Raw genomic sequence first — 144,179 nt, 5'->3', positions numbered from 1 at the left:
ACATGAATGGGCTCAAGTTCATATACTCACTAGGATAGGATGAGCACACACAAGTGTCAAGAATGGAAGGGACGAAGTGGAAACATCCATGAGCAGTGGATACAGTGCTCCTGGCAGCTAGCAGACAAATGCAAACAGTGAGAATCCTTGATGGCTTTCTGGAAGCTATAGTGTTGTTTCTGGTGGTCCCCAGAATTAGATTTTCAAGGATCAAGATGGATTCCAGGCCATTCCAGGCAGTAAGAACCAAAGATAAAAAGACTTATTTAGGGAAAGTTCAAGATCCAGCAAAGAGAAGGGAGTTGGGTTTTATTAAAACACTGAGATATAAAGAAAAGGGTTGAAAATGAATTTGTAATATGGATGATGATAAATCATCCTGTGGAAAGACTATAGAACTTTGGGTTCTAGAAATTTGATTCCACCACTGACTTCCTATGGTACTTTGGATAATTTACTTAACCGTGGGCTCCAGTTGTCTCTGCCAAAACACAAGTCGATCATTGGGTACACAGAAAGTGGTGTCCCTTCAGTCAGATGTCCAAGTATTTATTCAACTGTTTTGAAAAAAGGAAAAAAATGAGCTCTCCCTCAGGTAGCAATTCCCAGGCTTTCTTATACCATTTCAAGAAAGGTCAGTATCCACCCAACTGAACCTTATCCTGTAGTTAATCTAGTAATCTGAGTGTATCCCTTTCTTTGTACTTGGCACAGACCCTTCAACATGGACTTACATTAAATTTCATTATTAATCGTGTCTTGTTTCATTTGTATGCTGTGACACTGAATTTCTGGCTTCTGGCCCGCCCCTTGAATTTTCTTAGCATAGAATGGCTACAAGGATTACGCGTGCAGACCATCCTGTTAAAATTACCATTGACACTGGAGCCATGGAGGCTGAGTAGCGGTAATTTGGGAAGACTATTTCATAATCCAAGCAAAGGGTCTAAGGTTCTACGATAAAAGAATGGCTCTGGGAACAGGGAAGAAAGGATAGATTCTTAAAGTGTGCATGGAAATAGGATCCCTGGGCTATGCAAGAAGGAAGGTGATAAGGCCATTAACACACTAACTGGTGAAGAGGAGAGAAACAGGTTTGAAAGGGAAGCCGGTGGTTCCATCTGGGTCACATTCAGTTTGAAGGGCCAGTAACAGTGCAACTAGGCAGAAAGAGACACCAGGTGGTTATAATTTCAATCTATTCAAGAGAGAAATGAGTACACATGAAGCCTTGGTGTCCCCGGTGACTCTATGAACTGGTCTTCAGGAGGCCAAGTCTGGGCACTGTGAACAAACTGAAGTACAGTTGAAAGTCAGAAAAGTGAGAGGACTGGGAAGGAAAAGGAGGCCGGGGATTATCCAGTGATCCAGTTTGCCTGTCAGGCTGACAGTCGGGAAACTTCAGACACCCCTAATAAAGTCAAAATTGCCTACAGAGACAGTATGTGTGTTCCTAAAGACACTTCAAGGAGAAACGTTAAAGACAGTAAATGAACTGTGCTCACTTGGGAGCAAATGATTTATAACCCTGAATTTGGCATTTCTCTCACCCCTATACCTAAAACACGCCCCTTATAAATCCATATCACTTGGGTATGTCCTTTAACAAATTCCTATACTGCTTCATACTGGCTCAAATCTGAAATCCTTTTATTTATTTATTTGTTTGTTTGCTTATTTATTTTAATGGTGAAGCCAAGATCCTGATTTTGCCTGAATGGAGACTCCTAAAGAGGAAGGGAATACTTCAGGCTGCAGCTGCTTGTGGCATTTATCCCTGCTGTGGCTGATGAAATCAGGAGCTAGGCCCATACTACACCCTTCTGTTCAATCAGTCTATGAATCACTTAAGTTTCCACACACTTTCACTTTTACTTATTCGAGTATGGTAAGCAGAATACTTAAAAGACAAAAGACACTCACATCCTAACCCTGCAACTTATGAATGCTCTGCTCCATGCCCCTGACTCTTGGGAACAAGACCCCAAAGAGAAACATCCTCAAAAGATTCACATCCACTCCTGAGCACAGGTACCACATCCAGCAGCTGTGGGGAAGATCAACCATGCCTTCCCTTCCCCTGGGCATCACAGCACCTCACACTGTGTCTGGCACTTAGTACAACATAAATATCTGAGAAAGGAAGAAGGGAGTAAACTCTGTGGGCTTTCATTTTTTTATTGCCACACATGAAATATTTTGTAGAATTTTACTAATAACCTCTAATCCTCCTTATATTTAAGAAGGTTGTTGCCAGGGAACCTCACATGCAGCACAGAGAAAAAACAGCCATACAATGTTTCCGTGATCTATATTTACCCCAACAGACACTAATGTGCCCGTGTGTGTGTGTGTGTGTGTGTGTGTGTGTGTGTGTGTGTGTGTAGCTTTGCAAGGTTGAGTTGCAGAATTCAAGGCTCGTGGATTTTTTTTTTCTTAAATTTTGGTGTTGAATGTAAATAACCTTGAAAAAGTCTTTCAATTTCTCTGCAGCAAATGTGGATACTATACTTGCTAACCTAATTGTGAGGAATGTGAAATAGCCTTGTAGGCTGAGAGGGGTCATGACAGAGAGTGTCAGCAAAGATGAGCAAGCAGAACAGAGAGGAAAGCCTTGGCTTTGGCTGTGTCTCAATTTCTTCCTCTTGCTGTCTCCTGACGCTTGTTAGAAGAATCAGCTTGATGCTCCCTCCCATTCCCTACCAAATCCGTTGAAGACTCGTGCACATGGAAAGCAAGACCCTATTGAAATGAATGCACTAGAGTGAAGAGACTATGGAGTTGTTGACTGCAGGAATCAGGGCTACACTGCATGTACATATAACTGTGTTAGTGTGAGGAGTTTGCCAGGGATAGGCAGTGAGACCCTAAGAGGTAGGAGGGGGAAAAGATCATGTCCCCACATGCCAAATGCAGTCATCTACAGAATGTGGCCAAACCACACACACACACACATCTGCCTTTGTTATCTCCGCCAAAGATCATCAGGGCAGAGAAAATGAAGTAGTGAGGAGCGGTGGGAGGAGGGGACTAAGGAAGAACAAAGGGAGATCAAAGAGAGGAGAGCACAGGAACTTAATACATCCAGCTAAGAGACCACTTGGCAGTCAACCTGATCTGAAGACCCCATCCATCCTGAGGGATGCTTTCTGGTGGCTTCAATGAATGCCTACTTTCACTTATGAATCCTCACTGTCCAGGTATTCTAGGTGTCCAATTCTTTGTTTGCAGTAGGAAAGAACCCAAACCTCTAGACAGCCAATCCTTCACTCAGGCCCTCATTACATCTGTGGAAGCTGTTCTGGGATTTGAACACACTCATGGCTGCTATACCTGGCTGAGAATCAGGAGGCAGGAATCAGGAACTATTTGTTCCCCCATGTCCAAAAACTCCTTGCCAGCCAAGGGAACTCCTCAATCACATTTAGCATGGGTGAGTCCCCAGCCAGCCCTCTTTTCTATATTACAACTCAGGAAGTATAGGAAAGGGACCCAAAAGACAAGCCAACCCAATCTCAGCTAAACAGAGATTCTCCCCACCCCAGCCGCCATAATATGGGGAACCAGGGCAGGAGTTTATACTGCTAAGCCAAGAGACAGGACTCTGAGATTCTAAGGGGGACTTGGTGTGGCCAAATCTCAAGGACTAGTCATGGCCTGAGGTCAATGGACAGAGCTCTTCACTCATCGTGTCTGGACATACCCTCTGTCCCTGGACAGAATAGGAACACATCTTCACCCCTGCCTGGGATAGAACTCTGAGTCAGGTCTTCCTACTACTCATCTGTTAGCTAACCCCTGAATCTTACATTTCAGTCCCTTTTTTGACATGGTTTTGACTCATTGAGTCCCTTTTATCAGACCTTGCTTTTGGTGGCATATAGCTAATACCACTTGGGAGACCACCCACAGACATTGTTCCATGCTTTATTTAGCAAATGTATCCACAGGAACTGAGACTTAGGGAGGACTTCAATGTCATGGTGACCAAGTCCTGGTAGACACCCATCAAATCTATCTGGGCATGTTTGACTCCCGAGAAGGACCATGGGACTTGGGCCATTTCTTTTCTTGTATGAACACACAACACTTGGTGAGTGTTCACTCACTCCCTTGAGATTCCCCTTTTCCTTTCATAGCCTTTTGCCTCCTTCTAAAAACCCTGAATGCAGGAAACCAAGGAGCAAATACACTCTTTTGAAGAATGACAATTTCACAGAAACCCGGGATATCAGCAGAGGCGGGGGTGGGGGGGGCATGTGGATTACAGAGCACCTATACTCACCCAACCTCCTGCAGGCTTGAAGGAAGAGAAATATAGTCTTCTTGATCAGTTTAGATAGGTGAGAAAATGAAAGGAAGGGAAACCATTGCCAAGCCATGAATGAATGTACATAAATTCCACTACTTGGACCACGAGACCCCACACACCAGTACCTGCACTCAATTCTGAGCCGCCAAATTAATGTCCCTGAAGTCCTGTACTCCAACCTTACCCTGGAGAACCAAGAGGTCTCCCACTCCAGATTCCCAAGGTAATCCATTGCCTCCACCTTTAGGGTGTCTCCTCTCAAAGAAATGATGGGGGAATTTATGGCCATCTCCACCAGCCTTTCTCCCTTATTGAACTCAAAGGTATTAAAAGGAAGTTAGACAGTTTCATTGAAAACCCTGACCAATAAGTACAGGTCTCAGTGGGATATTGTGTTTATTCTGGACCAAGCCTTGACCTCCATAGCAAAACAGAGGGTAAATGAACAGGAGGTCAACAGTAACAATGATTATTTCACAACGTACTTACAGGTCCCTCATTCTTTCTGCCCCTATATGACAATAAGCAATGGTCCCTCTCAAACTGAGAACTCAACTGGTACAATAGGGAACAGAGAAGGACCTGAGAATGTAAACATTTCACATACTGTATTTTTAGAGGATCAGAATAAAGTCCCCCAATCAGGCTCAACTAGCTATGTAATTCAGAGATACCATGAGCTGCCCATTACTTTTCTTAGAGACTGAGGGAGGCAATATGAATACATACTAAGTAACTCCAAACTCCATGGAGGAGAAAGTACTTCTGAAGGACAATTTTACCACCCAATTGGCATCAGACATCTCTAGAACATTACAGAAGCTGCTTAATGACTTATGCAAGAATTTAGAGCACTTGGCCAGTCTATTACAGTCAAGACATGAAAGAGAAAAGGAAAAAAGGATAAGAGACACCATGAATTCCTAGCTCTAATGGAGTGATTTAGGGAGGAGCCATCCCATCAGGTCCTTCCAGGACATGCTTTCCCTGTGGACAAAAGGGACATTTCAAGAAGGAATGCCCCAATTTAGAGAAAGCCATGCCTGGACCCCCATCTGGACCCTACCCTAACTACCAAGGCAACCATTGGAAAGCAAGATGGCCCATAAGTCCAAAAGACCCCAGACCATCTCCTCCTGCAGAATATTGATGGGTCCTGGAGCCATCCCTAAAGGCTCCCATGATACCAGCCCAACTTGAGAAGCTCCAGATAACCTTGCAGGTGACACAGCTTTGCATTCTTAATTCTCCAGGCTTCCCTTCTCTCTAGGTCCTAGATTAAATCATGTAGCTGTCTTTAGGGTCTTATCAGCCCAGCTACTAAGAAGATATGTCACTAAGCCTCTTGTGTGCTTATGGGGGACCCTCTCTTCTATCACTCTTTCCTTACAGTATCAGAGACACCAAGCCTTCTATTGGGAAGGGATATCCTTTCCTGTTGCTAGGTAGAGTTTATCCTACCCTCTGGGGAAAGCCTCTTTACCTATAATGGAGACTAATATAGACCCTGTGATTTAGATGGATGGGGAAATGGTGGACTGGACTAAACTGTGGCACTGGTTATAATACTTGAATGACCTCACCTATTTTCCCCACCAGAAACCATGCTTGTTTGATCCTAAAACAATAGAGAGACCCAAACCCATTATTCTGGCCCTCCAAAGACAGGGACTCTTGAGAAAATGTTCCAGCTCCTATAACTCATTTATCCTGGGAGTTCAGAAAGGACCTAGTACAATACCTCCAACCAGTCAATGAAGCTATGGTTCCCCTTCATTCCTTGGCATCCAATATCTATACAATCTTCTGAGACAACTTACTATCCCATCCCAGACATAAAAGATGCCTTCTTTTGTAGCCATTATCCCCCAATAATAAACCCCTCTTTGCCTTTGAAGATCCAACTTATAAGGCCAGACAAGTCACTTGGACTGTTTTGTCCCAAGGATTTAGAGATAGCTCCCATTTAATTGGACTGGCCATGGCCCAGGATCTCATTGACTGGTGAAGCTTACACACCACTATCCTCCAATATGTAGAAGATTGTAGCTAGAGTTTTCCTGCCTTGCCCACAGTCAGGACAAATCTTTGTCACCCACCAGTCCCACAGCTGCTCAGACCCAACCAAGTAAACACAGAGACTTATATTGCTTACAAACTGTATGGCCGTGGCAGGCTTCTTGCTAACTCTTCTTATAGCTTAAATTAATCCATTTCCATAAATCTATACCTGCCACGTGGCTCGTGGCTTACCGGTACTTCACATCTTCCTTGTCCTGGCGACAGCTGGCAGTGACTCTTTCTGCCTTCCTCTTCTTTTATTTCTCCTCTCTGTTAGTCCTGCCTATACTTCCTGCCTAGCCATGGCCAATCAGGTTTTATTCATTGACCAATCAGAACAACTTGACATACAGACCATCCCCCAGCACAGCCAAGTGCAGATCATCTCAGACATCTGCACTCAGGCTTGTGGTCCTAATCATCCTCTATGCGGACCTGCTGGGTAAAGCCACAAGGAATCCAAGAACGGGCTCCCACAGGACATACAGAACATCCCACAGCAGAAGATTTATTACTTTGTGGATGAATAGAAAAGACAGTCTCCCAGGGAACCAAATCCCTTCTTAACCTCTAACTGTAAGGAGATATAAGGTCTCTTTTGAAAAAAGCAGTTGTGCCAACCTCAATTCACATGTCTAGAGATGGATCTAGACCAAGGAAAACACAGCCTGAGTGCTAAATGTGCCCAACCTATTCTGACCTACTCTCTTGCTTTCTCTCAGACTATCGAGCAATTGAGGGCCCTTCTCAGGGTAACAGGCTTCTGTAGGGTTTGTGCTCATGGATTTGCAAAGCTAGCTAACCATTGCAAAGCTCCTCAGAGAAACTCGGTTATGCTCTTTGCCTTCTCTGGTATGGGTACCCAACTCCTGCCACTCTTCCCAACAACTCAAGGAGCTGCTCACTTAGGCCCCTGCTTTGGAATTGCCTACTCAGGCCCGATTTTCCCCGTATGTGATTGAAGGAGAGTGCTTTGAGGGTCCTGACCTAACTACTAGGACCGGTACCTCAGCCAGTGGGACATTTTAGTAAAGAGCGAGACTCTCCAGGATGCTTAAAGGCAATCACAACTGTAGAACTTCTGGTTATATTAGGTGATGCGCAGAACTCCAACAATTATATAATTTGTGTTATGTATGTCCAATGTAACTCAGAAACTACATTTTAATCCTAGAAAAAAATCTAAGTTAGGACACTTGCTCAGCTCCTAAAGGTCCCTGAAGCACCCCCTACTTCTCAGTTCTCTACACACTTCTGGGATCAAGATAATTGGTATTCAATTCTAGCCTTGTCCAAACGTTTTTTGTAAAATAAAGAATCAATTTATAGTATAAACGTAATTTCAAGGAGGCAAATTTGAATTTTGAATGTTCTTAATGTGTTAGTATTTCCTAGAACATGGTTCAGCCACTAATTACTAGGTTGGGTTTTTTTTTTTTTTTTCAGTTTTCCCCATATCCACCTTTCAAAGAGATGAGTGCATTATTCCTATTTCTAAATTAACATGTTGTTTTTACAAACATATAATGAGTGAATCGATGTGGTTAAGTCTCCTGTTCTCTCTGGAAAATACTCTTACCTTGTGAATATCCTCCAAGACAATCATATCTTTAAGAAAATGTGTCCTTTTCCTTAAATAATAACCATCAGGTTGGGTTTGAAATTTGAAAGTACTGAAGTTTCTTCCAAAAAGAAGATCTTAAAAGCCTTTGCTGCCCATTCTTTAATAAGTTGCTGGGCAGTGGCCTGTGCTTTGAGCTCTCTGGGGCAGCTTTTAGTAGCATTGCTTGAAAGGGGAGCTGCTGCCCAGGGAAGAAACAATGCTTCTTGTGTCTTCTCTGGGCCTCAGCTAAAAGAGTACATTCATCTGCCGAGAGGAGGTGGCCTCCTATTTGGAATTGCCTACTGAGCCCCGGTTTTACCCTGATTGACTGAAAGGAAGGAGATTGCTTTGAGGGTCCTAAATATATAGCTTTAGATATAAATAAATGATAGATAGATAGATAGATAGATAGATAGATAGATAGATAGATAGATAGATAGATAGATAGATAGAAGATAGATAGGTAGATAGATGATAGAGAGTTAGAGAGATAAATGATAGACAGACAAATAGATGATAGATAGATAGATAGACAGATAGATAGATAGAAGATAGATAGATAGATAGATAGATAGATAGATAGATAGATAGATAGATAGATAGATAGAGATAAATGATAGATAGACAGACAAATAGATGATAGATACATACATACATACATACATACATACATACATACATACATACATACATACATTTTGTGGCAATATTAAGTAAATATATAACTGGTTCTGTTAATGTGTTATTTCTCCACATTTAACTTATTCCATTTGAGACTTGTTTTGTTGATTGCTACTTAGGTTTGCTTGTTGTTTTGATTTTTGGGTTTTTTTTTTTGTTGTTGTTTTTTTTTTGTAATCTCTTCTCACTATTTCCCAGGTTGCCAATTAACTCAATACCATCTTTTGAATCATGTTTTCTTCAATTCAATCACATGCTAGTTTCTCACATATACTAAGTTTCACTCTGTCTCTCCCATCTGCATACTCCATCCAGAACCATCCTTGCTCATGTGTGGCTTTATAATACAAATTAACATCCCACTGTATACAGCTTTCCTACCTGTTGCTTCTATTTCAGTCTTCGTGACTTTAGTTCCTATCTCTCCCATCATGAAATTTCATGCAACCCAAGAAAACACTTAACTCAGAACATAAAAAGGAAAGTTTAAATCACTTTGTCAGTGTACTTGGAAATACATTAAACAAAAATTGATTTGGGGAAATTTTGCTTAAAACAGATTTGTTTAAAACCAAATTTGCAACACAGGAGCATGGTATGACCCCCAGCCTAAAAAGAAAAACAAACATTTTGAAAGTTCAGAGTCTTCATATAGGTCCAGCTAAGCTCAAGGAAATAAACAATTTTTTACCTCCAGAAAACTTGGACTTCTGCCAGCATCCTATAACATTGAATATACCCCCCAACTAATCTGAGCAGGTACAAAATATCTCTGTGACTTTTAGATGCTCTTCTTTGACTTTGGGTAATGAATACTGCCAAGAGTGTTTACCCAGACACTTGCATTCCTTTCCTTGTGTATATACCTTTTGCATGTTTTCTTTGTTAAGAGTATCCCATCACAGCTGAGGATGAGTGATTAAGAGTGCTTGCTGCACAATCTTAAGGGCCAGAGTTTGGATTCCAGCGCCCACATAGCAACCCAGCTATTCCACAAACATATAACAACTCAGCACCAAGGATTCAGACATCCTTTTCTGGCTTCTGTGTGCACACTCACACGTGTGCACACATGCATGAACACCCACGGGTGTACATATACTCACGTAGACATGCACACATAAATAAATACAATAAATATTGGAAAATAATCATACAGTTTTGGTATGGTGGCACACACCTTTAATCCCGGCACTTAGGAGCAGAGAGAGGTGGATGGATCTCTGTGAGTCTGAGGCCAGTCTGGTGGAATTTCCAGGTCACCTAGGGCTTCATTGTGAGATTCTGTCTAAAACAAAAAGAGTAATATTTTACTATAGACATATTTTGCTTCATATATTATTTGTATCTTTTTTTTTTTTTTTTTTTTTTTTTTTGGTTTTTCGAGACAGGGTTTCTCTTGTGTAGCTTTGCGCCTCTCCTGGAACTCACTTGGTAGACCAGGCTGGCCTCGAACTCACAGAGATCCGCCTGCCTCTGCCTCCCGATATTATTTGTATCTTAATTTTATTTATGTTTTCTGATATGCAGATTTTAATTTTTTCCATACTTTCAAATTGATCATTGTGGTTTCTTTAGTGAACTTTATACTTAGGCAGGCTACCAATTCAAATATCATATAATATTTAAATGTACTTCCTTCTACTGATTTGTGTTCTTCTATTTGTTTTATATCTCACATTTAATCTTAATTCCCTAGTCCCTGTGGGATTTGTATTGGTTTATTGTCTAAAGAGTTGGGTTTGTTTCTGATGTTAAAGGTTGTCTGATTTGTCTCTCTGTTGAACCCTGGCCACCCATTTGGAGTTGTTTCTCTGCCAAGACCATTTGGTTTACTAAGCAACTTCTTGGCACAAACTGTTCAGTAGAGTCACAGAATGTTCTCATTCTGAAAGGACTTAAGTAATTACAGTTGAAGATCTCTTACCAGTTGCTATAGTTCAGATCTGAAATGTCCTTTAAAGGCCCATGTGATAAGGCTTGTTCACCAGCTTGGCACTATTGGGAGAAGTGAAATCTTTAAGAGGTAAGATCTAACGAGAAATTTTAGGCCCATGAAAATGTGCTCTCAAAGGATGCTGCGCTCTTCCCCTCTCTCTTTGATAGGTGAAGGATTTGTTTATTCCACACATGCCTGCCATGATATGCTGCCTCCCCACACACCCAAAGCTACATGGTCAGTCAGTTGGTTATGGGCTGAAATCTCCAAGACTAAAACTGTTCTTTTTATAAGTCAGCACACTAGTGTATCAGACAAAACACATTTTAGTTTAAAAAAATAATAAATACCTCAATCTGCTAATGATGTTTGTGAGTCTGCAAAAGCCTAAGGAGAGTTAAACATGTTCTTTTACCCAGCACCATTGTAAAAGTGTGTTGCTACAATCCACGTAGATGGATCAGTTCCCCAAAAGCACAAAGTCACAGGTTTCACATTCTTACCAGAAAGTTGCTCAAGCTGAGAGAAATATGAAACTCTGATAGTTCCAAAGTGTTTGGCAAACTGATGCGAGATTTCCAGCCCCATGCTGGCCATGTCTAAGGAGCAGGAGAAACGGCTCCCAGAATTGCTTGTGGTATAAAGCACACATATCCTTGTTCCGTCACCAATGGTCTGACTTCAGCTAAATCATTTTATGAGTTTTAGTTACCTTTCTTACACAGTGAGTAATTTAATAGGACTGTTGTAAGAAGTAAGAGAGGATATCTGTATAAATATACTATGGAAGCTATGAAGCACTATTCAAATATTGGTAGCAATTAGGTGTTTGTGTGTATGTGTGTGTGTGTGTGTGTGTGTGTAACATAATCTACTCTCATACACACAGTCTCTCTCATTCTCTCTCTCTGTAACATAATATTCTTCTCTCTCTCTCTCTCTCTCTCTCTCTCTGTGTGTGTGTGTGTGTGTGTGTGTGTGTGTGTATGTGTGTGTGTAACATAATATTCTACTTCCCTTGCTCAGAAGGAGACTTGGTACCAGCTGTCCTTGCCTAGAAAAACACTATCAGGTCTCTCTCTCTCTCTCTCTCTCTCTCTCTCTCTCTCTCTCTCTCTCTCTCTCTCTCAATTAAATCCATTTTTAAAAAAAGAAGAATTGAGCATTGACTCGAGGACAATTTGAGCCACCATGTGTCATATGCTGAAAAGTTATGATACTTAATAGAGATGAGTAAGGATGGGCCCTGTCACTTTTTTTATCATAATATTCTGCTTATACTATCATCATGAAGTCTGTGATAAACCAGCTTTCAGCAGAGACCAGCAAAGTGTGCAAGTGTTAACTGCATTTCTACCCTTGGGCAGAGTTAAGCCAGGGGGTGGGGGAGGATATTGCATGTAATTGAGTGGAGTCAATGGAAGCCTTGCACAATGATTCAAAGGTTTCACTGACTCAAAGACCTGTTTGTGCAATCTATCAGATGTTCCCACTCCTTAGACAACAAAAAAAAAATGCATTCATCTCTTTTTGTTCTCCTGGGATGCCTTTTCATCTCTCCTTCATTTTTGTCAGGCTTTATCCTTCTAACCTTTAAATCCAGACATCTCCACAGATCATTTTTTTAAACTGATGTGTAATAATGATATATATTTTCAGGGTATAGTGTGATAATTCAATAGATGCATATACTTCATAATGATCAAATTGGAGTCATTAGCATTTCAATATTTTTAAACATTTAGTATTTGTGTTGAGAACTTTCAACCCCTTCTAATTCCAGACAGGAATTAAGAAACATGAAACTATCAATGAACATGAGCAACTCCTGAAAATCTAGAAATTAGGGCCACAACATAGCTTAGCAGGTAAAGATACTTGCTGACCAAACTGATGACCTTAGTTCAACCCCCAGGATCCACATGGTGGAAGAAGATCACTGACTCTTCCGAGTTATTCTCTGACCTCTATATGCATACTATGACATACAGGCAGGCATACACACACACACACACACACACACACACACACACACACACACACACACAAGTAAGCATAAGAAAAAACATAAAAATAGAACATATCATGGCAAGGCAAAAAGAGGTCTCAGGAAGATAGGAAATAGAGCAATGGATTATGGGAGGGGAAATAGAGAACAAAGATGCAGTAAACACATGCATAGAGATCCCATGAAAAACCCAATATTTTGTATGCCTACCAAAAAAAAGAATCTTAAAAATAAAATAAATAAAAAACAAAAGTAGAAGATGAATATGCTCCCCAGATAACCTTAAACTTAATCATCATCTATAAAGTAAACATTTGTATATATTTCAAATTAAAACTGTGTGTAAAATAAAATACTTGGAAGCATTTTAAGTTAAAAAATCACAACTCAATATGATTAAAATCAAAATTTTTAAACTTCACCAATAATTGCCAAAACACACTTTTTCCTAATTTAGTTAAAAAATGTAAATAGCAGCAGCTAAGGATGCTTCATCATCCCTACACTGGTTGCTATAGTTTGGATCTTAAGTATCCTCCAAATGCCCACTATTTAAAGGCTTGAGCCCCATTTTGGTGCTCCTTGAAGCTGATGGTTCCTTTCAGAGTGGAGCTGGAGAAGCTGTTTGGGTTATTGGGGGTATGTTGTCAAAGAGAATTGTGGGAACCAGTTTCTCTTGTCTCTTTGGCTCTTGATTCCCAACCATGAAGTGAGTCATTTTGTTTTGCCAGGAGCTTTTTGGCATTGCCATCTGTCTTTTCCAAGAGGCCTGATACTTACTAGTGGACCTGCCTGATCATGAAGTCAAACCTCCAAAACTGTGAGCCAAAATATATACCATTTTTCTCTACAAGTTGATTGTGTCAGGTATGTGTTACTGTAGCAGAAAGCTAGTATACACTCTCAGTGTTGCAAAGGGACTAATTTACCGTCCTAAGAGTTGTTCAAAGACTTGAGGCTAAGATTTGGTTGTTGATTCAGGCTTTAGTCCAAAATTCTCAATAAGTACCTAAGACCAAAGCTAACCTGACATTTCATGATGTCTCTGCCCAGTTCATGATAAAGTCAAAAGTCAAAACACAGTGTATAGATGGCAGTGAGGATGAATGATCAGAATGCAGCTCTTAAAAAGATTATTCTGAGGTGAGACAGTTGATTGGCTTGATCAGTTTGGGAGGCATCTAGGCAGTGGGACCAAGTCCTGTGCTCATTCCATGAGTTGGCTGTTTGAAACCAGGAACTTATGCAGGGACACTTGGCTCAGTCTGAGAGGAAGGGACTGGACCTCCCTGGACTGAGTTTACCAAGTCGATCACAGTCCTCGGGGGAGGACTTGTCCTGGAGGAGGTGGGAATGGAGGGTGGGCTGGGGGTAAGGGGAGGGCGTGGGAGGGGGGAGAATAGGGGAACCCATGGCTGATATGTAGAACTGAATGGTATTGTAAAATAAAAAATATATATCACAAAAAAAAAAAAAAAAAAAAAAAAAAAGATTATTCTGGGTGCTGGAAGTGTGCTGGAAGAAGAAGCAGACACACTTAGACAGTGGCATATTGTCACCAGCTTGTCAGAGTATCAGAAGGTCAACTTGTAAATCTTCCTGATGCCATGTTTAGGAACATTTTGTTGGCCAAGGTGTGCATATTGATACCAAGGAAACTTGCAAGTGCTACAAGTTAGGCCTTCCCCAACACCATCACCAGGAGGTTTGTACCAGCACATTGCTGCATAGCTTCTCCAGTGTCTGGGGTAAGGGGTGCAATGGTTTGATCTAGGGTGACAACTATGAGGTTAAGATGAGTGAATGGATTTACAAAGATATTTGAAAATGGTACTGGTAGGTTCTGTTGACTGGGTATGAAGGCCAGTATTTAGGTAGATGGGTGAGATAAGGCTATCTCCCGAGTTTCGATGAGAAAATCAAACGTTTGGAGGTAATATTTTGACTTTGAGACTGAGACAGTGAAGTGATCATGAAATTCCACACTCCACAGCTTTCAGTCTTGGCTCAGTCCACCTACTGTTCTCTCCAGGGTAGCCACCTTTCGGTTCTCTGCTAGAAGACTCCTTGAGCCCCAGGGCCTTCCCACACAAAGTTCTCTCTGCCTAAAAAGTTCTTTTCTCAGATCTCTGCATGGCTGGCTTTTCTCCCTCAGGTGCATGCTACTGGAAGCCTCAAACCGCCCAAAGCAAGTCTCCCACCTACTTCATCTCCTACATCTGATCTGCATCCCTCCTGTCCCTTATCACAACTCACAATCGGTCTCCTTCCTTTGTGGTCTATCTCTTTAACCAGTCGAAACTTTTTAAAAAATAACAATAATCTCCGATTCCCTCACATCTAACATAATTCTCTGGAAAAATAAATATGCAAAAAAGTAGCTAGCAGGGATTAGTACCCCATGGCCTCAGCAGTACTGATCTCTAAAGGCCTGTCATAAAAATCTGAGGAAATCGGGCAAGACTCGGCAAGTAGCTCTTATTCAGAACGGAATGGCGACACAAGCAGAGGCCGGTCCAGGCTTGGTCCCTAGTCACACTGGGCTCTCTCCTGACCCCAAGTCTGACCCAGCTAAAGAATGGGGAAGTTCATTGTACAAGTGACAAGGGCATAAACACCTTGGGGTGTATTATTACATTTCTATAGCAGTTACAGCTCACAGAAGACGGTTTACATTCTCTGTGAACTCTTAAACTGACCCAATAAAGAGAAGAGATTGCTCCCTATTGTCTGGGTGGATATAAGGAAGCTGAAAGGTCAGAGCTTTGTTCAAGTTCATGGGCCTAACAAGTGTATAACTGAATTAAAGTCTCGGTCACCCGCCTCCAAGTTCACAGTTCTTTGCACTGTTTGGTTCCATTGAGTATGTAAACATGTGCCAGGCCTCTGCCCGGGTCTGTTCTCAGAGCTGTGAGAAAATGAAGCCCATCACAAACAACCCACTTAGCATGTGCTTTTGTGCAAACAAATAGGGGTTTCAAAGGAATATAAAACATACTCCTTGACCTAACACAGATAAGTGCACCCACAGAACAGTTTGAGCCTGCCCCAGCCCATCAAACGTGTAACTTGTAAACCGTGAAATTAGCCCTCCCCCTGGGTAAGGAACACAGTATGTCTGTCCTAGATTCTACCTTGCTTGAAGATGATGTTGTCCCTCAGGATTACATGAGACAACACTGTCCAACAGAATACAATTGTCTTCCTCATAGACCACCGGGCCCTGTTCCCTTCCTCCTGTAAGAGCCAAGCATTTTGTTCAGAGCTCTTTAATAAACAATACACACATAGTTCCTGCTGAAACAAAACTTCTCTCTTAATCTGTTTATAGCTTGTGCTTTTCATATCAAGTCCCAAGAAGACTGGAAACAAACTCTTCTTTTTTAAGACATTGTCTTCAAGTGAAGCCTACAAACATTGTGAAATGTAGCAGTCTCAAATGAGTTTCTGAAATAGCTAACACAGGCCAGGAAGATAGCTTAGTTGGTAGAGTGTTTGCCTCACATGAACAAAGCCCTGGGTTCGATCCCCAATGCTGCAAAAAAATGACTTGTTTCACATGACAGTAATCCCAGCAGTCAGAAGGTAGAGACAGGAGGATCACACATCCAAAGTCATCCTTGGCTGCATATCAAGATTGATACCAATCTGGGCTTGAGATAATAATAATAATAATAATAATAATAATAATAATAAAAAATCTGATTTTAAGTCTACCAAAGCAAAATATGGGCTCTATTTCTATAATCTAATACAAATTATTAAATCTTCAAGTATAAGTAATTGTGTCAAAGGTGAAGATGTTCACAATCCCATGAGAAAATTCACTGATTACCAAAAACAAACAGCAAAAATGAAAAATAAAAAACTAAAAGGAACTATTCAGAACTGCAATTACCTGGAGTGCTGACTGGAGCAGAGGTGACCCCCCTCTCCTGCCCTTTGCCCAAGAAAACCTAGAGGAATTCCAGCTGCTGTATCACCCCTGTCCCCAACAGTCTCCTCACTGCTCATTCCATACTGCAGATCTTTTTTTCCTTGGGTATTTCCCTTATTTCTAATCCTTTTCCTCCTTCTCATCCCTTTTCCTCTCCCGTCTCTCATCTTTCCCATTCTTCATTTCTGCCTCATTCCCTCCACTGCTTTATGCTAAAACTTTTTATTTTTTCTAAGTTCCTCCTATGAAGCAGTCTGAGATGTACCTAATGTCTCATCTGTGTCCTTTTCCATGCTTGCTTTCTCCTTGGATCCACAGTTCCTGGCTCTGACTCAGCACCAAAGGCTGAAATACAGAAGCTCTAGCTTGGAAAGAAAACTAGGAAAGTCAATATTATTTGTTCCTGCAGAGTATGCCCACCTGACGACTTAAATACCCAGCCTAGTTTCTTGAGTGTCCCTCATTAGTATCAGTAAATATTAGGAGAGCACAACAGATCGTGTGGAACAAAGGAAAGAGATCACGTGATAAGAAGCTATGAGAACTACAAAGCCTGGGCCCTCCAGCGCTCAACAGTCTGTCCTAACTTAACAATGAGCACACAGCTTTGCATTTTCACAGATTGGCCTTACTGGAGAAGATCCGAGCTATTTTCTGTTGCTGACACAAGTCCATGTAACTAGACTTCTCAGGCACTCCGTGGGAATGGTAACTGGACAGAGATAATCCCTAAAACTAAGGTGGTTTCAGGGGGATAAAAGCAGACTTTGGAAGAGCAGACTGTGAGGACTTTGAGTCCAACACTATGGAATGAATCTGAGTAGGAAGCCTAGCATCGCTTGTGTTATCTCCCACCCCTCCAACTGTCCACCTTACTGCTGACATACCCAGCCTAGCAGGTTTTGTTAGCGGTGAAAGTCAAGTGCAGACACATACCCTATCTTTGCCACAAAGACTACTCAAAATCCGAACCTTCCTGATTTGGGTCATCTAAACTTAATAGACAAATACTTGGATATGGAAAAGAAAGGAAGAACGGAAGGAAGGAGGGAGGAAGGGAGGGAGGGAAGGAAGGAAGGCTTTAAAAGGGAAGGAAAGGCAAAAGAATGGAAAGATAGGAGTGAAAAAGAAACGAGCATTTAGCTAAAAGTTTGGTGAAACCTCATACCAGTGTTTCATATACTTGGGCAAGCTGGTTATTGGATAGATGGATAGATGAATTGGTAAATAAAGTATATGAATAATTTAGCTTTGTATATAGTTTTAATATCAAATAATTCAGCAACTCTGATGAAATACTAAGTAAATCTGGCTGTATATAAGAAGTCAATACTACTGACCTTCCCTCTTAGACCCTTAAACAGAAGCATGTACTTCCCGTTGTCTGTCCTCCACTAGAAATGCTTGTCTATGAACCAGACACCTCCCCTACCCGGTTACCTTTCTGCAAGGATCCTGATCACAGAGATGAGCCTGTCATCCAACAGGGAAAAGTTCACAAGAGTGCATAAGGCCTGCACCTTTGGTTTGGTTATCAGAACCCAGGGTCCCTGTCCCCCCGTCCCCCCCATCCCGATGTGTGTCGTGTGTGTGTGTGTGTGTGTGTGTGTGTGTGTGTGTGTGTGTGTGTGTGTGTGTCCCCGCTCAACTAAGATGAGATGCAGATGCAGATGAAGACTGGGTGCTTGCTGATGAGAACTGACTGCACACTTAGGTACACAAAAGTAGAACCTAACAAGAAAAAGATTAAATGCTGAGCTTTCCATCCACCAGTCAAATTGTTACAAAGAATTTGTATTGTTAATAGTGAAATAACTCTACCTGTTCAGGGGACTCTTGGGATGGAGTACAGCTGATGGATGATAGCAAATGTAAATACTCTGTTTACACAATTCTAATTGTTTATCCCTCTGTAAAAATAAGAAAATTTGTGCTTGCAGTGCTTAAGTTCAGTAGTCAAGACCTAGGACAAACCCACACTCTGACTCAGAACAGTAGCTTGATCCCAGGCATTTGCGAAGGACGCCTCAGCACTCAGAACACTGAGAGCAAATCTCAGAGATAAAGAGACTGCCTGTGCCAAATGCCCTGTTTCTTCTGCCCGAGACTTTCAGGACGCTGAAGCACCAGCGATGCAGCCAGAAAGCTACAAGTGTTTAACTTGCTGTTGGCAATACAAGGACACGATGCTGGCATTGTGTTGGACAACAGTCACCATGGATATGTGTCATTAAAAATGAATTCTATTTAAGAGTCTTAACATCACCTGTCGAGATTAAGTACAGGACAAACTTAAGTACATTCTTAAACAAAAACCACTGTGTTTAAGAATCTGGAACCTGCTGTCTGGTCAGGTTTTCTTGGCCCATACTCCCCGGCAGGGCAGGCACATAACTCCTTGGAGAAGACAAACTGGGGATCTGAACTCAGCATCAGAGCAACACTTGGTGGGACTTGAGCATCATGGTATGTTTAGTGAAAACAGGAAGGCTTGGGGATTGCTTTGGAGAAAAGTATGCAATCTCATTTTTTTGTGAGGTACCTGCTCCAGGCTCTGTTGCGGTAACGCCCGCGTTACCGATACCCGTTCACCATGTCCAAGCAAGGGGCTGAGGATTAGAAAATAAGAGACACGAGACAGCAGGTCATTCGCCTCAGCAGAATGCAGAATGCCAAATGCCGTTTATTGAAAGAGGGAGGCGGACAGGCGGTGGTGGCGCACGCCTTTAGTCCCAGCACTCGGGAGGCAGAGGCAGGCGGATCTCTGTGAGTTCAAGGCCAGCCTGGGCTATAGAATGAGTTCCAGGAAAGGCACCAAAACTACATAGAGAAACCCTGTCTAGAAAAAAAAAAAGAAAGAAAGAAAAAGAAAAACCAAAAAGAAAAAAAAATCACATTAGAAAGAGGGTGGAAACCTTAAATACAGCCTTACAGCACAAATGGAGGATTCCCGGAGGGCAGAAGTTCGCTACCAAACATTCTTGCATCTAAGCTGTTAACGCCCAATATGCAGGATACACAAACAAGGAACTTCCCTTAAAAGCATTCAGAAGGGTGGATATCGGCAGGGAATTATCATAGGGAGGACATCTGGTCAAGGTCGGCAAGCAGGCAAAGGCTTTACTCAATATGGGAGGAGACCAGGGCCCTACAAGGCTCTTCAGAGAAAGACAAGCTTCCTCCACTGTCAGGGAAGACTCAGGGATTCAAGGTTGTCAGTTCAATTTCAGTCCAACTATATGTCCCTATTTTAAGTTTGAGGTTCCTCTTTTCAGGATCAAAAGCTTAACTTTCATATGAGAAAGCTGGCCAAGCTGTGATTTCCAAGTATGTTGTAATCTGGCAGCTAGACAATTAAACTTTGACTTTTAATAGTATCTATCTGTGGGAGTAAAAAAAAAAAAAAAAAAGGTAAAGCATGTGAAAACTATGTTAAGGCTACTATGGAAGCTCTCTCATCATTAGGCCTAGAACTGAGCCAAGAGGTTAAGGACCTTAGCTTTTCATTTTGTCTGTAAACATTCCATTCCAATCAGAAATGTCCCATCTCCCACCATGGTCCTTACCATGACCGTTGCTGCCTTCAGAGTCAAGTGCAGCAGCTGCTTTGGGCTCGCAAGCACATGCCTCCAATGGAATTTCATCACAAGCAACCCTTTGTGATCATTTGATTTTGATGCTGCTGAATGCCATGGATTACTAGTCGTATGTTTTCCATTAACAATGGGCTCAGGCTGAACCAATAAATGTGTATTATTAGAGTGTCTCTCCCAGGACTATTCCTCGTACGAACTTTGTCAGTCAGGATCCAGGCAAGAGACAGAAACCACACAATCATTAAAATAACAAAATTCCAACTATAAGGAACTGTTAACCTTAGTTCACTGCTAAGAAAGGAATTTTTTTTTTTTTAAGTATGATAGAAAGGTATCGGTCATCACAAACTATGGACATTACCTCTTAGACTAAGGAAGCAGTAAACGGAGGTATACTTGGGAATGTAGAAAAGGACTACAACAAATAAGATTCAGGCCTCTCAGGAAGTGGCTCAATCACTTTAAAATGTCACCGACCACTGGGGTGAAGTCACCACCTCCACATCCCTTGCTGGAGCCATGGGAGCAACCTACTGCCTAGAGAACATTAACAGGGTCACACCCACCTGAGTGTTCTTTTTCTCTGTTCTGGTGGAAATTACAAATAGGCAAGAAGTAACTCCTTGAATGTTGGGAGTGCAATGTCCCAGGGCTTTTCAACTCAGAGGCGTGTAGCTCTGGGCCTTGAGAATCAGACTTGTGGCCCTAGGCTTTGAAGGCCTGAGGTTGATTGCTCTGAGTTTTCCAAGACTAAGGCTTTGGCAGTAAGCCTTGAGAACTAGAGGCTTAGGGCCCTGGGCTTTCAAACCTGGAGACTTACAGTCCTCGGTACTCTAGTCAGAGGCTTAATTCTCTGGGCTTTAAGTGAAGTGGCCTTGTACCCAAAAGTTAGGGTTCTAACTCCAAGCTTTCTCTGTCAGGGCCCTCGGCACTCAACCTTCTGTGGCTCTCTAGAACTTTCCCAGGGGAGGGGGCGGGGTCTGCTCTCCCTCCACTTGGCCCTTTGCAGTCTTTTGTCTTCTGCCTTCTCCGCTCTTCTCGAACTTTCCCCCATTCAGCACTCCTACAGTCATTCACAGTCTCAGCCCCCAAGTGTTTGCTGGAACAACTGAGGAAGCCGAGAACATACAGCCTCAGGAGTTTCCCAGGGCCGGTGGACTGGGAAATCACTCTCCCACCACCTTGTGACATTACTAAGCACCTACTAAGTGTCTGGAAGTCCCGGGGTTCCATCCGCTCTAAGTGCAACCAGCTCGGCTGCTCCACCTGTCATAAAGACAAGCCAGCAATAAAGAGGTATTCCGAAGGCATTTGTTGGGGCCTTCTGGTACAAGTTAGCATACAAACGGGAAGCCTCCAAGACTGATCTGAGGAGAGAAGCGGGGAGCTTATTTGGCCAGAAAAGGGGCACGATATGCTTGTATCCAGCTTCCAGTTCTACCAACTCCAAGCTTTTCATATACAGTTTCCAGTCTGCCAATTGCAACCTTTGTGCTGAGTCCTCAGGGAAGTGTCCTCTTCCACCGGCCTGAATAAGAATAGCTGAAAGATGGGTGGGGCTATTCAGAGCAAGCTCAATAAGAACATGGTCAAAGAGAATCTCTAGGGGTTGTTAGGTGTTGTCTAGAGCAGCTATGACTGGAGCAAGTCGCCTCAAGCAGATGTGGTGGCTTCTGATGGCCCTGGTTTTCATCGCTGGTGTGGATTTTTCTCAGGGCATCCATGAGGGGTTCTAAGCAACCATGAGGACCATATGGATGGTTGTCAAATTAAAAGGTCTTCTTGACTGACAGGCTACCACTTAAGGCAGCTGGGCACAAGGAAAAGATTTGACAACTGTCAACTAAAAAGTCAAAGGACTCACTCTTGACAGCGTAATCAAAAACTGCTAGCAATGAGGACCTACCATGACATTAACACTCTGAACATTATTTAACAGTGTTTAACTCCCAGCCAAATAACCCCTGGGGAAAGCTGAGTCCTCGTGATCTGTCTCTCCAAGGCCAGCTGTGGGCTGATCTGCTCGCTCTCTGTCATGTGAAGGGGGAAAAACATAACAGGAAAAAGATAAGGCCCTTCTCTCTCCAGTCTTGATAATCCCTTTGAGCACACCCTGTGCTCCAATGGACAGATCCTACAAACGGCTGTCTATCAGAGAGGAGATGTGATTTGCATGGTTCCAACCCCACAACTAGGACAATGAAAGGCACGTGTGCAGCTAAGAGGGGGTGACTAGAGAGTATACATCAGTAAAGAGTCTAAGGACAAGACAAAGGTCAAGTGTTCTGAGATATGCAGCAAAAGTCACTCATAAAAAGGAGTCATCGTTGACACAGAATGTGTCAAATAAGTTTGTGGCAGGGGCCAGCGGAGGTTAAGAGTTACATATTGGGCATATGTCAAATGAGCAGATGTATATACAAATTCTGAGCTTTTCTCAAGATAAAAATGGGCATTTTCAGCATATAGATGTTTTCAAGCCATAGAACTAGATAGATCACCTACAGAAAAATATACAAACTTTTTTTTTTTTTAAAAAAAAGAATGTGCTCTGGGAAGAATCAATACTTGGGAGGAAGAGAAAGGAGAAAGAACTGCCCTTAAGGAAGACAGGAAAGCAGGAAGTTTTGGTGTTGTTAAAGCCAGCAAGAAGTGGTTCCAAATATAATACCAATAATAAAGTAGTTATTAACTCCATCCAGTATGTAGAAAGTGAAGAAAAAGCACCCAGTGGATTTCACAAGACATATTTCAAGATAGGAAAGAGAAAGAGAGAGGAACAGAAAGGTGGGAGCAAGAAGAAATGTTAAAATCAGGAAGAATTTTTTTTTTTTTTTTTTGGTTTTTTCGAGACAGGGTTTCTCTGTGTAGCTTTGCGCCTTTCCTGAAAAAAAAAGGATTTCACACAAGAAATTTAACCACAAGTATTTTTTTTTTTTTTGGTTTTTCGAGACAGGGTTTCTCTGTGTAGCTTTGCGCCTTTCCTGGAACTCACTTGGTAGCTCAGGCTGGCCTCGAACTCACAAAGATCCGCCTGCCTCTGCCTCCCAAGTGCTGGGATTAAAGGCGTGCGCCACCACCGCCCGGCTGCGCCACCACCGCCCGGCAAGAATTTTTTATTTTATTTTATTTTTATTTTTTTGGTTTTTTGAGATAGGGTTTCTTTGTGTAGTTTTGGTGCCTCTCCTGGATCTTGCTCTGTAGACCAGGCTGGCCTCGAACTTTAAGTGCAACTTAGAGATCTTAGAGATCTTAGATCTTAGAGATCTTCCTGGCTCTGCCTCCCCAGTGCTGGGATTAAAGACATGTACCACCCCCCGCCTGGCAGGAAGAACTTTTTTAAATTAAAAAATGAGTTGTTTACAGGTGGCTGTTGAACCCTCAAAATGCAAAACACTCCTTTCCTGCGTTCGCTCCCTTCTGCCCTTCTCTTTGTACCCAGCGCCAGCCCACACATCCACACACTGACTTCTGACCACTCTCTTTCTGGCTCCCTTTATACCTCAGGTAACAGAGGACAAACGTGTGTCCTCGTTTTCAAGTCTGTGAGATTCAACCACATCGCTGTGTGGAGTTGCGGAGGCTCCATTCTACTTGCTGTTCAGTACGCATGGCTAACCACAACTTATTTCCTTTGTATCGTGAATGGGTGACGTGAATGGTTATTTTGTTCCTATGACATTGCTCTTAGGAATATTCTAGTATAATCTTTCAATAAACAAACATATACACTAAACCAACCTTTTTTGAGTTTTTTTCATTAGCATACAAGTGTTGGGTTTCGTTATGTACTTTGCCCTTGTTCCTCTTCTCCCCTACCCACCTTTCCCATTCCCCATCTCTGATCCAGATGGCCCCTTTCCTCTTCCAAATAGGCCCCTTCTGCTTTCATGTGCATAGACCAGAGAGAGGGATGGGGGAGGGGGGAGGGAGGGAGAGAACACAACCATTATCAACCCCTTTACCCTTTCTTGAATCTTTTAGAAGCAGTGAAATAGGATAGACCATGTGGATCGGACAGTAGCCCACTGGGAAGCCCTTCAATTCCTTGTTACCCTTAAGATAATTCTAAGGACTTCAACGTTCCCTCCAACCATTAGGTTGCTTAAAAGTATCCCTCCCACTCCCATACGGGAGCCTTCTGTCCTTCAAATGCTTCCCCCAACCTGGTTCTTCATTTTCCACATTCTGGCCTCTCCCTGGAACGCCTCTCCCACAGCACTTCCTTTCCCATTGAACTTCTCATTAGCCCTTAACAGCATGTTCTTCCAACTTTGTTCACATACTAAATACATGGGAACATTGTATATGTTTACAAAAACATATACAATATCAGGTTTTTGCCTTGGGTAAAATAGCCTTCATCTTCCATGTTCACAATATGACAAACAGAAAGGAGAAAAATAATAAAGAAGAAAAGAAAAAATCGAGCATGAAAAGAAAAGAAAGCTACTCTCTAGCCAGTCTCCAAGTAGACCATAGCCTATTATTGCTAGATCTTCTGACTTTTTAGAAGACAGAAATTCCAGTGTTTTGTGGGCGGGAAAAGTGTGTTGTTGAAAATGTTAATCTCTACCTTTAAAGAATTTCAATTTTTGCTAAGACTAAAGCAGTTTGCTGGATCATCACCAGCATGCTACTTCTGGCACTGTAAATTGGAGGAGGTGTTTATCTTATTGTATTTGCTCAATTTACAACTGCTGGCTGTGTAAATGTGCCTTTGATAACAATCAGTCATTTGTTTCTGCACCCGTTCACTGTATTGGTGTATCTGATTTTTAGCCCATCTTTGTGACCTGTTGCTCATAGTGCCTTAAATTGAATCCATTCTCTGTATTATGGTGTATCTGGTTCTCAGGCCACTTTCACAATACATTGCTCATAGTGCCCTAAAGTCAAGCTACTTTGCTTCCCCCACTACGAAAATTAAAAAATGTTAAGATATGTTGCTTTCAAAACAACATATGGTGGAGTCAAGCTAGAGATTAAATTATCTTAGCTTTAAAGTTTTTGCCGGTAACCTCGATGTGAGTCTGGGTACAACGAAGTAGGTAAGTATGATGAGCATGCGTGTAGACACAAAGACAGTGCACATCACTATGATGAAAGCACGGGTCACAGTGAGTCACTACCCCCAGCACAGCTCCAGAGTGCCTTCAAATCTGCTAAATCTGTTCCAGAGGATTCCTCAAGCCGAATCCCAACCGTTTGCAGCTTCCCTATCAATGTTACTTTACTTTATATCATAATTGCATGTAATTCACTTTTCCTGTAAGAGCTGAGACAGTCTCTCACATCAGGCCTAGCGCAGTATCTAGCTAGCAATAAGGAAAGAGTTATTGCATGAATCATTATCATCATCTAAATGATAGCTACCACTTCTAGAGCCCTTGCCATGTGCTGAGTAGTTTAGGCATTATATATCATCCTACAGGCTTTCCCAGACTGGAGCACACTGTCTGAAACCAACCTCCAGTCATCCTTACTTAACTTATGCAAACTTACTTTTGTTTCTCCAACGAGGGCTTGGGACTTTCTCATATATTCTTCTCCAACCCACCTAGTGCAAAGTGAGTCTCGGGCAAGGATCTCAACCTTCCTAGGTTCCTTCAACTCCTCAACAGTTCCTCATGTTGTGGTGACCCCAAACCATAAAACTATTCCATTGCTATTTCACAACTGCAATTTTGCTACTGTTATGAATCATAATGTAAATGATCTGATATACGATCCAAGGGGGTCACGACCCACGATCCAAGGGGTCACGACCCACAGATTGAGAACCACTGACCTGGGCCCTCCCATATTCTAGGAAAGCATTCTACCACAGAGTTGCTTCCCCAACCCCTTCTTCTTTTTTTTTTTTTTTTTTTTTGAGACAGACTCTTAAGTTTCCCAGGTTGGCCTTGAACTTCCTCTGTACCTCGGAACTTAACTATGCTCCTTTCTCCAGAATAGCTCGGGTTTCAGGCTTACATAACCAGGACGAGATTCTAACAGATTCTGGTTTCTATGCAGAATGTCTGCCATCTGTCTCTAATAAAACAGACATCTTTTCAACTTTGGGCTTGGGAAACAGGAAGTAAGTGGATCAAAACCTCCCACTTCCCCAGGTGAAAAGTGACTTGCATACTTTCAATCTCAGGAAGTACATTGTGAAACTTGTATTTAAACTTTAGGATCAATGTGTTGAATATTTGTATAGTTCACAAGGGGTGGGGAGGCAAAATAAAAAGGTTATTTCCAGTGTCCTCTTACTGACGTTGGTACAGAATTTTTGTTGCAATAAGAAAGCCACTTCCTCTGACTTTCATCCCCGCACACATCTGGGTCTTGCCACATCCTGAGACACCGCTGAAGCCTAGGTTGGCTGAGTAGTCAGCGCTACTCCTGCTCACAGTGGAAGAGGGGTGTACCACCAGACCCCTCAGTTGGAAGTCTGATGGGAGTGGGGTACGGGAGGGTCTGCGCTGATCGCCTAGAGCATCTTTGCAGAGCCGCCAGACCCTATAGTCCCCCCGCAATTCTCAGCCTTATGCTTCCTTCCCATTGCACGTGGCCTCCTTGCGCCCCTGAATCCTACTCGCCCTGCAGGCTCCACGTGAAGGACCGCAGCCGCTAGACTCGCGATCGCCCCGCCCCGCCGCCCCGCCCCCGGGCCCGCCCACTCGGCCAGCGCTGATCTAGCTTCCCGGGAACCCGCCGGCTGCTCGCTGCTGCGGCTGCGCCTCCTGCTTCCCCGCGTCACCGCTGCCGCCATGCCCGGAGGGCTGCTTCTCGGGGACGAAGCCCCCAACTTTGAGGCCAATACCACCATCGGCCGCATCCGCTTCCACGATTTCCTGGGAGACTCGTAAGTGGCCACCGCGTCTCCCTGCCAGATGGCGGGTCCCCAGAACTGCCCTCCCCGCTTCTGTTTTCCGCGCTGCGCTCGGCCCCGGCGCGCCGCTGGCTTAGCCCCTCACCGGTTCCCGCACGTGCCCGCTGCCGGGGTCCCGCCGAGCATCACCGGGCGTTGCTGGGGACCTACGACCTCTGGCCCGCCCTGCGCTGATCACCGGATCCTTCCCTGACCCTACGTGTCTGGGCTAGTATGGGGGAGGGCGTCCTTGCCTGGGACGGTTTGTTGTCCATTTAACCTGGCTTTGTAAACAGTGCTCAATTGTAGCGCGGTCGGACCGAAAGCCCAGGGGAGGTGGGGCAGGGATGTCCCGTGTTGGAGGTCACTTCCCGGGACACTTGCCCAGGGTCGCACTCACTGCCGGCCCTCCCGCCGCCCTAGAATTTGCACCCGACGGAAGGTGGGTGCCGGAGGCCATAGACTACACAGCCACAAATTAGGTGGGGTGGCCCGGCGTTATCTGAAGTCTTGCTTAACTTCGGGGAGTGGTAGGTAGTTTCGAACTTCTGAAAAATTTTAAAACTACCGTGTGCCAAGTAATTAACCAGAAGACTTTTTGCCAGAGCCTACGTCAGTGTTCAAAATAAGATTTTGTGTAACAGCTTTGGGAGGAACCAGGAGCACTTTTTGTGGGGGTGTGGCCGTCATTCCAGAATAAGCAACAGTTTGATGGAAGGGTTGTTCTGTGCCTGCGACCATTTTGCCACCATAGGCCATTCCAAGGCTAGGACACGTGTACCTCACCACTTTGAGACTCTTTTGTTTCCCAGGGGTCCCCTCCCCCTCTGCCTTGCATCCAGCGCCTGGCCTTGCTGCTGATAGCCACAGTGGTGGCCATTAATGGTGAAGAGTACACCAGTGTTGCCTTAGTTTTACAACTCCTGAATGCACAGATTGCAAGATGCTTAGTTTTAGTGGGCATTTTGCATACGTGTCAGATTACATTGTAGTTCTGGGGTTTTAGTGCCCCTACTACGTTGTATGAACAGACTCCTGGGTTTGTGTCCTTTTTATATCCACTGTTCAGGTGTATGATGTGGGAAGACAGAGCAGTTTATGAAACTAATGGGTCATCAGGCAGGCAAGCATTAGAGAACCAGGTGAGGATTCTTGGCTGACTGTGTGGGAAAGCAGAGCTTTTCTAAGAAAAAGTAGCAAATGGAACTCTCAGACCCTGCAGGAGAAGACTAGAGATAAGCAAGACTGCCAGTCTTATTCTAAGAACCTAGGTGTTAATATTTATCCAAGACTGCAGAGGATTTACACAGTGTTCCTTCCCGTTCCTGCCTGCAACCCACACCCCCATGAACTGCGAGATCATGCTGGAACTCTTCTTCATCTATATGGATTACAGATAAATATGAATCCAAAGCACAAATAACCACGGGGGGAGGGGGCAGGGGGGGAGTCTTTGTGATTGTTTATTGACCTAAATCTTATCTAGATTTGATTAATAATGTTAGGTTTCCCAGCTACATGCAGATGTGTAGGCCTGTTATTCCAGCTGCTTGGCAGGAAGGTCCTAAATTCAGGACCAACCTGGGCAACTCACTGAGGCTCTGTCTCTAAATAAAAACTCAGTAAGTAGCTGGGCTGGTGGTGGTCGGCCCCGCCTTTAATCCCAGCAATCAAGGAGGCAGAGGCAGGCAGATTTCTTTGAGTTCCAGGGCAGCCTGGTCTAAAAAGCAAGTTCCAGGACAGCCAGGACTGTTACACAAGAAACCCTCTCTCCAAACAAACAAGCTAAAAAGTAAATGAAATGCCATCTTCTAAAGATAAAAAAATGAGGTAAACTTATAAGTAAGCATAAAGTGGGCTTAGAGTGAAGCATGACATTCCTGTCATACCAGAGAAAGACTTTTCCATTTTATGTATCAATACAATACATGGAATTTGCCTACTTTTTTCAAATTCCATTCTGTAGATAATCTCAACTCAGACTGCCAATCATGGACTCAGATATCCTTTGGAGAAAAGAGGGGGGAAAAAAGGACTTTAAACATTACAGGTGTGTGCTCTACCTCTGACGATTAGAAACAAGGATTTGGGTGCTGTGTGGGTTTGCTTAGCTTTGTCTGGCCTCTGGATGTGGAAGAGCATCTCTAGTATGTCTCAGGGTTCCTCACTAATCAAAACACCTGTACCAGAGGTTTTCTGATAGAAGTAGAGACCCTTCTCTTAGAAGGAGGAAACCTTTTGTCTTTTGAAAATGAGGAAGAAATGGGATAATGTAGTTGAATTTCTCCAAAGAGTAGGGCAGGCAGGCCAGGCGAGACATTCTTGGAATACCCTGAGATATACTGGAACCTGTCAAGTGGCATAAAACCAGTACCCCAGCATGACTCAGCAAAACACATTTGTTTCACGATTAAAAAAAGAAAGACTTCTAATTTATCACACCTAAACAATACATAAAGAAATTGCTCTGTTCCTTTTTTTTTCCCCTGCATCTTCTAGAGCCTTTCACTAAGTCACATCTGAACCTTACATCAGTCCTTTTCCATAGAATCGAAGGCCTAAATGTCACAGCAGCTAGCTGCAGTCTTGAAATCTTACTGATTAATCCATACTAAGAACTGAACACTGAAGACCTCCACAGTCTTCCAAGTATTGCCTCACTCATCCTTAGGGCCTTCCATCTTTTTAAGAAGGCGGCCTTGCCTTCCCCTGGGAGCTGAGTGACAGGTGTCCGGGGAAGGCAGTAGCTCTGTCCACCTTGTTCTTCGTGCTCAGGGAAACTTGCCAAACCCTCAGCATCTAGGCCAGATTGAGTAATCTGCTGCTTTGAGACCTTGCCCCTGGATGCCTCAAGCGGTGGGAGTGTACAGAACCGAGTGCTGTGTTTTCCTTTTCGCTTGAAAGAATGGGTTTTGTTGCCAAGGAGAAGGAAATAGTACTTACTCCCAACTTTCTTTTTTTTTTTTTTTTTTTTTGGTTTTTCGAGACAGAGTTTCTCTATGTAGCTTTGCGCCTTTCCTGGAACTCACTTGGTAGCCCAGGCTGGCCTCGAATCACAGAGATCCGCCTGCCTCTGCCTCCCAAGTGCTGGGATTAAAGGCGTGCACCACCACCACCACCACCCGGCACTCCCAACTTTCTTGGGAGCTTGAGTCATCCTCAGGATCTGTACAACTTTAACCTGAGACTTTGATTTGATTGTAATCTTTACCTAAGAATTGTAGGTATGGAAATCTACACTGTAGGGTATCTGTGTATTTTCTGCCTGCTTGTTCTAAAGTAAAAAACTGCACCTGTTAAAGTATTCTTTTGGTGTGGTACAAATATGGGCACCTTGTTTAACAGGTTAGATCAGTCAAGTGGCTTAGGAAAGATTTTACATCTAGCTGCTTCCAGAAAGCCAAATGCCAACCTAAATTTTACCTACAAATGGAGGATAAAGCCCTATCTGTTCTGGATTATATAATCTGTTTGTTATTGTAGCCAGGCATCTGTTTGGATTTGGGGCATAGTAGATGCTGAATATCAAAGTTTGTGCTAGAAAACAAACAAAAGGCCTAAGAAATATTTCAATGGGGTACTTGGCTTGAAGAGCACACATTTTATTGACTGAAAAGGAGTCATGGTAACTCCACAGTTACGAAAGGAGTGATGGCTGGATGTGGTAGCACACGCCTTTAATCCCACTCAGAGGCAGGCCCACTCTCTGAGTTCAAGGCCAACCTGGTCTATAGATCAAGTTCCAGGATAGCCAGGGCTACACAGAAGTACTGTCTCAAAAAAAAGAAAAGAAAAAAGAAAAAGTAACACCTTAAAATGATCCTTCTGAACCATGTATCTTGATTTTTAGATATTTGATATATAAAATTGTATATATTGATAGATACTTGCTGTCAGCTTGGGCTTCTCTGGAGGCAGGTCGGAACTAACAAGTTTAAATGTCTTCTTTAAGCAGACGTTTGAAGAAAGCAAGGCCTGTTTTAAATGCAGATACTGAGTGTTTTCATTCTGCATGATGATGGTAACCGTCCATTGAGTTGTGACCTTCTTCTTCATTCTAGATGGTGCATTCTCTTTTCCCACCCGCGGGACTTTACCCCAGTGTGTACCACAGAGCTTGGCAGAGCTGCGAAACTGGCGCCAGAGTTTGCCAAGAGGAATGTTAAGTTGATTGCTCTTTCGATAGACAGTGTTGAGGACCATCTTGCCTGGAGCAAGGTATAGTTCTATCTATAATTTAAGGGATATATATATATATATATATATATATATATATATATATATATAGATAGATATAGATATTCCTCCTTTCCTGTTGCCTCCCACACAGTTCCTAATAGCCTTAATATCTTCCAAAAGGCATTGTCTTTTTATGTGCTAATGAGTTGACTAATGGCCACAGCCCCCTCCACAGCTCTGAACAGAACCAGGCAGGATTAGGGACTGAGACTTGAGTCCCCACCCAATCTCTGGGAAGAAATACCTGTACACTTTTGGTGACCAGCGATGTCACTGAAGTCTTTGTGTTCCTTAGTAAGAGACTAGACGCTTTGCTTTCTCCCCATCTCTATCGATTGGCACGCGCGTTGATTCTGAGGTTATTATATCTTAGTTACATAGAGTGTAACTTGGTTTCTGAGATAAAAGGGTACATAAACCTCTGGGGTTCAGAGTTCACTGGTTAACTGAAAGTCAGACTTCAACTTCATAGTGATCTCTGTTGTTATGTCCAATGGTGGGTTCTCAGTCACCTTCTTCCCTGGTTTACCAGTAGCATTCAGCTCAACTGATCTCTCTAAACCTTACCCCTGCTTTCCTGGCATTCAGGATGCTGCCTCCAGCTGTCCATGCTTAGTCTCCATTGTCTCCCAGTTCCTACTTTGTGCTGAAGTTGGCCCGAGCTTATCTCATGGACCACTGCTCTTCTATCTGTGCTTTCGCCCTTAGTGACCTCTTACACTCACACCTTCAGATAACATCCATGAACTGTTCTCAGAGTCCCATCTCAGTCAGGACTCTCCTGGCCTCCAGGTCAGTAAAGCCAGGCTTTTCCGCATCTCCCTGGGATGTCTAGACACTCTGAACTTAGCATAACTAAAATTGGACCCCACTATTCATTCCGAGATCATTTTCATCTCCACTAACAGCAGCTGCGTTTTTGGTGTTGCTAAGTAGAAACTCCAGAGCCATTCTTAACTCCTTGTGTCTTCACATCCCATGCCTGGTTTATCCACACACTCACAGGCACTCAGAGGTACTAAATACACCCATCTGCCTTGCCTGTACTGCTTTGGTGTTTCACCTCAAATGCACCTCATTAAAACCCTCTTTTTGTCCTTATCGAAAATTATGATGCCTGATGACACTCTGTATCACCTACTAAGTCCATGTCACTGTCGAACTCTCTGCATGTTGCTTATTTAGAGTCACTATGTTTTTCCTACTTATGAGTGTAGGGCCCTGCTGGGGTAGACTCTAGTTCACTGCTACAAAAGTGTTTGGTATAGGGGACAGTCAGTATTTGCTGAATGGATGAATTGAAGTTGTCTGCTTTGGGCAGACGTGTTTACGCGTATTTGGACAGGATGTTTTAATTGACTTTGCTACGATATACCATGTAATACCTACCGTGTGTGTGTGTGTGTGTGTGTGTGTGTGTGTGTGTGTGTGTGTGTGTGTGTGTGTACTGGGCACTGCCAATCATATGCAACTGAATAAAAGATGGTATTTTGGTGTGTGAGTTGGGCTACATCCCATGACCATTTCACACCAATTATCCCAAATGTCTCGGATCCAAAGGGTGATGGGTAGGAAGGATAAAGAGGGTTGTCATCTTCTCCGAGGTAGATTTTTTTTCATTGCACACACTTTGGCAGTGAATGGTAACTGGCATTTCCACAGCAAAGCCCTTTGCCGTAAGCCAGTTTTATAAATGAGTATTAGAGTGACTTGCTCCAGCTCACCCAATTGAAAAGGAGGATATGCCAATGTGATCTGAACCTCAACCAACGTTCCTTCAGTGCCAGACAGTAAAGAGTGAAATTGTCCCGATTTAGGATAAAACAAAGACAAAATAATGTGGGTCTTTGGTGTCTGTGAGTGTAATGTGCCGTCGGTTAAGCAGGTGACAGAGTCAAGAATTAGTGAATATGAATATTAAATCACAGATTGCCAAAAGGAGAGTTCAGAGCTCATCATCACACAACACCTGATGTACAGGAACATATCCTGGTCTATTTAATCTGCCTTAGACAAGTTTCCAAAATTGTGATTGTCTGGAATAGAAAATAAATCCAAACTCCAAAAGCAGTGCCAGCCTTGGCATGTAACAGATTACACAGGAAAGCTCTAGGTGTGCAGGCTGGAAACCATATTGGTTATTGTTTAGCTGGCGCCTAAACAGTGGGCAGCCAGTGACCAACGGCCAAAGGCAACTTAAGGCAATGAAATGACTGGCTATGTTCAAGTCTGTTGCTACCTGTTCCAGAGTTTTAATGTCACTTTTATCTCCTCTCCTCTCTGAAGAAATGCAAAAAGGTTTCAGATCTGCCCATGGGCTTCATATGAATAACAAACACCCTTTTCTACTTTTAAATCCACTTTTTTGTCACTTCCTAAAATCTCCTAGTTAAGTTCCTCGATTTCCTACTGCGGTTTATGCATGGACTACTTGTCTACGTGTCTCCTTAATATTGCTTTCCCCAAAATGCCTTCCTCTTTCCAGTGCTTTACCTGTCTTTCAAAGCCCAGATCTTGCAGCCTTCCCTCACCCCCTGAGTCCTATAAATTTAGAGTTCAGTGTGGAAAGGGCTTTGGCCTATGTATGCCATACTCTGCTAATATATTCCTGTTCGTGAATAATGGTGATAAGAAGTGTCTATTCATGCATCTTACTAAAAATTCCTTAGAGAGCATTATTATGTTGGTTCCTCGGCTTGCAGAGTGGTGATTCTTAGCTGATGAAATGCAGTGAAAACTGTGTCAGGTTAAAAATTCCCTTTCCCCTTTCTCCTCCGTTTCAGGACATCAATGCTTACAATGGTGATGAGCCCACAGAAAAGTTACCGTTTCCCATCATCGATGACAGGGAGAGGGACCTTGCCATCCTTTTGGGCATGTTGGATCCAGCAGAGAAGGATGAGAAGGGCATGCCTGTGACGGCCCGTGTGGTGAGTCCTAACAACCCCATGTAAATGTTTGAGCCAACTCAAGGAAATAGAGGAATATCCACCATCATGAAACATCTGTGTGCCAGTGACTGTCCTTTAGTATCTGTATGCTGGTGCAAAGTGGATAGACTATTCAGCTAAAATTTCTGTTTAATCTGTAGCTGTTGGGTATATCTACACATAACTAAGCAGTTCATCAAAACTGTTCTCTAGAGTTAAAAAATCCTACCTGTATTACCTTCTACTAGCCATCTTTGAAACAGTTCTGACAGGACAGTCCTGAGCTCTCTTGTTCTGACCACCCCTTATGCACAGCTGATTGAGGCCCATATCAGCTCACATTAGTGATACATTCGTGATAGCCATCCTTCGGTGACCTAGTACATCTACCCGAGGCTCTTCCCTGAAGATTTACATTACAGTTCTTTTCTTTCTGGGACAGCAAACTTTGAAGAGTAACAGAGGAAAGAGGGTGACCTGTGTCCCGGACAGAGTTAGTTTCTGTCTACTCTTCCACGCCTCTGTTCTGTCTCTGTTTATGTTTTTGCATCTTTGAACACTTGGTGACTGCAGAGCTTTCTGGGGGCTTTGGAGCAGGGACCTTAAAACAATGAACCCCAAAGAATTAAAATTTCTCCAGGAATCCCATGCTGGAAGGGAAAGGCGAAGGCATCCACAGCAAAATAGGAACTTTCTTCCTCACAGGAAGACGTTCCCACAGCTCTGACGACTGAGTAAATGGACATGTATGTGTTTCTGGCTTCTGCATTATCTTTTTTATAGCAGTGTTACCCTGGGTCAAGCAGGGGAGCTTAGGCAGGTAAGGGTGCTAAACCTGAGGATCTGATTGGATTCCTGGAACCCATGTGGCGCCAGAGAGAACCAACTCCTGCAAGCTGACCTCTGACCTCCGCTGTCACACTGGCACGTGTGTACACCCTCACACGCACAACATAAATAAAATTCTTCTTAAATTATAGAACTGTTGGAGAAGCGGTTCTCAACTTATGGGTCTCAACTCCCCTGGGGAGTCAAGTGACCCTCTCACAAGGGTCGAAGAATATCAGATATCCCGCATATCAGATATTTACATTATAGTTCACAACAGTAGCAAAATTACAGCTATGTAATTAAGTAACTAAATAATTGTCACTATAATAAATAATAACAACTAAAGAATGTCATGGTTGGGGGTTCACCATAACATAAGGAACTGTATTGAAAGGTCACACACAGCCTTGGGAAGGCTGAGAACCACTGTGTCGGAGGAAGAGTGGACAGACTAGGAGTCTTTATCTCCCTGATTTGGCTGCCCTGTAATGAAATCTATTTTCCTTTGCTAATTCTGTTTGCTAACTCCTTTGGAACCGGGGGAACTGAGGCAGCGAGCTCATGACCCTGAGCGCCCCGAGATGGCTTTGCCGTCAGATAGACTGAAGCACTTCCCGTGCGTCTGTGCCTTGCAGGTGTTTGTTTTCGGGCCCGACAAGAAACTGAAGCTGTCTATCCTCTACCCGGCCACCACCGGCAGGAATTTTGATGAGATTCTCAGAGTAATTAAGTCTCTCCAGCTGACAGCCACGAAGCGGGTCGCTACCCCGGTTGACTGGAAGGTAAAGCTGTTCAAGAAGCGGGTGCCCAGCTTGCCTGAACGGTCGGAAGGATGGTCTAATGGCCACCTTCAGAATCTGGGTCTCCTGGGGTGTGTCTGTGGTCCCGCTCTGGTATACCAGGAGGATCATGTGCACTGTGTGCATAAAGCACAAAACTTTATGGGTTTTTCTGTTGTATAGTTCCACGTCATTGGTCACAGTGGCCTCTTTTTTTTTGTCTAGAAGTTAAACATCACCGATCCAGAAATCCCAGACCCACAATGCTCCAAAATCCAAAATTGCTGGATGCATTTCATCACATTTCAACTTTTGGAGGTTAGGGATGTTCAACTGGAATGTGCACATATTCCATATCCAAAAATGTCCAAATACGAAACACTTCTTTTTTAAATACAGGATACTCAACATGTACAAAACTTTAAAAAAAAAATCCTTTCATCTAACCGTTACCTGATAAGCAGAACTTGTTGGAGCTAGACACAGTGAAATTTGTAATCCTTGCACTCCAGAGGCAGGGACTGGAGGATCACAAGTTTAAGTTCACCCTAGCTACATAGCAAGGTCCTGTCTCAAGTCAGGAAGGACGAGTTCACATCTGCCATGGTGGCTCCATAACTGTTGGTGTGCCGATGTTACAGCATTTTTTTTCTTTTAAGCTCCAACCTTTTAAACATGTATAGTCTGAGAGAGCATGTGCTCAGAAAGTGTGTGTGTGTGAGCATTTAAGATAAAGTCTCATGGTCTCCTCTAGCCCGGGCTGGCTTTAAAGCTCATCATGTTGCCAAGAATGACCTTGAGTTTCTTGCTTCTGCCTCTCAAGTGCTAGGATTTTAAGCCTGTGCCCCCATGCCCAGTTTTATAGGGTCCTGGGGACTGAACCCAGGGCATCATGCATGCCAGGCAAGCACTCTGCAAGTGAAGGAGTCCCTGCCCCTTTTAACATTGGATCTCGGTGTTTATCATAGGCTGGCTGGCCTTGGACTCTTTTTTTTGTTTGTTTGTTTTTTTCAAGACAGGGTTTCTCTGTATAGCTTTGTGCCTTTCCTGGAACTCACTCTGTTAGCCCAGGCTGGCCTTGAACTCACAGAGATCCATCTGGCTCTGCCTCCCTGAGTGCTGGGATTAAAGGTGTGCACCACCACCGCCCCGGCTGGCCTTGGACTCTTAATCTCCTGCCTCAGACTTCCATGTGCTGAGGTTTCAGGCGTGCACCACCACACCCAAATTGTTCATAAACTTAATACCTAAGAAAATCTCTACAGGTAAATAGGACAAGAGAATACACCAAGAGTATCTTAGTGTTGCTTCATGATTTGTGTGCTAATCTGAGTACTGGGTTTTGATTTTTCTGACAGGCCAGTCATGTACATTTTCAGGACGTAGAGTGGGGGATGGGAGGTGAGAGGGAGTCTAGCCCAATCAAATCCTGTAAACCAAGGGGTAGGTTTAGCATTAAAGAATTTCAAGGTGTGATGGCTGAAAGGAAAAGTATTGGCTCAGGACCCCCAAAACCAAGTTCTCAGCACAAAGGAGATTTTCCCCAGAGGGGCAAAGGGCAAGGTATAAGAGGCAAAAACAGGAGGGTGAGGGAGAAGGGGAAGGGATAGTTGGAGACAAAGGACTGCCTCTGGATAGAGAGCACACAGGCATGGCACATAGGAAAGCGGCAGTTTATAAAGGGAAAGGGGAAAACCCCAGGTCAGGATGAGGTGTTTCATTTTCATCGGCCATGTTGATTAGGTGAGCCAATGGGGGCTTCTGATTGCTTTGCTGGGCCTGAATACTTTGATAGCTGAACCTGGGTAGTCGGCCTCAGGAGGAGGAAGTGGCCAAATAAGGGACTAGACCTTGGTGGCTAGCTTTAGGAATGTAACCTAACAGTTGCTAGCAAGGTAGAGAGAAGGCAGGAGAAGGTCAGGGCCTGCCAGAGCCATGCTTGCCAAGGCCCAGACTAGCTAGAGTCTCTTCAATGGCCAGCTAGGATGGCATTTAAAACTGGACTGTTTTTACTTAAGATGGAGAAATACTCCTAATAAACATGTCAGAAATCAATTTGTAAAACAGTAAGTTCCTCAAGGAGGAGAGAGTAAAGAATTCTAGCTTACCTCATTGCCACCTTCATAGACCGCTCTCCCGTAGTTAATGCCCAAGGACCTTTTACCGTTGCTGCAAGATTGAATTGCACCATCTCCCAACAGGAAGGCGACAGCGTCATGGTCCTTCCCACCATCCCTGAAGAGGAGGCCAAACAGCTTTTCCCCAAAGGAGTCTTCACCAAAGAGCTCCCATCTGGCAAGAAATACCTCCGTTATACCCCTCAGCCTTAAGTCTTTGTGGGAGTTGAGGCTGCAGCTGCTCCAGCGTGGTGGACCCGAGGATACCAGCTGGCAGTCGTGTGTCCTTGCACCATTCAGTAAACATCCTGGCGTGATCACAGCCAAAGTCACTATACTACTGGCTCATTAAATGAAAATGGCACCAAAACTTTCTTGGGATTCTTGACTCTGTGCCTTCACCAGCATTCTGCCCCTCTGTCCATCTCAGGGCTCCACTGACTGGCTTTCTCTGAAATACATTCTGTATTGGAGACTCAGATCTTGTCAGGTCTCTGCAGGGTTTGTGATCAGCAAGCTAGAGTGTAGAGTGGTAGAGGAAGCTCACTCGGCTTCCTCCTAAGAATGATTAAATTCACCTCCTGTAGCTTTCCTAGTTGAATTTCTGTTACCCATTTTGGAGAATAGTAAAATGAGGGGAAACTTTCGATTCTGTACTTTTGGGAAATAACAGACTTGGGACAGCACAGGGCAAGTTCTGTTTTGATATAAGCAATCTGGTGAGTTGCTATCAAAAGAGGGCTCAGAGGCAAAGGAAGAAGGTGCACCCAAGGGTGTGAGCAAGACAGCGCATGTCCCTCCTGGCATTTCCTGTCAGCCCGCCCTGATACGTGCATGTGAACACACCTTGTAAAGACACACGGTAACAATGCTTTGCCACTAAACTGTCCTAACAGGTTGACGTTTTCTGAGTTCTGCTTTTTGGGGCTCAACAAATAAAATCCTTTGTTGAAACTGGATCAGAAAAATTGTGTTGTCACGTTTTGAAGTACTCATTTAGACAACTCACACCCTATGGGGCAGAAGCAGGCTTCTTTCTTTCTTTTTTTTTTTTTTTTTTTTTGTTTTTTTTCGAGACAGGGTTTCTCTGTGTAGCTTTGTGCCTTCCCTGGATCTTGCTCTGTAGACAAGGCTGGCCTCGATCTCACAAAGATCCACCTGCTTCTGCCTCCCGAGTGCTGGGATTAAAGGCGTGTGCTACCACCGCCTGGCTACAAGCTTCTTTGTTGCTAGGACTGACATGGATATTTTTCTCCAAGGGCAGATAAGCAGGAGCCACTGAAGGATAGGATTCCCACACATGTATTGGGCCATTTTGCTGTTTCCTGTTTTTCTAGTCTTGGGAGTGGGTATGTAGATTACAACCTTAACCTAATGTCTTAGCAGTATAGCAAGACTAAAGAAAGCTTTGAGGAGCTGGAGAGATGGCTCAGCTGTTAAGCACACTGGCTGTTCTTCCAGAGAGTCTGGATTCAATTCCCAGCACCCACATGGTGTCTCACAACCACCTCTTAGGGGATCCGATGCCCCCTTCTGACATAAAGGCATGCATGCAGATAGGGCACTCATACATAAGTAAATCTTAAGAAAAAACTAATTAAAAAAAAAAAAAGAGAGAGCTTTGAGATGGTATTTTTTTTTTCTACTCCAAGCTGAATGGTTCCTCTCAGGCTTACACAATGCTACTAGGTCAGGGTAGAAAGGCATTTGTGGGTCTTAGCCTGGGTTATTGTAACAAAAATGCCATGGAGTGGGAGGCTTGAGCAGTGGGGGTTTATTTCTAGGTGTCAAGCTGGGGAGTCTTAAGATTGAGGCAGTGGTGGATCCTGGGTCTGGTGAGGGGCCACTTCCTGTATTGTAGCCATGGCCGAGAGAGAGAGAGAGAGAGAGAGAGAGAGAGAGAGAGAGAGAGAGAGAGAGAGAAGAGAGAGAGAAGAGAGAGAGAGAGAGAGGGAGAGAATCTCCTGACTTCCTTGCCTCTGTCTCCCGTCATTTGCCTGCCTATCAGGTACCTCACTGCTGGCTCTCCTCCCCCTTAAACATTTCTTTGTTTTAGTCCTTTCCAATGGAAGTCTGGCTTCAATTTCCTGTTAAGGTTTTTGCTTTTTGTTTGTGATACAATCTTGCTTTGAAGCCCAGGCTGGACTTTGAAATCCTGCTGCCATAGCATCCCAGGGGCCAGGATTTGCAAGGGAATGCCACTGTGCCCTGTAGTATCAGCTTCGATGACAGAGTTCAGGAACTGAATTGCCATTGTGGATGCCTTAGACTCTGAGTCGTTTGTTTACTGACCACTAGAATGCTTACCACTGACTTAGCAAGTTCATTGTCTTCACCTCATCCTCATCAACTTGTTACCCCGCCTCACTCAGGCTTCTAAATCTTGGTATTTTGACTCTTCTGCCCACGTTAATTTCAGTATAAAAATGCTTTTTAAAAACTGAATCCTGGTACTTTTCACTGGACAATTTTGAGACTGAGGCTTGGTTCAAATATCTTATACCGAATACAAAATACTCCATATTGGACGGACATTTCCAGGGCAGGAGTGATCCTGAACACAATTTTAAATTCATTGTTGGATGAGGAGGGTAAATTTTGGCCTGAATTTCTTTTAGAATGAATTTCATTATCCATGTGAAGATTTGTTTCTTGAAACTGAATAATGGCTGTAGGAAATTTCTTTTCTGTTTGACTTATAACCGGAACTCGCTGTGTAGCCCAGACTCCCAACTGCCAGGATTAAAGATGTATGCTACCGCCCCCAGCCCAAGAAACAAGGAATGAAGAGGCAGTTCATATGATTCTTCCAGAACTAAGAAATGTTTTAGTTAGAGCAGAAAGATGAACACAGTGATAAACTGAACTCTAGTCGTACCAAAGCTGGTTTTATCCTCCCCGCTCATAAAAAGGTCAAGTGAAGGGAGAGAATGAATGTAGACTGAAGTTTCTCGGTGCCACTAGCTCTTACATTATAAATTAACCCATTTCTATTCATCTATATTTTGCCACACGGCCGTGGCGCTACTGGTCTGCTGGCATCTTGTTCCTTGGGTAGCTGGATGGTGTCTTCCCAGCTCCACCATTCTCCCTCTATCTCTCTTGGATTTCCCACATGGCTATAACCTGTCTTGACATAGGCCAGAGCAGCTTCTTTATTAACCGATGGTAGCAAAATGTATTCACAGCATACAGAAAGACCATCCCACAACAAATGACTATGTCTAAATGGCCAAGACAAGCTGTCAGTTCCTACATGCAGCATCCTGGCATGGTCTCCGTCATTGTTCCTACATGCAAGCTGAGGAAATAGAACTTTGACTAGTTTGAGGGCATGTTAACTTTAAAAAAAAAAAAATTATTACCAGGTACCTGGGGAGATATGCAATTGGTGAAATTCTGTGCCAGTTATGGTAGGGCATGCTTGTAATCCCAGCACTGAGGAGGCAGAGACAGGTGTATCTCAGGCTCCTTGTCCAACCAACCTAAGCTAATGTGCAAGCCCCGGTTCCGTGAGACACAAATAGATGGTTCCTAGGGGTTTCTAGAATCTCTCTCCCTCCTTCCCTCCCTCCCTCCTTCCCTCCCTCCCTCCTTCCCTCCCTCCCTCCTCCCCCCCCCCCCAGACAGTATTGTATAGGTAAGGCTGGCCTTCAATCTTCAATTCTTGGTCTTTCTGCTTTTACCTCCCAAGGGCTAGGATTCTCATTGTGAGCCACCATGCCAGGCTTCTAAAATAATTCTTTGGCTCAAGAGTAATTTGAAGGGGTTTGGGTTTTGGTTTTTGTCTCCTACTGAATGTGATCAAGAAAACATGCAGCCACAGAATAAGGCTGAACAGGTAACAGTAGAGAGAAAAAATAAACTAGTCTGATAATTTCTACCTTCTGAAAAACCTGTCCTACTCTTGGTTTGTGTGATGATAATAAATTTCTTTAGTGTTTACACCTTTTGAGTTGTTTTCTAATCGCCTGAAGCACAAAGTATTCTGTATACACAGAATGAAGTACCATCTTCTAATTGGTACTTCAATATACAGGTTTCAAATACAGGCTAATATAACTCCTAAGCAAGGCTGTAAAGCTTACACCTTTTCTAGTGCGCCTGTACTACCTACACTTCACTGTGAGTTTAAATATGCACTAAATATACTAGCAGTGTGTTAAAATGAAGAGCCCAGAGATTGAGAACATAGAGCCATTTACAGTCCAGGTACCAGTGACAGGCAAAGCAATACTGTTGCTGCTCATCAATGTTTCCCTCTCGGGCCCGATGGACATCCTGACTGGTCAGAGTAGCAGGGGGAGGTGCCAGCTCATTTCAGGGTGACAAGTGTACGGCCACAAGACAGTTCTGTCCCAGGAAAAGGTCCCTTAACTGAAGAAAGACAAAGCCATCTGTTCTCATTTTGATACTGTAGTGATAAAACATCCTGGCCAAAAGTAACAGAGAGAGAAAGGTTTGTTTCACTTATGGTTCTAGAACATAGTCCGTCATGTGGGGGAAGTCCAGGCAAGAGCTGGTCACATCACATCCACAATCAAGAGCAAAAAGAATAAATTCATCTTTGGTTGATGCTTATATTTTTTCACTCATAAACAGTTCAGGGCCCAGCCCATGAAATGGTATGACCCCCAACAGGCCAGTGATCTTCCGACATCAATTAATAGTCAAGACAATCCCCACCACAAACATGCCCATAGGCCCACCTGATCTAGGTAATTCCTCAACTGAAGCTCAGATATGTTGAGGCAAACTGACTATTAAAACTAAGCAGCCTTCCATCTAGAATGGAAGGTCTTCACAGGTGTTTCTGACAAGAGAGGACAAGGACAAGGGTGAAGGAGTGGGACACAAGAAGGGACTTAGCCCATGCCACTCTCGAGTGGCAGCACCAGCCCGCTTCACCTATTTGCAGACATGTTACATCAGAAAAATGAACCTCTGTGGTCAAGTGCACTCAGGTTTCTGTAGTGTACAGTCATACCTGGCATTTCCTGACATAGTGAAGGGCATTCAGGACCTGCCCTGAGGTTTGAAAGGTCAACTTTTTCTACCATACTTTTTTGTTGTTGTTACCTCTATTAAGATTGTCCCAAAACTATCCTATTAGCAGTCTGGTTGAAATGATAAAGAATAATGGATTCTAAAAAGTTATTCATTGACCATAACATTCAACTTTATTTGGCTTTTAAAAATAAAATAGAAAGTTATGTCAAACAGGACTATGAAATGTAAGGATGTTGATTTCTCCTAGACTTTGCTTTCAGTAACCAAGACTGTGGAACATTTTCCCATTTTTCAGCACATACTAAATTAGAGAAGGAAGATACAAAGTGTTAGAGATGCATTCATTACGGCAATTTCACAAGTATTCTGCTTCGGACTTCCACATTAATTGCACATCTCATTTGCCAACTTATTCTGTTACCACTTGTGCTAAGCCAGGGGAAGTGTTCCTTCCCTCAGTTTTAAAGAATTTTATAGTCTCCTGAAGACTTTTGAGTATCTCAAGTATAATGCAACTACTAAAAGTCTGAAGTGTTGGTGGCAATCCATTAATTGCTTCTAAAATAAATGCAGCAGCAAACAGTTTGAGCAGTTTCTAAGTCAACATTTGTGCCCGGGTGTCAGCTCCACCTTTACCTGACTCCACACATCATAGCTGTCTCACTAATATGTCTTTCTAAAGAGATGTCCACCTTCCACCTGCAAAAGAAAGTCAAAAATATTAGACTATGAATGCTTCAGGAAAGATTCTTGCCAATTAAATGGAGTCAAAAATTACTGGAAGCTTTCTATTTTATTGTCTATTTCCCCTTAAAAAGAACTTACATACTAAAGGCTCTGAGTTACAATATGCAATTAACATGTGTGTTTATAATTTTTATTTATTCATTTATTTTTCTTTAATGTGCCTGAGCGTCTTGTCTTTATGTATATGTTGTTTTCTCCTTCAGTAGAGAGCCTGGCTTTAATCTGCCGCTTTTCAGCCAGTAATTGCAGCTCTGCTGTTACTGGTCTGCTTCTCTAGCAGCGGCCCACCCACTTAGGCCATGGCCTAACAGGAATTCTGCTCCCACAGGCACCAGTTCTGTTGCTGCCACCAAATATAGCTTTTAATTAAATCTCTATCATCCTATTTATCAGTAAGACTTGGGAGTCAGAGGCTGGGGTGAAAACCTGCTATCTCAGAGAGGTTGAGTAGCAACTAGCTGACCTCTGTTTGCAGGTGTCTCCTAAAGGGAGTGTCCTTCCCTCCGCCAAACCAAAAAAAAACATGCCACAAAAGGCCCCTCCCCACTACTTCCTGTGTGTCTCTCTATCATCTTCCAGATACCCTCTGACAATATATGATTACTCTCTGTCAACTAGTTGCTAACTCGACCTCCTGACCCAAGGTTGATTTTATTTAATTAACGCAAATGAAAACTCAGAGTTCACGATGAGATCAAATACCCCACAACATGTATTGCTGTGGGACAATGCTTTTGTACACTGGTTTAATAAGATGCTGATTGGCCAGTAGCCAAGCAGGAAGTATAGGTGGGGTGAGCAGACTAAAGGAGTGCTGGGAAGAGGAAGAGTGGAGTCAGGATATACCAGCCCACCATCCAGGGAGCAGCATGTAATGATGCACAGGTAAAGCCATGGAAAATGTGGCAACATATAGATTAACAGAAATGGGCTGAGTTTAAGTGTAAGAGCTAGTCAGTAGTAAACCTGAGCCAATGGCTGAGCAGTTTTAATTAATATAGGCCTCTGTGTGTTTACTTGGGTCTGAGCAGCTGCGACCAGGCGGTGGGACACAGGAAAACTTCAGCTACAATGTATATATGTGCACCATGTGCCTGCCTAGTGCCTATAGAACCTGGAGTTACAGGTGATTGTGAGCCACAATGTGGGTGCTGAGAACCAAACTTGGGTCCTCTGCAAGAGCATCAAGTGCTCATAACCACTGAGCCATCTCTCTGGCTCCACATGTATATTTCTATACTGTAAAGAGATACTGCATTAATTTAATTAGCAATTGATACCACATTAATTCAACTGCCAAAGATGTGCTTAAGAAAAGAGAGAAGTATCATGAAATTTAAATTCTAGTTAACTTTATGACTGATTACAGAGTAACTGGAAATTTTTCCTATAAATTGTGGAAGTGAAAACTTTTTAGAAAATAATGGGGCCTATGGGCTGGGAATGTGACTCACTGGTACTCTGCTCCTCGCTGGTACACTGGTACTAGCATGCTTTGAGGCTCTAGGCTCATTCGGTTCCCCAGCCCTACAAATAATAGTGATAATGATGATGCCTGGAAGAATGAGTAATAAGTGAGGAGCCCTGCTGTTTGATTCTCAGGATTACCGTCTATGAAATGAGCTCCTTTAAAGGTAAGGAAAGGATGACCCTAGAAGAGCTACCCAGAAAGAGCTGAGTTGGTCTTTTTAAAAGAGCTATTACCCATGACCTTGACTGGGGCAGCTGCCATTTCTTCCGACAAGTGAACTGCATCTCACCTTGATAGTAAATGTAGGTGGCAGGACTAAATCTTCTTTTAGAAGAGCCTCAGCATGGACATCTCCTTGAGGATGGTGTGTGTGTGTGTGTGTGTGTGTGTGTGTGTGTGTGTGTGTGTGTGTACCACTTTTGCTTAGAGGACAGGCTTTTTTAGGGTGACTTGGTATCTAGCCACTAGAAATCAAAATAAGGGAGGTTACTGGAGGCCCCTGAGGCCTGTCCTTTACACCTATCACTCCTATACCCTGTAGCTGGAGAGCTTCTCTCTAGGCTCCACCAAGCCCCGCAGTCCCACAATCCATGTATAAAATAATCACTCAGACGCTTATATTATTTATAAACTGTATCGCCGTGGCAGGCTTTTTGTTAACTGTTCTTTTATCTTAAATTAACCCATTTTTATAAATCTACACCTTGTCACGTGGCTGGTGGCTTACCGGCGTCTTTACATGCTACTTCTCCTGGCGGTGGCTGCAGTGTCTCTCTGTAGTTGTTGTTTTTTTTTGTTTTTTTTTTCCATTGGCATTGAGAAAATTTAAAGTTAGAAGAGCATTATGTAGTCTATTTTTGGGGGTTTTTGTTACCCCTTTTTGTTTATTTAGTATATCTTTTAGAGTTTTGTTTGATATTTTTATAACTGTTTGACCTGTACGATTATGTGGTATGTCTGTAATATGTTTTATATTGTAATAAGCAAAAAACTGTTTTACTTTAACAGAGACATATGATGGAACATTGTCAGTTTTGATTTGTGCAGGTATACCCATGATGGCCATAACTTTTAGCAAATGAGTGATTACAGAATCAGTTTTTTTTTTAGAAATCAAAGCAGTTGTCCATTGAAATCTTGAATAAGTATTGATGGTGTGGTGTACATATTTTAATTTTTTAAATTTTGTAAAGTGAAACACGTCTATCTGTCAGATTTTATTTTTTTGAGTACCCTTTGGGTTACATCCTGTTGGTAATGGCGTTTGATTGTAGAAGGAACAAGTAGGACATTTCTTTACTATTTTTTGGCTTGTTGCCAGGTTATGGAAAAATCTTTTTTTAAGCCTTTACTATTGACATGATGTTTTTTATGAAACTCTGAGGCCTCCAGCACATTCTTAAAGTATATAGGCTGATTTAATTTTGTAGTTTTTTCTATTAATACCCAGCCACCCTGTGAGACCTATCTGCTCATGCACCCCACCCAGAGGTGGGTCTTGCTTCAAAAGAGCTATGGAAGGACTGAACAGTGAGACCCTGTCATCATGAGCAAGCAGAGAGCTCCACCACCTGGGCTTAACTCTGTTCTGATCCAGGGTAACAGGTCCCTTGCCTCCACAAACCTAGGCATGGCTTCTAGCACTCACTGCTCAGATTTCTCCACATCAGCTCTTGCAGCTGAAGAGATCAAGAAAAGTGAAAACAAAACTACACCAGGCTTTAAAATCATGTTTCAAAATATCTGGTTGTTACTGTGATGTCTGTGAACCGCAGCAGTGATCAGCACTGAAGGGTACCCCTAAAAGTATAATAATGGCGTTTATGTGTTGGTTGCAACTAGCAGCTATCCAATTGTGTCTATGATCCACTTGACAGGAGGGAACAAATGCCTGATGCATGACTAGGAACAAACCTTGTCAACTCCATGTGGCTAGTGAGGTCAGAGATCTCAGAGGAGAAGCTACTTCTGCCAGTTTCCTAAACCAGTATAATGGCTAACTGCATTCTAAGGACTTATCCTTATCCCCACAGGTAAGAGTAGCTCTTTCTTTTCTGGTGAAGGCACCAGAGAAGCTTCTTCTACAGCAGACAGAGACCATTACAGAAAGCCACTAGTCAAAAATGCAGAGAAAAACTGATGGGGGGCGGGGGGGGGGGGAGGTGCAGGCAGCCCCACTGGATACATCTACAATGCAATCCTTATAGCTAAGGCTCAGGGAACATCGCAGAAGATGGTGTGCAAAGACTGTTAGAACCAGAAGAGCAGGAGGCGTGCTGCAAGACTGTGTCCTCCATCCATGAAATCTTAACAATCTGGCCGTCAAAGCAAGACCTGAACCATCGTTGACACACCAATGTGGGTTAGAGAAAACACCCCGGGATGAAGGACTATAGGCAATTACAAACTGCTGACTGAGAGAGAACTAGTCTTCCCTGGAGATGAATACCCTAAATGGTTATCTCATCCCAAGTGGCCATCCCCCTACATACATACATACATACATACATATAAGCAACACTAATGGGCTCGGCAGGTTGCAGAGCCTGGGACAGTTTTTACAGTGGCTGGCCAATGAGCCCCACAATCCACTTACCCTCCCTACCCACAAGCCACAGCTCAGATGTGCTGCCATATCTGCCTTGTATGTGAAGACTGAGGATCCAAGCTTAGGTCCTCGGCCTTGTAGAGGAAGCACACTGGCCATTGAGCCATTTGCCCAGTCTTCAAAATTATACGATTCAAAACAATGTTCCCTGATTTTAGCTTTTTGGTTTTTTTTTTTAGGTTTATTTATTTGTTATGTATACAGTGTTCTGCCTGCATGTATGCTTGCATGCCATAAGAGGGCACCAGATCTCATTTTAGATGGTTGTGATTTTAGTTCTTAAGTAACACAGATTAGCTTTGTCTCAACTAGTCCAACTTAGTGAGCTGCAACAAGGTGATTTTTCTCACTACCTGCATTTTGCTCCTTCATTCATTCATTCATTTATTTATTTATTTTTGGTTTTTCGAGACAGGGTTTCTCTTTGTAGCTTTGTGCCTTTCCTGGAAATCACTCTGTAGCCCAGGCTGGCCTCGAACTCACAGAGTTCGAACTCACAGGCCTACCTCTGCCTCCCAAGTGCTGGGATTAAAGGCATGCGCCACCACCGCCTAGCTTAGATATTTATTTAAAGACAGGGTCTCATACAGCTTGGACTGCCCTCAATCTTACTAGATAGCTAAGAATGACCTTAAGTTCCAGGTCCTCCAGCTTCTGCCTCCCAAGCGCTGAGATTATAGGTGAAGGGACTCTGGCCAGCTGGAGTGTGGCTGACACAGCTTTCTCTGGCAGCCTTAATCTTCTCCCTGTTCCCTTTGCCTTGTTAACAGCTGTCAGGTTGCATTCCTAACACTAGCCACCACCCTTATGTGGTGACTTCCTCCTCCTGAGGCTGACTACCAAGGTCCACCTATCAAAGTATTGAAGTCTAGCAATCAAAAACCCCCTTTGGCTCACCTAATTAACATGCTTAATTAAAATCAAATACCTCATCCTAACATAAGGTTTCTCTTTTACCTTTATAAACTGCCATTTGCCTATGGACCATGTCTGTCTCCTTTCTATCCAGAGACAATTTGTCCCTCTAGGACAAATACCCTCCCCCATCTCTCCCTTGTTCCCTTCCCCTTCTCCCTCCTCCTCTATCTCCTGTCTTTATCCCTTATTCCTGCCCTCTGTCTCTCTGGGGCAAATAAATCTCCTTTGTGAAGAAAACTTGGTCTTAGGAGTCCTGAGCCAATACTTGTCCTTTCAATAGGTGTACGCCACCATGCCTGGTTTGTGCAATTTCTTTTAGCTATGTAGATTAATACTCACAATAAGAAAAATCTATTCCAAGTGCCCAATTTATTACCTCTTCTTTCCTCTTCCAGTTATAGTCCTTCTTGGTCGTTCGAAGACCAGTGTTGACTGAGGTGAAGAGAAAAAAAAAAAAGAATTCCGAGTATTTGAGTATCAGACTGCTCTCTCCACATAAGTCTTCCCTTCCCCTTCCCATTACCAAACAGGCTCTTTACTTTCGTTCCCTTGGAGCTTTGGAATGAGCTCCTAAAAGTCTAACATACAGGCTGACAAGCAGGTCCCACAAACAAAGCAGGCCTGTATACAGGCAGGATGGTACAGTGCGGACTGCATGGGCAGGCACCTGCTCCCATTGCACAAATCGGTCACTATCTCACTGACTGTTGCCACATATGGGAATGAGGGCTACATACTGGTAGACCTCATTTTTTTTTAATGAAAATCTCAAAAATCTACATTTGTAAATGTGAAACTTCTGTTTTTCCATGGCAACTCGTTGAAAATTTTCAAAGCAAAATATGTGTCACAGTCCAAACTCAAGGAACTGGATTGAGACCTGGTCTTAACCATTTGCGAGCTGTGTCTCAAGCCCACTGGAGAATACTAATGGCTATGCTCTCCTCTGTCTAGCATCTTTCCAAAGGGCCTGAGGTAGGAGAGGTCTACTCTCAAAACAGCAATTCATTAAGAATTGCATGAGCTCACAGTTACATTTCAAGGCTGACTCTGTATTCAAGCTGGACCAGGTGGGATGGTGTTGACACGGAGCCCAGCAAGGCAAGGACAATGAGCATAGAATGAAGTCCTTGGGTCTATTTTCTCCAGGACAAAGCCTTCCTGCCTACTCTTCTCTGTGTAATCAGTGCTCAGCAACATGATTGAGAATTGCATCTATTGACTTCAGTTACTTAAGTGTAACTAGAGCAATCCATTGGACTTGTGGCCGTGACTACAGTGTGTAATACTCAAAGAAGGTGGGTCGGGCTTCATATTCCCTTCAGTTGCAGGGAACAGACCAGTTCCCCACCCTTGACCCCACTGTGGGAGTCTCTCCTCTCCCCATTTCAGTAGCACCCCAATAGCACTTGGCTGGTCCACCCTATCAGGGCTTGTTGTTTGTTGACAAGGTGTATGGAGGGAGGGACAGAGGAGAGGCAAGAGCCACATGGATTTCAGTGCCTCTGTTAGATAACCTCCCAAAAGCCAAGTGGAAGCCAGTGTGGGCCCTAGAGTGAAGACCACAATCAATCACTTTTCAGAATGAAAAGAATTTTACATTTGCCAAAATGCTTCACAATAATTTTCTCACCACTAAAAGGCTATCCATCCCTTACCCATGGCGTGGGAGGTCTCATCACTTGTGACAGGCTCAGATGTTGGGATGAGCAGAAGCTTGCTTACATCTGAAATTCCCTGGATCTAAAGGCAAAAGAAATAAAATTTAGTCAAAAGAACACACATTGGTCCTGAAGTGGCTACCTCCCAACTTTCTTTGTGAAGAATGTAAGAAACAAGCTGAAACTTAGCACTAGGTCTCCAGCCTAAGCCGTGTGTGCGTGTGCGTGTGCATGTGCGTGTGTATTATTTACCTGCCTCCCTGTCTGTCTATCTGATTATGTAGCCCAGACTAGCCACTCACTAGTGTCTCTCCCCACCAAACTGCTGGGACTCCAACATTCACTACACAAACCCAGGCAAGACTTATCCTTTTATTTTGAAATCCCCTTTCATGTTGTTTCAAAGAAATCTTAAGCCAGAAAAAAAAAATTGTCTTTTGCATATTTATGGAAGCCAGAACAAAAATGTCTACTCCTTACTTGTAACTGGACTAGAATACCTCATTTAGAAATAAGGGGATGGCCAGCAAGCCGTGGATTACTTTTACATCTACACTGAAGATCAATGATTCAAGGCCAGCCTTCCCATTGGCTTCCCAGAATGCTAAGAGCAGAACAGAGATTAAACCAAGGTCTCTAAATTATGAATTATGTCAACTAGTCCTCACACCAGCCTAACAACATGGCTGCTGCCAGCACCCTCACTACATTAAGTAGCAAACCAAAGGTCAAAACAGTTGAGCAGCTTGCTTGGTTCCTGCATCCAGTAGGCACCACCCACTGTTAAATCCTAACTCCAAACCTTGCTCTCTTAATGACTAGCTATTTTAAGCACACAATTAACTGTTGTCATCTCAGTTTTAAAGCTGCTCATGGCACACCACGACAAGCAAACGGCTCTTTAGAAATTGTACACCTTACCTGCTCACAGGACTTAGGAATAATGCTGGGTGCAACATGTGATTCTTTCGTTTTGTTATCAATTACATGGCCGTACACGAGAATAACGAGTTTCGTGGTCACATGATTAAGAGTCATTTCATTATAGCTTGACAGAGTCTCCACATATGCGTGATTGGATGTCACACACTTCTGAAAGTCTAAATCCTACAAGGAAATTACATTTTTCTATAAATCAAACAAACAGATACATGATATCGAGAAGGAAACAGACACACTGGTCTGAGTTTGTGGAGGCAGTCAGAATGCACGTACATCATGGAATCAACTATTTAGAGTTTAGCATGGCTTCTACAAATGACCCTGAATTTGGTTACCCTATCTGATGAATGAGCCATCAGCTGCATCATATTATCAGCCATGTGCTACTGGATTTCTAGGCTTCATCAGGCTTAAGACTTACAGGTTTCTTCTAGCAGTAAGCAAATGTCCCACTTGACAATTGAATAGGCAATAATAACAAAAACCCCAAATCAAGGCAAGCAAGGCACCACATCTGGGCCATACCCAAAGGATCAGAACCGTAGACTTTGGAACTGAATGGCAGCTGTTGTGGGTGGAATTGAGTCCCCTCCCCTAAAGGTTTAGATGAAGTGCTAACCCTCAGTGTCTCAGAATATAACTTTATTTGGAAGTAGGACCTCTATAGTTAGGTGAGATGAGTCTATCCAGGAGTCGGGGAACTTTGTAGACACATTCGAACACAGGGAAAATGCTGTGTGGAGATAATGGTGCCCAAGCACAATCCAAGGAGGGAAGCCTGGACCAGATGTTCCCTGCTGGCAGAAACAGCATTGCTTTCAGGGTAGCCTTTGGTTGTCAGTCACCGACAGGCAAGTGAAATGCCTATTTTCTAGGGGCATCAGCACAGCCAGGGCACGAAAAAGATAAGAAAATTAGCAAACATTTATCTAAAATTTTGCAACAAGGGGGGAAAAAACCTAGAAGTGTGGTATTGGGGTTTGAAAATGCATGTATATTTTGACATCGAGGAGAACTGAAGAGAGCATTATCTAATGAATGTCTGGGGTGCTAAAAAGTCTTAACTGATTAACTCTGTGTGGAATTATCAGAAGGCAATAATTCCTACAATCTTCTCATAATTGCTCTTTTTGTTGCTGTTGCTGTTGGTGTTTTAAAACAAACCCTAGCTTTCCTCTCATTTTAGTTTTTTACACCTAAAACTATTTGTGTTTGTTTTATTTCGGGCTTTGTTTTAAGACAGAGTCTCAGTCTGTAGTTGAGGTTGGCCTGTTTGTTGCTCTTGGTCCTCAGGCTTCCATCTCCCTACCCTCAGCTGAAAACAAGGTTCTTAAAGCATTGCTTATATAGCCATGATGTCATTAAAGAGTTAATAATAAATAATTATGAACTCCTTAGTATCATCTAATAGTCAGGACACAATCAAGTTTCTCAAGTTGTGTAAAATATGATTTAATACCCAAAGCACTAAATTTGTTTTTCTGTATTTACATTATTTGATCCCGAACAGTCTCTCTTCCCCTTCTTCAAGTCATTGGGTTATTGAAAAAAATGAAATGAGTTTTTGCTAGGCAGAATAAATTAGATTCTGAACTTATCTGGTGGGATAGGGGGGATCTAATAGATAGTCCCTGAGGAGTAACACTGGAGAGGTAATGGTTAGTGCTGTCAATTTGAAAGAATCTGCAGTCACCCAGGAGGTGACCCTCTGGACGTGCCCATGGGGGATTATTTTGATTGGTTAATTAATGTAGAAAGTTCCATCTTCATTGTAGGCAGGACCATTCTTTGGGCAGAGGATTCTGAACTGGTGCAAATAGGGAAGGAAAGCTGAACACTTATTTGCATTCATCCTTCTCTACTTCCTGACTATGGGTATGGTGTGGCAGCTGCTTCAAGCACCTGCGACCTTGACTTTGCTGCCTTGATGGACTGTGCCCTTGAACGGTGGGTGACCTCAATAAACCCTTGGGTTGGTTTTGTCAAGAGTATTTTATCACAGCAATCGCATAATTAAGTGGGTTGTGGATAAACATTATTGTCCTTGACATTTTATCTTTGAACATTCTCATTTTCATCATGAATTTATATGGTTTGTGAATCAAAACATAATTATAAAGGACAGTTGCTCTGCTATTGAGAAAGTTCAGCACCCTGGTCTTAACATTCCTCTCTGGAGGTTCTTTCTAGATGAGCAATTGTCTTATTCTTATTCCTCATGGAGAGGCAATATAAAAAGAAAGGAATCTTGGTCGCCTTACACTTCCACCAAGATTTTTCTGAAAGCTATTATTGTCATATTGGAAATGAAACCTGACTGGCTTGCAGGATGTACTGTTTTTAACCCAAGGTTTATAGTTAATCAGCGAAGATTGTTGAGCTTTGGGTCTGTCACCTCCTCAACTTCTGATTCACAGTAGGGGTGAGAATAAATACTAAGTAACTCACAAATACAAGACTGCAAATTATGCTGGTCCGGGACAGACTTGAACCAACTACTCTTTGGAGGAAACGTTCACAGACAGGACTTAGTCATTTCACTAAAGGTTTTGAAAACCTAAAAGATGTATGTCCAGAGTTGTTCGTGAACTTCTTCTGATTAATGATATGCTAAGCTTTGGGGGAATCCATCTATTTAATAGTTCCTTTTTTTTTTTTTTAAGATTTATTTATTTATTATGTATACAGTGTTCTGTGTGCATGTACACCCACATACCGGAAGAGGGCGCCAGATCTCATTACAGATGGTTGTGAGCCACCATGTGGTTGCTGGGAATTGAACTCAGGACCTCTGGAAGAACAAGCAGTGCTCTTACCCTCTGAGCCATCTCTCCAGCCCTATTTAATAGTTTCTAATTCTGTTCTTTAAAAGGATCTTTCAGGGAGCCTGGAAAATTTGCCATGACAAGAGGATTAATGGCTCACAGGGATTTAGGATGAGATAGTAGTTAAAACTTATTTTCAAGAATCAGATACCACCTTCCCGTCTATCTTTGTCTGGAAAACATGGGATGTACTTTATTAAAAATAATTTAGTACCTACAAATTTATTTACATTTTTTCATATAACTTACCTCACCAGCAACATTTTGTTCAAAATACTGATTCACAATATTAAGAGCAAGCTTGAGCCATATTTTATATTCCAGAGATGGCCAGAAGACATCAAAACCTTCATATATATCCTCCAAGGGGATGAAGAAGGCCTAAAATAACAAATTATCTAAATTATAATCGGTAATTAAACAAGATGGTCACCATCTTCTCAGACACGCAACAACCAACTCTATTAGACTCTAGCACCAATATGATACTGCAATATTTAAAAGAATTAGCATTGTGGAAAGAGTATATAAGATGATAAAATGTGTGGTCCAGGGAAAGATATACACTTTAAAAGTAGCCCAGAGGGGCTGTAGAGATGGCTCAGCAGTTAAGAGCACTGGCTTTTCTCAAGATTTGGGTCCCAGCACCCATGTCAGGTGGCTCACAATCATCTGTAACTCCAGCTCCTGGGGATCCCATGCCTCTGTCCTCCACTGGCACCTGTACTCACATATACATACCTACATGCACACATGTACACACCTACACATAACTAAAAATAAAAAAAACCAAATCTTTAAATATATATACCGTGATATTCATCACTCAATAGTTATGTTGAAATTTTTGCTCATGAGCCTGAGATTCAGGACCTGAGCTCTCACAGCAGTTAATCCACAGTGCTCCCTACTTACAGTGCCCCTTTCCAGAGGCAAACTCCTTGTACTCTGTCAGAATTCGAGATAAATGAATTGCCATGAGTTCATTCAGACTATGACTAAATACATCCCTTCTCTCCTCTTCCAGAAACAACACGGTATAGTCTGATGAAGCACCATTTCTTTCTGCTGCTCTACATCCCCTAAGACTCTGTTCCTTCTATCAGCCTCAAAAATTGAGAACAATTGCAATAGGAATTTTAGGTTCTTTTAATTGGATTGTCCACACCAAATGGGATTTTAGGTCACTTATTGGTTGAACAAATTACATATTACTTGGCAAGTGTAAACAAAAGAACGGGAGTTTGAAAACAAATGACTATTCTTTCAGAATGCTGCTTTCAGGATAGTGACAATTTGCATAGCATAACACTACAGACAAGTTTCTAATCTCCATAACATCAGAGGACAGGCATCATCTCTACTTGACTAATACAGAAATCAAGACTCAATGAGGTTAAAAAACTCATCCACAGGCAAGATGCAGCAGAGCTCAGCAAAGCCTCATGTGTGAGAGATTTAGCCTCTCTGAGCTATTCTATACTGCTGGCATCAGCTGATCAAGTGATCAAATAAAATACCAGACCCCAGCCAAAGAAAAGATTCCTTATCAAGGATTAACTAATAACCTACAACCAAACTATTTTGTACCTGCAAAGTAGTTTCACAGATGGCAGTATAATCAACTTCGCGCTTAAGCAAACAGCTTAGTTCACCAAGTACATCCCCACTGGTACAGTACTCTGTGTACATAGTCTTGAACTGCCTGCCAGTCCTCTGGCTTGCTTCTATCCCAAAGGTGGGAGATGAGCTATGCAACTGTTGGGGCAAGGTTATGAAAAGGGAAGTAAAAAGGTTAAGTTCTTGGAGTATACCAATGGCTTCCACTCTTTTTTACAATTGTTCTAAAGCAAGTCAAAGATTCCTTAATGAGATGTGCCAAGGATGAAGGGAAGAATTGACTTCCACAAAAGTCATGGTTTATTTTGTATTTCAACATCTCAAGGCAAAGGTTTTCCTTTTGCCAAATAAAGATGAAAGTTGTTGGGCTAGGGATGTAGCACTTGCCTACCACACTTGAGACCTCAAGTTCAGTCCTTAGCACTGAAAAGCAAAACAAAAACAAACAAAAAGAAAAAAAGATTCTTATAAGGATTAAATAACAAAACATATTGCCATTCTTGACTACTTTTATGAAAATTAAAATGAACCTCTTCCTATATGCATCACTTTTTAACATACTACTGGTTGGAGAGCACTAGTCTAAGTTAGCTGAAATGCAAAACGCTTCAAAATACGAAAATTTCTGAGGGCTGAAATAACACCACTGGTGGAAAATTCTACACTTGATCTTATATAATGGATCACAGTAAAAATGTAGGCACAATAAAAATACTGTATAAAATTGTCTTTAAGGTATATAGAAGGCATACAAGAAACAAAAATGAATTTAATGTTTAGACTTGAATATTACTCCAAAGAGATCTCATTATAAATATGCCAAAATCTGATTTCAAACATCAGAAGGACACTCTGATGACTGTAACAGGGAGCTAGAAATTGGGATTTTCATGCTGAGAATAAGGATGTGCCACCCACAGAATCCCAGGTGTCAGAAGAAAGACTCATTTCCCAGGGGGTGGGGGTGGGGAACTACCATCATGTATATTTCCTGGTTTTTCTTTACATTCTGTAAATTTTTATGAGAAATGCCCAGACAGATTGAGAATTTTCCTCTCCCCAGTTTTGGACAAAGCAAAACAAATTAATGTTCCCATTCTTTATGCTATGTTGTTTTCTTCATAGGCAGTGAGAGACACTAACACTGTGAAGGGCAAGAGAGGGAGATGAGGGAGAGAGAGAGAATGGCGGCATGTTCCTATAATTCCAGCACTCGGGAGGCAAAAACAGGTGGCTCTCTGGGTTCAAGTCAAGTCTGGTCTACAGAGTGAGTTCCAGGACAACCAGCTCTATACATAGAAACCCTATTTCAAAAACAAAACAAACAAACAAATTTCTCAAGACCACATAGCCACTAGTAAGATTCTGGGAGTGCCATATCCAAAGGACTCAAGATACTGTCCCTTAATGGCCACTAGTTTTGTTACCAGAATCACACACACACACACACACACACACACACACACACACACACACACACACACAAAGCCTGTCAACCTCTCATAACATAGAATCACCTGAGACAAGTCTCAGTTGAGGATGATCTAAACCAGGCTCATCTGTGCACATGTCTGTGAGGGACTATTTTGATTGTTTATTGACCCAGCCACTGTGGGTAGCACCATTCCCTAGGCAGAACCCTGAACCACACAAGAGTGAAAAAAGATGTTTGAACATCAGCAAGCAATGATGAGTTTGTTCGCTCTTTGCATCAGAGTCCTATAGGTAGGATGTCTTCATTCCCAGCGTGAAATTTTCCTAGAGAAATCCTAATTCCTAGGACCCCTCTTTTACAATACTGAATGTGTATACATTTAACTTATTTCATACATCCTGTCCTCTCCTTCTCTCCTTCCATTGGAAAATGAGTTCCAAATGAGCAGAGATTTTTGTCAGTTTTTTCAATCCTATACCTAGAATGACCAGAGTTTGCTCATGATAGTAACAAAGTAAATATCTGTTTAATCAATGGATGAAACTGCCTAGAATCAGATTCTTGGGATTACATTTTCTTCATATTATTTTTTTGTCACAGCAGTTTATTTTCATCAGAATGAAAGGTCTGAAATACTCGTTTTAAAATGCGGAAGCTAACTATATTCTTTTCCCTGGGACAAGGGTTTGTCACATAAGAGCATCAACTGGGAACTAGGAATTGATCAGTGTATAAGCCACACTGACTACTGTAGCCAGCTACTAAGGGTCAGTATGAAGAAGAGGCAGGGTTCTCATATTCTCTCTCTCTCTCTCTCTCTCTCTCTCTCTCTCTCTCCCTCCCTCCCCTCAAACAAAAGTCTCCTTACTGATCAACTGAAAAGTTTTATTTTGATCTTCATCCAACTTGACCTCTGTGAGACTCTTGACTGCAGCCAAGCTTATGCCTGAACTCTCAGTTAGGTGAATGAGTCCAAGTACTTACTAGTTTCCATGTCTGAACATCCTCGAACCACTAGTTCCTCCAGCTTTGTTGTGAAGAGTAAATTGACAACTCTGAGTGCACTTGGTAAAATGGGAAGCACATTTGAGTATTGAGTGTGAAGATTCTGTCTCAGTTGTCACGCTTACTCCCCTCGGAAACGGTTTCATGTGGAAGAGACTAACAATTTCAAACTTTTCAGCTCCAGAACTTACCCCTAAGTTGCAACTGTGTATTCAAAATGCTTTTTTTTTTTTTTTTTTTTTTTTTTTTTTGGTTTTTCGAGACAGGGTTTCTCTGTGTAGCTTTGCGCCTTTCCTGGAACTCACTTGGTAGCCCAGGCTGGCCTCGAACTCACAAAGATCCGCCTGCCTCTGCCTCCCGAGTGCTGGGATTAAAGGCGTGCGCCACCAACGCCCGGCTCAAAATGCTTTTTAAATAAAGAAAATTAGTTGTTCTTACGCTAGCCATTCCTGAAATAATTAAGAAGATTCCTTGTGACATTTCACCTTCTCTACAGATGATATCACCGTAGTCGAAATAAGTGAGTCTAGTTCTTCTCTGAATGAAAAAATAAAATAGGGTGGAGAAGTCAATCCTAAAATTTCATAGACCACTTATCTAAACAGAAATAAGGTTTTAAAATTAAAAATAGTTATCAAGTAGCATAAAAATGGAAAACATACCCTGGGGTTGTTATAGTATATACACGTATCACATCAATTTTAAGAAATAAAAATACAGGCAAGCAAGTAAAGGCTTCGTGATCAGTACTTAACACAGCAAAGAATGCTAGCACCCAGTAAATGTTTAGGGGATGATTGAGCAAAATAACAATTAAGGAAGTATTTAGCCTTCACTGGGGCTTGGGCTATAAATGTCAAGCCTGGAAATCAACTTCTTGGCCACAGAAGGTTTTTAGTTAGGTGGGGAAGGTGTTGTCAATAAAGCTTGATGGTTGTGGCAAAGCAGACAGGAACATGGCACTTGAGGACAGTGAAAAAAGGCCACAGGGTTTTTTCCCAATTGTTTGTGATACCCTCACTAGCAAGGTAGGGATAGGTAAGCTGAGTCCTGAAAGAAGAGCAGCAGATAGCAGATAGATATGAAAAGACCTAGATGCAAACACAGTGTATATACAGTTGAGATAGCTGCAAGAGATTCCGTTCGTGTCAGGCAGGGACAGAGACCAGACTTAGCTATCACAAGGCATCAGTAGAATTGAATGTGTCTGGGGATCTACATACTTTATGGATTCACAGAAATGTTTAAATTGTTTTAAAACAGTAATAAATGATAATAAAGCTTTTTGTAAAGAAAATGTTTTAATATATCAATTTGTATGTGATGTGTTTTGATATGTATAACATGTGTTCATGTATGTGTTTGTGTGTGCATTTGTGTGTAAAATCAGAAGACAATCTTGAGTGTCTGTCCTTGTCTTCCACCTTGTTTGAGACAGGGTCTCTTGAGACACTGTGTACACTAGCTATCTGGCCACAAGCTTCCAGGCATTTTCCTGTCCCCACCTTTCATCTCACAACAAGCATTGGGATTATAGAAGAGTGCTACCATGTCCAGCTTTACATGCATAGGCAGTCAAACTCAGGTCCACATGCTTGCTGTGGCAAACGCTTCACCACCTCCCCATCTAACATACTTATTTTTATAATCACATAATAAATATCGAGTAGAATTCTCTCTATATTTTTGTGGAGGGGAGGAAGGCTGTGCCTGGGCTGTACATTAAGATGTTTGTGAGTCATTAGTATATGGAGTTATTTTCTCACCCTTTTTATCATGACTCTCAGTTCATTCCTGGGTGGCCAATCAATCATTGTGCAAATTATTACCTATAAAAAACTAAATTCTAATTTTATCTTAAAATTCTGCTTTAAAAAAAAAACTGGATGGGATGTGAGCTTTTCTTCCCAGTCCCAGGCTAGCCCTCTCCCCTTTATTAGACACCATCTGTTTTCTAAACCACCTCCAGAAGAACCTGCCAAAAAGGGTTCCCTCTGGACAGCTGCTATAAGCTACACCAACTGGACTTCCCACGAGTCTGAACTGAAGCAGAGAATCTAGGATTTGAGACACAATTGCTGTACCTATAAAAAGTTGCACTATAAAATGTCCAAGATTCCTGTTAGGCCTTTGCACCCTGCCCAAGGTTGGCTAATGTTACAGACTTAATGTTTGTGTCCTCCTAGAATGCATATTTTGAAATCCCAGGTCCCAGAGTGAGGGTTTTAGGAGGTAGAACCTTTGGGGCGTGCTTAGGTCATAAGGGTGAAGACCTTACATTCAGGTTTAGTGCCTTTATGAAAGAAGCATCATAGAGCTTTCTTGCTCTTTCTGTCAGATGGAGACAATGAGAAGACAGTCATGCAATGAACCAGATGGACTCTCACCAGAAACCACATCTGATCATGCCCTGATTTTGGATTTCCCCAATTCCAGAACTGTGAGAAGTTAAGTTTCTGTTGTTTGAAAGCCACTTGGTCTGCAGCGCTTTGCTATAGCAAACCAAGCTAAGATACCCAAATGGCTCTTCACTTGTGAAAGCAACCATAATTCTTCAGAACATTTTCTCCTTGCTTAAATTAGGTTCCTGAGGTCTTCAAATAAATAAATAAAGGCTTCATTTAACTGAAGTTATGCTTTTGATATGCTTTTCTTTAGTTGTTAGTTGGGGCAGGGAGAAATGTTTACATCAAGCCTAAGTCAGAACAGAAGACATTATTACCTTGAAGAACTCAATGAGGACATCTTTATTTTCCAACCAAACGATATTGGGTAGGTATTTGTCAGGGGTTGGAGGCGGGATTGCCATGGGAAAGTTATTCAAGGCTTTGATTTTTGTAAGAAGTACCTAAAAATGAACATTCAAAATTATGGTAATTGTTTCTGTGACAAAAAAAAAATGCACGTGAAGTCGAAACCAAGGAAGTCTAAGCACATTTCTGTTGTGGAGACTTAACTTGAGCTCGAATCACAGCTCCCCACCCTTGCCGCCATGTGTATTATAATCTTTCTGTCCCTATTTTCTTCCTCTTATTTTCACTTATTAACTCAGATCAACTTGTCATCTTTATAATCCAATTATTACATCCTACCCTCTCTTACACACACACACACACACACACACACACACACACACACACACACACACACACAGTTGTTCCCCTTCAAATACTGTTACTGTCTCTGTGGATGCCCCAGTCAGTGGAATGATGCAGTACAAAATCCACCAGTAAATGGAGAAGCAGAAATATAGATAGATAGATAGATAGATAGATAGATAGATAGATAGATAGATAGATAGATAGATAGATAGATAGATAGATAGATAGATAGATGGATGGATGGATGGATGGATGGATGGATGGATGGATGGATGGATGGATGGATGAATGGATAGCTCAATATACTGAGGCTAGAGAACAAGCCAGAGGAAGATTTCAGAGACAATCCTGACAAGAAGTAAGGAGTCTGGAAAGTTTTCTAAGTCTTTCTTCAAGTCCCTTCCTGAAGCCTGGCCACACAGACTGTAAGTCCTCTGAGTCCTTTTCATTAAGTCTCCAAGCCTGCTTCTTCATTAGATTTAGCTACAGATGGCTTCAGTCACTTGCAGCCAAGTTGTTCCAACTGCAGGACATGCCAGGCAGCCCTGGCTTTGAATGCCATGGGCATTAAAAATGTTGCCAGGAAGTATCGAGGTAGCTCTTGTGATTCAACGCTTCCTCAAACAACTTCTCTCATTACATTCTGGGATGCCTGAGCTTATGGAACCAAACACAGTGGGAACCACATTACTACCTAACTTGTCTCAATGCCCTCGTGCCTATTAATGATGTATGTACTACCTTACACATCTCAGTGCCCTCATGTTTATCAATGATGTGTGTACTACCTTATTCATCTCAATGCCCTCGTGCTTATCAATGATGCCTCTTGACCAGAGGAAGGTGAGGTTTTTCAGGGCTTTAGCAATCACATTGCGGATTGCCTGCTTTGTCTTCAGAGCAATGACAACATCACGGCCTTCGTGCTCTATGAGTCCTGAGAAAAATTAGATGTGGTAAGCAATCTATGCAACAACCACAATAACAACTAGTATTGTATTAGAATGTCCAACGTATTTATACAATAGCCTTTCATTCTAGCTTCACACAGAACGCCTAAGACTGGTAGGGTTAATTTGCAACCCCATCATATAGATGAAAAAAACTGAAAACTAGCTTCCCGCACAACTAAACAAGTCTCCGTCTGATCTCCATGGTATCTCCTACCCATTTCTATGCCAAAACTTGTTTCACTCGGGTATTGTTTTAATGTCTCTGCCTATCCTCTATATATTTTCTGTTGGTTGGATGACTAAAAGACTTTCATTCAAAAGAGCATCCAGAGTTAGGTGGATGGGTCTTGTGAGCTCAAGTAGAATACTCATTCTCTTTTAATAAATACAAGGAGTCAGGGACTAGACTCTTGGCCAAAATTAACATTTCATGTGTCATCTTTACATTGAGCACAATGTCTGGTGCATGTATGGAAGGTACTTATACACTTTTTTCATTAAAATGAATTGACCGGTAAAATAAAGGGTAGCCACGATCTAGAGCATTGGTTTTAGCACCACATCCACCAGAGCTAGAGAACTGAGTGCTGACTTATTAGTCACATGATCTCAGGCAAGCTAACCATACTAAACAAAACAATGTCTTGTCAAAGGTCATCATCGTGTGGCTTTCCCTAAAATCCTTGAGGACCCTGACCTTGCCATCTGAACAGACACTCCTGCTCCCACCCCTTCCCTATACTGTCACAGCAGATACCAGGGTCCCTCTGACCTTCTGCAGGGATGTCCTTTTGCATGCTCAGACAGTCCACCAGACTGCACATTTTTTGAAGAATCTGCATCTACCCAATATTTCTTTCCCATCTTTGGACCTTAGATATGGTCAGTAAATGCCAGTTGGATGGATGAATGAACGAGAACATGCAATGTAAGACTTCACCCCCTGTAATGCCATATTTAGAAGAAGGGCCTCTACGGAGGTGATGGGGCTTAAATGATGTCATAAGAATAGAGTCCCTACCTTGTAAGGACGGGATCTCACTAGAGAAATTGGGCACCGGAGTCCTTCTGCACATGCAGAAAAGGTCAAATGGGGCCACAGCAATAAGGCTCCCATGTTTACCCGCCGCCCCCCCCAAGAAGCCAGTCTTCACCAGAAACCAACCTTGACAGCACCATCATCTGGGATTCTGGCCTTCAGAAGCACAAAGAAATAAAAATCTATAGATTACACGATAAACAAATCAGGAAAGCAAATGTTCCAACCACTCACCTAGCTCTTTAATGGCCTCTCGCTTGTTTTTTTCTAAAATGTCATACAGTTTCTGTAAGAGATAATAATAATAGTAAGAAATAATAAGAAATGGTGCTTATTACACCAAGTACAATTCTGGCTTTATCACCCAAGTAAAAGTTAAAGAAGTGTCACAAAGGAATTCTCACTCAGTTTGATTTAGGGGAGCTTTTGTCTTCCGGAGAGTTCCGTTGCATTTCCCAGGCCCGGACTCAGATTGCAGTGAATGTTGCAGGGCTGATGTTTTGCATAAGTACCATGCTTCACTGTGATTATTATTAGTTCGAAAGAAGGAAGGAAGGAAAGAAGGAAGAGAGGGAGGGAGGGAGGGAGGGAGGGAGGGAGGGAGGGAGGGAGGGAGAGAGGGAGGGAGGGAGGGAAGAGGGAGGGTGGAGGGAAAGTTCTCTCTACACTACATTGTGCACAATTACAAATTCTCATTGGCAGACATCAATTTGAAGATACAGCAAGGGAACAGGGCCTACTTTGCCAAGAGCACAAAAACCAGTGGGATGATGTGAACATGCTGTGTAAGCGAGTTCACGCTCCCTGCAGGCCACTCCTTTAAGAGTTGAAGAAGTAACTCCACACCGGCAAATGGGTGGTGTGATTGCTCTTTCAATCACACAACAGGTACTATGGGATGCTGGCTGTGTGCCAGGCACTGCTCCTCCTAAAGCTCACTCTGGGTGTCAAGTCTTTCTGGAGCACATTCTTAGCCATGGCAACAACCCGGAGGCAACAATGTACAGTCCCCTGGGTCGTCACATACAAGTGCCTGCAATGCACTCAGACGCTGCATGCCACACGACTGCTAATAGACAACGATGGATCTGTTATCCAAAGCTTAAGCAAAACCTAACTTTTGTTTTTTCCCTGTTTGTTTGGGCTTTTAAAAATTACACCTAGTAAGGCCGTTGCTTTGACTATACAAATGAGACTTTGTATGTCACTAACATACTCATATCCAGCCTTGTTTGCATTGTACTAAGCCTCCTTCTTGCAGAACTGAATTTATATTCACACTGAGATACTGGGCAACAGTAACTCCTGCCTGCAAAGATATCACTACCAGAGAGGTAATGTTTGTTACCTCTCGGCAGGTAAACTGCCATAGGCCAGTTTCCAGAAACATCGAGTCACTTCAGAAGCATCTACCTAATACACATCACAAAAAGCCACTGAAGTCCTCTGTTTCTTAATTTTTATTTTCCTTCATGTGTAGGGGTGTTTCATCTGAATTTATGTCTGCACCATAAGTGCCTGGTACCTGAGCACCAAATCCCCTGGAACTGGAGTTAAATACGACTGTGAGGTGCTATGTGGGTGCTGAGAACTGGACCCAGATCCTCTGGAAGAACAGTGAGCGCTCTTAATCACAGGCTCCCTGAAGTTCCCCCATTTAAACAATGGAGGTTTGTTTTATACCATAGCTATCAAGGCAACTGCCTCCAGACCCCTCTGCTGTCTCCTAAATGTCTCAAAACATCCTCAGCTCCCTCCCCGGCTCACATTTGACTTCCCTCATCTTCCTCCTTCTGGAGTCTTTTCTGCTATGAACTTCTCCATGTTCTCTGTTTTGTTTTGTTTTTTTGTGTGGAGAGGGCTGTGGCGGTAGGGACACACACACACACACACACACACACACACACACACACACACACAAATAAAAAAGTTTAGACCGTTCTCTGAAGCACCTTGTATAACAAACACTTGAACCTGTTTGCCTACTGAAATCTGTCTGTTGGTCACATACATAACAAGCTGATCTTAGGGATATGAATACACCTAGGTAAAGTAAGTGCCATCCACACCACCCAATGCCTGTTTCTCACCTGATAGACTGATTCACGACCAGAAATTTGCCTTATCAAAAGTTTGGCATCTTCTTGACTTTTGACATAGCCTTTTGTGATACTGTACATCAAGCTGAGGCTCTTTTTGATCTGTACGTCTGTCATATTTATTAGTATTGGTATTATAACCTGGAACAGCAGGGTGGAGGGGAAAATATACATTTAATTGTTTTATCTCTCATGAGGATCTAGTTTACCATGGTTACGTACATGCATGTAAGCAGAGGTGAGTGTGGGTACAGGCTATGAAACCAGGATGAAGACCACGGGAGGGAATTAAAGGCTTTTAGCAAGGCAGAGAAAGCAACAGAGCACATGGGACAGGAAAGTGGAAAAGAGACTGGGGCATACAAGAAGGGGAAATGGGGTGGGAAAGGAGGGAGGAGAATTAATAAAAATATAGTTTTATTTGAAAATCCCACAGTGAAATCTAATATTGTATGCTAATTCAATTTTTTAACTAAAAAAAAAAAATCATGAGGCAAACACCCTCCCCAGGAGAGGTTCTCAAAATGTCATCTGTAGGCCAGCAAAAGCATGTCCAAGAACTTTCTAGAAATGTAGCATTTGGTCCTGTCCGGAAGTGTAATGTCAGACACTGTGGTATGTGGTCCCTCAGGGCCTGTTTCCAAAAGGCCTCTGTCTGCCTCCACACACACATGGGTTTGTGACCACTCCCTTTGTGCATAATGGACTGTAGCTTTAGGTGGAGTCTCTAGCACGCCCCTGTCCCTCAGTCTCTCTACTCTTCAACTTCAGAAAACAAAAGTGGCGGCCCAGGAAGCTGAGCAACAGCGTGGAAGAATAAACTCTGTCTCTGAACCATGCAGGCCACCTTCCATTCTTGTTCTACATTTCTCTACTTTTACGCTAAGGCCAGCTGGTGCAGGGACTTAAGAGAATGAGATCTCTTACACTATCTCTCCAGTCGCCATCTCTGTGACCTTCAGCAAGCTACCCATGACTCTGAGGATTCCCTTTCCTCCTGAACAAAATGAGTCTAATATGGAAGGCCCGGGAAGCCAATGGAGCCACTGTTCCAAAGCCAACTGTCAATCACACAGCAGGGGGCTTCCCATGGAGTCCACGCTGAGTCAGAGCACAGGGGCATTTGGTGCGAGACTCAGTATCAAGAGAGGAGAAAGTAAAAAGAAAACAGTATCACAGTGCAGGAATTAAAAGAACAGAGAAAGATTTTATTAGCTGCCGTTTTGATTGTGAACTTGGGGGTAGGGAGGATCTTGTTTAAAGTAAATGTTTTCAAAGCCTTCCTCTGTGATGCACTGATAACCCTGAGCTGACCGCTGACTCCTAGGGCAACTAAAATAAAGATCTCCAGTATTCTCCCAACCTTCACTAAGGCAGATATGTTTCTTTTCAAAGTCATATTGGGCTGAGTCTAACTTTTAGGGCACTTAACTTTATGTAGAAGTTACACTTACCTCAGAAGTCTATTATAAGAATTTAACTGGGTAAGTTATATAAAGTACTTTCCCCAGTTCCTGGCAAAAAGTAGTGTTCAATTTAAAAACCCAACTATGTAATAATATTGATTTCTTAAATATACTTTATTTTTATGATTTTGTTCAGGCAGTACAAGACAGAAGGGCTGCTAACTGATTGAGAATTGCTGTGCACACTCTCAATAGATTTGTATTTGTTTAACAATCCCCTCTAAATTGGAGCATTCAATTCTGGAGAAAGGCTCCTTAAGACTCAGGAAATAAACCACATACAAGTATCAGAAAGTCCCTGAAACTTACAAGGTTCACAAGGCCTCTTCCCAAAATTATATAATGGTGAGGACTGCTGGGAAAAGGAAACTGACCTGTCAACTCTGAGTCACCTCTGTAAGTAACCCCTCACCCATACTCCTATTAAATAAACCCAATAAACTCATAGGTTTACAAAGATGGACTTGAAATCCCTACTTCGGCCTTTCATTGATTTCCCCATCTGAAATGTACAGGCAGTTTTTTTCATATCTATTCCCCAAAAGTCACACAACAACTTGGCTTACACAAAAATACATCTTTAAAAAGTTATTCCACCTTTAAGATTTTTCATAGAGTAATACTTCTAAAATGATTATCTTGTTCCAGGCAGTGATGGCACATGCCTTTAATCTCAGCACTTGGGAGGTAGAAGCAGGGAATTTCTGAGTTTGAGGCCAGTCTGGTCTACAGAGTGAGTTCCAGGACAGCCAGGGCTACACAGAGAAACCCTGTCTCAAAAAAATTATTATCTTGCATCTATGTGCACAAGACATCTGCATAAAAACTGTCTAGAGAAAGTTCTTCCAGGCCATGCCTTAGCCTCGCTACATGTCTTGATTTCCAGTGTTATATAGTTACACCTTACATGAGCTCTTAGCTCATATCTCAGCTCATAAGGCAAACACCATAGAATCACAATTACTCCTTTAAGTGGGTTTTACATACACAACTCTGCATAGCAATTCTCATGAACACTAAATTTGTAGCACTAGTAAATAGAAGGAAAATAAAAACCTGGCAGATGGAAGAGGAACAAATAACGGGGTTATAAAGCTAAGGGTGTAGAGCCCAGGTTTCTGCTTCTGGTGTGATTGGAAAAGCCTCTGTGAAGGCAGGGTGTAAGCAATGACAGCCAACCAAGCAGGTGTTTGTTTGAAGAACATTCTGGAAGAGACAGCTCCTTCTCTCATTTCTCTCACAAGAGTGAAGCTTACTGAATCACTTAGTAAATCATGCAGCAAACCAGTATTTTAACGTAGGAAGCCTTACCTTGAAGATAGGAAGGAACCTAATTATTCTAAAATATCCTATTACCACTGTAAACTGGATGAGAACCAAGTTGTTTGGTTTCAGCTTGACAAAGTGTAGGCATAATATATCAACGATTCCAAGAACTATGATGAAAAAATCCAAATTATTCCAATTATGAAGAAAATATTTCCTTTTTAAAATTAGTATCTGTTTAAAAACAAACAGAATATATGTTACTCCATAACAACTATATATTGACATAGGGGAGAGGAAAATATTTAAAATTGCAAGTCAATCATAAGAAATGAGTTGTATCCTAGATTTTTTTATTTTATGTGTATGCATATGTTCACCTGAGTGTATGTTTATGTACACCACCTATGTGCAGGTGCCCATGGAGTTCAGAAAAGAGCATCTGATACCCTGGATCTGGAGTTACAGTTATGGGTTGCTGTGGAATAATCCTTCTGTACACTATGAAGATATATTGGCTCTCATTTTTAATAAAAAGCTGATTGACTGATAGCTAGGCAGGATTTTGGGGGCAGAGAGAATGCTGGGGAGAAGGATGGTATCTGAAGAGACACCATAAGACTCAGAGTGAGCAGGATGGGAAGTACGTACATGATGTAAACAAGCCTGGGGCAGCACACAGATGAATAGAAATGGGTTAGTTTAAGTTATAAGACCTAGCTAAAAACAAGCCTAAGCTATCAACCAAGCATTTATAATTAATATTAATTCTGTGTGGTTATTTGGGAGCTAGCTGATGGGACATAGCTGACTGACAGGACAGAAAAACTCTACCTACAATGGTTAATTGTGGGCTACTCAGTGTGGATACTGGGAACTAAACTCAGACCCTCTCCAAGATCAGTGCCCATTATTAAGCACTGAGCCATCTCTCAGTCCTATTAGTTGTATTCTAAAAGCTGAATTTTTAGCTATTTGTCTGAAATTCCCCTAAATTCTTAATTTTCCACATCAAAATGTTTAATGTGACTCAAAATATAGAATCTATAATGGAGTTGCAATACCAAAACAATAATTTTAGAAGCAATAGTTTGCTGCAATACTATTAATAATGAAGCATAACTACTATCACTGAGCCATCTGTCCAGGTATGTGGCTCTCAAGCCAATTCATTTTTATTTGTTTATTCATTCCCTAAATTATTTCAGGAAGAATCTGAAGGGAGTGTATATGACTGAAATACCAGTTTTCTATCAACTAATCCTTGGGAGTCTCTCTACTTTTATTAGACATAGCTGATGGCCAAGACTGGCACTAAGGCTGTGAACATCCCAGGATCCATCAGCTGTAATAACAAATAACTTCTGGTTATCAACTTATTTTGATAATAAGGTAGAAAAAATGAATTCAAAATATTTGAATTATTCTTTTTTGTACAACATATTTCTAGTTTCCACAGTACCTTCAGTGCTGATTCTAATGTATATAAAAACATAAAATAGTAGTTTATGGATATCAGTGCCGATACATTTAACTCTCTTGCAATTGGCCATATATGTATTATCATAGGGAAAATATACATTACTGTTACAACATATGTTGCATATTCAAATTCTTCTGAAATTATAGTGCGATAAACAAAAATCAGAAACTTATTATCCCTGAAAAAAATAAGAGCAAAAAAAATATCAGGTCATTTAAGGTATAACAAATAAGCAGTGAAGTCCAATATCTGTCTAAACAAATCAAACCAGAAATAATATGAAATATATAAGTAAAAATAACAAGCATACAGCCAGGCATGGTGGTGCATTCCTTTAGTCCCAGCACTCAGGAGGCAGAGGCAGGCGGATCACTGAGTTTGAGGCTAGTCTGGTCTACAGAGTGAGTTCCAGGATAGCCAGGGCTACACGGAGAAACTCTATCTCCAAAAAACAATACTACTACTATTGATAATAATAACTAGCATATTTTATATAGAGAATATAATAGAAGACAAAAGGATGATGCTATTAATGTATATAATAAATCAAAAGCAAGAAACAATAAATGTAGAGGAAAATGTGTTACTCATCAGCATTGTTTAAAATTTTTAAATGGGAAAAATGTTCAACAATTACCATATTCATTTTTTAAAACTTTCTAACCTGTCGGAAATAAAGCTGCACAGAAGAGGCTATTTACTTGGCCTGCTTGATTGAATTAAGAAACACCTTGAACATGGAATTCTGTCCTTCTGACTTATTGCCTTGGTAGCTCTCAGAGGCTTCCAAAACAACACAGGCTGTTGGCATTGCTCTTGCTTAACCACTAGAAATAGATACTCTAAGTCCTTATTGCTGAAGACAACACACACTCTGAATAAAGAACACAGAGAAATGAGGCTGAAACTGAGCTGGAAGCTTCCTCCCTGCTGGTTCACATTCATAGTGATGGAAGGTGCTATATAGGCTGTCAACAGAGAAAAGGCATCAATAGTCACATGCATCTGTAGACCTTGAGGGTTTCTGTGCTGAACTGCCTGGCACGATATGCCCAATGGTTCAATATTGGCATGGATGCTCTGAGAGAAATAACCACATCTTGATTAGATTTGAGGCTCATTCCCCTGGAAGGAATATATGCCTGCCACTGTAGATCTGGCCATAAGGCCCATGGCTAGGGAGCTCACAATCCTTACAGTGGACCTGCAGCTGATTTTTTGTCAAATGGACATGTAGTTAAACTGCCTTCCAAATATATATGTGAATACCCAAAAACTCCAACAGCTGTCAGCCTTCGTCAAAGGGGCATCTTTTACAGTGGGCCACAGTCCGAGTGGGACTCGTGACTGGTCAAAATGATGAGAATAAGGCACTGCTGAGTGCTTGGCCTCAAATGGAACATTTATGTCACCTCCTCTGAGGCTCAAGGAACATCTTGGAAGAGAGGTACAAGGATTGCAGGAACCAAAGGATGGAGAAGAATGTGGTGCAGAGCTATCTTCTGGATATGACATGGTTGTTGGAATCATAAACACACAGCACTGTGGCTTGCAGAACAGGGAGGGAGGGAAAGGGATAAAGAGAGGGGGGCAGACAGACAGACAGACAGACAGACAGACAGACAGACATTCACCTCTCACTGCTTCCTGGTCTGCCCAGATCTGAACAAGCAGCCTTACTCTCCCAGGGTCACCCTTCCTCTGCCATGATGGCCTATGACCCTCAAACTGTGAGCCAAAATGAGTCTCCCTTGAGTTGCTTCATGTCCAGGATCCCACAGCAATGAGAAAAGAAACGAATACTGCTGAACATATGTTGAGATGCTAGGGGTTTAATTTTTTTATGTTCTCTTTAAATTTATTCGATGGAAGAAAGCAAAAACTATTCCCAGGATGTTCTTGTTTTGACATCCTCTGTTGGAAAAAAAAAGTTGTTTTCCTGCTCTAAAAATTATATAAGTTCACAGTCTATATAGCAAAGTAAAAACTCTACCTAAGCTAAGCAAAATGTGTATTTTATAATATCTTAGAAAATCAGTAATAGGCATTCTTAAGGTAGCATTGATTTTTTTTCCTTAATTTTAGAGATTGATACAACGATCTTATTCTACAAACGAAGTTGCACTGAGCTAGATTCACCCCATTGTAGGTATGGCTGGCCCTTGCTCAATCCTCTAACCAGATGAGTAGTGCAAGAAACATGGTATAAGCTAGCCCTAAAATGCCATCGTTTTCTTTTATAAGGATGACAAAGAAGTTAAGACAGAATAGAAGTGGCAAACAGGTGACTGTTCAGACACCACTTAACCTGTAAACATCTGCCACAAAATTAGTTTAAATGGTGTGATCTACTCTAAAAATGTTGAGATGGTGATATTCTGAGTACACTGCTCTTAGAGGTTCATAATACTTACCCAGGTATACTGAAAAGTATCTTTTCTTTGTGATATTCCAAGTAAGTTAACATGTTTTTAAACTTTATAAGCCAACTTCTATCTCTCACATAAGTTGAAACATCAGAAATACTCATGAATCTAAGAAAAATATACATATGTGTTGTTAAAAAACAGTATCTCAGGACAATAAAAGGGGGGATGATATACTAAATATTAATTTACTGTGGACTTACCAAATATGCTTTCTCAGCCTTTACCTCCTGCACTTAATCATCTGTCCACTTGGTCTAGTTCATGTTTTAGTAACATTTTTAGTCTGAGACTCCTGTGCCCCTGTTCCCAGAACTCTTCCTGACCTGAGACAGAAACTAATTCAAATTCTCTAGACGAGCCCTTTTAGGAGTTCTGGAATTAAGCTTCCTTCTGTCTCATGTCCCCTGACACAAAAGGCAATTGAATGCCCCGCTTTCCCAACTGTAATCTCCCAGGCCAATGACAGATCTCCCACAGAGGTTTCCAGACTGCAGAAACATTAATGACCACCTAGCTGGAATTGCTACCACTGACTCAGCTTTGTCTCAGATCATCCACTCAGTAATGCTTGCCAGGACAGTGACACGATATTGATACATCTCTAAGACGCTGGGCTTTCCCCACCACACTGCATTGCATCTAGCAATACCATCATTTAGGCCAGCTCCTCCAGAGCTCACTCTCCATCCCTGGAGAGCAATCTGTGAACAAGATCCAGGCTGCTGTACTTTTTCCCATAACTTAGAGAATATGATATAAAAGCAAAATAATTATAAGAGCCGTTAAAGCTATATAGATTCTCATTCATGGATTCCCTTGTCTCTTACCTAAGCCTGATCATCTCCAAAGTTATGAAAGTCACGAGGGCAGGAGGCGGAATGAAGAGGAGCTTTCAAAGTAGATAAATGGGGGTAGGGATATAGACAGTGAGGAGAGTTTACCTAGCATGCTTAAGACCCAGCATTCAAAAGAAAAGGAGGAAGAGGGGAATAAAAGGAGGAAGGAAGGGAGAGAAGGTAGGAAGGTGGAGGGAAGGGAAAGGACAGGGAGTGAGAAGAAAGAAAAAATTGTTACTGGATAGATGAATGAATATACAGGTGGACAAATAGATGTAGACCGATGGGATGATAGATGAGTTAATCCAGACATTTAATGCTTACTTTGTTCGTAGTCACATAATCATCTAATTTGGGAAAATGCAATTAAAGAAGTGTCTCACTTACTTTCCGTGGATGGGGCAGTAGCTTTTGGTTGCACCAATTAATATTCGGGCTGCCTCTACTCCAAGGATTCCATCGTTACATTGCTTTTCAAAGCTACTCTAAAACAGGTTTTATGTTTTAATATTTTATACTTATAAATATTTACATGCATTCATACTTAAGTAAAAATTACAAAGAACCAAAGCATTAATGGAAGGGCTGAGACCTGTGGCGCACACCTGTAACCCCAGCACTTGAGAGACAGGAGGACTGTCATGAGTTCCAGGCCCACCTGAGCTGCAGTGAAACCTTGCTTTAAAAGAAAAAAGCATAGAAATAACTTATGCTTCTCTTACAATTTTTTCATTGTTTTTACATTTATTTATTGTATGTGTGAGCACAAGGAGGTCAGAAGATAATTTGGAGGAATTAGTTCTTTCCTCCACTAAGGGGATTTAAGGGATAGAACTCAGGACTTTGGGCAAGATGACAAGTGCCTTTACCCACTGAGCAGCTGGCTTGCCAGCCCCCATTGTATGCTTCTTGGTCCTTATATAACTCACACTATAATTACTAACCCCAGTAGTCAGCTTTGGTACGCCATGGGTTTGATCAACTTATTACACTATGAGATGTTAAATAAGCAGCTCGGGGAATCTCATTTAAGAGAAACTCAGTGCCTTAAATTCTGTCAAAGCAGTTTCGGCTGTGTGTGGTGTGGTGATATTGTGTTCCCCAAAATATTGTGCACCCCAATAAACTTATCTGGAGTCAGAGAACAGAACAGCCACTAGATATAGAGGTCAGAAAATGGTGGCACATATGCCTTTAATCCTAGCATTCCAGAGGCAGAGGTCCGTCTGGATCTCTGTGAGTTCAAAGCCACACTGGAAACAGCCAGGCGCGGTAATAAGAGCCTTTAATCCCAGGAAGTGATGGCAGAAAGCAGAAAGGTATAAAAGGTGTGAAAACCAGGAACTAGAGCTGGTTAAGCTTTTAGGCTTTTGAGCAGCAGTTTAGCTGAGATCTATTTGGATGAGGACTGAGAGGCTTCCAGTCTGAGGAAACAGGATCAGCTGAGGAATTGCCAAGGTGAGGTGGCTGTGGCTTGTTCTGTCTCTCTGATCTTTTAGTGTTCACCCCAATACCTGGCCTCAGGTTTGATCTTATTAATAAGACTTTTTAAGATTTATGCTACAGTGTGGTGACACAAACCTGTGATCCCAGCACCTGGGAGGCTGAAACGGAAGAATCACAAGTTCAAGATCAGCTTGGGCTACCTAGTGAGACCTTGTCTCAAAAAACAAAACAAAACCTTTCAACTATTTAAAGAGCCCATAAAGTGACTTACTAGTCACTTAAAACTTACTAGTCTTAGAAACAAAATGTTTGTGACTTGAATACAAAGCCCGAGGAAGGAAGGCTTGGTTTTGTTCAACTTTTAGTATGAATTATAGTAACCGGAGTTTGGATTCTCAGCATCCATGTGAAAGGTCAGGTTCAGCTCAGCTCCAGCCTGTACTCCCAGCAATGGGGAGGTGGAGACAGAAGGATCCCTAGAGCTTGCTGGCCAGCTAGTCTAGCCAAATCAGCAAGCTCCAGGTTCAGTAAGATATACTGTCTCCAAAAATAAGGTGGAGAGCAATTGAGAAAGACACTCATTATCAGCTTCTGGCCTTCACATACATGTACAAACATACACACACACACACACACACACACACACACACACACACACACACACACACACCAAAAAAATAAATAAATTTTCGTAACACAAACACTAATTTTGACAGTTGATAGACTATATCAGAAAACAAAAAGGTTTTATAATCACCTCCAAATCATATGGATTAAAGGCATGTGAGACAAAAAAAATAATATTGTTTGAATAATACCAACCATTTGTATTATAGCTACATGCAATCTGGCCTGTTCTATTAAGACTTCATCTGTTGCGAATTCCTCGCTTGAACCATGGAGAATATGGGTAATCGGAACAGTGTGAGTCTGCTTTAAAATCTAAAGAGACAAAGATAAAAATAAGTAAAGCTGGTTGAGGCGGGGTAAACACTGTACTTAACAAAGGTTTTAGTAACTCACTCAGAATTGCTACAGTGATGAGCTACGTGTAACTGGGATAATGCTTTGCCATATGTGTCTTAGTTAGGGTTTCTATTACTACGAAGAGACAATATGACCACCGCAACTCTTATAAAGGAAGACACTTAATAGGTGGCTTACAGTTTTAGAGGTTTCGTCCATTATGATAATGGCATATAGACAGACATGGTGCTGGAGAAGGAGCTGAGAATTCTACCTCTTGTAGTAGTGAACTCAGGAAGTGAACTGAGACACTGTGTGTGGCTTGAGCATATATATATGAGACCTCAAAGCCTGCCTCCACAGTGACACACTTCCTTGAGTAAGACCACACCCACCCCAACAATGTCACACCTCCTAATAACGCCACTCCCTTTGGGGGGACATTTGCTTTCAAGCCACCACAATATATATGAGACTATTGTTTTCAATTGCCATGAAGGATATATTCCTTTGGGATATTTAGAGGCCAATTTATCCTCCAAATTTGTCTATACTTTACTACTTTCTATGTCCGCTTGTATTTTCTGCTTTTTATAATACAGAGGGAGAGATCCCTCAGGATCTCAACCTATTGGAGGCATCATCTTGGCAGAGGTCATTGCTTGGAATTCAACCAGTCATTTTGAACAGACATCCACTCTCCTTGTATCTATCTGATAGAAAGGCCAATCACAAAGACTTTCTTTTCAGGGACATAATTCAAAGAAGTTGCTTCACCAGAACATCAAAGCTAATAAAATTTCCCCTCTATTTTCTAGCATTTAGGTAGTAGAATCCGGCTTGTGTGTATGTGCATGTATACAGATGTAGGTTTGTGTGTGTGTACATACATGTGTGCACATGTGTGTGGAGGACAGAGATCAACCTCAGAATGGCTACTTTGATTTGGTTTTTTATGTTTTACTTTTCAAAGGTATTTTTACTAGTTAAATTTGTTCTTTGACAATTTTAGACATTCAACTTTTGAGACAGAGTCTATCACTAGAAGCAGGAGCTCACAGATTAGGCTAAAATGGCTGTTCTGTGAACTCTAGGGCTCCGCAGCACTGCTATTATGAGCAGGTCATCACACCAGGCTTTTCTATGTATGTTCTGGGACTCAAATTCAGATTCCAATGCTTGCGTGACAAGCGCTCTACCCATTCAGCTATCTTTCCAACCCCAGAATCATGTTTTTAATATTGAGTCAAGAAAAACAGGAAGACCCAGAGAGGGAAATTAAGACTATCATTGTGTATATCAACTCACAGGATTGTATTCGATATCTGCTTTTTCTTCTACTATATCCCAGTTAACGTTTGTCAAAGTTTTTTCTGTCTTATATAAAGTTATTGTGTTCCGTATAATCTGCTGTATGTGTTGAATGGCATTTCGAACAGCAATTTGTCTTGGGAGGGAGAGAGCACACAAACCTGTGATTTAAAAAAGAAGAAGAAGAAGAAGACTTTAGCATGGTACCCAGCCCAGCTTCCACTTCTCTCCTCAACCCCACTGCTACCAATAATCTGACTTTATTTCTCTACTGGATATGTTTATTTGTTATTTCACTATTCTCAAGTAATTATATTATAAATAGCTTCAAATTCCTCTTAGATGTCATTAAACGTTCCCATTTGTGATTTCATTGTATCTACATATATATATATATATATATATATATATATATATTTTTTTTTTTTGGTTTTTCGAGACAGGGTTTCTCTGTGTAGCTTTGCGCCTTTCCTGGGACTCACTTGGTAGTCCAGGCTGGCCTCGAACTCACAGAGATCCACCTGGCTCTGCCTCCCGAGTGCTGGGATTAAAGGCGTGCGCCACCACCGCCCGGCTGTATCTACATATATTTTTGTCTTTGAATTCAAATTTCTTTTGGAGATGGGCAGCTATAGCAGCACTTGGGAAGTATCTCCCAATGTCCATTCTCTTCTTCATCCTCTTGCCAATAGAATCCCTGACTTTTGACTAAGAACATGGCCGGCCAGAAAAAATCAAATGTTTCCAGGTTCTGTCACTCCTGTGTCTCGTGTAGTTAAGTTCCAGCCTATGGAATGTGTATGGAAATGATTTGTTTGTCCATAAAGATGTCCTCCAGTTCCTACATCCCAATGTATTGTTGCTAGTTGATCAGACTGTGAACATGAGCGGTTTCTCTGGTGTTAGTTAGACTGCAGTAATGAGCCGTTTCTACCCTACAAGCACAAAGGCAACCTAGGGAATAGGGAAACGGTAAGAGAAACAGAACCCAGGTCTCTGGACAACCCGGCACAGCAGAATCACCCTGTTATTCTAGACATGCTGGCAGAAAGGAAAACTTCTGTCCTTTTAAAGACTTCATTCACTCGGTTTCTATTAAATTATATGAACCAATATTGCAATTAGTGAATTATCTAAATACAATCCACTAATGAAAATAAGTAATTTCTAAGCCGATTCCTGTACTCCATAAGAAATGTCTATACAACACTCCATTAATACTCTATTTGCATTTTCTCTCCAATAAACCTCTCAATAATACATACACTTTACCTAATGTCTTGGCTGATCGAAGCATCATGTGTGAATTTATTCCTGTTGTCAATAATGATATTACTTGTATATAGAATATAAACTAAAAACAAAACATAGAGATGTTAGAGCGAAATATCAAGTATTCTTCCCAGGGGTGAACAATGTTCATTTAACCACCTGAAAAAATTCTAACTCAATCTATATTTTTAAATTCTGTCTCTGATAAGTTAAAGCAAAAGGGATGTTTTTGACACTGTTTGGCCATATTACCCTGGGGCAGAAATTAACTTTCAATTTACATAAGGAAAAAATGACTAATCCTGTATATTCTGGGCTAAGGACACTGAGAGACAGATCTTTCCAGTGCTTTGTGCCAGCTGACCCCTAAGAGCCCCAGTGCCCTTCAGTGAAAATGAAGTTAATAGCAATATCTCCTCCAAAACATTTCCCCAAATCGATCAGAGTTATCCAAGGTACTTGTCAAACATTTTGACTCCCAGGCGCCTGCCTAGAGAGCAGAACTATAGATTTGGAGTATAACCGGGAAGACTCTTAATGTCGTGCAGACTTGGGAAACACTGTAAAATAATACCCAAATGTTAACTAACAGTTCACTAACTAACAGTCTGATTTTTGGCCAATTCATTGCATAGAAAAGAATCTGAGAGGCTAAGCTATTGGTTGTTGTGCTTCTCCTTTGGGATATAGAAGGGCCTTTAATGTCTCTGTGAAACCACAGGACTTTCTTCGACTCCAGATTAATTCCCAGACCAAACCCACAGATCTGAATCTGTGGAAAGACCTGGGAAGGAATACAATTCTCTATCAAAAGGAGTGAGTCCTCTTTTGGGAATTTGGTCCCTTGAGCTTCTTTGATTTCCCCACATGCAAAATGAAAAGATTGACAGCTAATATTAAAAAAAAAAAAAAGTATCTGCACTCCATGGGCCTCTGGGACAGGAAGGAAATAGCAACAAAGAGAAAACTCCCAGGTCACCAGTCCAACATCTGGAGCTCTGGACATTCACTTCCAGATTCCTCAGCAAATGAGAAGGTGGCTGTCGTAGCTGTTGGCTCCTTCCAGGAAAAGATCTGAAGTGTATTTCATGGGGCAAGTTGTGAGAAATTGGTCCTGGAGATTTCTAGAAACTTCTCTACCTCGTTCAGTACTGCCATATATACTGAGGTGCGGGGACTAAGGTTATGCTAACGTGTTTGCTTAGCATGTGCAAGGCCCGAGGTCTGACCACCAGCACTGCAGAAACAAATAAACAAATGACGAGGCTTATCTGTCGCACTGTCAGCATGTATCTGGGGTGTCTGCTTTGGCACTAGACCTCCAGACTGCTACAATCCACAGCTAGTCCAAGACGTGGAGAAAGAGAGGAAAGGAAATCAGGTTTGTTTTTTCCCCCCACTACAAATCACAAAGTCTTCAGCTAGTTTTGTTTTGTTTTGTTTTGTTTTGTTTTGTTTTGTTTTGTTTTGTTTTGTTTTGTTTTGTTTTGTTTTGTTTTGTTTTGTTTTGTTTTGTTTTGTTTTGTTTTGAGATAGAGTCTCTCTACAAAGCTATGGATGTCTTGGAACTTTCTATGTAAACCAGGCTGGCTTTGAACTCACAGAGATCTGCCCGCTGCTGCTTCCCAAGTGCTAAGGGGACTAAAGACGTGTACCACCATGCCTGGCTTCAGCCAAACATTTCTAAATGAGTCTGAAGATGAAAGGATATCCTTAATGTAACAATTTATAAAGTCTTTCTTCCCTTGGTATACACAGCACTAGCATCTCAGATACTGTTCTAGCAGCTACATGGATTCGAATATTCTAGATGAGGGTATTTTATTATCACTCTCTTATGGCTATTGGGGGAAAATGGCATTTGTGGGCTATTACTGAGCATTTATTAGGCGTCAGCTATTTTACTAAGCATCATTTCAACCCTCAATTAGAAGCTGATGTTCAATGAAGCTGAGGAATATCCCCCAAAGTCAGCCAGACTGTGGATGGTGGAGTCAAGATTGGAAATCAAACCCACGAATAACCCTATTTATAATCACTATGTGAACGCTGGCCCCTTTCACATGACCAACATGAACTTTTTTCTGACAATGTCTTTTTCTACTGAGAAGTGCATTTGAAAAAAAAAAAAAAAAACCTAGTTCAAAGTTGGTTAACATTAAGATGAGGTATAGTATGCTACAAAATAAGTAATAATGCGTAAATAAAAATAATCACAGCACATGATTATTTTCCCTACCATATGTGGTGCCTCTATTTTGCTTTCAGAAAAATTATAAATATCAGGAGCCAAGAGTAAACTAAAGACGCCTCTAATTCCAGACCAGGTGATGACAACTCCCCATCGCCAATCATACTCATAACTTGAATGCTTCAAAATAGGGCTCACTACAATAACAGTAAGCAACCTGTTGGCAGGAAAACAGTATAAATAAGTAAAACGTACACCATCCAGTAATGTTGTTCGTGGTTCAAATCGTGTACTCAGCACGAAACTTTTAAGAATGCAAAAACAGCAGAGGTTATCAAGAAGGCATTGGAGCTAATCTGAAGTTTGCATACACTATAGCATGTGCATAGTAGGAGAAATTCTACACAACATAAAGACTTATCACTAACACACATGTATAATTTACAGTTAGGTAGTAAATTCCTATATGGACAGTTCTCCAAAGCATCTTGACAAGATCATCTATTCTGTGACAAACTATAAAATGACTGAGAAACTGGAATTGGAAGAAGTATTGATCAGACTCCTCGCCTCCCCCGAAAAAACAACCGAAACTCCTATAGACACATTTATAAACTTAACCAAACAAAATTTTTCTTTACCTCCTACAAGAATCATATACTAGGTCTGGGGAGATGGTTCAGTAGTGAGAATACTTGCCAGGTAAGTGTGGGGACTGGAGTTCAGATCACTAGAAACCAAGTAAATGCCTGGTGGGTGTGGTGGCCCACCTGCAATCCCAGCCTCAGGAGGCAGAGGCAGGAGATTCCCAGAGTAAACTGTGAGACTAGCCTAACCCGGGGCTTGACTGAAAGACTACCTCAGTGAATAAGGCAGAAGAAGGGCAGTCAAAGATGCGTTTCAAAGTCAACCTCAGGCCTTCCCCACAAGCATGCGTGAATATACATGTGCATGCACACCCCATACACATACATCCACTACACCCACGTACATATAAAACATGCATACATATATGCACTACACACACACACAAAAAAAAAAGATGGGGCAGAAAAGAATCCCATACTTCAATGTTTTTCTGCTTATTTTAAGGCCACTTTTCTTTTTTTTTTTTTTTTTTTTTTTTTTTGGTTTTTCGAGACAGGGTTTCTCTGTGTAGCTTTGCGCCTTTCCTGGAGCTCACTTGGTAGCCCAGGCTGGCCTCGAACTCACAGAGATCCGCCTGCCTCTGCCTCCCGAGTGCTGGGATTAAAGGCGTGCGCCACCACCGCCCGGCTTAAGGCCACTTTTCAATAGGATCTTGTGACAAAAGTCAGAATCTAACTTTTTTTTCATTATTTTATTATGTGTATGGACGTTTTGCCTGTATGTATGTCTGTGTATCACACGCATTCCTAGTGACCTCAGAGGCTAAAAGAAGGTGTTATATCCCCTGGACTTAGAGTTATAGCCTGTTGTGAGCTGCCTTGTGGGTGCTGGGAAATACTCCAGGTCCTCTGGAAGAGCAGACAGTGCTCTTCACCTCTGGGCCCTGTCTCCGGCCCCTCAGAATCTACCTTTAGGGGATCTGTACCAAGAGAATATGTATACTGTGCTTCAGATGATTTGGGACAAATGAATCCTCAGCAAAAGTAAAATCAGACGTGTTTTAGACTCAGCAAAAATGCTGTGTGGATTTACTAATTATGAGTTCTCCCAACTAAGCAAAACACAAACCAGTTTAGATCATTTCTATCACTTAGCAAAACAGAGTCTACAATTACCTGTACACTATGCACTTAACTCAGGCAAATTCTGCTTCACATTCAAGGCTTCTGCAAAGTCCTTCATAAGCTTTTGAGTTCTATTATATAATCTTTCCAAAAACTTTTGTATCTAGTTAGGGTTTCTATTGCTGTGACGAAACACCATGACCAAAAATTAAGATGGAGAGGAAGGGTTTTTTTGGCTTACACTTCAGTATTGCTGCAAGAATGGGGAATGCCATTCATCTTGTCCTGTGGTACTCTAACTTTAACCTTGAAGCAGAAGGACCTGACAACACATAGAACTGTTTTCAGATCTCAACTCCACTCAGTCAAGACAGGCCAATGACTTCGAGTTTCTATCACACTCAGGGCTGATGAGAGTCTTTTCCAGGAGAAAACAGGAAAAGAAAAAAACAAAAACAAAAACGCTCTCCCAGGGTTGCACAGCATGCCATTGCCAAGGCCGAGACAGCAGTGCGTGTTTCCTGTGACATTTTCTTCCCTGGACTCCACTGCTTCCGATTCTAACTCTGGGCTCAAGAATCTAGGCTTGGGGACTGGAGGGGTGACTCAGTTGGCAAAGTGCTTGGGACCCAAGAGTAAGGACCTGAGTTCCTGAGTTCAATCCCCAGCACCCACATAAGAGGCAGAAGTAGTGGTCTGTCCCTGTAACCCCAGTGTTCAGTAGGCACAGACAGGGATACCCCTGGGACCTGCCAGCATGTCAGTCTAGCTGAAGCAGAGAGCTCCAGGTTCAGGTTCAGACTGCGGACGGGCCAGTGAGAGGGCTCAGCAGGTAAAGGCACTTGCTGCCAAGTCTGACAACCCGAGTTCAATCCTAGGACCTACAAGGTGGAAGGAAGGAATTAGCCCTTGTGATTTGTCCTCTGACATCAAAACATGTGAATATATATGTGTACGTGTAAACACATATAAACAAACAACATGCAATTTTTAAATCTTTTAAATAAGATAAAGTTGTAAAGGAAAACATCCAACATCAGCCCCAGGCCTCCACATGTGTGCACACACATGCACACACACACACATGCATGCACATACACACCTGAATACATAAGTGCATATTTACACAAAAAAATAATCTAAGCCCAGCAAAGGAAACTTTAATATATAATAATATAATATATTTAAATATAAATTATATTTAATATAATCGTTACCTTGCAAAATTCACTGTTACGTATAAGATGACAGTGAAAACTAGGGAGTGAAATCGGAAATACTTGATTTCTCCACAGCCAACAACAATGCCAAAGAAACCATATATCAAATGTTCATATGCAGATGAACACATTATTAAGAACCTAGGACGGATAAAAAGGAAATGACACTTTAATCAATGCACTTTTAAAATATATTCTTTTTCACATAAAAGTATCTATGTTATGCCTAACACTGTTATCTCAGTGGAAACTGTGGCCTCCATCCTAGTTACAGTCAACAGGAGAAAGTATGTTGTCAATCTAAGACACTCAGATCATTATCTACATCACACCAAAACTCATAGGAATGCCTCTCAAAACGCAGCAGTAAGAGCAAAGCAGAGAAAACAAGCCCTCCCCAAGCTGGTGGTGTACCAATTTCTCCGGGATTAACCAGCAGTTTATCTAACGTTGGAGCTGTCACTTCAAAGTCCAGAGCAAGAATGGTTACAAACAGTCCCCTGGGTCCCTCTAGGTGACAGCTGAGGATGATGCAATACCCTTCACCGCTTCTGCTGGGACTTGCATATACTCCTCCCCTTACTTTGGAAAGCTGTGGGAGCCCACAGAGGCTATCTAGTGAGAACTTACTCAGGGTCAGAGAATCTGAGCTTGCTTTTACCCAGCAGGGTTGCATAATGGTATGATTTGACCACGGGTGTGGCTCCGAGGTGTTTTGAAGGGTTTCCTTTTGGCTGTACGGTGTGCTTTGATCTTGCAAGTGGGAGGTCTTTTGCCGCTCCCCTCGGCATATTATAAAAAGCCCTTTTCAAAACAGGACAAGGCTGTTGGGTATTGACCCAGGCCTCTCAAAGCTATCTTGTGTTTCTGTCTTTCTTCTCATCGTCTAGGTCTCTCTTTCTATCTGATATTTCCTCATTCCTCTCTCCTCCACCTAAGACCCCTTCAAAAGGTGGGAGCAGGTTCCCACGGAAAGCCTCTCTTGTCTGCTCTCCAGTCTGCTGAATTCCTGCAAGTCTGGGAAACCTGGTTCTTGCCCTGTGTTCTCCATCTGATGCTCTTTATTAAACATGACCTCTTCTGAGTCCCTGCAATGCTGATTGCCTGCACCATCACAGTTAAACGAGGGAGAGCAATAGGTTGCTCTCAGGTTGCTTCTGAAAAACCTATGATGCCCTATAAGCTGGCTTGCATGAGTCAGGGCCAGATCTGACATCTACAGGCAGATCTCAGATTCTACCTCCTCTTGATTCCCTCTCCCGGGACTTTCAGCTGTTCTGCCCCAGAACTAATCCCCTCACAGTGACTCTCAAGTATTAGGAAGCTGGATTTTAGCTGCAGATAAAGCATGTTATCTCATATAATTAGCACACAGTGTGACTCTCTGAGTGATTCCTATCTCCTGATCCAAGCCACTCAGAGCTGCTGTGGAGGAAAGTATGAATGTGGGACCTCAAACCCCACTGCTTAGCTCTCAGCTGTCATAGAATAACTGATGAGTTGAATGCTTTGAAAAATATCTCCATAGGGTCTAACAATGCCTTTGCATATAATAGGACCCAAAAATACGTAATTTCAGAATACTTACCATTAGCTTTTGTATATATACAAGTATGCCACTTAACAATAGCATGGGTTTGCTTTGGTTTGGTTTGTTTGTTGGTGTTTGTTTTTTGCTTATTTGTTCTTTGGAAAATGTCTTATTCCCATTGCCTCAGGCTTAAAATTCAACAGCCAGGCCATAGCAGGCGGAAAAAGATTAGTGGCTTAAGTGAAAGAATAAACAATTAAGTGAATAGAATGAGGAATTACAATAATGTTGAAAGACAGCATGGCCAGTCTCAAGATCATATCCAAGCTCAGTTGCTACATCAAGCAATAAACCTTATAAGCCAGTTAGTCCCAAGCTTCATTCACAAACACATTGAAGTAATAAAAGTTATAGGTACCAATTTTGTTTCATTTTGTCAAAAATAAAAAAAAAGTACTATTCTCTATCACTGGTATTTATTTTTATAGGATAATTTAAACACCCAAAAATATAAGAATGACACTATTTCAAAACAACTTTTACACTGAACAGATGTTCATGGGAAAAGTCAAGGTTAAGGTATATTGTCCACATCTGCCTTCATTTGAGATGATAATTTCTTTGGTAGATTGTGACTTGGTGCCCGGATTCTGAGCAATTCTGTGGTTTAGCACTGTTTCTCAGAGAAGGACTAATCCATTTGTCTGAGAAGACACCAGTCCACACCCCCATCTATGATGCATCTCACTCTGATTCCCTTCTTTCTTTGGACTTCCTTCTCACACCAGGATGGTGTCAGCCAAGTGTGATGTGAAAGAAAAAACCCACAATTCAAAGTGTAACTATTACAGTGACTTAGAGGCACTGTGGTCTCTGAAGCACTGATTCTTTTTTTTTTAAGGAGCTATTCTTTTTTTGCATATTCATGGATTTTTATTATTTTTTTAACTTTTTTAATATATATATATATATATATTATTTTACAATACCATTCAGTTAATTCAGTTCTACATATCAGCCACGGGTTCCCCTATTCTCCCCCCTCCCACTCCCTCCCCTTACTCCCAGCCTACCCTCCATTCCCACCTCCTCCAGGACCAGTCCTCCCCCGAGGACTGCGATCAACCTGGTAGACTCAGTCCAGGGAGGTCCAGTCCCTTCCTCCTAAACTGAGCCAAGTGTCCCTGCATAAGTTCCAGGTTTCAAACAGCCAACTCATGCAATGAGCACAGGACTTGGTCCCACTGCCTAGTTGCCTCCCAAACTGATCAAGCCAATCAACTGTCTCACCTATTCAGAGGACCTGATCCAGCTGGGGTCCCCTCAGCCTTTGGTTCATAGTTCATGTGTTTCCATTCATTTGGCTATTTTTTTTCAATAATTGAGTAAAACTGAAATTTATTATATGCCACAGTCGTCCTAGGGACCTCCATGCTATATATATAGCCTCTATGGTTCTATGGGTTGTGGTCTGATTGTTCTTTATTTTATATCTAGAATCCACCTATGAGTGAGTACATACCATAACTGTCTTTCTGGGTTTGGGTTACCTCACTCAGGATGATTTTTTCTAGTTCCATCCATTTGCCTGCAAATTTCAAAGCACTGATTCTTTACTCAGAATATCAATGATCGTTGTTGGCACATTAAAACTTTAGAGATAGAAAAAATGTCTATAAATAAAGTCGTATCAGCTTCCTTAAAGACAAGACTGCTTAAGCATCCAAATCCTATGGAATCTACACTGAGTATGCAGCAGAAAACTCACTTCGTAATTATGAACTCCATCCGCGGTTTAAAGCTTAGCGAATCTAAATTCAGGCCTACCGTGACCAAAGCAATAATGCCCGACATTCCGAAATATTCCACTGTGGAGAGAGAGGAGGGGGAGTTAAAATTAAATGCAATTAAATCTACACACTGGTGTGCGCTGAGTAAAGAATCAGTAGTAACATTGAAAACGGTGTTTCTTGTTAGAAAGTTTCTTCAAGGGGTTAGTCTAATACCGTAGATCAGAAAATAGCAATGCTTCTTCTGTAATGGGCCATATAATAAATACCTAGCCTTTGTGAGCCACAGGGGATCTGTCACAGCTATTACTCTGCAAAAGAAGCCAGAGATAGCATGCAAACAAATGACTAACCACAAAACACTGTGGGCTTTCAACTTTGTATCATCTTCATCTCCACGAGATATTTTTCTTTTATTCTGCTCTTTTTACAAAGCTATTTTTAGCTAAGAGCAGATTTGACCCAGTTTGCCAACCCTACATCATCACCAAGGCTAGGGTTAGTGGGGGTAGTAGTTATGTAGTCTCCACTCAGCACCTCAGGGGCCTTGTGCTGCGTGTACCAGAAACTGCTGGCTGAACTCACAGCTTCCTGGAGCTTCTGCCTTCCCCTTGCTGACTAAAGGGTAACTCACTGGGCTCTAGATGTTGAAACCTAGTCTAGGGAGAGTGTTTGAACATGGTAAATACCGTCGGGGCTGGGCTGCAGACGAAGAGCAGACAGAAAGGAAGAGAAAAAGCATCCAGACAAGGAGTGGAAGAGACACCTGCTTTGGAATGTGACCTCCCTTTCTCCATTAGTGTCCCTGCATGTACAAAACAGGTGTGAAACAGCAGCACCTTGTACACTTATTGCAAACAATAAATTAGATGAAATATTGCTTGGCACAGTTTCATGGCAATGGATGATCACCGTTGTGACCATGTTCTTGATTTTGATCGACTGGTTTTACTGCTTAGCAGTACATATTAATTTTCAGGAAAGAAGATTTCACTGTTTTTTTCATTTATTTCTTCACTTAACATCACTTTTGACTTTATTATCTACTTGCCTAACTGAATTTAACTTAAACAATCAAGTCAAGTAAGCTAATGGTTCTGCAAATGTGTATAGCTTGTCTTCTTTCATGCTGAGTTTTAAACACATTTTTGTCAATAGGGTTTTGTTGACTTGATCAGCTGAACTGATCAAGCACTTTGGACACATAGCTGAATGAAAATATGGAATCCACGCTGTTAAGTGACAGTCTCATCCCAACTTGAAAACTTGTGTGTCGGGACTGGGAATCTTCTAATGTGAAAACGAGGCAAAAATGCTTGGCAACCTGGTCTTGCCCCCTCTACCCTCAGTTCTGGTTCATCTAATCTGTTCAAGGGGGCACCAAGCATTGACTAGAAACACCTCAATTCCTAGAAGAACCCAGTGGTGAGCTGGCAAAGGCTTAAAAACTAATGTCTGGCAGGAGGCTGGGGTGGAGGAGAGAAAGACTTGACATGCATGGTATAAGGCCACCCCCCATGAACAACTGTCACTTGAAAAGAGGTGGGAGGAGATGTGCATAATAAGCTCTTGCCAGCCCCTAGGTACCTCCAGCTCACAAGCAAAGGAAGTCACACACCTTCCTTCATTAATGCCTGCAGTGACCTATACAAATGAAGTATTAGAGCATTTGTATAGATGAAGAGACAAGCTTAGAGAGGCTAAGTATGTTCCAAGGTCACTGGTTGATGAAGTATATCTGGAGTCTGCTTACTCAAAAACTCTTTGAGAAGGAATATTGGTTTATTTGATCATCGTGTATTAAATTACTGTCGGGCACTTGACAAACTCTAAGCTTGGCTGAAAAGAGGCAAAACAGAGAGCAAGAGCTATGAGTTCCACTCATGCTCCAGAGGCTCACAATCTGGTAAGGAGATGGAAAGATGGAATGGAATCTTCTTTGAAGATAAGGCATCTGTTGTAGAATATTGTTTTAACTAGGCAAAGATGTGTTGTATTTGTTTATGCTGCTTTTGTTTAGTTATGTAAAGGTGTGTTACTTCTGTTTATGCTGCATTTGTTTAATTATGTAAAGATGTGTTGCATTTGTTTCACCTTGCCTGCCTAAGGCACCTGATTGATCTAATAAAAAAGCTGAACATCCAATAGCTAGGCAGAGAAAGAATAGATGGGGCTGCCAGGCAGAGAGAATAAATAGGAGGAGAACTCTAGGCTCCCGAGAGGAAGAGGAACACATCCCGGGCAAGAAGCCAGGCAGATGCCAGCCAAACATAGAGAAGCAGTGAAAATAAGATTTACAGTAAGTAGTAAGAGAGGTAATAAGCCCCGAGGCAAAAGGTAGGTGATGAGAAACAGATTAAGTTAAAAGAGCTAGCCAGAAACGTGCCCAAGCATTCAAAACTAATAATAAGTCTCTGTGTCATGATTTTGGAGCTGGTTGGTGGCTCAAAAGAAAAAAACCTGGTATAGGCATCCACAAAACTTTCACAGAGAAGAAAAGAACTAAAGTTTAAGGAAATGAGTCTTCTGTGAATGTTTTCTCTAGTTTGACTGGCTCAGGGCAGTGAGCAACCACTAGATGGCGATATATCAGTAGGGAAAACAGTGCTTTTCCTTAACCGGGCGTGTCAAGAGAGAGCTCTTGAGAGCTGAGATCTTAGTTGGCTGGAAGTTGCTCCACTGTGTAAGATGAGAGCAAAGCCGTTTGGTCATAGTTACTCTGGCTCATGTGGGAACTGTAACACTTCAAGTCCCCATTTTACGGGACTGAACTAACTGAAGGCCCACACGGGCGGGGTACTATTACTCCTGCAGTTGTCCTGCCCCTAGCCCCTCTTCCGGACAGAAGCACCCCTGATCTCTCCCTCTACTCTCCTGCCTTCTAGATTCAAGGAAAGGGCGGCATTTCAACAGCCACCTTGGATTACTAAGTGAAGGCTGTCGAGCTGGGAAAGACCTCGGGAGCTTCTCTGCCAACTTTCCCATTTTATAGGTGAGCTGCTCAAGAGTCAGAACGGAAACGAACTCCGTGTTCTCCTAGGGGACTGCCAGGGACAGCCTATAGGGTTAGAGAATAGAGCGCCAAAGGGTGAGAGTACCCAGAGTTAGGAGTGCAAAGAGGAGGAGACACGGAGTTTCCAATAAAGAGGATGTTCAGAGAGGGCAGGGGAGAACTAGAGACGACAAAGAGGTGTTGAGACAAGACAGAAGGGAGCCTGCAGCAAAGAGGCGGAAGTTGTGAAGACGCATCCGGAGTAAGGAGCAGGGCAAAACCGAGGTTCGTACACTTTGCATTCGATTGCCTTACCGAGGTAGAAAGTCATGTACACCAGTGAAAAACACAGAACAACGTTAGTCAGCGTGTTGCTGAAAATGTCGGTCAATATAATCTGAATGACTCTGGTACACCAGTATCCACATATTGTGCTCCCAAAAATATCAAGGCTGAGTCCAATGATTACATGTAACTCTGAAAATAAAAGAAAGGAGAGAAAACGAGAAAGAAAACTTGAGTTTAACATCTGGGACTTTTGTTTGTTTGTTTCCACTGGTAGCTCTCTGGTTTGTGAACAGGGAGCCTGTTCTTCAGAGAGAGCACCCAGCGAGGATCTGAAAAAGAGGCTCTCTGGGAACACTTTTCCCATTCAGTCTATAACTTAACATCGAGTTCTCCAGGGATGAAAAACTCCCACCACACTCCTGTGGACGATCCCAATGAAACTCCTTGGGTCACGCACAGAAAGACATGAAATAGAGGGGCTAGTTGAAAAGAGGATTGATGGGAGTGAGAAAGACAAGAAAGGATAAAAACAAGATTGAAAATAATTGAAATACATTATGTACATACATGAAAATATCATAATGAAATCCATTTTATACTTACTTAGTATATGCTAATACATCATTTTTAAATTGTCTGCCCAAATTACCATAGCTCCTTCATTGAGAAGGACTGTGAGTGTCTCCTTTTCCACCAACATTTCTTTCTGCTTTCAGGCATTCTCACCCTCTTCTTGCCGCTATCACAAATACGTAACAGGAGGACACTTTTCCCCTCCATGCTATGATCTGATTTTCCCCTTTCTTCTCTAGCTACTAGGACAACATCTAGAAACCTGTCAAGGGAACATATTCCACATCCCAGTGATCATTAGCCACACAAATCCAGCTACTGTCATTCTTGGGGTTGTTCTATCAATACTATATGAATGGTCTGTTTTCAGCGTCAAATCTATGACCAAACCAACCCTTAACATCCACTGGCTGAGAAACATAATGATCCTAGCTCAAGAGATAACCTGAGCCAGATGATATAATGGTGTATGTGTGCATGCATGCTAGGGGAGAGGAAATGAGGGGTTTTATTACTATTATTTTAATTATTTCTTTTATTTTTTGAGATTATAAAATTATATCATTTCCCCCTTCCCTTTTCTCTCTCCAACTCTCCCATATACCCCTGTTTGCATATCACTGATCACAAAATATACACTTTGTATTTTAGTGATCAATAAAAAAGATGGTAGCTATTTTCTTGTCATCTAGCTTATCATTTTAATTGGTCCAAGAGAATGTATAGAGAAAGATGTAAAGACGAATGCACTTTCATTTCAATAAGAATGATTTTAGGAAATGAACAAAGCACAATGACCTTACCCCTGAACATGGAAACATTAGTTGTATGGCCCCGAAAAATTCCAAAGAATATGCACGTGAAACTACAAATGATTAACGACTCTCCTCTGATGATATCAGTGTACATCTTAGAAATGCCTGGGGAAGGACAGAAAAGATCATTTAATCTGGTGCAAGTGGCGCTCTTGCACAGAAGACAGAGGAGAGCTAAGACATGCTAGAAAAAGAAAGAAGACAGTCGTAACTGTCATGAGTCTGTGCAGCAGTCACCAACAACACTTGCTACATTTTGTACTATGCCTTCTGACGTTTCAGTCACAAGGAACAGGACGGGCACACCCCTTGCATTGACCTGCCCTGGTTTCGACTCTTGCAGTGATAAGAAAAATATCCTAACCAAAAGCAACTTCCAGGACAAAGGATTTATTTTATTATTATATACTAAGTATCTTTACCACTTAGCCATTTCCTCTGGCTGCTGTTGAGGGTTTTGTTTGTTTGTTTGTTTGTTTTTTCTGTATCATTGATTTTTCAAGGATTTTATTTTGATTTCCCATGGTATGGTTTTGTTCCTCTTGGACTTGGTTTTTTTTTTTGTTTGTTTGTTTGTTTGTTTGTTTGTTTTTTGTTTGTTTGTTTTTGTTTTTTCGAGACAGGGTTTCTCTGTGTAGCTTTGCGGCTTTCCTGGAACTCACTTTGGAGACCAGGCTGGCCTCGAACTCACAGAGATCCGCCTGCCTCTGCCTCCCAGTGCTGGGATTAAAGGCATGCGCCACCACGCCCAGCGGGGAATTTTTTTGAAGATACTTGAACCTTTGAGTTTCTACCAAATTAAGAATTTTTTTATTCATTATTCATTCAAACATGGATCCCTTCTCTGCCTGCCACCTTTAAGGATTCACATTTTGAGACCCCTGTGCTTGTCCCACTGCTAATTGGTGCTCAGATTTCCCCAGTCTACTTCTCTCACACCTTCTGGATTGTTCCAACTGCTGTGTCTGCAAGTTCACTGGCCCTGTCTTCACAGAGTATTCTTTTCTCCGCTAACCCTGTGGTTTGCAGCTCTAGAAGTTTAATTGAGGCCTCTTGTATCTCCCCCCCACTTCCCACATCCGGTGATATAGCAATAAGCCAGCTCTCCAAAACTAAAAAGGACCACATTTGGGATGGGGATACAGCTAAGTGGTAGAGTTCTTGTCTAGCACATGTAGGACTTGGTCTCTAGACCCTTTTAAAAGAAAACAGAAAAAGGGAAAGCCTGATTTGCGGTGTTTGCCACGTGGAAACACACACTGATCTAAAGCTACTGCCCTGGTCTGGTCTCTATTACTGTGACAGACACCACAACCACAGGCAATTAGGGGAGGAGAGGGTTCACTTGGCTTATCACAGTCCATCACTGAGGGAAGTCAGGGCAGAAACTCAAGCAGGAACCCAGACAGAGGCCATGGAGGAGTGCTGATTGATCCCCGGCTTCCTCAGTTTCCTTCATTTTTTTTTAAATTTTAAATTATTTTTTAGTTTGCTTTCCTATACACCCATGTATTTTAAAAGCAACTGTTAAGTCATGCACAGGAGGCGGAGGCAAATGGGTCTCTTAATTCAAAGCCAGCCTGGTTAATATAGTGAGCTTTGGGTAAGCCAAAGACACATAGTAAAACCCTGTCTCAAAAAATAGAATAAAGTAAAAGCAGCCACTTAATATAAGCATTGGATAAAAACCAAACTGATCACATTGAATGACATCATCATCATCATCATCATCATCATCATCATCACAGAGAAAACTGGACCTGTCTAATGTTCTTTTTTATCTTGGGGTTTTGAAATAATAATAATTGAAAATATATAATTGAAGTACTATTACCATTATTATTATTATTATTATTATTATTATTATTATTATTATTCCTAAGGTAGTATATCTATAGTTTTTGTTTTAAGGGAAATCTGCTTTCCAGTTTCTAATCTGGATGTGAAGTACTGGGATGCTTCCACATGACCTCAGATTACTCAGAATCTGATTATGGATTAATATTTAGGTTTGTCTTCAGGAACTGTCTTATCTGCATTGCCTTCAAGTCAGTCATCTGTCCTTAAGAAAATGAGGCACCAATCCCTACTCTGCTGAATACACAATCCATGCAAGGAAAATACAGTCCAAAGGAAACAACATACCCCCAGAAAGAAAGGAACTGACGTACCAATCGTTTTTAGCGAGTTGACGGAATGGAGAGGGTCTATCAAGCACAGGGTGATGCTGAAGAGTAAACAGCACTGCAGATCCCATGAATCCCTATTGAACTTGAAAACCACATACGCGATGATGATAAACGCCGTACCAAAGCTAATCATTCCCATTAGCAAGACCTGTGAACCAATTCATCACACAGCGTCACATCTACCCAAAGATAACATGACTGCATTTCTCATGTTGAAGAACCATATCCTGGCTGACTGATTTTTTTTTAATCTTTAAATTTTATTTAAAACTCTTGATTAGCAATTACTGATTCACAAACTTTATATATATATATATATTTTATTTTACAATACCATTCAGTTCTACATATCAGCCATGGGTTCCCCTATTCTCCCCCCTCCCACCCCCTCCCCTTACGCCCAGCCTACCCTCCATTCCCACCTCCTCCAGGACAAGTCTTCCCCCGAGGACTGACTGATATTTTTTACTTTAGTATTTTTAATAATGTAATATTTTTATTTATTCTTTGAGGGTTTCATGTATCCATACAATGTATTTTGGTCATATTCACCATTTTATTCTTTTAAACTGTGTTTCGTCTTTCTTTTTTTTTTTTTTAATGTTGTGTATGGGTGTTCTACCTGTATGTATATCTGAGGCATGTGCACTACCTGAATGCCTGGTGCCCATGGAGGCCGGAATATCTGGGGCCCACGGAGGGCATCAGATCCCTTGGAACTGAAGTTACAGATGGTTGTGAGCTGCCATGTGGGTGCTGGGAACCAAACTCATGTCCTCTAGAAGAGCAGCTGGTGTCTTAACTACTAAGCCATGTCTCTAGCCATTGCCTCATTATTTTTAACTGGCATAGACTTGTATGGAGTTTGGGGATACAATGTACCTGAAGGACTCTAAATCAACAGTCCACAGCATACTTGCACATCTCACTTACTGCAGCACTCATACCCTACAGGCATGGTTAAACGCCTTTAACCCTAACAGGCAGAACTTCACAAGTTCAAGGCCAGGCCGATCTACATAGTGAGTTAGTTCCAGGCCAGCCAAAGCTACATAACTAAAAAAGATTGAATGTGTCCCCTCAACCCAGAAAAGCATTTTAAAATTAGAATTGAATAATAATGAAAACACTAAAAGTCAAAACATGAGATCAGGTAAAAAGGAAAAAAATTAAACATTGAATATGCAAAATACCATTAAAATGCTACAATTTAATTAATTTTAATTCAAGATGCTAGAAAGAATGGAGTGAAACCAAAATGGGGGAAAATGTTCTCTGAAACACAAACAAAATAGTGCAATGAGTGTAATTAAGGAAAAGGAGAAACAATAACTACAATCCCAGCCATTAAAAAAAAAGACACCGCCATGATGAGACCAGATTAGGACCAGAACCCAGACCCAAATACTTACTGACCCCCTTGTGACTTCAGAGCTTCAGTTTGCTCATGGGCAAAACTGAGATGTTATTTACTAGGATCCTAAACACAGCAGTCCCTCATCAAACACGAAGTGCCCCACACACCCTGCCCCTCAACTCTTTTTTTTTTTTTTTTTTTAAAGATTTATTTATTTATTATGTATACATTGTTCTGTCTATACATATCCCCACAGGCCAGAAGAAGGCACCAGATCTCATTACAGATGGTTGTGAGCCACCATGTGGTTGCTGGGAATTGAACTCAGGACCTTTGGAAGAGCAAGCAGTGCTCTTAACCTCTGAGCCATCTCTCCAGCCCCCTCAACTCTTTTAAATTAGTGTTCTGTAGAACCACTAATTTAAAATGTTCTAAAATGTTTTCTTACCTGCCATAACACGTTCTTGACTATATAAAAGTCCACATCCAAAGCAGCCACAAATACAATTAAAGGTAAAAAATAACAATAAAGTGAAAAACTGGGTGTTTTTAGAAGAGGGTAGACAATTTGGTGCACCTAAAATAACAAATGTATGGAAAAATTAGTCTGTTACTTGTGGTAGCTTAGAAGTGTGTCCCCACCCTCCTCCACCCCATCCCCCACCCCACCCCCAAAAGGTTTGTGGTTTGAGGGCTTGATTCCAGCAGGTGGCGCTATTGAGAGGTGCTTGGATTACAAAGATGCTAATTTCACGGTTGGGCTTTTAGGATACTGGCACTGGAGGGAAGGAGGCCACTGATGTGGCGTTCTAGGGTGTATATTGTCCTGACCCCTGACTTTCTAACTCTTTCTGGCATGAGATAAACAACCCTGCTCTACCCCATTCTCTGCCATGATGGTGATGCTGCTCCATCTCCTCACATACCACAGCCATGGAGCCAAACAACCACGGACTGAACATTATGAAACTATGAGTCAAAATACATCTTTCCTCCTTTTGAAGAATTGTTTGTTTTAGTTTTATGTGTATGAATGTTTTAGGTGCATTTTGTGTACATATGCCATATACATGCAGTGGCCCAGGAGGCCAGAGTAGGGTGTCAGATGCCATAGAACTGGAGTTTATAGAGGGCTGTGAGCTGCCGTGTGTGTGTGTGTGTGTGTGTGTGTGTGTGTGTGTGTGTGTGTGTGTGTGTGTGTGTGTGTGTGTGCTGGGAACCAAACCTAGATCGTCTACAAGAGTAGCCAGTGCTCCTAACCACTGAGCCATCTCTCCAGCCCCTCCCTTTCCACCCTTTCCTCCTTTTAAACTGACCTTCTCTGATATGTTTTACATGAACATTGCTTAGAACCTAAAATTGATACTTTCAAAAATGATATATATCCCTTACCATTGGTGTTACCTGAGATAATACTATCCAATTCACAGAAAAGCATTTTTATTAAGCTATTAGATACTTATTTCAATATATCTATTATATATTCTCATACAGATATTCGTGGCTTCACAAAGATCTACTTGGGATTGAAAAAAAATATTCCAGTTAGTCAACAGAGAAATTCGATGTTTAGATGTTGGCATAATCAGTTATTATAAGGCATGGATGATGGAGAGTGAAAATAAATTAATAGAAAACACAACAACGGTTGTTGAAATGCTGTAAATATTCCCTCCTAAAAAGGTGATTCTAGACCATTCCAATTTAACAGCTCCATTATCTAACTTCTCTTTGCCTCAGTCTGTAAGGTGGCTGGAGAGTTTATTGCCGTTGAGTTCCTGCAGGAATGAATGAGCTAACTCAAGGATTAATGAGTTGAGTATAGAGAGCGCACTTGAAAATGAGTGTGGCAGTAGTCGAAGCTCAAATGGTGTTAGCTAAGGGGTGTGGTGGAACTTCAGGAGGTTGGCAGGATTCTGCAGCCCTACACAAATGTATATATATAGGGCTTTAGGTATTACTTCCATCTCAAAAATAAAACATTGAATGGCAATAACTTGTTGATGCACATTGTATCACTGTCAAGGCCAGGCATTAATAAGTTGGGGGGAAAATGAAGGACTATTGTCTTGTGGCTATATTGTGTATAATGCATGTTTCATATCTAATCTGAGAGAAAAGATCGACCATGCTTTATTATGAAAATAACTGCTGCAGGGGCTGGAGAGATGGCTCAATGGTTAAGAGCACTTGCTGCTCTAGCTGAGGACCGGATGAAGTTCCTAACAGCCACACAGTGGATACAGTTGTCTATAACTCCAGTGTCAGGAGATCTGGCACCCTTTTCTGGCTTCAGGGGTACTAGGCATGGCACGCAACACTCTTCCAGACATGCAGGCAAAACACCCCATCCACATAAAATAAATAAATCTTAAAAGAGAAAAGAGAGGCTGCCTTTTTTGTGTCAAGTCTCTCCATGTTTAAAGTGACCATCAGGGAATAAGCCCATGTACCCACAATGGAAAGAAACAAGAACTCCGAAGGAGTAACAAAGGGCAAGGGGTAAGGCTGGGAGAAGGATGGTAAGGAACCTGCCAATGAGATGAACTGTCCTCACTTCCAAACCACTGCTTCATTTGAAGCTTTCCGAACTTAAGACTCTCTTGCTGTATTTCTTACGGGTCTTTCATTCTAGAGATGCTTAGTGTCGTAAAATGCTTAGTGAAATTATTTGAATGCCTGTTCACATTATGTTTAATTCCATAGGGTTGGGTATGTGAGAACGCTTCTGCCTGGTATGCATGAGGTACTGGGGTTGAGCCTCAGGACTGCAGAAGAGGAAACACTTACACATTAGGAGTGGGCCTTGTTTGAGGTGTTTGACCTTTGATTTACTCTCTAACTTATGTATACGGTACCTCAACAAAATGGTAAGCCAGTTGCCCTGTCACAAATCCTGACAGGGAGAGAATCATCAACACAAAGACCTCAGAATTCTTTAAAACCATCTTTGAAAGCCCTAAAAAATAAAAATACAACTTACAATTTCAAAACGTTAATTACCCAATTTGATCATTATGCATTGTATGTTTGTGTCAAGTTGTACTGTGACCCAATAAATATATAAACACATTATATATCAATTTAAGAATAAACCTTATCAAAAGAGATAAATTATATTTTCAAAAAATGTAATACTTAGCCTAGTTATTTAATTTTCAACTTCTGAGAATAGTACAATTGTTACAAATGCTATTTGGGTTTCGGGGATTCTCTCTCTCTCTCTCTCTCTCTCTCTCTCTCTCTCTCTCTCTCTCTCTCTCTCTCTCTGTGTGTGTGTGTGTGTGTGTGTGTGTGTGTGTGTGTGTGTGTGTGTGTAGGTCTAAGGACAACCTTGTTGAATTGGTTCTCTCCTTCCACTTTATATGAGTTCTGGGGATTGAACTCAGGTAGACAAGCTTGTGTGGCAAGTGCTTTTACCTCCTGAAACCACCTCACTGGCTCACAAATACAATCTGTTAAGCATAGAGTACACATAGTTAGGCATCCCTCACAGGAGAGTGTGGAAAATATTGAGGTTTCACCAGACTCATACACTTGCTCACCCAGGCAGGTGTTAGGGTCACTCCATAGGCATCTTAGCGATGGATTTGATGGTGAGAAGTAATGAAAAGCCAAAATTAATATCTATATACTTCATTTTATGTTAAAAACAATTCATTCTGTGCTAAAATAACACATACTCCATAATTTTCCTGGAAAAAAGAAATATTTGAAACTGACTGTAGCATAAGGGTTGCCTCCTTCACAGGACAAGCCATGGGAGGCACTTGTCACTGGCAGGCTGCCTTTAAGCCTGTTCTGTCCAAGACGATTCATCTTTTTCCCCTAGACACAAGACAGACTATAATCCTGTGCATTTGTGCATAAAGCAAGACCCACTGGCAGCCTGGGTTCTTGCATCCTGCCTCCCAGCTTGAAGTTGAACCAAATCAGTAAATAATTGTTGAATACTTCTCATGCTTAAGTCTAGGGAAAGAGATGGTATTCTCGCTGTTTCCACAATGCCCTCTGCTGCTGGCCGCTTATCTCTACATCCTCGGAGTGTGTCTAGAGTCAGCAAAACTCACAGTCATCAGATCATTGTGGGCACCCAAAGGACCCAAAGACCTTGTGACAATATTAAAAATCTCTAGACAAAGCAATTTCACTCCCTGATAAATGATAAAGTGAAGATGCTCTTTGCACATATTTGTCTCATTATTTGGTCCTAGATGATCTTCCTGACTCCAGAAAAGGTTTTGGAGGAGCTGGTCTTTTTCCTAAGTAAATATTCTTTTGCAGAGACCTAGAACTTTCATCCCAGGAGTTAACTGGAGAAAAAAAAAGCACCTGTGTTTTTGACTAGGCTGCTGTATCTCTATGAACATACTACACCTGCTGAATTCTTAATCAATGTTTAGGAGGCCTTTGTTTACAAAGCCCTCTCTAGTTTTCTTCTAGACAGGAAAAGTGGGTGGAGTAAAGAAAAACCCCACCAAAGGCCAAAAGAGCGGCTGGAGGGATTGCTCAGCTGTAAGAACATTTGCTGATCTTCCAGAGGACTCAGGTTCAGTTCCTAGCACTAGCATCCATGGTAGCTCACAAACAGCTGTAATTACATAATTTTGGGAGCTCTCTTCTGGCCTCAGTGGGCACGGCACACACATGGTACATAGACAAGTATGCAGGCAAAACATTCCTGCACATACAATAAAATGAAATCTTTTTAAAAGTCATAACAAACAAAGTTAATGACATCAACTATGCGAATTGTGGATTGCTGGTCTGTGTCCTCTTTGTCTGTTTGCCGAGAAGTCTCCCTTCATGTCATATTTGATCAGGGTAGGCCTGGTCATATGGGCAGTATCAGGAGCTTCTTTCTTATTATTATTAGAGAAACCTGGCAATACATTATTGTGTTATGTCAATACACAATACAATATACATATTATGTCAACACTTAACACATCGCCTCATGCTTATTTGTTTGCCTACCTCCCCCATGAGAAGGCTCCATAATGGCAAGGACTGTCTCACTCTCTTTAATGCATTACCACCCTACCATGCCCAACTAGTGTTACTGAATAGAGACAGACAAAGTGCTCCTTAGAAGCTGAATGAAGCTGGCCTGGCAGCCTTCACTCTCACCTTGAAATTCCATCTGCTGCTCTTTGGATGTAGCTGTGATCTCCTCCTACAATGAGAAAAGTTTCTAAGGACAGAGGGGTCTCGCCTGGCCACTTACCTCCCAGAACAATAGTAGCACATATCATAATTGTGAAATGCTTCTGGACCACAAAGTAATCAGCTGGCCTCCCGCAGAGCAAATCAGGCTTGTTGTCATCTTTTGTTGCCCAGAAAGAAAAACTGTTGTTTGACATTGTGTTTCCAGAAGTAACTTGTACTATGGCAGACTACCCTGTTGTAAAATGGGGGGAAGAAAAAAGATGGGATGAAGGATCGTGAGACCTACCAGGGTCCAGTACATCCACACTCCACCTAGCTGAGGGGGTAGCACACTCAGATCTGAGCACATTAACACCACTCACTCTCCATCATGCTCCAGGAATATTAACAAGGAAGTAGCAGCAGCCTTGGTGTTTCAGTATCATAACGCTACCCACCCGTGGGAAGGAGTGAACCGGACTGTGCTGCTTTTGTAGTGATCTGACCACAGCACTTGGGTGGAGCAGCGAGTCTCTCAAAGGCCGAGACTGAGTTCTTGGCTTTCATTAAGGCTGTAAACACAGTTCGCAGGCCAAGACAGGCTCGCCATGAACACCTGACCAAGAGAACTCTTTGAGAGGGAAGGAGTAAATGCCATACTCCTCATTCTCCACAAGTACAACTCTGGAATTCCACCTTACTGCTCCAACTTCAAAACTTATTTTTCCTCTCTCAGCAAATGAGAAGCAAGGTAAGTTGCATCACATCAGTTAAAGTTGGGAATGAGGACAGAGGTAAACAATGTTTTAAAAAAAAAAAACTGAAAAGACTGAGGTTGAGGTTTGATTTGTGAAGCCTTTGACTGAAGTAGAAAAAGTACCTCTTCCTCAGGACCATGAAGCCTGACCACAGGCGGGTGGCTTGTCCTATCAACAACAGGCTGGATATCATCCCTGATGCCCCCACTGAAATGGTGCCCTGGGTAAGACAAAGTGGGCATAAATGTTTGTGACGGTCCTGAGAAGGACTTGGGCTCCTCTGTTGTTTCCTTATAGCTAGCTAACCTGAAGGTTCCTGAAGTCACTTCAGGAATAAACATCTCTTGCCACATTTTATACTCATTTGTTATCAGTCACAAAGATTCTAATGTAAAGAAGGAGTTGGCCACCATATCCACAACTTACTCTCCATCCTTCAAGCCGCCCTTCAGGTCCTTATCTCCAAGCCCTCATCCCCATGTCAATGACCTTAAAACCGAGTTCTTTCCCAGAGATGTGTCCTTCCAAGCCTAAGCTTCAGAGTTGACATCAAAATGCAGCCTTTCAAAATCCCAAAGGGCGGAGCTCAGTTGTGGTCAGCTCTGCATCTGTTTGCCAGGGTCAGTACTGCCAACTGATACCAAAGCCAAAGCTGTTTCCATGCTGACTTCCCATTGGTTTCTTGCCAACCTGCTTTTGTTCTGATTGGCTGCACTCATTCTTCTCACCTCCAATCCAGAAGGAGTTATTGAGTTGCAGAGGAGCATGCATTTAATGGCCACACTGTGGTCTACACCTACAACTGTTTTTAACTGATTTCCTTTGCCTGACATAACAGATGAATGGGTCAAAGAGAGCCACACAGACAGAACCTCTGGGGTTTTAAAAACATACAGGACGTTTTTCTTATGCCATTTCTATCCAGTTCAGCCCTGACCCCCTTGGGCACTGCACTGCCATCTCCCTGACTCGTTTTTGAAATTAACTTTTAGCTGGCATACCGAATAACAGGTTTCACTGTAACTTCTTATACACGTAACATCTTATACATGTAACATCTTATACATGTATGTTCTACTTGGCTCACATTTGTGCTTCTCACTATCCTCCTACATCCCTACTCCCCTTCTGCTTTCGTGGTGTATCCATCTTACCCACTCATTGCCCTTCTGGTTCCTTTAGACTTCTTCCACTACACAGACCTCCTGATTCATTCTAATTTACCGTTTGCCTTTGCTGCTTCTCCCCTTTCCATATTTAACGTTCTCATTTTCCTCCATTCAACTCATCCTTGAATTTTAGTTCTTTGCTTGAAGGTACAATGTCACCCACGCTCCCCAGGACATATTCATCAACAAATTCTTGATGCCTAGCCTGTGATTTGGGGGCTCCAATCTAAATTACTAGAAACAAATACAGCTCAATATTTCTTCAATGACTACTAATCATCAATTTGCAGTTTGCTGCCATGGAGGAGTCATGTTGTGTGTAGGGAATTCTAGTCTCCCTATGCCTTCCTGATCAAGGTTGCTGCATGTGCTCTTCCATAGAGCTCCAAGGGGAGAGAGCATCACAGCAGGAAGCTGGCTGAATCTATCATCTTCTGCATCGCTTCTGTGTTAGAGAAACTCTGAAGGACATCTCAGTGAGACTGAATTTCAGTCAAAAGTTCTATGTCTGCCCCTCAATTATAACTAAAACATCTGCATCACCCTAAAATATGCTCTGCACCTTTCTTATTTGTGTAGACGTATGGTTTTCTTACATCGCAGGACCAAAATTGTGGAAGAACTTTCACTAGGCTGCTTTCATGTCCCTCACCTGACACCCACCTCGCTATGCTTTCTCTCAATGTACTTCACTTTAGATCACCGGTTGTCACTTGGACGCCTCAGCTGCACGGCCTCAGGTCGTTTTAAACCATGCCTTTCACTGATGTTTCGCTCCTATCCTTTCACTGATGTTTCGCTCCTATTTCACTCTTGTCCTCTCTCTCTCTCTCTCTCTCTCTCTCTCTCTCTCTCTCTCTCTCTCTCTCTCTCTCTCTCTCTCGGTTCCACCAAACCTGTGACTACAACCCTTGTAGTTTTAAGTTCCAAGATTCAGGTTCTCCAAGTCCACATACCTCAGGAAACTTGGACAAAATTCACATTCAGCCCTGGCTTAGACATGGTACTGAAAGCCGGTGACAGCACCTAATTAAACTGCAGGAGTGACAGAACTACTCTTCATTACAACCTCCCTGATAGAGAGCCTTTTTAAAAGCCATAATAAAGTTGTATTTCACACTTGGGAAGTAGAGGCCAGATATCTGAGTCTGAGGCCAGCCTGGTCTACAGAACAAGTTCCAGGACAGCCAAGGCTACACAAGAGAAACTCTGTCTCGAAGTAAATAAATAAAATTTATATTTCACCGTTTTGAGCAAAGCCAGCAGAAGTAGGCGTTGATAGCCTTGGGGAGCTCAGAGGCTGAAGTGTGCTTTGCCCCATCCTGTCTTTTGACGACAGACTATACTATGTGACTAAGACAGGCCTGTAGCACAGGTGAGTCAGTCATCATTTTCCATCTCCCAGTAAGTTGATTTGGTCAAGGGTGGACATGGGACTGCAGAAAGATGAGTCAGACAGTTCCTTATGCTGACATATGCCACTTCTGAGAAAGATAGATAGATGTGGCAGTTCCGTTTCCAGCTGGGTGTAGCTGTGATGCCATCCTAGAACATCCGGAAACCAACCTCTCGGCTGCATGGAAAAAAAAAAAAAAAGCCCTAATATCTGAGAATCCCGAGGTGCCATCCTAGATGTTTCTAACTTCTTAACCCCTGTAGTTCTGCCCTGGATTTTATCTTTTCCCAGAAGTCATTTCTTAGTTTAGTAACTTTTGTCATCTAGGAAGGCTGGGACATAAAGAGCAACTTCAATTTCAAACCTGGGAGCTGCTGGCACATTTATAGTTGTAATCTTACTTGAAAGTTGGTGTGCTCCTCTCTTCAGCTCAGACCCTTCCTCTCACACCTCACAAAAGGTGGGGTGGCACTGGGGCCAAGTTGAGATATAGTCACTGAATCTTTGGGTTCATTACTTAACGTCATGAAAATCTTCCTGTGGCCTCCTAACAAGAGCCCTCTTCTCTAGCTTGCAAGAACATTTCTTTCTTATAAACTGCCTCTAGTAGCCTCATGGAGGATCTGAGGCTTCTGGTTGGGCTGTACTTCAGGCCTGGAGGCTGGCACTCACGATCCCCACTAGACCTTTGCAGCTTCAACCCACCATCCAGTTTCAGAACCAAAGCCACATATTCTGGGCTTCGTTATATCCTTTCACATTTCTGAGTTCCAACATGTATATGGTACATTTTGCTGTATAAACCAATAAATACAAAACTGGGTGACTTAAAACAAAACATTTATTTATCTCAGAAGCCCATGATTCTGGTAGGACTTAGCAGAGAAAGTTGCCTCCACTCCGTATAGCATCAAATAATGGCTTGACTGGAGAATCCATTTCCAAGATGACTCACTCATAGTCGGGCAGGTTGGTGCAATGGTTAGATGGATGAAGTGAAGTCAGAGCTGCAGGCTCAAGCCACAGTTCCTTTCTTCTTGGTCTCCTCACAGGCAGGTTTCTAAGGCAAATCTTAAGAGACTGAGGCAGAAGCCACATCACCTCTGGTAGCCTAGCCTTGGAAATGGCACAGAATCACTTTCAACCATAGTCATGGGCTCCCTAGATTCAAGGGAGCCCAGAGACTCATATTTCTATGTTAGAAATGACAGGACCACACAGTAAGAGGAGTGTGTGAAGCGGGAGATTAGGTTTTCCTGGACAATATAATCCACTGCATATCAGACAAATACTGGATTAAATGTCAGCCTTTGACAATGTGGGGTTTTATGTTAAAATAAATATCAATCTGCCTCTATTGTTCGAGAGCAGTAGTTGTCAAAGGTTAGATACTACATTAGTTCTGGTATATGATAAAATTCTATAATATGTGGCAAAATGAGAAAAGTAAGTCTAACGTAAAGTTCCAACCATCATTATATACATCTACTCTTTTGTTATGAAAACAACTTTTGTTATATGATAGTGATAACAGGCAGAAGTTATTGTAATAACATTATATTAATACTCTACCTTTATACTTTTACATTTTTTATTATCAGTGAAACACAAAACCTAAAGAACTACTGTCTAGAACTGATCTTAACATTGAATTAGCCTTTGACTACCTTTCAAATACTATGGAGGCATTCCTGAATTGTTGGCATGTGCTTTTAAAAAAGTAACTACTCTATGCAAGTTCAGAAGACACCATGCAGCTAATAAAATAACATCAAACACAGCATAAAGGCATTTAAATCTTCTATTAATCTATCTATAAGTCAGTGCAACAATAGGTAATAACTGATAATCGTCTCTTGCAAAACAGAAGTTATAGATCCACAGATATAAATAAATGTTTAGAGCCCCACTTCAAAGGAATCTCCGAAATCAAATCCAAGAAGCTCTTGGAAATCACTAGGTCTATGATGAGTTAGAGATAACAGATTAAGAAATATGAAGTTGAGAGAAGGCAGACATAGAGCTGCAATGCTTGATGTGGGTATGGCTTTTCTGTTGGAGGAGTAGGTAATGCAATAGTACATTGACAAAAGCAAGGCATAAGATAAAATTGGTATTTATAATGTAATCAAGCTCTATAAATGAATGGAGATGTAATGAGTTCTATGAGTACTAGGTAGTATGAGGCATGCTAGGTGCTGGGAGTAAGGTAGTACTAAGTGAGTCAATTCAACTTTTATTTACTGACTTTATTTTTATTTATTTTGCATGCTCTTTAGGTATGAGGAAGAGCAAATCAGTCTTTCTTTCAAAAAGATCACTGTTCATTCACATGGCGAGACAAGCATGTGAATAATTCCACTGAGCACAGAATGAGGCTTCTGACACCATAAGTGTCCCCCAAAGAAGGAAGGAAGGGTTAGATTCTCTATAATATTGGAGACAGGGACTGTCATGGGGTAAAGAAAAACAATTGTCCCACCAAGAATCAGGATTGAATTCTGAGAGTTTCTGACAGCAAGGGCCAAGAACAAGAGAAGCTAGTGGGGGGGTTAGAAAAGCAGATGATAAGAAAGTTGGGGTGTTGGTAAAAGGTGCCAATCCAGAGATCATACAAATACAGTGTTAGCAAGTGTATCAAAGGCTATAAAATATCCGAAGACAAAGATTGAGAGACAAAAGAGGGAGAGAGAGATTATTCTAGTAGATAGTTCAAAATGCTTCTGAAACAGAAGGGAGTTTCAGAACTCTCTTCCTCCTTACCAGGAGCACAGACCTGAAAAGCTCTGTTGTATTCATGATCAAGGCTCAGAAACTGCGGCTTAGAATGAAAATAACAGCAACAAAGAAGGGCACCTGGCCTCTTCCCAGTGATCCCAGTGCTGATGTGCACTGAGTATCCTGAAATATACGTATTAAAAGGGCCAAACACAGATCCCCTTCTACTCCCAGCAGCAAACACCCAGGGTGTCTCGCAGATGGGCTAACACTAAAGCTTCTGCTGAAGGAAGCTGAATGGAAATTGCTCATATATTGAAAAGATCTCAAACGTGAGATTTGGAGAAACATTTAAACCAAGATTACCTCAATGCCATGACCAAGAGAACATGGCCTGGTGAGTGTTACTGAATGGCTTCCCTGTTTTCTTTCTCCTCTCAAGTAAAAAAATAGTTTGCATAGCGAGACAAAGAGGAGGAAGTGATAAGAACGAGGAATATTCTCTCTCCTTTCTTTTTTTATATTTTATTTTCTATAAAAATCTTTCCCGGAAAGTCACAAAAGAATAGGAAGTTCAGGATCCTGCTTAATTTGACTAGAAAAAGGACTTTTCAACAAATTTTTGAGTAACCATGACCTTTAAAACCTGGGCAATAGAACAGAGAATGGTAGGAAGTGGCATGGTGCCAGTTACAATATCTATATTACCAAACCTCCTAGAGAGGGGAAGCTAGCCAGATTTGTGTTTGTTACAGATATTAAAGGTAACAGTGGGCTTTTCCCAGAAACTGTCTCCTACCTTCCAGGTAAAATTTAATTTGGACATAAAAAGTAAGAGCTAAAAATCAAAGGAGCCTGCCCCAAACAACTGTTAGTATTTGCTGCTTGAGAGAGAAGGAACAGATACTTTCCTTTAAAAATGGCCTAGTGCATCTTTTGAAAATGATTTCCCTGGTCTAGTGGAAATGTCTTGCCTTAGCTACACAGAAAATGATTAGCTTCTCTGTGTGGTTTTGAAATCCTGGCTCGGCTCTTCCGAAGGAATGCAGAAACTCATGAGGAGCCTTGATAGGAGGACTCATGAGGTGATGTGTTTGGAGGAGCAGAGGCCCAGCCCCTGAGCTAGGTGTGAGTATTCTGAACAGCCTTGCACAAAGCCAGGCTGACTGAATTTGTATCCAAACATTTCTGAAAACCCTGGGTCTATTTCTTGAATTCAGCTGGCAGGAATTGATTTGTCTTATCGAATGCTGGAAGATAACGTAGACTTCTACACCATCTGGGGTCTGTAGAAGGCACAGTCTTGATTTCTTTGCGGACCACGGCTTAGATTATCGATCTGGCACTTTTCACTTGACCTGGAAGAAACACATTTTTAAATGACATTTAATTAGCTTGAGATATGGAACACGATGAAGCCAGTTTCTCAAACAATGGGCATGGAATACATCAGTATATCCTAGCCTGAATCAGCCATTAATTAAACCCCAGCACTTGGGTACATCAGTTCCAATAGTCTCTGCCTTTCCTGTAGTGGGTATAGCCACAAGGTCATATTTTCATACACTCATCTTTCCTGTAGTGGGTAAAGCCACAAGGACACACTTTAACACACTCGTTTTTCCTGTAGTGGGTAAAGCCACATGCATGCACTTTTCACACACTCTCTTTTCCTGGTGTTTCTTGGCCACTACCTAGAGGATTAAAATGCTGACCCCTTTTCATCTTCATTTCTTAGTTGTAAATTGAAGGATCATTTCAGACGTTCCAGCAAGACCCAGCACGGCATCTTATGTTATGAAGGTGCCTAGAGGGGCTGAAATGTAGGGAACCTGAGGGAAGAAGCAATTCTTCTGCAGAGGTGAGGAGGGGGGAGGAGAGCTGTTGGGTCAGCTCAATGATGATGATGATGATGGACTAGGCGGGAAATGGACTGTCTACCAGTTACTGAGGTCTTAATCATCTCACTTCTGGACTGTGGGGCTCAACTTCCTCTAAGTTCCTTGCCCCCCAAACCATTTTATAAAGAAAGGAAAATTATTCTCCCTCACTTAATCCCTCATCTCTGCTGACCCTAAAGGTCTGTTTCTCTGTGTGTTTGAGACAGGGCCTCGCTATGTAGCCCAAGCTAGCCTCAAACTCCCGGGCCTCCTGCTCCAGCCATCCACGTTCTGGGATTATAGGCACACAACACTAAATACCTTGTGGGGGGCACTAGTACAGACACACCCGTGTGAGCTGTGCATGTGGATCCACATGCCTTTGGAAGTTACAGGACAAGTTCAAGTGTCCCACTTCAGATCATGCCCATATTGTTTTTTGATACAAAGTCTCTCACTGGCCTGGGGCTTGCTGATTCAGCAAGGCTAGCCTGCAAGTGAGCCCCGGGGATATGCCTATGTCCACCACCCCAGCACTGGAACAAGCACATGACATCCTGTTCATCGGCTTTAGTGGCTTCTAGGGATCAAATTCAGGTCCTCAAGTTTGTGAGGCAAGCATTTTACTGACAGAGCTCTCTCCAGACCTAAAAGCTCTATGATGGCGCCCCACTGCCCATCAAAGAAAGCTTAACGCTGTCAGATTGTTTTTCTGTAGTCTTAACAAAATGATCACAAGTTAACTCTGTGGCCCTGGGTGCTGCCTTGCTTGACGTGAGGGCTACAGTCAGCCAGATGGGAGCTCTCCACATCCTTAGCCCCTGCTCTGAACCTCTCATCGGTAGCCTGTGTTTTCAATGTAAAACTGTCAAACTCTACCCTGGCTTCACGGCAACAACTCCTCCAGCTTCGGTGGCTTTTTCTTTGTTCCTTTGGGCCTCTCTGAAGTTCACCTTTCCAGGTATACAATCTGTAGATTACCCGCAATCTACATAAGCAGCTGCTTAAGACGGGGAACTCTAAAGACTGCCTCCTTTCAAGGGACCTAGGGGAGTGCCACCTACCTGCTCAGTAGACATTAGTTAGGTAGATGGCAAGGGCGAGCCCCTCATACCACCACCTATATCAGCCTAATCATCTCAACCTCTTAAAACCTACAACCCCTCTTGACAAACATAAATAACTTGGGTAATAAATGCGCCACACACAAAAAAAGTGAAGTTGAACTCCATCCCATGCCATAAAGAAAAAAAAAACCATAACAAACTATATATCACAGTACTAAATGTGAAAGCTGTAAAACTCTGAGCAAAAACATAAGTTTACATCTTGGTAACCTTGGGCTAGGCAATGTATCTCAGATACAACACTGACAGCTTGGGCAAAGGAAAGATGAAGCTTTTGTGCTTCAAAAGATATAACCAGGAGAAGGGAGACAAACTCACCCAATCAGGCAGTGCCTTCTCAGTGACATCTATTAATAGCCAAAAGAGCTGTCTGCAAAATCTCGGGTGCTGCTACCTCACAGCACCACACATTATTCTGAGTGGACGGGGCATTGTTGCCTCAGTGCTGTGGTAAAGCTGTTCATTAACTGAGCCACAACACAGACAAGTGCCACCCACATCCCTGTGTGGAGGCTGGAGATTGGAATATAATGCCACTCTTTCATCCTTAGCTGCAATTTGGATATGCCTCCCTGGGTGGCCGTTTCTTCCTTCTTTCGTAGGGTGGGAATTATTCCAGTTAGAGCCTATGTGCCAACTCAACAAAACACCCTAGCAGATGAGGGCAGTTAGCCAACTTGCCCCCTTTCCCTGACTCTTCTGGACTGTCCAAGTGGGTCTCTGGAGAAGTTCTAGAAACTTCCCTGAAGTCTCTTTTGGCATTTAAAACATTATCTCTTCAATGATGGACTTGAATGGGAGACCAACAAGATGAATCCCTTCTTTGTGTTCCCGGTCCCAGCTCTTCTTTCATACCCACACTTCCTTCAGGTGTGTTGTCAGCAGTGAATTGGGAATGGCCTAAAGTAACCTCAAATTCATGATCCTCCTGCCTCAGTCTTCCCAGTGCTGAGATTACAGGCATTTGTCACCATGTCCAGCTCAGAGTCATGTTTCTGATAATATACTTGAATCCAGAATATATAAAGAACTGTTATAATAGGATACTTCAATTTTAAATTTTAAAATAGTCAAAATGAATAGTTCTCCAGCATAATTACACAAATGACCAATAAACATATGAAAAGATGGGCTGGAGGGATAACTCAGCCGTTAAAGGCTAAGCTCACAACCAAAAATAAAAGAGTTTGGTTCCCAGCAACCACAGCTGTCCCTCTAGCTACAAAAAACAAACAAAACAAAAAAACAAAAAAGACATATGAAAAGATGTTTATAATTATTAGTGATCAGGGAAATTTACATCAGAGTATGATGTTACTTCACACCCACTGTGTGTCTAAAGTATTTTAAAGACAATAATAAACATGAACAAAGGCATGGAGAAACTGGAATCTTCATTGAGGAGATTGAAAAACAGCTTAGCAGTTCCCCAGAAGGCTAGATAGACATAGTTACCTACGACCCAGCAATTCTACTCCTGTTTACATGCCCAAGAAAAACTAAAGCATATGGCAATAGACACAGTTCATTTCAGCATTATGTATACTAGCCCAAGAGTGGAAACCAAAATATCCTCTGGTCAGTAAATGGATCAAATTTGTATCCATACAAGGGAATTTTATGTACCCATATTAAGTGGTAATACATCTTAGAGAATAAGTGAACAAGATAAGCATTATGCCAAGGGACAGAAGCCAACCACAAGGGCAAAGTGTATGTTATGATTCTTTTGATGGAAAGTTGAGAGTAATCAGAACCAAGCTGGGCATGATGTCTCACATCTGTAATCCCAGCACTTGACAGGATGAGGCAGGAGGATTATAGCAAGTTTGAGGTCAGCCTGGTCTACCTCACAAGCTCCAATCCAGGCAGGGTTACATAGCAAGACCCTGTGTCAAACAAACCCATACAGATAGAAAGTAAAGCAGTGATTGTCAGGGCTTGTGGGGGAGGAATAGAAGGCACCTATTAATAAGTATAGGGCTTCTTTATGGGGTAGCAAAAGGCCTAAAACTTGAAATGGTGATAATTATACAACTTTTTGAATATACTGAGAAGTACTGACTGGAGCTTTAAGGGGTGAATTTCAGAAAATTGTGTGACAATAATGCTGCCACTTTTAAGATCTTAGGTATACCTGCCAATGAGATTCTGATATGTGCATTTCTTCTGGTCTCAGGATATTATTTCTACAGTGGTGTCCCCCAACCAGAAACAAAATTATAATACTGAAAATCTTTTCTAGACTCTAATACTCTGTCTCCAAGAAGATCACCCTTTTCCTGGATGAGAATCTCGGGTCAAACAAAATCTATGTCATAAGCTAGGCAAGGTAGTATCTGTGATCTAAGTATTCAGTGGGCATCAATGCCATAAGCTGGGCAAAGTGGTACCTGTGGTCCAAGTACTCAGTGGGCACAGGCAACCTAAGCCACATAGCAAGACCCTATTTCAAAAGACTCAAAGACAGGAGTGGGAAGATCATTCGGGGGCTAAGAGAACTGGATACTCTTGTAGAGGACTTGGGTTCAGTTCCCAGCATCCACATGGTGGTTCACAACCATCTTTAGATCTGACACTCTCTGACCTCCAAGGGCGCCAGGTGTGTATGAGGGGACACATACATGCATGCAGGGAAAAAAACTCATAAAATTAAATAAATAAATCATAAAAGACATTATAATCATAAAATTTAACAACTGGTAAATATAATATCAAGATTAGAATCAGGCATATCTTACCTAAAGAATTCAGTTATTATTAGTGGAATAAAGACAGTTAAAATCATATATCTCAGAAAGAACTGAACTGAATTATTATATATCCTGATGTTCAAGCCCGAAACTTACGTGGTGTAGACATTTTTGTGAGGATGGGAGTCATAATTTCCTCTAGTTGTTGTTTCTGCTCAAAAAGCTCACTGATGGAAGCTTCTGGATGGGTTTCCAACCACTCATTTTTCATACGACATGCATTGAGGATAGTGTTCTGGGAACAGAAATAGTGGATTTATTTCCACTTATTTATTAAAAAATAAGACTGGTAGTATCTCTGGGATCGGCAGCACAGCTTAGTGGCTAAAGGCATTTCTATCCAACCTGATGACCTAAGTTTGATACACAGAACCCACGCAGTGGAAGGAGAGAACAGATTCACACAAACTGTTCTCTGATCTCAACATATATGAATGCCAAAGCATTCACACACACACACACACACACACACACCATGTGCAAGTACATACACACATACAATAAATAAATGTAATATTGTCTTTACAAACTGGAATATTTCTAAGACTGTGCTATCTGAACCTTATCCAATACAGTAACCCTTAGGTATATTTAGTTCTTGAGTATTTGAAGTCTGGTTAGTGGACAGAAGAACTAAATTTTAAATTATATTTAATTTTATATAATTAAAATTGAAATAACATATTGCTTTTGACCAGAATTGTCTAACCAGTAGAATGAGAAATCATGAAACTCACCATTGAACATCGAGAGGCCTTAAATCAGTCCACTCTTTCTCCCTGATTCTGTTTTTGTTGAGCTCTCTTGATGAAAGAAGTGTTTTCAAAAGTTGAAAAATAGGTGGATAGTAGGGCTAGAGTTATGGCTCAGCAGTTAAGAGCATTCGCAGAGAACCTGAGTGCAGTTCCCAGTACTCACATGACAGTTCACAGCCATCTGTAACTTCAGTTCCAGGAGATCCTACACCCTCTTCTGGCCTCTTATAGGTACTACACATATGGTACACATACATACATGCTGACAAACAACACTCATGCCCATAAAATAAAAACAAATAAAGCTTTGGAAATTGTGGACTACAGGAAACTCAGTAAAAATGATACTTTACTTCCTTTCAATGGTGTGCTGGAGGAGGAAGTTCAAAAAAGTTCTATTAAACCACACACCCACAACACATTCCTGATGTCTGCTTAAAGACAGTTCTCACATGTGCCTCATAAATACAGACAGAATGTGTCAGCCAGAAAAATTAAAAGTAGAAAGTATTTATTACAGTAAACTTTATAATAATGAATACAAATTAACAGCCTGTTGATGTGTACTTTCCATAGATACGGAAGCTTGCAAAAGAGACAGATTCGAGAAGTGTTTGTAAGATACCCAGATAGGGAAAAAGCAAGTCAATAATAATAGTAATATATATAGTAGTACCCCAATTTTATAGCAATAAGATCTCCTTTACAAATCTCTATTATTTGTGTTTATATAAATAAAGAGTAAAATATGATGAAAATAACATAAAATCACTATCAGAACTCCAGGGTAATAAAACTGGAAATGAGAAGGGAATTTCATTTGTTTTGGATCACTTTTTTTTCTAATTAATGGTGTGTGAATATTACATTTTTGCTGAAATGCAGAGGCTTTTTGTCACAGTTGACAAAGCACTGTCCCTTCGTGGTGAGAGCCCTGTGAGTGCAGGTCCAAGAGCCCCAGTTCCTACTCTAATCAAATGTTTTCTGTACTTTCTTTCACAAGAAATATGATGTCATTTATGAAGCTACAAGTACAATGTGTGCCTTAGTGAGATTATCTGATGCTCGTTAAGCAACAGCTAACTTTGATTTTCATCAAATAATGTCAAAACAAATTCTCATGCATCCTACATAACAACACAGAGAGCAATTTAGAGCCTCTAATACCTGGAATATATGTAGTCTTGTTGTGTAGCCCTGGCTGGCCTGGTTCTCAGAGTGTAGCCAGTTTTGTCTAGAACTCAAGGTAATCCTCCTGCCTCAGATTCCCAACTGTTGGAACACAGGCTGCCACTATGCCTGCTTATTGTGTACAATTTTAATGTATATCCAAATCAATTTTTTTTAACTTTTTCTCATTTTGGAAGGTTTGATACATGTAATATGTATACATACTAAAGTGTATCATGTATGCTTTAAGCTTTGAAGCAAAATATGGAATTGGATACCAGAGGAGCACAGTACTCCAACAGATGAATAGAAAATTAACAGCTCCCAATTCCTCCTCACCTCTGGCTACTTCCCCCAGAGGCAGAAGCATGATCCATGCTTCTCCCTTTGTAGTTTTATGATTAAAATAGGTATTGCCGACAATATGCTGAAAGGGGGGGTTAGCTTCCTAAAAACCTTGGCAAGTTTTAGTTGGTTTGTCTGTTTTTCCAAATTTTCACTCACTACAACGTTCTAACATTCACCCATGCGGCCAGGTATAATATTTTGTGTATCAACTTCATTTACTTTGTATCATCGCTTATCAGAAGCTCACTAAAGAAGGGGGAGAGAAGGAAGAGAAGGAGGAAAAGGAAGGAGCGGGAGGAAGGAGAGAGGAGCATTAAGGAGAACTGTCTACCTCTAGAACATCAGGACAGGTAATGATCACATCACGGTACCTTGTCATCCTTGAGGAGTTTCCCCGGTCCCTTTTCCGGTTCAGTAACGATGAGAGAGGACTTTATAATAAACTTTTTCAGAATCAGCCTTGCATCTGAAAAAACATGACAGAAAAATGCAAAATAAGACAAAACACAAAAGGCAAACTGCACTGTTTGTGCAGCCCATCACACAGCCAGAACTTGAAAGGTTTGTGGAGACAGTCCACTGTCACTGTCTTTGAGGACTTCAGAAAAACAGCACTCAAGGGCACATCACTTCAGAGCACTCAGTGTGTACCTAGAATTAGGACAGGATTTTTGAAGGCCCAAAGAAATACAAAACATGACTGGGTCCCAAATTGACCATATCTGTCAAAAATCTGCAAGGTCTCTTTTGCTGTATGATGCAACAGTCACACATTTCAGGGATCTGAATCAAATGTTTGGTAGCCATTATCCAGCCCACCACAGCCTTCTCTCTCATCCACTCACAATTCAGATGCATTTCACAGGCAAAATACATCTACCCCACCCCAATACCACCAAAAGGTATGACCATATCAACTCAAACCCGAATTCTCATCTAAAGAATCACAGCTCAGAAATCCAAACCTCAACCTCTCAAGCATGTGTACAAGGTCTGGGTGAGATTGTATGTGATCTGTCCTAGGCCAAAAATTCCTCTCTCTGTGTGGACCTGGTGAGCCAGAAACTATTTCTCTTCTTCCAAACTATAATGGTGGCACAAGCACAGAACACAGTCATAGGCATTGCCGTTCAAAATCATTTCAAAATACAGCATACAAATTCCACTAGGTTTCAGACCTGGGGGTAACTCTCTCCATCCTCTGCACTGAATCATCTTTCCCTTTTCATGAATTGTATCATGTAAGCTGAGCTGGTAGTTCAAAGATATAATTCCAAAACTTAAGAAGCTGAGGCTGGAAGATCTGTGGGTTCAAAGCCAGACTGGGTTACATAGAGTTCCAGGACAGCCTGGACCTCATGGTAAGACCCTGCTTCAGGAGGATGTGGAAGAGGAGGAGAAGGAATGAAAAGGGAGGCAGGGAGAATGGAAAAAGAAAGCATGTGCTAGCAGCTGAATAGCTTTATTAATCTGTTCCTGCCTACAACATTTTGGTAGGCCAATACTCTTCTTTTTATTTTAATTCTCTCTGTCCTTTTATTGAAAATGGTATTTCTATCAATGTAACACTCTCAAAATCCTTGTGAGACACATCACAGACATTCATCTAGTCAGAAAGAGGCTCCTCCTGATCTTTTGTGGATAATTTAAGTTCCATCCTGACTTCTGCATCAATGGCTGGGAGAATTCGTGACATGTACTCCCCAACAATTCAGCAGCAAAAAAAAAAAAAAAAAAAAAAAAAAACTGTCCATCCATACGATGTCTTTCCCTCCAAAGCTTATTGTCTTCACTGGGACTCTTTTAATATTTAGTACCTATGTTATTAATAGACTGTCACTGTAATAAAATGACTGAAATAAGAAACATAAAGAGAGAAAGTTTATTTCGGCTCAAGTTTCAGGTTTCAGTCTCTGGGTAGTTAATCCTGTTGCTTTTGGGTCTATGACATGGTAGCATTCTAACAGGGAGTGTGTGAGAACAAAGACCTCGGGGTCAAGAACAAATGTAAAGGACAGGAAGGGGCTGAGAGCCCACCAGTCCCTGCAAGAGCCCATCTCCAGTGACCAGACCTCCTACTAGGTCCCATTTCTCAAAGTCTCCACTGACTCCCGATAGCACCAAACTGAGGAGGATGCCTTTGGGTGCAGGGGCTTTCGGGGAACACAGTTCAAACCACAGCAGCTTGTCCTGCGATCTGCCTGTGCTGCATTCCCACACTGCCAAGCCCTGTTCCCCTTTTGCTTGGCAGTTCTTCCAGTAATTTATCCTTTTCCTTTCCCATTTTACTATAGACAGCAAGAAAAAGACGAGCTGCTACACCTTCCACGTTTGGCTTGGAAATCTTATCTAAACATCCAACCTCTCCCTCTCAGAGTCTGCTTTTCACATGACAACAGGGTCCAAAGCAGCTGATCTTTTGGCTGCTGCATAGCAAGACTTCACTACCTTTGGGGATTTTGTTTGTTTGTTTGTTTGTTTGTTTGTTTGTTTGTTTGTTTGTTTCTATTCACGGGGTTTTATCATTATGATGGCATACCTATTGCTAAATACATTCCCTGGCAAAAATATTAGCAGATTGTTCATTTTCAAGAAATCTGGGGTGATTAGGTGGGTACACCTTTTCATCCCAGTGCATTTTTTATGATGTCACTGAGTCACTTACCCTGAGTCACTATGCCTGACGATGTAACAATGATCCTCATTGTGTATTTTGCTGGGCTGTCTAACAGGATTATCTGAAAGTCCTTGACGGAAGCGCCACATTACCTAGTGCTTGGGGCTTCTTCTGCTCTGTCTGACCAATTTTTTTAGCTCAAGATTTTCTTCTAAGTTAAGACATGAAGATGTCTAACTGGAGACGATTTGTGCTTTTCCCGCTGCTGTTTCTTTGTGTCTTCAGAGAGGGCGTCTGCATTTGTGATGGGACCACCTGGACCAAGGTCGGATGGGAGATTTTTCCTGATGAAGTGCGCTACCTGAAAGTTAAGGCTTCCTCATCCCACTGCCTACCTTACCCTCTGGACAAACTCTGCTGCAACTTTGCTAACCTGGACCTCGTCCAGAGTTCTTTACGCCTCTTGTACATCTTGGTACAAGCGCTCTTCTTAATCCTGTTTGTTTTATCTGCGCATTACCTATGGATGAAATGGACGAAACACCAAAGAAAGGTGAGTTTGTGTTGCAGGTAGGGGGAGTTGAAGAATCGGAGAGCTATCCAGTTCTCTGAAGTTATCCTTCCCTGCTTCCCCACTCACCCGCCCCCACCTCCATTATCTAGCCATGTCCTGCAAACACTTACGAGTCCCATGGAAGTGCATTTAATCAGAAGGCCCTTAAAATCATCTCCCTACTCCTGCTTTCAAGTTACAAAATGCACCAAAACATTGAGATGTGGTAGGTGGGGTTATAGGAAGTGAGGTTACCTGCCTGTCCTTCGGTAAGTTATATGTTCTTTCTCAGCCTCCCCATAAAATGATTTGAAATGAGGGGGTCTCTTGGAGAGCCTGCAAGTCTATCTATGCTCGCTACAAAAGTTGGCATGAGCTTCCCATCGGGCTGTAAACTGATTTCTAAAGTTAGGATTTGGCGGGAAATAGTGCTTCATCCCCAGTTTTGCCAATAGATGGCACTATAATTCGAGAATTATACAAAAATGCTGCTAAACACCTGTGCACACATCTCCTTGACCTTCAGAATGATCTAAGTATATGTTTTCTTGTTTTTAAAATATGATTGTATTCTACAGTGATCTTGCTTAATAAGGGAAAACATTTTTTTTATTTATTTGGTTCTGGGAATTAAACTCGGGGCCTCCTACATCCTAGGCAAGCTCTCTACAACTCATTGAGCTGTGTCCCCCAACCCTTAACAATAATCTTAATTTTATGTTCCAGGTACTGCTGAGTGCTTTTATTCAGGTCAACCTGCCAGGAGCCACGCACTTAAAGAAAACTAGCTCCACCTTCCCCTGAAGTTGTCAGTTATCCATAGCTCCTCATCTAGGGGTGAGGGCTTCTGAGCCCTCCTATGCCGTGCTAGAGTGAGACTTGACCTGATCTTTGTGGGGCTCTTGTGCAGGCAATCACAGGTGCTGTTCAGTTCCATTCCTGCCATGGTCAGAAGATACTGTTCTGCTCAGGTCCTCTCTGACCTCTGGCTCTTCCAGACTTTCTGCCCTCCTCTTCCATGATGCCTGAGGGGTGGGGTGTGGTATAGATTCACATTTACGTCTGGGTGCTCCACTCTCTGCACTTTGAGCAGTTTTAAGTTTCTGCATGAACTGTCATCCACTGCACAAAGAAATTTTTCTGATGAGGTCAGAGAGTTGCTCTGAGTGCAGGACATACAAATTTAGAGTGCAGTTTGATACTATGCCCATTTAGCAAAACAATATTAGTAGGTTCACCAATGGGACCTGTGAGCTCCACACCCATGGGTTCTTGGCCAGATATGCGGTCCCAGGCATGTGTTTCCTCCTATGAGCAGGCTTTAAATCCAGTCAGAAAGAACTGGGTACCTTTGTGATATTCATGCCATTACTGCACCCATGGACACACCTTACCATGCCAGTCACTACTGCAGTTCACAGGTAAGACCAGGGCAACATATCTAGCCCCTTCCAAAACTGTGGGAGCGAGCCAGCAGGGAGGAAGCCATCAGGTCAGAACTGACTCAATTTCTCCATGTCCTGAAGGAAACCATCCTAATTTCTCTTGGCAACAGGCTCTAACCCTAGAAAACTCTAACCAACGTTGGCTGGTGGCGACAACGATCAATCTAGTCTTGTGTCGCACATCAAGGAAGGGCATTTCTTCTGTGCTTCGGCCTTCTAGAAAAACCTTCCTTTTTGTATAAATATGTGATATCTACATCTTAGTAGTGTTTAAGTTTGCTATCCATAATGTAAGTTTACTCTGAAACAAGACAAGAATCGTGTGTTTTGCTCTTTCAGCTGAAAAAGCAAGCCTCTTTAGAGAAACACGGCGATGACCTAGAGAGTGCATCCATCTATGACATTGAACAGATCCTCTGCAGACTGCTGGCCACAACATCAATGATGACCAAGTTCCTGAAGCAGGTGTCCCAACATTCTTCCTTTAAGAAAGTTAAGCAACACCATAGAGTAAAGAGGAAGAAGAGCGAAGGGGGAGAGGAGCCAAAGGATACTAAACCTATGCCCATGCAATGTAGCTCAGTCAAGTTCAGAAGAGTACAAAAGAAATGTATTTCCAGGACTATCTGAGGATGAAAAGGTTTCTTTGGGAGCTGTAGGGTTTTGTTTTTTTGCCACGACCTTCACTGAAAAAACTTTCAGACAAGTCTGGATTTCCATTCAACTGAAAAAGAATCCACACTTACTAGTGTGGCTCCCAGAATAAAATGAAAACACCTTAACCTGGCACTTACAGGTATAAACCTGTGGTAATTATAGCAGCCGCATTTTTTTTTTCAGCTTGACTATTTTTTTTTCAACATGACAGGTAGTTGCTATGTGCTTTACACTGTATCATTTAGTTTTCACCGATCTCAAGAGGAAGGATCAATTATTGGCCCCTGTTTCCAGAAAAGGAAACTTGGGTACAAAGAATTAGGGTACTCTACTCACACTCGTGTAGGATTCAAACCCAAGCGTCCTTCAGAGACCGTGTGCTTACCCCTTCCATGTACACTCCAGATTACCTGTGGGAGCTATGACGTGAGCTCCAGTAAGGCAATCTTGACCCGCCCATCCCCAGATCTAACACTCAGCTTGTGCTCTTAGCTCTGCCACTGTGTATTCAAATCCCATTCATTGGGCAAGGCCCAGGTGAACTCCAGCAAGCTGGCTTCCTGTTCTCTTTCAGGGCGTGGACTGCCTTTCCTGCCAATGTTTACCTTTAACCTTTCTCTTTATAGTCACATCTTTCTCATACTGTTATATAATTGCCAAATAGTTTCTAGATGATTGTTCCTCCTTAAAAAAAAAAAGTCCAGATGGCAGAAAGAACAAGTTGTGCCTACAACCATATTACCATATTTAGTAGTGGGCATTCCACAAAAGCTTGCTAAGCACATATATTCAGATAAAAAACTGGTTTGAAGTTTATAAGTACACACAGCGAGTTACACAGGTATGTCTTCCTAAAGGCTTTTCAAGCTGTATGTTATAGATGTAGAGAATGACAGCAAAATTCAAGGTAGAACATAGATTTTTGGACTCTGTTGAAGTAGAATGTGCATAAAAGACATGAAAAATGTTAATTGTACATCTCAATGAACTTTTTTAAATAACATACAATCAGGGGACAAATTGAGAAAAATAACAGGTCTCAGAAGCCCTCTCATGCCAGAGGTAATTGTGATTTGGGTTACTAACACCATAGGTTAACTTTTCCTAGGAAAATGTTTTTATAACAATTTTTCTCCCTGGGGAGGGCAAATATATTACTGAAATATGCTAATACATAAGCAACGTAAGCATTTAAGGAATAGTGTACTTTGCCTGGGTCTTCCAGAAAACAACCTTGAACATATACTGCATGTATCCTCCCATGGAAATTTATTCCTTAAGTTGTTAAAAGTTGATAAATCAACAAGATACACACACACACACACACACACACACACACACACACACACACACACACTTACAGTTCTCTCAGAAAACAATCTTTAACATATACTGCATGTATTTATTACTTAAGTTGTTAGAGTTGGTAAATCAACAAGACACACACACACAATTCTCTCAGAAAACAACCTTGAACATATTCTGCATGTATAATTTATTGCTTAACTTGTTAGAAGTTGGTAAACCAAAAAGACACATATACAGAGAGAGAAAGAGGAGTTAAGAGCAATACTTTACTCAATAGCAAAGTAAAAGAGAAAAGAAAAAAATGAAGGCAATCTTCATAGATTGACAATAGAAAATACAGCATATAAGCCAGGTGGTGGTGGTGGTGGTGGTGGTGGTGGTGGTGGTGGTGGTGGTGGTGGTGGTGGCACACACCTTTAATCCAAGCAATCGGGAGGCAGAACCAAGCGGATCTTGGTGAGTTCGAGGCCAGCCTGGTCTACAGAGTGAGATCCAGAACAGGCACCAAAACTACACAGAGAAACCCTGTCTCAAAAAAAGAAAAAGAAAATACAGCACCTAGCTGGAAGGTAGAAATGTTAACCATCTCCTTCCATGCTCTTAACCATCTTAACATCACATGTGCTCCTTACCTGCCCAGTCCAGAAAATGAACGCACTCAGTCTGAGAATAGCGAGCGGCAACGTCCCGAGCTTTCTCTCCCCGGAAGTTCAAGGCCTCTATATCAACGTCCAGTTCCACCAGGGCCTTCAAAGTTTCCAGGCGGCCCCAGGCTGCAGCGCAGTGTAAGAGCGTGTACCCTATCAGAGTGAAGACAGTCAGGTCAAACAGACGTAGGGTGGCTTGACAGGAGTTTTTAACCTTACGATGGCAGAAAAAGCATTCACATTCTGTAGAAAGCACACTTGGAACATTGATGGTCAGTCTTTTCCAAGGCTAGTAACATGTGTTCCAACACTCTGATGCACTGATACTGGACAAGCAGCTGAGAGCAGCAGCTCCCACACAGGCATGTAATCGCAGGGAAAACCAGCTCCCAGGTGTGTTCTCTGGTACACAGTGTTGCTATACTATGACGATCAGGCTAGCTATGTGAAAAGCATGTTTCTGCTTACAGGACTTTATAATGGGTCCATTGGGTCATGACTTCATCACAAGTCAAAGTACAGCTGTATGCTACTCCAGACTATTTTACGTAGCAGATCATGAACATAATCGAGTCCTGAACAGTTACTATGAGCTAGGCACTAAGTGTTCTGCATTGTAAATTCATTGAACTTTAGAGACCTTATAGCATCAGAATTCTTATAATCCTCATCTTACAGACCAGGAAACTAAAATTCAGAGATATTCAGAAACTCGGCTCAAGGAACGAAGTCAGTAAAATGATGGATGCAAGATACCAACGCGGGCAGCCTGCCTCCTGAGCTCCTCCACAGCTGAAAGATGGCAACCCCCTCAGCAGGCGTCAACTTCGGAACCCGCAGCCTATTATGATTTTAAGGAATTTTCGTCAGACTCTAATTACCCTAGCTTTACTGTTAATCTCCTATCACTGTGTATGCTTTGGTTTGCAAATTAATCTTTTGAATTAAAGCTGAAAGTATGACTTGCCAAATGAGAAAGCAATTTCTTGGACTGACTGAGGTATGGCAGCAAAGGAGGAAACATGGGGTGCACCTTCAAGAGTTTCTCACGCTGATTTGTATAAAAATCAAAGATCTTTGTTCCGTTGTTTTGAGGGGTCCCATTTAAATTGGGGAGCCAGGGCTAAGGACATAGCTTAGTGGCAAAGCTCTTGCCTAACATGCGCAAGGTTCTGTGTTCTAGAAAGCAATTAAAAATTATCTAAATTGGGTTTCCAACACCAAAGTGTCTATTAGCCCTCGAGAAGAGCTTGGGAGTTGGGGGCTCATAGTGTGCCCCATGCCTTGTACAACCAGAAAATCTTTCACACAGGAAAAATGTACACTGGTGGGTGACCTGGGGGCTCTCATTTGACCCATCCCCAGTGACTGCCTGGCCAACGCTTGTCTTAAGAACCCAACCTTTCGTTCTTGATGCATCCAGGAAAATTCTGGCTTTGGGTAGCCTCGGGCTTGTCAGAAGTTGCAGATTCAAATCACCATTACAGTATCGGGGAAAGAAAAACACTTTCACTTATAGATCCTAGCTAAGGGAAAGTGTGAGTCAGTGCTTGGTTTACAGGTCACTCAAAGTAGAAAATGTGACAGCTGGTGACATATATAAGGGAATAGATTGTAACTTTGAGATTTGTGGCAAATTCCAGAATGGCTCATTTAAAGAAAGCACATGTGTGTGTGCATGCACACACACACACTCACAAACACACATGTGCACACACACATGCACACACACGGCTAGCAGAAGAGATGCTGCTAAATTCTTATCTCTGGCCACAAGCCTGAGCCATCTGGATGTGGTGTAGTCACCAAGGGTAACTGAGCCATGCTTCTGGTATGAAAATTTTCACAGGAGAAGCTAAGTCAATATAAGTTGTAATAAGTCACTACACTTACCCCTAAGAATAGGTTTAGTGGCTGCCTTAAATAGCCAACAAGGCACAAAGAGCTGATGTGTTGGAACTAATGTGTTGGAACTATGACATACCAGGACTTTGTATGTCCTTTGTTTATCACTGCAATAGCTCTATGAGGAAGGTATTAGCCTCATTACAGTACGGAATGAAAAGTAAGGGTCAGCGAGTCTATACTTTCCCAAGGCCACACTGGTAGTACATAGCCAAAGTAAGATCAAAACCTGGGTGTGTTTTCATACGAAGTTTATAAAGAAAAGAAAGACACACCCACGTGCTAATCTCTGAACGAGCTAGGAAAAAAGAAGTTACAGTAGTGACTCTTCTTCTTCCAGAAACCTCTTGGTTCCCTAGTCACCACAGTGCCACAACCCTGAGCCTACCTGAGCCCAACTTGTAAACCATCATAACCAGAAGGGACAATAAAATGTTAATGAAGAGTCCAAAGTGATGTGGTCTATATAGTGAGTTTCAGAAAAGCCAAAACTACATAGTGAGACCTTGTCTCAAACAAAACAAAACAAAACAAAACAAAAACCCCTATTGGGCATGGAGATGCACACCTTTAGTCCCAGCACTCAGGAGGCAGATAGATAAACCTCCGTGAGTTTGAGGCCAGTCTGTTCTACATAGTAAGTTCCATGACAACCAGAGCTACATAGTGAGAATTTGTACAAAAAAAAAAAAAAGACTCCAAAGTGAATTACTTTCAGCTCTGCCCAAAATTTTCCAAAAAATCCACAATTTTTTAACATCACAATAAGCAAAATATTTAAGAACTCTAAGAGCCAGAGCCTGGCTTGAGGGTTGTATGATGTCTTTATTCTTGACAATCTTAATCTACTATAAAATACCACTGTCCAAGTAAATTAAAACAAAATTTATCCCTCACAATGTAGAGGTGTAAGAAGTCCAAGGTCAGACCAGTGGTGTGGACCTTGCTGAGTCCTCACACAGTGGGAAGAAGACTGATGCTCTCACCACCCTTCAGTACAGTGGCATGAGTCCACTGTTCATCCGTGAAATATCCTCATGACATAAACACTTCTCACAAGGACTCCCTTCCCAACACTCCTGCATTGGCATTCATTCCCAACAATGAATTTGGTAGGGGACATCCTCAGACCACAGACTACAAAATGATGAGTCAAGGTATAACCAGATACCACCCTTATTATTCCTGCCTTCAGCCTGAAGGTAGAAATCTTCCATTAGCTGAATGACCCAAGGTCCCTGATTCATCTGGAGAAAGACACTGTCCATAGACAAGGTACTGCAAGTCTGACCAAGAAGCCAGTCCACATGGGAGATAATCTGGATCCCTGTACTGCTTTTCTCAAAGCTGAAATAATAATTCAAGGCATCATCTACTCATTAAATTCATTGTGACGCTGAAAAGTAGGAGTGAAGGGGGCTGTATAGTTTAATAATCAGTTTAAAATGAAACTATTTTAAACAAACTTTTATCAAAATATTTTCAACCTCAACATGTTTTTAATTCTTTTGCTGGAAACAGTCCATTTTGGGGAAAAAAAGACACTTTGTAGTACATTAACACCATCACTATTCCAAGAGAAGAAAATCCTCTCAACATTATTTCAGGACCAGGAATATGGCTCAGTGATCAAAAGCACTTGCTGCCTGACTCAGCCTGACAACCTGAGTTTGATCCACAGAATTCACACAGTAGAAGAGATTCCTATAAGTTGTCCTCCCACCTCCACACATGCACCACAGCATTCACACACACACACACACACACACACACACACACACACACACACACACACAAATGTAAAATTCCGGAAAACATTCAGATGAGAATGGAACCTTTGACCCAATGTGCTGATGCACATTTTTCTAATCCCTGCACTTGGGAGCTAGAAGCATAAAGATGCATAAAGATCTCTGTATGTCTAAGGCCAGTTTTGTCTACATATCAAGTTCCAGGCCAGGGCTACATAGTGAGATCTTGCTTTTAAAATAAAGAAGGAAAGAAAGAAAGAAAGAAAGAAAGAAAGAAAGAAAGAAAGAAAGAAAGAAAGAAAGAAAGAAAGAAAGAAAGAAAGAGAAAGAAGGAAAGAGAGAGAAAAAGAAAGAAGAGAGAGAGAGAAGAAAAGAAAAAGAAAAGTGAAATAGAATGGGACCTTCCTAAACCTCTCCTTGTACATTGGCAATGAGCTTTAGATCCCAAAAAGGAGAATACAGAAGGAGGATTGAAAACCCCACAGAAACAAAGGGAAGGATTTTGGGTGATTTTGAGAGTGAAAAAAATCCATTTGTAGAAGATTACTGAAAAACAGAGTAACTTGAGAGGTAGCCCCCTAGTTTTCTTTCTGTTGCTGTGATAAACCCCATGACCAAGAGCAACTTGGTGAGCAATGGGTTTATTTCAGCTTACAGCTCACAGCTCACAGTCCGTCATGAAGGAAGTCAAGACACAACCTCAAGCAGGGCAGAAACCAAGAGGAAGGAACTAAAGCAGAGACCAGAGAGGAGTGCTACTTACTGGTTTGCTCTCCATGGCTTGCCTTTTTATACAACCCAGGACCACCGTCCAGGTGTGGGCAACACCCACAGTGGGCAGGGCCCTCCCATATAATTATCAAGAAAAACACCTCACCGACTTGCTGACAGACCAATCTGATGGAGGCACTTTCTCAATTGAAGTTCCCCCTTCCCAGATGATCCGACTTCGTGTCAAGTTGACATAAAACTATCCAGCACATAGACACACAAAGAAAAAAAAATGAACCTCAGAACTATACAAATCTTCAAAGACAGTATAACAGAAAGGAACAAAGGATATGTAAAACAGACATAACCAACAAAATGACAAGAGTAGATTGTTACATACTGATAATAACCTTTAATTTAGATGGTTAATAGTCCCTAATTAAAAGATAAAACGGCAGGGAAAAGAAGAAACAATACCCATCTATATGCTGCCTACAACAAACTCACCTATTGATAATAAAACATGTAGACTAGACAGTAAGTTAAAAGATGGAAAAGAGATATTTCCTACAAGTAGAAAACAATACCGAGCAAAAGTAGTAATGCTTATATCAGGTAAAAACCAGGTTTTTTAGTAGTCAGCTTTCAGTTATCATAATGATTACGAAAGGATTAGCTTATAAAGAAAATAAGGTTTATTTGAGCCCAATTTTGGAGGTTCTTTTAGAGTGCAATGAGGGGCTGGTAAGATGGTTCAGCAGGTAAAGGTGCTTGCTACACAATCCTGATGACCTGAGTTCAATCCCTAGAACCCACATAAAAGTGAAAGGAGAGCCAACTCCACAATGTAGTGCTGGCCCCAATAGGTGTGCTGTGGCCGGCCTTGTACACACTGAAAGCTCAGACTACCAACTGAGCTACTTCTGAAACCCTGTTTGCTTAATCTTTTAGTGTAGGGAATTTCTTTCTAATGTTATAGCCAATCTTTCATTCATGGCATAAACACAATTGGCCAATAAGCTTGGGCTTGATAAAAATGAACTCAACTGTTTGCTTTAATTTAAAAAATTAAAAAATTTTTTGAAATAGTTATGTCAAGTATAAAGCGGGCACATCAAGCTTATCTAATCACAAAGACTGTGAGGCGCATCCTTAGGAGGTCACAAGTGATACTGATGGAAGATGAAATACCTCTGGCGGTTTTTTCGTTCAGATTCACCCCATACTTTGCCAAGGCTCTAATTACATCACTTTTCCCAGCCATGCAAGCTGCATACAACAGGTTTCTCCCGACAATGTCTTCTTCCAGAAGCAGCTGCATGGCATGCTCATGGTGAGGATGTTCAGGATCTTCAAAAATCTTCTGCAAGCCTTCTACATCCCCGGTGAGAGCCGGCTGCAAGAGGGGGTTCTCCGGGCCTGTTTCATCTGTTTCTTGGGATTCTTCATAGTCTTGCTGTGAGGAAAATAATGATTTTTCCGAACCCTCTGATTCTAGAGTTCCTTCTGGCTCCATTCGCTCCAAAAATATCTAGCATCAAAGCAAAAAAAAAAAGGGGGGTGGGATGGGTGAGGTAATTAAAACATATCAGTGTTTATATATTTACTTTTTTTTTAATTTATTGAGACAGAGTCTCACTATGTAGTTCTGGCTGACCTGAACCTGTTCTCTAAGCCAGTTAGCTTTGAACTCACCAAGATCTGCCTACTTCTGCTTCCCAAGTGCCGAGATTAAAGGCAGCATGTGTCACCACACCAGGCTACTTATTTATCTTTAATCAGTTCACTGACAATATAAATGAAACAAAAATATGTGCTTGAAAATAATTGGAACCCATCCTCCTCCTCCTGGCCAGTCATCTCCCCACCCCAACATCAGCAGCCCCTAGAGGCACAAGCACCACCTGTACCAACTGGAAGAAGAGGTGAGTGACTGGTCTCCCAGCTAAAATGTCCCTAAGCCCATGCCTCTGCCCCTCCCACCTCAACCCCAGCAGCAAGCCAGCAGGTAAGAGTCCTTCAGGTAGGTCACTCCACCACCACTGCTGCCACCTACTGGACTCTGTAACCTACAACATCCACTTCGCCACCCAAACCCACTGAATCCATCATCCTCCCCCTGGACAACCATCTTCACAACATCAGCAGCCCCTAGAGGCACAAGCACCACACGCACCAACTGGTAGAAGAGTAGCCTCCCTATGAACAGCCCTCTCCAGCAACATCAGCAAAGCCAGTGGGCACAAGCACCAGCCACACCAATTGGAAGAACAGGCAAAGGCAAAAATCTATACCAGTTGGAAGAACAAATCACATAGGCTCAAGTAAAGCCCACACCAGGCAGAAGAACTGGATGATACACTGGATCTAGGCACCCAAACCCCCATAAACCTCACCTAAGACAACCTTACTCGATGTGACAACTAGCCAATCCCCAGAACCCTTGGCCATTCAGGCCAAAAGACAATAAAGGAAACAGGCAATTATGTTGATATTTTATTTTATTTGTGCTGAAATGTGATTTTATTTGCATGTTAATAAATAAAGTTGCCTGGGGGTCAGAGCTAATAGCAAATCATTTAGCAGAAGTCTGTCAGGGGTAGCACATGCCCTTAATCCTGATTTCATGACAGGCAGATCTCTGTGTGTTCAAGGACACCACCAGCATGGAGACACATGCCTTTAATCTCAATACCAACCATAGAGACCTGGAGGTCTGTATAGACAAGCAGTGACGCGGAGGTCATGTGGTTGGGTTTACAACCAATGAGAAGGCAGAACAGAAAGTCAATAAAAATACAGATACACAGGAAGTAGGTCTCTTTCGGAGGGGAAGGACGACAGCGAGGGGTAAGTAGGCAGTCTTGGTCTTAGCTCTTGGCGGCTGCTCTGACCTCTTGGGCTTTTAACTCCACATTTGGCTCTGTGCTTCTTATTTAATAAAACTGTTCAGAATTACATCTACAGGCAGTAAAGGAACAAAAGACCATCCAACAAAGACAGGAGAATCAACACCTGTACCTAAAATTATCCCAAACCCCAGACAGATAAACATGAACATTGATGTAAAAATACTCAATAAAATACTGTCAAATCAAATCCAAGAACACATCAAAAAATAATCCACTGTGATTACATAGGCTCCATACCAAAGATGCAGAGATGGTTCAACATATGAAAATGTGTCAATGTAATCTACAGATTCAGTGCAATTCCCATCACAATCCCAACACAATTCTTCACAGATCTCGAAAGAACAATACTCAATTTCATATGGAAAACCAGAAAACCTTGGATAACTAAAACAATCCTTTACAATAAAGCAACTTCTGAAGGCATCACCATCCCTGACCTCAAGCTCTACTATAGAGTGACAGTAATAAAAACAGCTTGGTATTGGCATAAAAACAGACACTTGGGCTGGGCGGTCGTGGTGCATGCCTTTAATTGCACTTGGGAGGCAGAGCCAGGTGGATCTCTGTGAGTTCAAGGCCAGCCTGGGCTACAGAGTGAGTTCCAGGGAAGGTACAAAACTATACAGAGAAACACCGTCTCAAAAAACAAACAAACAAAAAAAAAAACCCAGACACTTGGATTAATGGAATCAAAATGAAAACCCTGACATAAATCCACACACTTGATTTTTGATAAAGAAGCCAAAATTGTACAATGGGGAAAAAAAGATCTTCAACAAATGGTGCTGGCATAACTGGATGTCGACATGTAGAAAAATGCAAATAGTCTGATAGCTATCACCCTGCACAAAACTCAGTTCCAAGTGGATCAAAGACCTCAACATAAATCCAGTTACACTGAACCTGTTAGAAGAGAAAATGAGAAGTAGCCTTGAACACACTGGCACAGGAGACCACTTCCTGAATATAACACCAGTAGTACAGATACTAAGATTGACAATTAATAAATGGGACCTCCTGAAACTAAAAAGCTTCTATAAGACAAAGGACACAGTCAATAAGACAAAACAGCAGCCTACAGAATGGGGAAAGATCTTCACCAACCTCACATCTGACAGAGATATTTCTCCAAAATATATAAAGAACTCAAGAAATTAAACATTAAAATGCCAAATAATCCAATTTAGAAAATGGAATACAGATCTAAACAGAGAATTCTCAACAGAAGAATCTCAAATGGCCAAAAGACATTTAAGGAATTGCTCAACATCCTTAGTCATCAGGGAAATGCAAATCAAAATGACTCTGAGATACCCTCTTACACCTGTCAGAATGGCTAAGATCAAAAACACTGATGACAGCTTATGTTGGAGAGGATATAAAGTAAGGGGAACACTCCTCCACTGCTGATGGGAGTGCAAACTTATACAGCCTCTTTGGAAATCTGTATGGCAGTTTCTCAGAAAATTGGAAATCAATCTGCCTCAAGACCCAATGATACCACTCTTGGGCATATGCCCAAGGGATGCTTACTCATATCATAAGGACACTAGCTCAGCTATGTTCATAGCAGCATTATTTGTAATAGCCAAACCTGGAAACAACCTAGATGCCCCTCAACCAAAGAATGGATAAAGAAAATGTGTTGCGGGCTGGAGAGATGGCTCAGAGGTTAAGAGCACTGACTGCTCTTCCAGAGGTCCTGAGTTCAATTCCCAGCAACCACATGGTGGCTGACAGCCATCTGTAATGAGATCTGGTGCCCTCTTCTGGACTGCAGTCATTCACACTTTATGCAGAATAAATGAATAAATCTTTAAAAAAAAAAAAAAAAAAGAAAAGAAAATGTGGTGCATTTACACAATGGAGTATTACTCAGCAGTTAAAAAAAATGACATCATGAAATTTGCAGGCAAATGGATGGAACTAGAAGAAAATCATCCTGAGTTAGGTAATCCAGATCCCGAAATACAAACATGGTGTGTATTCACTCATAAGCTGATATTAGATGTAAAGCAAGGGCTAACCAGGCTACAATCCACAACCCCAGAGAAGTCAGGTAACAAGGAGGACCCTGAGAGGGACTCATGGATCATCCTGGGAAGGGGAAATAGATGAGATCTCCCAGTTAAACTGGAGGTGGGTAGAGGGGGCAATGGGAACATGAGGGATTGGGATGGCCGAGTTGGGAGAGGGACAGAGAGGGAGAGCAGTGACAGAGATATCTTTATAGAGGGGGCCATTATGGGGTTAGGGAGAAACCTGGTACTAGGAAAACTCCAAGAAATTCACAAGGATGACCCTAGCAATAGTGAAGAGGGTGCTTGAACTGGCCTTCTCTTGTAATCAGATTGGTGACTACCCTAATTATCATCATAGAATCTCCTCCCATAACTGATGGAAGCAGATGCAGAGATCAACAGTCAATCACTTGGCCAAACTCCTGTACTTCAGTTGAAGAGAGGGACGAGGAATTATATAAGCAAGGCGGGAGGGGAGGGGAGGGGAGGGGAGGGGAGGGGAGGGGAGGGGAGGGGAGGGGAGGGGAGGGGAGGGGAGGGGAGGGGAGGGGGGCTGTCAAGATCATGACAACAAAACCCACAGAAACAGCTGACCCAAGCTCGTGGCAGCTCACGGACTCTAGACCAACAGCTAGAGAGCCTGCATGGGACCGACCTAGGCCCTCTGCATATGGGTGACAGTTGTGTAGTTTGGTCTACTTGTGGGGCCCCTGGCAGCAGGACCAGAATCTGTTCCTGGTGCATGAGCTGGCTTTTTGGAACCTACTCCCTATGGTTGGCCTTGATTGGCGGAAGGGGCTTGATCCTGTCTCAACTTGATATGCCATGCCTTGTTGACCCCCATGAAAGGCCTTACCCTTTCAGAGGAGTGGATGCCGGGGTGGGGGGTAGAAAGGAGGTTGCGGGAGAGAACAGGAGGAGAGGAGGGAGTTTGTATGTGGTTGGTATGTAAAATAAATTAAAATTTTTAATTAAAAAATACTTATGGTCATTTAAAAAGCTACTTTAGCCATTCAATCAATAAAATCTACAATGAGTAAACACGTGGCCTCTGTATATATAAATATATAATATAAATAATATAGTCAATAGGAACAGACAAGGGATCAAAGACAACTAAATCCATTAGGAAAGACTCAAAAAATTGTTAAAGAAATTTATCTGTCTAAAAATGAAGAAATATAGTTGGATCATTGGAGTCAAATTATGAAGACTTCAAAAATTAGGCACTAGCTTTTAAACAGAATCCATTCAAACAGAATTTATTCGCTTATTATTTACTGAAAATGTATCAGTGTTATTTAAATGTTTATATAAATTACATAAATTAAAAACACATATTTGTTTTGTTTTGTTTTGTTTTGAGATTGAGTCTTGCTATGTAGCCCTGGATGGCCTGAAACTTGCTGTGTAGACCAGACTGCCTGGAATTTGCAGTGACCCTCTCCCTCCAAATCTCTAGCACTGGGATTACAGGTGTAAACTACTATGCCGAGCTTAAAACCAACAAGTTTATCTTCTTCCCTCAACAATCTCCTGTATACACAGGAGAAAATATGACAGGAACAAAATGTATGTTATAAAAAGTGACAAGTGGTAAATGCCATAACAGACAAAATTCTATGGACTTCAGGAAGGACAAAATTAGTTAGTCAACTAAGGAAGTCTTAACAGGGCTCACTCTCGTGGAATGTATATCAAACTGGGAATGACTCAGGGAAGAGTACCATGGTCCCCCATTCACACCAAATGTTATGACATCACACCAAACATTATGACATCACTATGTACTCAAAACAGCACAATCCTTAAGGAGAAAATCACGTCCAGGAACAAGAGAGAGGACTCAGCAGTCAGGAGTGCTTACTGCTTTTGCAGAGAGGCCCCAGGTTTGGTTCCCAGCACCCACATGACAGCTCACAACCACCTATAACTCCAATTCATGGGATCCAAAACATTCTTCTGGCTGCTTTGGGCTCCTGCAAATACCTAGTATATGTAGGCTCACATACACATGTAAATAAAAATAATTTTATTTTTTAAAATGAAAAATGAAAGATAGCAGTTGAGTAGAATGAATTACAGCAGTGTCCCATGTGACAAGATGCTTCTGCTCTGGCTCACAGTATCCCACCTTGCTTCCAGATATCCATGCCTTTGTGAATTCCATCACCTTTCAGCATGGGCTGCACAGAGCTGCTAATGAAGAGACACAGCAGCAAGAATATGCTAATGGTATGATGGATTCCAATAGACTGTGGCTTATATTTTTCTTCCTGGCTCTCCTCACCCAGTGGAGAGAGCCACCTTTTAAGAAAGGCAAACTCTGACAACGGCTGGCAAGAAGAGAGGCCCTTAGCCAAGAAGCCTATGAGGAGTTTATTTCTGCCAAAAACATTTAATGCACTTGAAAGCAGCCCTGTCTTAGGTGAACCTTGCCTGGCCTGCAGCCTCCTGAGAGACACTGATGTATAGTATCTAGTTAAACTGTACCCAGATTCCTGACACACAGAGACTGTGAGATAATCTGTGCCTGTGTGCTGTTTTAAACATGCCAAGCTTGGCTAAATAACTATGACTACATCAACGAGTATGACTTAGCACTATTTTGTTGAAAAAGCAAATTTGAATGGCACATATAGACCAGGGAGTATCTTTTTTAAGTTAAAAGCGATTAAAGTAACTTTTTAAGCATGCAGGTAGATGCAATTACACTCAGTGGTGGTTTGAATGAGAATCCCCCCTCCTTCCCGTCCCATAGGCTCATATATTTGAATACTTGGTGCTGTTTGGGAAGGATCAAGGCGTGTGGCCTTATTGGAGGAGGTGTGTCACTGAGACTTGGAGCTTTCAAAAGCCCATGACATTCCCAATTAGCTTTCTCTGATTCACTTTAGTTTGACAAAATGTGAGCTCTCAGCTACTGCTCCGATATCATGCCTTCCTGCCTGCTGCAAAGCTCCGTGCCATAATAGTCATGAACTCGGACTCTCTGAAACTGTAAGCCCCACATAAGACCTTTATTTTATAAGCTGCCTTGGACATCACAGCAATGGAAAAGTAACTAAGAAATACACTTTTTAAAACAAGATCGAGCAGGCTTGGTAGACCACACCTGTAATCCCAAGGGCTTGAGAAGGTGGCCATGAGGATTGCAAGGCTAACCTGGGTTAGACAACAGACTTTTATTTTTGCAAATGAAATATTTGCAAAACAGATAGAGACCCATAGGCCATAGCTTTCTGATCCTATTCTTGAGACAAAACAAATATATTTTCTTTACTCACATGCAAAATAATATGAAACACAAGCTTCATAGACTATACAGGCACAGAGAGGGGAGAGGAGTCTGGACCTATGAAGGCAGAATGCCACCGTTTTAATATTCTTTATTATTATATATCAAAAAGAAAAGGAGGATGAGGAAGAAGAGGAGGGAGGAGAAGAGAAAGGAGGGTGGAAATAGAAGAAAAGAAAAGCCAGATTGATCACAACGTTCGAGATGTTCATCAAAAAGGACTGGGCAATAAAGAATGAACAAGACTGTGTCACTGAGAACCCAAGAAAACATACCAGAGCAAAGCCCACAAAGCCTTGTTAGAAAGAAACAAATTGACCAGCTTAGTGAAAACCATTGACAATGAGCACGTGGTATATGCATAAAGACAGGCTAAGACTGCAGCAAAAAGTCTCAAGTTGATTCTGTAGGCAACTGGCAGGTGGCTGCTGAAGGCGTCAGTGCTGGGAACTAAGTATATTTCCATAAAATTGATCTGACAAGCCTAGGTACACATTCGACAAATCAGAGAGGAGAAGCACAAAAGAATGGCCAACTGCACCATTACTGCAGAAGTTCAGACTAATGAGAGGAAGGGGACTCTAACTAGTCCCTCATAGAAGTCTATGCCCACTGAGTTTCTTCTGGTACAAGGTTCCCTCCAATCATGGTGCTTATGGATATGGGCAAGAAACAAGAAAAATAAACGAGGCCGTTTTAGCTTGTGACACGGTAAAGAACAGGGAAGGAAGGAGGAGAGAGAACACTTAAAACAGGAGGGCTAAGGAGAAGAGACTGACGCAGGACTGCAGAGGGGACCAGTAATGACAGCCTCGGGAAGATGGTACATTCCAAAGCAGGGATCAAGGGCCAGATGGCACATTTTGGGGCGTGTGTGGGTACTGTTTGTGTATCACATAGTTACTCCCCTTGTAGCAAGGGAGTAATCTCAGGCATCACACAAATAATCGGGTATGGCTGTGGCTGAATATTTGCAAAATGGATATCGGCCCACTGGGTATAGCTTTCAGATCCCACTCTTAAGGAGACAAAACTAATTATGTCTTCTATGCCCACATACATAATAGTACGAAACACAAGCTTAGGCATAGAGGCAGGCGGGGGAGGAGACTGGGCCTATGAAGGCAGGATGTCACTGATTTAATCCTTCTTGTTTAATTGAATTTTCTAGAATGAGGATATAACCTGCTCTGACTTACTAAATGGTTATGAGAGGTCTAGAAACTTCTCGACTACACAGCGGGAACATTTAGAGGCTGCAAAGTACTAAAAATAGAAAATTACACAAGTCTGGTTGCCAACCCACAGTCTAATCAGCAACCTCGGAGATAAAAGACGGGAGGGCTGTAGGCTGAGTTTATTCTAACTGTAAAGAAGACGAACAGCCACAACAGATTGGGAGCAGAAGGTTCCAGAAGGACTTTCCTGGAGCCCTTCAGTAACAGGGTGGAAAGAGGCTTAATGGTGCTGAAACTGGAATCCTATAAACAAAGGGCAGGGAGGCAGATGAGGCTGCCCAACGTTGTAGTGAAGTCGACCTCGATGGCTCTTTTAGCCAACTGAATTCTTTCTTCAAAAAGGAAAATTATTATTATTATTATTATTATTATTATTATTATTAATTACTAAATTTCTCTTAAGGATTTTAAAGTCCCAGCTCACAGAGGAGCCGGATCCTCACCCCGCAAAGTCAGCTCTGAGCACCTAGAAATTCAACCAAGAGTGAAGGCCTGGGGATCCACACACGGCATGCCAGCCTTGCTGCGATAACCAGGTCACGTGGAAAGAGCACAGTGGTTCCCTGAGGGGCTTAAGAGTTCTCCCTTCCGCCCTTCTGCGCTGCCCTTCTGCAGCGGCGGGATGCTCCAAGCCTGGGCAAGATGCGCAAAGCCCATGGGAGGACACGGGCTGAGGACGCCTTGGTTGACGCCCACCCGGGCAGCCCCTTCCCCAGCAGCCCGGAGGGATGATGAGGGTCTATCCTGCCCCATCGCCCCCGATCGCCCACCCAGGACCTCAGCGCCTGGACTCCTACTCACCTCTCCCAGGGCTCAGGCTTCCGCGGTTACCATGGCGACGGCGCACTTCGCGCAGCCGCGCCTCACCCAGCGCCTAGGTTCCAGCTGTGCAGGAAGGTCAGGGATGCAAAGGCACAGGACGCTAGAGCAGAGAAGCTTAGAGGAATTCTCCTGAGTTAACGAAGATCTGTGTTTCGATGGTGGCGTGCAGGTGTTTTATTTTGTAAAAATTTTCAAAATAGGTCTGTTATTTAACAAGTTTAAAACTATAATAGAAAATGAAATGTGCATGTTCTTTGATGACTCGTTTCGGTCTCCTATTTTACCTTTAAATGGATTTCTTTCTGAAAATATGAGAATTAATCCTGTTTTTAAAATGCAACTAAACACCTTGCTTAATTTCCTAGTTATATGGGGAATTTATATAGTTAAAGTTCATGTCACCTTGAGTGTTTCCTGCTAACTCACAAATGTCAACTAGGTAGGAGCAGAAGGAACTTGGAAGTTAGATGTGCTAGATTCTTTTTATTCAGAAATTTAAAATCCAAAACAGCTCTGGGGGTGGGGACAGTCAGGGGAAAGCTGGAGAAAAACCAGCAGAGAGGTTGCCACCTTACTTGTTAAGCAGTACACGTGTTCACGTGGTTTGGCAGAGAGAAAACCAGGAAGTCCTTGTTCTGAAGTCAAATGTGAAGGGAACTATCATTTCTTTCCTACAATGAAATCATTAGAGAGGAGGTGGTATTCCAGAAGGGCTCAGCATTTGAGCTCAAGAATACCTGTTTAAAAAACGATGTTTGAAGGCTGGAAAAATGACTTAGTGGTTAAGAGCACAAATTCTTGCAGTTCGATTCTAGTATCCGTGCCAGGCAGCTTACACTGTCCTCAAACTCCAGTTGTAGGGAGCTGACACTCCTCCGATCTCCTTAGGCAAATATGCATGCACATATGCAAAGTACATTATAGATAGATAGATAGATAGATAGATAGATAGATAGATAGATAGATAGATAATGTGGAGCGTGTCTTCAATCCCAGCACTCAGAAGGCAGAGGCAGGCAGATCTCTGTGAGTTCAAGGCCAGCCTGGTCTACATAGCAAGTTTCAGGATGTCTAAGGCTGTTTCACAGAGAAACCCTGCCTCAAATTAATTGATTAATTAATTAATTAATGATATGATGTTCAATAAATTTAATCATGTCTTTTTTATTTGTTTTTACATCCTAACCAAAGCTTTTCCTCACTCCTCTCTTCCAGGTGCCCCCTCCCCACTTCCCCCACCACACACACACCATCCACTCCTCCTCCACTGTTTCTCTTCAGATACAGGCGAGCCTCCCATGGATGTCAGGCACGGCGTATCAAGCTGCAGTGAGACCTGGCACCCCCTCCTCTGCCAAGATTGATGAGACAATCCAGCAGGAGAAATCATTGGTCCAAAAAGCAGGCAACAGAGTCAGATATCCTGCTCTCACTGCTAAGAATCCCACAAGAAGACCAAGCTACACAACTGTAATATATATGCAGAGGGCCTAGGTCAGTCCCACGCAGGCTCTCTGTTGGTTCAGTCTCTGTGAGCCCCTATGAGCCCAAGTTAGTTGGTTTTGTGGATTTTCTTATGGTGCCCTTGACACCACTGGGTACTACAATCCTTCTTCCTCCCTCTTCCAAAGGATTCCCTGAGCTCCGCCTGATGTTTGGCAAAGTGGGTCTCTGCATCTATTTCTATCAGTTGCTGGGTGAAGTCTCTCTGATGACAACTGGGCTAGGCACCAATCTGTAAGTATAGCAGAATATCTTTAGGAATCATTTCATTTACTTTTCTTTCTTTCCTTCCTTCCTTCCTTTCTTTTCTTCTCCTCCTCCTCCTCCTTCTTCTTCTTCCTCTTCTTCCTCTTCATCTTCTTTTCTCCTCCTCCTCCTTCTTCTTTTGGTCATTCTTGTTTAGTTCTATCCTAGGTCTCTGGGGTATCCCACCTCTTGGTCCTGGCCCTCGGTGGGGAGCTCTGTCTCAGGGTATGGGCCTCCAACCATACCCAGTCATCAGTTGGCCACTCCCACAACTTCTGTGCCATCTTTACCCCAGCACATCTTGTAGGCAGAACAATTTTAAGTCAAAGGGTTTGTGTATGGCTGGGTTGATATCCCAGACCCTCCACTGGAAGTCTTGCCTAATTACAGAAAATGGCTGGTTCAGGCTCCATATCCCCTATTGCTAGAAGTCTTAGCTAGGGTCACACTCATATATTCCTGGGAGTTTCCATTGCTCTGGGTTTCTAGCTCATCCCAGAGATGCCCCCCAGATTTCAGTTGTCTTTCCCAATACTCTCTCCCTCTCCCTTCTTCCCTCTCCTCTTCATCCCTTCTGTTCCTATCCCTATTTCCACTTCCAGGTCTCTCCATCCATCCACTTGGCGATGCCCATTCTATTTCCCCTTCATGGTGAGATTCATGCACCACCACCACCACCACCACCACCACCCTGTCAAGCCCTCCTTGATACTTAGCTTCTCTGGGTCTGTGGGTTGTAACATGATTCTCTTTTACTTTATGGCTAATATTCATTTATGAGTGAATACATACCATGTTTGTCTTTCGGGGTCTGGGTTACCTCACTCAGGATGATCTTTTCTAGTTCCACCCATTTGCCAGCAAATTTCCTGACATCATTGTATTACTTGCCAGCTGAGTATAAATGTACCACATTTTCTTTATCCATTCTTCGGTTGAGGGGCATTCAGGTTGTTTCCAGTTTCTGGCTATTATGAATAAAGCTGCTATGAACATAGTTGTGCAAGTGTCCTCATGTTATGGTGGAGTGTCCTTTGGGTATATGCCCAGAAATGATATAATTGAGGTATTGAGGTAGGCCAATTGCCCATTTTCTGAGAAACAGCCATATTGACATCTCTGTGAGTTCAAGGCCAGCCTGGTCTACAGAGCAAGTTCCAGGACAGCTAGGGCTGTTACACAGAGAAACCCTGCCTGGAAAAAACAAAATAAACAAATAGGTATGATACTCAATATAGATTTAATCATGTCTTAATAAAATAAAATAAAAATAAATAAAAATGAATGCCTTCAGAGTGTAGTAGTGCAGAACTTTATTCCTAGCACTTGGGAAGCAGAGAAGACACAGATCTTTGTGAGCTTTAGGCCAGCCAGGGCTACATAGTGATATATTGTCTCAAAAACAAACAATAAAATAAAAATAAAAATGAATGTACAACTTAAACCTCAAGCAAAATACCAACCACTATGGAGCTGAAGCTTAAATGTTAAGATTTTTTTTTTATTCAATGAAGTTGTAGTAGTCAGAATTTTAGATGTTAACATTATAGACAGAGACACAAGCCAGATACTCTATAGGCTGCAGGCTTGCTCCGGGCACTCTCCACACAATGGGGTTCTCTATTGAAGTCCATTTTCTACAGAAACTGGGGGCAAGAAGCCTGATACACCTTAGGTATTCACACATCATTTTAATAATTTCTTCCTTCACTGTAGTCTCTTTCTGAGGAAGGCCTGTTTGTTTTTAACATCTGAATAGGAGATGACATAATACATAATTGTAGGCAATTGTAATTTTAATTAATTTCCAGAGGCTACAAAGAACTTGCAAACAGGAATGTTTTCTGAAAGCTTTACATGGAATTAAGTCAGAGTTTTCACTCTTGCCTTTTGTTTCGCTTTGTGGTTTTTGTTTTGTTTTGTTTTGGTTTTTTTTTTTTGCACATTTATTGGAGCAGAGGGCTCCCTCCTGCCAGAGCCTTTGTGTGAAGGTCCCAGGACAGCCTGCAGAGCAGGTTCTCTAGTTCATGCTGGTCCCAAGGGTCAAACTCGGGTCATCAGACTGTGCAGCAAGTGCCTTTTTACCAGCTGAGTCACCTGGCTGGCCCTGGTTTGGGTAGATTGAAATAGGCTCCTGTTACGTAGTCCAGACTGTGCCTAGAACTTCCTATGTAACCTAGGCTGGCCTCAGAATGGCAGTAATCTTGTTTTTATATCCTGGGATTGCAGATGGACAGTTGGCTCGAAAGAGGTTTGTGGGGTTTTGTTGTTGTTGTTGTTTTGTTTGGTTTTTATTTTATTTTATTATTTTATTTTATTTTATTTGTATTTTGGTTTTTCAAAACAGGGTTTCTTTGTATCACCCCAGCTGTCCTGGAACTCTCTCTGTAGACCAGGCTAGCCTCAAACTCATAGAGAACCACCTGCCTCTGCCTCCCCAGTGCTGGGGTTAAAGGTATGCACCACCACTGCCTGGCTAAATAGATTTTTTTTTTTACAATTTATTTTTATTTTTAACTATGTGTATTTGTGTATCTGGGTAGGGGTTTGTGCATGTGAGTACAGATGCCAGTGGAGACAAGAAGAGGGTGTCAGATCTCCTGGAGCTGGAGTTACCGGCAGCTGTGAGCAGCCTGACATAGATAGGTGCTGGAGGCAGAGCTCGGATCCTCTGTCAGAGCAGTATATGCTGAGCTATCTCTGCAGCCCCAGCCTCTTAAAGGATGTTTTAATGCTCTGAATGCTGGTGCTATATAGGAGGCCAAAAACTCAATAGATTTGAGAGACATAAAGCAGCTGGATCCTGTTCTCTGATTGAGCTCATGTCAGTAATAACTGTGTGGTGCATTTAGGCAGATAGGGTTAGAAACGAGTTTATTATGAAGGAGATTCGAGTATGGCCCGGGTACAGCAGACTCTCCTTGTTACACCTCAGATGTAGTGTTACCCTAAAAGCTTGAGTGTTAAAAACTTGGTCCTTGGCTGGTGGAACCAGTCATTTAAAAGTGACTGATTATGCCTGGTGGGGGGTAGTACACGCCTTTGATCCCAGCACTTGGGAAGCAGAAGCAAGCAGATCTTCGTGAGTTCAAGAACAGCCTGGTCTACAGAGTGAGTTCCAGGACAGGCCCCAAAGCTACACAGAAAAAACCTGTCTCAAACCCCCCCCCGCCCCCCCCAAAAAAAACAAAAAAACAAAAACAACAACAACAACAACAAAAGCTGGTTATTAGGGATCTGACCCTCAGTGGACTCGTAATCTGATGGCTTTAATGGAGGTGTTGGAAATTAGGAAGTGGGGTATAGATGAGGAAGTAGGTCACTTGTGGGGGTCACCCTGGCAGGGTTTACATTGTTCACAGCCCCTTCCTGTCTGTGTCTCTGCTTCTTAACCTCCAATAGATGCACAGCGTCCTCTTCCACACTGCTATCATAATCTGCCCTTGCTCGAGACCAGATAAACAGAACAAGACAGACAGTGAATCCTCAAAAACCAGGAGCCAAAATTATCTTTTCTCCCTTTAGTGGATCTTCTTAGGTATTTTGACACAGTGATGGAAAGTCTGAATAAAACAGCCACAGTTTCCTCTATCCTCTAGCCACATTTTTCCACGCTTGACATGAGAATGCCACACTGGAAGGCTCCCTCACCCCAGGCTCCAAAACAATGAGATTAATTGAGCATGGAAGTGTTTGTTTTCACAATATACCTGGAGTATTAACAGGTCTCTCTCTTTTCCATTTTATAGTGCATAGTGCCCATTCTATGGCTACCCTACAGTTTGTTTAATCAGCCCCCTATTGAGAGGCTTCGAATTTGTTTGCGATTGTTGCTATCACTAACAGCCCTACAGTGAATAATAACCTTGCACCTAACCTTTCATTCTCACTTCCTTCCCACATTTACCTTTTCTTTCTGCAACTGTTTCCTTGGGGTAGCAGAATTATGAGGCCAAAAAGAGATACAAATGTAATTTTGCTAGAAGTTGCCAAATCTCTCTCCATGGAAATTCTACCATTTTTTCATAAACACACACACACACACACACACACACACACACACACACACACACACCAGCATAAATGAGCACTTCCCCGAAGTTATGTCAGCAAAGCAAGTTGCCCAATTCTGGATGCTTGCCTATTTGATAGGTGGCCCCAGGAAAGCTATAATCATCTAATTTATCAGAAACAAGACTGACAGCCAGTGAGCAGAGGGGGCCAGACAACTGGATGAGGCACTGAGACCATTTCCAAGTGAGTCGGGAGCCCAGGAGCACATAGCTCAATGCCCAGAAACAAAGTGGGAGTCGCTAAAATAAACTGAACATTCACCACCGCTGTGCTTCTGTGGTCATAGGAGGATGCAGGCACCTGAGAGTCCTCTGGGCTTAGGCTTGGAATCTGGACATCCTGGCAGTAAAATAAGTGCCCTATCCACAAGTTCAACTGATGGAAATTTTGCTGGTCAATCTGATGTTAGCAAGCCAGAGACCATCACTCAGAAGATCTGTGTACACCTGATAGCAGAATCTTCTTGTCTGAGAGTCTGCTTTGAAGGTCACTGGGAATTTAAGTGTGACTCCTTCTGTCTGGAGTTATCAGAGACCCATGGCACGAAGGATGTAGGTGTTCAGCCAATTAAAGACAAAGGAACGTGATGTCTTGGCTTCCTGCCTTCCTGGAGAACCTACAGGGTGAGTTCCAGGAAGTAGGGGCCTCTGCAACTGTTTATCTTCTCAAACTGGAAGATTTCTATCAGGATGAATTATACTATAGACACAAAGTTGGTGGGACAAGCCTTTCTTACTCTGCTCTGTTCATGTCCAGAACTCCAGTTGACATCATAGGAGAGGCTGGCAGTGGCCAGTGCCATCATGTACACTGGTTCCCTGTCTTGGGAGTGATCTAAGTTTAAAAAAAAATAGACAAAAGTCGAATTTCCCTTAAGAATCATAGCATTTAAAAAATTCACTCAAAGTGGAGAATTTAGGAATTCTGAATCTTTTGAAAGTATAGCCAAGGCCAGTTCTGAAGAAGATACACAGCCTGTTCATCAATGTGTATGTCATTTTAAACACACATGAATGTGCACAGGATCTCTGAGTGCTCTCATGTGCAGGTGAGCACTTGTGTATACAGCATATAAGATCCTTTGGTTCAACTAGTGGGAATTCATGAAATTTAGATCAACAGCTGTGGAGCCTACGTGGGACTGGACTAGGCCCTCTGCATAGCAAGACAGTTGTGTAGCATGATCTGCTTAAGGGGCCCCCTGGCAGTAGGATCAGAATCCATCCCTGGTGCATGAGTAGGCTTTTTTGGAGCCCACTTCTATGATGGGACACCTCGCACAGCCTTGAGGCAGGGGGAGAGGCTTGGAGCTGCCTCTACTAAATGTACCCCCTCATGGGAAGCCTTACCTTCTTGTAGGAGGGAATGGGGCAGTTGGGAGGGGGAGGCTGGAGGGGGAGGAAGAGGGAAGAGGGAGATCTTTGGTATGTAAAATGAATAAAAAAATTTTTTCTTAGAAAAAAAAAAAAGATCCTTTGGTTCTTAACACTCTCCATGTGCTTGATGTCAAGGGCTTCCTGGGCAGTTTGGACACTGTCGATGTGCTTCAGTGGACTGCTCCTCTATTTGCTAACCCTCAGATTTGGCCTCTCTGGTGCAAATGAAAATCAGACATGAGAGCTGGCGGCTAACATTACCAAGTCCCAGTTGAACTCAGGAGGAAGTCCAGTGGCTTTGTCTGCAAGAAGAGGTCAAAGCCACTAGTTTTCTGAAGGGCCTGCATTTGCAGTGTGTTTTCAGCAGCCTTGGGGACAAGGCCTAGCTTTTGAACAGGGTTCTATTTTTCCCCTCCCATCTGTTGGTAGAGGTTTGGCAAAGGATAACCTAGTTGTCCAGGTAGGCTGAGGATTCTTTTTTGATGTGTGAGGAGGAAGTAGGGGCCTCTGCAACTGTTTATCTTCTCAAACTGGAAGATTCCTATCAGGATAAATTATACTATAGACACAAAGTTGGTGGGACAAGCCTTTCTTACTCTTTAGTTACTACCTGTACCTCTGACTTGATCATTATACCACGCCTCTATCTGCCTCCTACTTTGTAATATATACTCATTTTGTTACTCTTGTTCCTCTAAAGAATCCTGGCTAATGCAGATTGCAGTATCATTGGCATTGCCACCCCTTGATTCTTGGACCCATGAATCCTGACTGTAGGAGAAACAGTACCAAACATTGGATGCTGACTTGGAGTATACACAGCTTTCTAGAGCCCCCCCCCAGTCCCACTCTCCAGGCTATTGTCATCTAGTCATCACCGTGACTGTGTTTTTAAAAGGCCAGTTGCTTCAGGATGGGGGTGGGGGTACCAGGTAAGAACAGTGCATTCGATATGAGTGCACTGCTACACTTCTGTAGATGTAACCAACTGTCTTATTAAATAAGAAGCACAGAACCAATGCAAAGAAGAAAGCCAAGAGATCAGAGCTAAGAGCCTTACTGCCTGCTGCAGCTAGCCTCTTAAGCCAAGAGACCTCTCTGAAAGGGAGCTACTTCCTGTCTGTTCGTCTTTATATAGACTTTCTGTTCTGCCTTCTCATTGGTTGTAAACCCAAACACATGACTGCCTCGTCACTGCCTGTATGTACAGCCCTCCAGGTCTTCTATGGTATTGAGATTAAAAGCTTGTGTCTCCAATGTTGGCTGTATCCTTGAACTCACAGAGATCTATCTAGCTGTGTCTACCAAGTGCTGGGATTAAAGGTATGCAACCACCACCGCCAAGCTCTTGCTATGGCTCTAATAGCTCTGAGCCCCGGGCAACTTTATTTATTAACATACAATTAAAATC

General features: G+C 42.1%; 4 protein-coding genes across 10 annotated transcripts; 2 read left to right on the top strand and 2 right to left on the bottom strand.

The window, feature by feature from the left end:
- The first annotated feature begins 26,806 nt into the window (after positions 1 to 26,806).
- On the top strand, positions 26,807 to 38,851 carry Prdx6 (peroxiredoxin 6). The gene is made up of 5 exons (XM_006979591.3): positions 26,807 to 26,990; positions 31,058 to 31,214; positions 34,019 to 34,165; positions 35,632 to 35,778; positions 37,977 to 38,851. Exons 1-5 carry the CDS (start codon positions 26,896 to 26,898, stop codon positions 38,103 to 38,105), a joined length of 675 nt encoding a protein of 224 aa, XP_006979653.1. The 5' UTR covers positions 26,807 to 26,895; the 3' UTR covers positions 38,106 to 38,851.
- Positions 38,852 to 43,046: 4,195 nt separating this feature from the next.
- Slc9c2 (solute carrier family 9 member C2 (putative)) lies at positions 43,047 to 101,200 on the bottom strand. Of its 6 annotated transcripts, none has more exons than XM_076547821.1 (29): positions 101,094 to 101,200; positions 99,687 to 99,860; positions 97,318 to 97,418; positions 94,908 to 95,036; positions 93,085 to 93,250; positions 90,902 to 91,018; positions 89,553 to 89,714; positions 86,224 to 86,323; positions 82,922 to 83,065; positions 80,041 to 80,209; positions 77,802 to 77,883; positions 76,527 to 76,690; positions 75,075 to 75,194; positions 73,194 to 73,291; positions 71,956 to 72,075; positions 69,521 to 69,719; positions 68,104 to 68,292; positions 65,318 to 65,467; positions 63,462 to 63,513; positions 62,024 to 62,172; positions 60,857 to 60,982; positions 58,573 to 58,671; positions 55,665 to 55,832; positions 54,324 to 54,455; positions 51,229 to 51,414; positions 50,305 to 50,389; positions 49,023 to 49,078; positions 43,539 to 43,601; positions 43,047 to 43,203 (listed from the first exon to the last, which is right to left on the bottom strand). In XM_076547821.1, the coding sequence occupies exons 2-28, from the start codon at positions 99,820 to 99,822 to the stop codon at positions 43,566 to 43,568; spliced, it is 3,435 nt and encodes a 1,144-aa protein (XP_076403936.1). In that variant the 5' UTR covers positions 99,823 to 99,860; positions 101,094 to 101,200; the 3' UTR covers positions 43,047 to 43,203; positions 43,539 to 43,565. The 6 variants fall into 6 exon arrangements, with proteins under 6 accessions (XP_076403936.1, XP_042114353.1, XP_076403937.1 ...); XM_042258419.2 differs by lacking the exon at positions 101,094 to 101,200 and adding an exon at positions 100,792 to 101,091; XM_076547822.1 differs by lacking the exon at positions 101,094 to 101,200 and adding an exon at positions 100,792 to 101,007 and having other exon boundaries at positions 97,250 to 97,418.
- Positions 101,201 to 103,753: 2,553 nt separating this feature from the next.
- Ankrd45 (ankyrin repeat domain 45) lies at positions 103,754 to 135,619 on the bottom strand. 2 transcript variants are annotated; one of them, XM_015998244.3, is made up of 6 exons: positions 135,549 to 135,619; positions 126,467 to 126,806; positions 120,894 to 121,061; positions 114,053 to 114,147; positions 111,505 to 111,643; positions 103,754 to 107,006 (listed from the first exon to the last, which is right to left on the bottom strand). In XM_015998244.3, exons 2-6 carry the CDS (start codon positions 126,789 to 126,791, stop codon positions 106,975 to 106,977), a joined length of 759 nt encoding a protein of 252 aa, XP_015853730.1. In that variant the 5' UTR covers positions 126,792 to 126,806; positions 135,549 to 135,619; the 3' UTR covers positions 103,754 to 106,974. The 2 variants fall into 2 exon arrangements, with proteins under 2 accessions (XP_015853730.1, XP_015853731.1); XM_015998245.3 differs by having other exon boundaries at positions 135,191 to 135,555.
- Tex50 (testis expressed 50) lies at positions 116,395 to 121,886 on the top strand. Its single transcript, XM_042258418.2, has 3 exons — positions 116,395 to 116,851; positions 118,636 to 118,761; positions 121,587 to 121,886. Exons 1-3 carry the CDS (start codon positions 116,522 to 116,524, stop codon positions 121,686 to 121,688), a joined length of 558 nt encoding a protein of 185 aa, XP_042114352.1. The 5' UTR covers positions 116,395 to 116,521; the 3' UTR covers positions 121,689 to 121,886.
- Positions 135,620 to 144,179: the final 8,560 nt, after the last annotated feature.

Source organism: Peromyscus maniculatus, chromosome 11 (genome assembly GCF_049852395.1).
Source record: "Peromyscus maniculatus bairdii isolate BWxNUB_F1_BW_parent chromosome 11, HU_Pman_BW_mat_3.1, whole genome shotgun sequence".
In the NCBI taxonomy this organism is placed as follows: domain Eukaryota; kingdom Metazoa; phylum Chordata; class Mammalia; order Rodentia; family Cricetidae; genus Peromyscus; species Peromyscus maniculatus.
This window is presented reverse-complemented; position numbering and strand designations above follow the sequence as displayed.

Excerpts from the sequence above, each read along its gene's own strand:
- Tex50 (XM_042258418.2), top strand. The coding sequence starts at position 116,522 with ATGAAGATGTCTAACTGGAGACGATTTGTGCTTTTCCCGCTGCTGTTT. Across the intron at positions 116,852-118,635 it reads GGACGAAACACCAAAGAAAG|CTGAAAAAGCAAGCCTCTTT; the intron begins GTGAGTTTGTGT and ends TTGCTCTTTCAG. Across the intron at positions 118,762-121,586 it reads TGACCAAGTTCCTGAAGCAG|ACCAGGAAACTAAAATTCAG; the intron begins GTGTCCCAACAT and ends CTCATCTTACAG.
- Prdx6 (XM_006979591.3), top strand. The coding sequence starts at position 26,896 with ATGCCCGGAGGGCTGCTTCTCGGGGACGAAGCCCCCAACTTTGAGGCC. Across the intron at positions 26,991-31,057 it reads CACGATTTCCTGGGAGACTC|ATGGTGCATTCTCTTTTCCC; the intron begins GTAAGTGGCCAC and ends TCTTCATTCTAG. Across the intron at positions 34,166-35,631 it reads TGCCTGTGACGGCCCGTGTG|GTGTTTGTTTTCGGGCCCGA; the intron begins GTGAGTCCTAAC and ends TGTGCCTTGCAG.
- Slc9c2 (XM_042258421.2), bottom strand. The coding sequence starts at position 99,822 with ATGTCAAACAACAGTTTTTCTTTCTGGGCAACAAAAGATGACAACAAG. Across the intron at positions 69,720-71,955 it reads ATACTTTTCAGTATACCTGG|GGATAATAAGTTTCTGATTT; the intron begins GTAAGTATTATG and ends TATTTTTTTCAG. Across the intron at positions 58,672-60,856 it reads TCCTCATTGAGTTCTTCAAG|AGAAGAACTAGACTCACTTA; the intron begins GTAATAATGTCT and ends TTTTTCATTCAG.
- Ankrd45 (XM_015998244.3), bottom strand. The coding sequence starts at position 126,791 with ATGGAGCCAGAAGGAACTCTAGAATCAGAGGGTTCGGAAAAATCATTA. Across the intron at positions 121,062-126,466 it reads GAACGAAAAAACCGCCAGAG|GGTACACGCTCTTACACTGC; the intron begins GTATTTCATCTT and ends TCACTCTGATAG. Across the intron at positions 114,148-120,893 it reads TCATTTTCTGGACTGGGCAG|ATGCAAGGCTGATTCTGAAA; the intron begins GTAAGGAGCACA and ends ATGTTTTTTCAG.